At 34.8% G+C, this 144,179-nt stretch overlaps 2 long non-coding RNA genes across 3 annotated transcripts; one reads left to right on the top strand and one right to left on the bottom strand.

Annotated features, from left to right (window-relative positions):
• Positions 1-46,972: 46,972 nt before the first annotated feature.
• LOC134756399 (uncharacterized) lies at positions 46,973-61,006 on the top strand. Its single transcript, XR_008671240.2, has 2 exons — positions 46,973-47,632; positions 57,459-61,006. It is a non-coding gene; the product is annotated as an uncharacterized lncRNA (long non-coding RNA).
• An 11,380-nt stretch (positions 61,007-72,386) lies between these two features.
• Positions 72,387-106,533, bottom strand: LOC129526564 (uncharacterized). Of its 2 annotated transcripts, XR_008671238.2 has the most exons (5): positions 106,409-106,512; positions 97,935-99,649; positions 95,655-95,745; positions 74,280-74,383; positions 72,387-72,747 (listed from the first exon to the last, which is right to left on the bottom strand). It is a non-coding gene; the product is annotated as an uncharacterized lncRNA (long non-coding RNA). The 2 variants fall into 2 exon arrangements; XR_008671237.2 differs by lacking the exon at positions 97,935-99,649 and having other exon boundaries at positions 106,409-106,533.
• Positions 106,534-144,179: the final 37,646 nt, after the last annotated feature.

Raw genomic sequence — 144,179 nt, 5'->3', positions numbered from 1 at the left:
GACATGAAATTTCACATATTATTGCCTCAGACAAAAAGAATCGTTTTATAGTAAAGTATATGCAATAATGGACACATGTCTAAATAAGCCACTGTTTCTACCAAATGCCAAATTACCTGGAAATATCTAGCCAAGGACTGCCACTTAATTAAGGCACCAACTTTGTGGGCGACACTGTGAACGCTGTCCTCCAGGTTTCTATTACATGACTGGCTAACCAGAATCACCAAGTTAGGATGTTTCAACTTAATGATTTTTCAACTTTATGATGGTGTGAAAGTAATATGCATTCAGCATGATTCTCAATTTATGATGGGATTATGTCTAGATAAACCATCATAAATGGAAAATATCTTAAAACACACCCCATCGTAAGTTGAGACACAACTACATATTTATGAAAACAACAGCCAATATATGCTGCTGTGTCCTTTATATGTAGAAGGAATGGTCTGGGAACCAAATAATAGAATTGAGATTGGTTTCTTTAACTCTTAGTGACCCACTGTTAGAAATTTTGCTCTGCTTCTCCACAAGCTGAAGCTTTGCTGGTTAGAGATCCCAGTTCCCAGCAGATCAACACTGTCTAAATCAAAACCTGAGGCTTTGTATGTTCTAAATATCTCTTTTGGATCAACAGGCCAGAAAAGAATTACTATACTGGAGAAAGTACAGGATTCTCATGATTAAGAGGAGATAGGTTTACTGCTTCTTAGAAGAAGCAGGGAAAAGTACATCTGAAACATGGAGAATTCACAGAGGGGTCTTTTGGTGTTTCTGTAGCTGTAATAGCAGTGAAAGACAAAATGTAGCAACCACAGCTGAACAAGGCCAAGGAAATCAAAGCTCTGCCTCTCCAAGGGTGAAGGCATGTGTTGACGTCAGGCGGCAGTTGAGGTCACCTGAAGGACTCGCTAAACATGAGTGAAATTTAGAAAGAGTCATGGCAAAGGGAAAGTATAACATAGACTACAAATTCAAGATGGATATAGATTATAAACTCAAGATAAGTTACAGAAATCTGAGCGATAGCTAGAAACTACCAAGTTATGGTTTTTATAGTGACTGCAACTTGGTACCTTTTAATGACTCATTAATAGAGTGGACTCATTAAATAGGTGGACATTAATAGGGTACTTAATGTGGAGTTTAAGCAGATCTGGTCTTTTGTCCTGTAATTTAGTATTATAAATATTTATTCATATTTTTGCAAGTAGTAACAATTCCTTTTCAGCATTATAAAATATTGTACTGATGAAGTTGTCATTAATTTATGCATTTTACTTTTGTTGAATATATGAGTTTTTTACAATTATGTTTTATTTTACAATTTTTTTTTCTGTAAACACTCTAATACATAATTTCTGGTAAACATGGACAAAGCATATAGGAAATGAACATACCAGTGGAATTTGTGCATCATAGGTAGAGAAGCATGTATTTTTTTTTTGAAAAAGTAATGATTTATGTCTACTTTATAGGCATCTCATACAATTCAGCATTTTTCCCATTATTTTACATATTTTAATGTGATTTTTAAAAAGTGTTTTAGTAGACCTCTAATTTGTGCTTCCAGCTTCTGCTGTGGACTCTTCTATAAATGTATAAATGCATATGGAGTGAAAAGAGATTTTAGTTTTACACATGATTAAACCTGAAAGATTGCTGGTAATAACTCTCCTTCTTTGGCCAATCTTCCCAGATGCAAAGTGAAATTATCCTCACTTTTCAAGGACAGACACCATGCATAAAACAAAGAGTTCTCAGGCATGAGCAAGTCAGGGCAGCCAACTCCTTTAGGTCTTGAGTAGGAGTAGGAAAAATATTCTCCTCACTTTTCTTTCTGAGCACCTGGTTCACAAACCATCTGGACCATAATTCTGGCTGTCAGAAATGTAGGAAATTTTAGGTTAGGTGAATATGTAGTATGTGGGGGAAATAGAAACTGAAGAATACTTCCATGGAGAGTATTCAGAATGTTCTTGCCAGAGTTGCTTGTCATTTATTGTATGAGGTAAATCTATAACTATTTATTTACTTTGTGTTTAGTTTGTTTAGTTACAATATTTTATGTTGCAATAAACTTTTCCAATGGCATTCAACTCCACTAAAAGTTCATATATATTGAATAGTTAAGTACAGAATTGCATTTATTAAGTTGATTAATTTGTAACTGTGCAAACTTTTGATGACATTTAAGGATGGCATACTGATAAACTGATTTCACAAATATTATTACCCACTATTTTTTTGAGAAAATATCTGCATCAGAATTAATTTCAAAAGTTAATATTCAATTTAAGCAGATTGTGCCTGTAGATGACCTTTCAACATGTGCAGCTCTAGAAGTTATGTTTATCATTTTGTGATACATGACTTTTTAAATGAACTGTTATTTTAGGATAATACACCTATTCAAAAGTGCAAAAATCATGTCTATAATGAATTTTCACAAACTGAAGACAACCACATAAAGATACTCAATTCAAGAAAATATCAAATCTCCCCCTTTTATCTCTTCCAGTCATGACTCCCTTCTTTCCATCAGAAATCACTACTGTGCTTTCCAATAATGTAAGATTTTTCTCTTTTGTAGAAAAGGGATTATATAACATGAACTCTTAGCATTTCTGAAGAATGATGTTCATTTAGACTAAATGACGACTTTTCTAAATTCATTGTTTTTATTCTTCATTACAAGTTTTCTTACTCATGTGTTAAAATGTAAGTCAACAGGAGGACAAAATGGACTCCCTGTGGCTAAAATGAGATGCACCAAAAACATAATTGAATGGCCAGCAGGGTGAGGTGTTGGTTATGTGCCTCTGTGTTACTAACTGCCACAAGGTTTTCTTTGCTGTAATTAAGCAGAAACCAGTTCCTGAAAAGCATTATCAGAACTACAGCAGAAAGGTTTCTTTGCTAACCCCAAAAGATCCCCTGATGCCAGCCAATGGAGTGCCCCCACTTAGTGGTCCCATCATGGCTCTCATTGGACAGAGGACCAGCCTTGCAAAAATCCTTTCCAGATAAACAACTACAGACTTCAAGCCAATTTCAGCCAGTTTGTAGAGACTACACACAAGCCATCTTCGTGTCCTATAGTTCACCTTTTGACATAAAGAACTAAATTCTGCCTCATTTGAATGCTAAAACCCCACTCTGAACACAGAATGTTTTACTTATATACCCAACTTCCTTCATAAACATTCGTAGATCTTCCCCAAACCTGCTGAATACATACATAAGGCAGGCCCTGTTAGTCATAAATATCAGCTCCCCCTCCCTCCTTGGAGTGCCTACATTTAGTTTTTCCCTGAGGTTGCATGCTCAGATCTGCAGATTGCATTTCCGCCTTCCCCACCCCTCCGCTTCCCCCAGAATTTTCTCCTTTTCCTTCCTCCATGGATCTCATGGTTTTTTGTTAACACATGTATGAAAGATAAAGAAGTAACAGTTAATGCATTGTCTCCATTAAGAGACTCAGTCCTCCAGAGAAGTATGTAATACCGGTCATTTATCAGTTTCATTGGATGTTTCAAAAAGTGAGAAGTCAATTCCAATCACATAAATTCATTTCATAGAATAGTAAAAAGGTAATGGTTGTTGATTCTATTGAAAGAGAAATTTCTGAAGTCTTGTGAGTGCCCTGGATATTTTGATAAATAGTATAAAAGGGTAACATTGTTTTATAGGTAATTAAATAATTATAATTAAATAATTTTGTTGAAGCATAGTATATTGATTTAAAAGGTATAAAAATTAGGAGCTTTGGAGAAGAAATGTACCTGAAGTTAACAGTGATCACACATAATGCATATTTGCATCTTATAAAATACACAATTATGCTAATCAATAGAAGGTTTAGGTTGTGAAAATTTACCATTTTATATATGCTTTTAGTATAGCAGGTCTTCACTTTTTCATTTGTGAGAAGTTGATGTTGATACCGCCCCCCACCCACACAAACACAAATATCAACAAAGAAGTGTTCATTTTCTTGGTTGCACATTATCAATCATATTTTTAAAATATTTTTTAAAAATTGAGCCTTTCATGGGCATTTTATAAAACAATATAACTGTCTTATAATGGCATTGAAATTTTTATAAGTCATCAAATTTTGTTTGGTATTTTGGTTCAAATTAATTTGAACTATTTAATTAAAAGAGTTAATAAATGGAGCACCAAAGACTTCAGTTTGTAAAGCAATTATCTCATTGTAGTTTGGTATTTGTATTCTGTTAATTGTTTAGCATGTCACAGGCTATAAAACAAGGTGATTTGCGTAGCATTGCTTCAGGTGTTGCCCTCTAATACAGGAAGACGTTTTGCATGTCAAATAAAATAACTAATAAAAAAGCCAAATAATGAACATTTCAAGATAGTTACTTAGTATGTACATTTTTCGACATGCATAAGATAAACTATTATATTAAACAATCTATGACTATTATAACTACATAGACCTAGGAATAGCATAGTTTTTCATAACCATTTTATTACTATTAAATCCTGAGAAAATCAGTGGCAAAAAATAATATTCAAAACTAGTTCTGAAATGTTTGTGTTATGTCTTTATTGGGCAGTAATTTTATTGTTTCAACTTTAAAAAAAATTTAAAAAAAGCTTTTCTTTCTCATTCTGTCTAGAGGTAGAATAGAGATCCCACATTTTGCCATTTAGTATAACCTCAATGAAAATGGAGGTTTACTCTCAAATAACATGTAGGTTAAAAAAGAAGTAAATCCTCTCATTGGCAACAACATATATGAACCTGGAGGACATTAAGTGTAATAAACCAGGCACAGAAGGACAAATCACATGATCTCACTTATACGTGGAATCTAAAAAAGTGAAACTCATGGAAGAAGAGAGTAGAATGGTGGTTACCAGGGTCTGAGAGTGGGGAGGTGGAGTTGGGAGATGTTTATCAAAAGATACAAAACTTCAGTTAGACAGGAGAAATAAATTCAAGAGATCTATTGTACGACATCATGACTATAGTTAATAATCAATATATTGCATTCTTGAAAATTGCTAAGAGAGTATATTTTAAGTGTTCTCATTATAAAAAATGATAAATGCGTGATGTAATGCACGTTATTTAGCCTGATTTAGCCATTCCACAATGTGTACATATTTCAAAACATGTTGTTCACAGTAAATATATACAAATTTTATTAGTCAATTAAAAACATAAATACAAAGAGGAAAAAGAAAAAGAAATGATAACAAACATTTCTACTTAGAACATGTTGAGCTTTGTAGGGAAGAAAATAATATTTATGTCAACTATTGAGAAAGAAAACCAACACTTCAGGGCAGCAAACAAGAGAGACACATTTTAACTGGGGTCTTAGGAATTGCAATTGAGGAGACACAGGTATAGCAAGCAGCTAAATCATTTTCCATCAGTATAGGTTGGGCAGGAGCTTAGAAAGGTTTACCGTAAGTTTATATATCTGAAAGGTTTTAGCAGTCCATGATCAATGATGGCTGTTTAATACCTTAAGTTTTCTTTAGCTAATGATACATCTAGTTCATCACAGCTGTCTCCCCAGTACGTTAGTGATCAGGCCATATAAACAGTTGCAATCTCATGCAGCTGGTTTTACAATTTGGCCCAGTTTAACAGGTCAAATTTCATCCAGGTGTATACTTGACTGGAGTGCAGCTCCTTAAGCTTTCCCAGCTCTGTTTTAGACATTGCTGGCATAACCTTCTTCATTTTGGATTTTCTTTTCACGCTTAAAATTGAACCTTCTTCCTCTCGTTTTTGTCTTCCTGCTTTAATCTCACAATTTACTTTCTAGTCCTTCCCTTTTCATTCTCTCCTATTTTTAAAAAATTTTCTGATTTTTAACCTTCTTCGGTTTTTCTCCTCTCTCTATATCTATATATCTATCTATATCTATCTATCTATATCTGTCTATATCTATATCTATCTATCTGTCTGTCTGTCTATCTATCTATTTTTTTCCTTCATGTAGAATTTAGGGAACTTCTAAATTATTTCACTTTCCCAGCATTGATTATCGCAGAAAAGTATTACTCTATGACTGCTATTCTTACTTAGGAAATCTAAATAATTAAAGAGTTTTATCTTAGATAGCATAACTGGAAAGTCAGTAAGTCTTAGTTCTTTCCATTTTCTCATTTGCTATTACTCTTTTCTGTTATATGTTTTATAAACAGATTGATATGGAATATCATTATAAATTTTCTTGAGGAAGAAGAGAGATAACAGCCAGGAACTTCTACTTCATAACAACAGTTATTTTTGCTTTTAGGCATAGTGATAATTGTTCAGCCTAACCTCCATTAACTTGTTGGATAATTCTATTGATAAGTTTTTTTTTTTATTTTTTGACTCAAAAAGCCCATTTTTAATTGAATTATTGCTAATTCGTAAAGTTTTTAATATGGTTTAACTGCAAGTCCTTTATTAAATATATGATTTGTGTGAATATTTTCCCATATTCTGTGGCTCATAGTTTTACTTTATTGATGGTATAAACAAGTAAAAAAGATTTAATTTTGATAAAGTCTAGTTTATATGTGTTTGGTACTTTTGCTTTTATCATCATATCTATAAATGTTGTGCATAACACAAGGTCCCAAAGATCACTTCTATAATTTTTTCTAGGACTTTTATAGTGTTGGCTCTTATATTTAGGTCTGTGGTACATTTTAAGTTAATTTCTGCATATGTAGTGAGGGAGAAGTCCAACTTTGTTCTTTTGAATGTAGACATAGAGTTCTCCTAGTACTTTTCTATGTGTTGAAAGACTGTTCTTTCTCCATTAGGTATTCTTAGTACTCTGCCAAAAATCAGTTGACTTTAAATATTATTCTTTATTACTGAACTCTTGATTCTATTTGATTGATCTATGTGTCTATTCCCATACCAGTAACTCAGTATCTTCATTATTGTAGCTTTGTAGTAAGTTTTGAAATTGAGAAGTGTGCGTACTCCTGTGATTTTTATTTTCAAGACTGTTTTTGACTATTCTGGGTGTTTTGCTGTACATGTGAATTTTAGGATTAGCTTGTCAATTACTAAAAAGTATCAGCTGGGATTTTTGATAGTGATTTTGTTGAATCTGTAGAGTATGGCCATCTTAACAATAGTAACTTTCCTGATTCATGAAGACGATATGTCTTTCCATTTATTCTGGACTTCTTTGATTTTTTTAACAATATTTTATTCTTTACAGAGTCAGTTTTGTACTTCTTTTGTGAAATTTATTCAAGTATTTTCTTCTCCTTGATGCTATTATAAATGAAATTGCTTTCTTAATTTCATTTTCATGTTCTTTATTGTTAGTGTGTAGAAATATGATTTTCATAACTGGGCTATTTACTGTCTCTGACACAGGATTTAAATCCATTAGTGTATTTTTTGTTTCCTTGTTCTATTTTATGTCCTACCTTCCATTTTAATCACAATATGCATCTCAGCTTACTTCATTGTCTTTTTATCTTTTTATTGTCAAATAAAAAAGTCTTTCTAATGTTCCATTGAGAAAAAATAGCAAAATATTTCTTTTCTATAGTGTAAGACATATTTTAACTAAGTATGTTATTAATTCATTCTATGGTGCTATAAAATGTAATGTAGTCTTTCAACAAATAGAAAAATATGTATTCATATATACTAAGAAGAAAAATATTTGGAATTCGCTTAGATATTCAAAAGGAAGTTTATTCAATTTGTACAGTGCCACTCATCCCTTTTGTTGGTGGCCATTCATCCTGAAGGTCATGACTAATTAATGTGTAGACTATTATGATAATTTCATCCAGATTGTCTTCATTTTCCACTCTCACACGATTCAGTGAACTTTGCACAATGTTATCCAATTAGTGTCTTCAAAAGTACCACTTTGTGTTTACTCCACACTCAAAAACATTAAGTGTTTTATTCTTTACTTTCCAAAAATGTCTAAATATCACTTGAATTGTTCATCCCAATATCCTTCAAAATTTCTCTTCTTGCTTTGTTTCTATTTATTCAACAATTCAAAATCTTACCTCTTTAAAATATGAAATATCTGTCTCTCCTAAATTTTACCTTCCCTGGTTTACATCTGTTTATATAAATATATTTTCTGTTCACTACAAACCTTTATGTAAAAAATTTTACCAAAAATTTATCTTAAATATTGTTCTGTAATATTTCTATTGTGATGACTAAAAATTGGATGAGATCCATTTTTTTCTGTTTTACCTATATCTTTAACTGTTCATATCTCCCTTATCACAAAGTATGCTGTTTATGCCACACTATAAGGTTGGCTTTTAGAAGCCTGTTTTATGTTATTTAATTTTAATTGACTTACATTATCTCAAACCCACATAAGCCTCCCAAGCTAATTAAAATGTATTGTAAGTATCAATGTTTGTCTCCTCTTTCAACCACCTGACCCCTAGGATTGTAAAATATTTGAAGTCAGGGCATTTATGTGAGTTTTGACTCAATCTGTTTTTACTTTGATGTATTTTCCAAGTTTTACACAAACTAGTGAAATGAATGTACAATAAATGAGACTTTAATCTTCACAGTCAGTTTTGTCTTGAAAAAGTGCCATTATAATATGTTTCCATTGGTTAACATAGGCTAATAATAGTATGCCAAAATATTTCTCATTATATATATTCAAGAATAACTAGGAATTTAAGTGATAGAAATATACTGAAGAAATATATTTTACCATTCCTTATGTCTATTACTTATTATATGAGAATTTTATTTATTTTTAAAAGAGTAAGTAAAAGGCATTAGTTTATTCTTTATAATTGTTTAGCTCTGATAAAGAATAGAAAATTTTTGTGGGCCATCAAAGATATGACATAGGTTCTTAAATAGCAGTATTAAAGTTTTGAAATCCATTTGTAAATTTGAAATAATATATTGTTATAATTATAATAATATAATCTATTACATTTAATGCAAAATCTATTTGCATTACATTTGAAGTAATAATATAATTTAACTTCTATATAAATAAAATCATGCAAAGATAATTTATTCACAATTTCAATTACTTTGAAATGTCAAAGTTTGAAAGGCAAACAATGACATTTATGTCAATATAGGGTTAGTTACATTAAGTTGAATCAACAGCTGTTTACTTAAAAACAAAACAGCAAAATCCAGCTAAAAGACAAACAAATGCTTAATAACATAAATGCCAGAAATATTAAAAAACTATACTATATTGTGCTAGCATGTTTCAGTATACACATCCTGAAAACTTTAAGACATATCTAAGTATGTGTCTATTAACTGTATTATCTAGAAATAATTGCTGAATTCTTAGCATGCTTGACAATCCTGATTACAATTTTTATAAAATCCTTACTCTAATAAATGTAATATATTTCAAAAATATATGTATATAATGATTTCATATTTCATGCAATATTAATACTAGATTTACATAGCAACATAGAAGTTTATTCATGGTCATTTCCAGACTAAAAATGGCAGTATACAATACTAGCCAAGAGAGGTTAGAGCTGGGACTTAGGTTAGATACAAAAGTGTTTTGCAGGTATATTAAATTAAGTAGTTCAATGGGCACCCCCAGAAAGAATAATTAAGGGCAGCCTGTAATTATACACATTTACTTAGCACCCAGAAGCAGAGAGCACTGTGGAAGTACTCAAATTAACGGGATGATAGTGTGCTAAGTGTAATATTTTCTGAGTTTGAGGAGGAGATGGCTGAATTTGAGGAGGATGATGAGAAACATCCATGTAGAAATGTAGAATAGACAAATGGATATGCACATCTGGAATTTAGAATAGATAGTTCAGATGGTCATCAGTATGTAATTGGCAGTTGAAAAAGAGAAGACAATGGGTATCAGAAAAAATAGAGAAAGAAAAAGTAACTCTGCAGAAGGAATACCAATATGTAAAGGAGCAAAAGAAGAAGAGACATCCACAGAGGAGATTGAGTAGGCTTAGACACAGAAGCAGAAAAAAATCAGGAGCATAGGATGTTAAGGAGGACAAAGTTCCACATTTTTCAAGCACTGCTTAGAGAGCAAGACATATATGAAACACAATAAACTGTTTAGTGGATATGGAAATACAAAAAAAATTGGTGATGTTGGTAAGAATTTTAGTGAACTAGAGAGGAGCAGGAATTAAATGTTTATGGACTGAGACACAATCCTGCTCAATGTACCTCAAGTACAAAATATGAAAACCACACTAAGGCTCATCCAATTCAAATTCTTCGAAACCATTTATAAAGACAAAATCTTTAAAGCTGACAGGGTAAAAAGATCTGCACAGGTAAGACAAAGCCAAGGATGAAAAGCAGATTTCTTTTTTCCAAAAACAATGCAAATAAGAAAACAGTAGAATGATATGTTATGTTTAGGTTGCCAATATTGGCAACCTAAAATTTATATTTTTTGCAAATATCTTTTAGATATTAAGGTGAAATATAGACATTTTAAGATATATAAAACTTTAAAAAAATCCTCAAAAGCACATCCTTGATACAGAAAGTATGTTAAAAAACTCTGTCTGGCAGAAGAAAAATAATGCCAGCAGGAAACACGGATCTTCAGAAAGACCACTGAAAAAGGAAATTGTTTAAGGAAATTGTTTATGTTCCAGCCATGACATTGCTAAGCCTTTACCTAAGAGAAAATACAGTACAGGTTCATGCAAAGATGTATACACGAGTGTTCACAGCACCTTCCTTCTGATACTGCAAAACTAGAAACATCCCAAAAGTCTATCAACAAGCAAATGGAAAAACAAACTCCATTATGGAATAGTATTCAGCAAAGACATGAACTCGTAATGCATGTTTCAACATAATCGAATCTCAAAATAATTACTCTGAGTAAGAGAAACCAGGAAATATAGAGTACATACCATAAAAATGTATTTTTTAAAATTCCATAGAAAGCAAACTATAGTACAGAAAACAAGTTAGTATTTTTCCCTGGCCCCACATTATTAATTTCAATATAATATGAGGAATCTTGAAAAGAAATTAGCAGGTAAAACACGTACACACACATGCAAATAAAGAACAAAGAAAGTTGTTTGCTTTAAAAAAAATGCAGTAAATTTTTAGTAGTGCAGAGCTTTGAAGTTCAAAACCCAGACGAAAGGAAAGAGCTTGCCATAGATGTTTCTTTGATAAAAATGGGCCACTAAACATAACATCCAAAGAAAAGAATATGATTAACACAAATATTTGGCTGCAATATGTACATAGTAAAATGATTAAATCATGCATAGATGTAAGCATTGAAGTCTTGAATGTGATATTATTAAGATTTTACTTTAACAAAAATTTTATCTATTTCAGAAGTAGGAATGCTTGTAATTCACTTCTATGTCTGTTATTCAAAGGGACCTTAAAATGTTCTTTCTTATTTGTTTCCATGGCACATTGAAACCAGATATATATCAAATGAAAAAATCATGTCTCTCCAATTAAAAAGTTGTACTTGTAAAAAGAATCAGGCACTCATGTAGTGAAGATTTAATTTCCTTAAACAAACGGGGGGCTGCTTTCCCTTTCCTTAGAATTTTAATTTTCAGAGAGTAGATAATCAAATAAACATTAATTTCTTTCCAGGTGATTTTAAAACATCTGAGTGGCAGAGCAGGTCTACATTTTAGATTCTTGCCTGATAGTGCAATGAAGTAAACTATTATTCATCATTTTGCCATTTTAAAATTATTTTCCAGGTCATTCAGGGAAGCACTAAGACCCAAGTATCACAAATTTATGATTGCTAAATGAACTTACAATATATCATAATCCCCTTAACCTAGCTGTCTGACCATTTCCTGATTTTTGTCTGCACGAGAGTAAATTGCATTGATAAAACAACTTTTGACTTCCTTCTCACTATCGTTTCCTTTACTTGCTAGAGGTACAAGGGATAACAGTAGGCAAAAGGGTATAACTGCCAGTAAGCCCAATCCGGTTCGTAATGGATTCATATGGCCTCTATAGGGATGAATGGCATGCTGCGCAAAGATCATGTAAATTGGCCACGTATTTCCAATCAATTTTGTATCCTGGAAAAGCAACAAAAAAGACTCAAGTGAGTATTAACTTTCTGATTTTCCAGAGAAGCATGGGGCTAAAACCTGAACTTCCTTCAGTGGCACAGCTAGCTTCACCACAAGTGCCCCCTCATACACATACACGTTACACATAGATACATACCAAGAAAGATGACAAATTCATATTATATATTTTTTAAATGAGCAGGAGGGGGGTGGATAAAAAGAAATGTGGGGTCGTCCACTGTTTTGGCAAATCCAAACAAATCCTAATATTTCTTCTGAATGGGTTTAATAGGTTACACTTTTTGGTAAAATGCTGCAACACACAAAATGTTCTCTAAATAATTCACTGAGTAATAATTCTATGTGTAACCCTCTAAAAAGTTAAAAATTCACTTTAATTTTTTCTGATGTTACACATAGTAATAATACTGACTTATTCACAAATCAAACTTGTCTAAAAATGCACTTTAGAGCACTGCATGGTAATGGGAACCTTCTTGGAAACTCCCATAATGGCACCATGTTAACGAATGCATATTGGCTTTATGAAGCCTACAGAGAAATCTGAAATTATTGTTTTTGAAATTTTGAAGAAAGGTTTAAGTTCTTGGGGCTTTAGAAAAAAATTTCTTTAAATAAAGCATTTTAACATGCTGAAACAATAAGAGTTAGAGTGTTCCAATTCATATAGAAAACTAACATAGGACTTAAAATATTTGAAAATATGGTAATGGGAATGTACATACCTACGGATTTTTACTGTGAATTCTATACTCAAAATGTATGGCTTTTTCAGTTTTAAATTTTAAAATAGCTATTTTAATAGAATACATGATGACTAAGATTGTTACTAAGATATTAGTTATTAAGTGCAATGAAGTAAATTAGTAATTATGTATTAGTATTCATATTATAAATTATATGAGCAATTAAGTTAGTAATCATATCATAATATAAATTTTTTAAAGTTTCAATGATTTCCAAGACCCTAAATAGCTTAAACAATCTTGAGAAAAAAGAATAAAGCTGGAGGCATCACACGTCCTGTTTTCAAATTACATTATTAAGTTATATTAATCAAAACAGTATGGTAGCGGCATGAAACCAGATATCTAGACAATGGAGTGGAATAGAAATCCCAGAAATAAACTCACAACATATGTGATCAACTCATCTTCAACAAAGATGACAAAATTACATGATGGGGAAAGGATAGTATTTTCAAAAAATAGTGTTGAGAAAATTGGATATCTACATGCAAAAAAATAAAAAATGAAAGTAGATTCTTATCCCACACCAAACACAGAAACAACATAAAGTGAGTTAAAGACTTAAACATAAGACGTGGAACTGTAAAACTCCTGGAAAAAAACATAGAGGTCGAGTTCCATGACATTGGTCTTGGCAATTATTTTTTGAATATGACACCAAAAGCAGAGGCAACAAAAGCAACAATAAACAAGTGGGACTACATCAAACTAAAATGTATCTGCAGAACAAAGGAAAATAAAAATACAAAGGCAACTAATAGAATGAGAGAAAATATTTATAAATGATATATTAATGATAGATTAGTATACACAACATATAAGGAACACATACAACTTAATAGCAAAATAAAATAACCTATTTAAAAATGGGCAAAGGATCTGAATAGATGTATTTCTGAAGAAAATGCATGGCCAATAGGTATATAAAAGGGTGCTCAGCATCACTAATCATCTGGAAAATGCAAATTACAACTACAATGAGATATCAGCTCACGGTGTTAGAATGGCTATTATCAAAAAGTCTAAAGATAACAAGTGCTGGCAAAGATATGGAGGAAAGCGAACCCTTATACACTGTTACAGAAAATACTGTAGAGCTTTCTCAAAAAATTAAAAATAGGACTACTATATTGTCTAGCAATCTCATTTCTGCATATATATTCAAAGGGAATGAAATTAGTATCTCATAGAAATATTTGTACTCCCATGTTCATTGCAGCATTATTCGCAACAGCCAAGATATGGAAACAGCCTAAGTGTTAATCAATAGATGAATGAAGAAAGAAAATGTCAGCTAGATAGACAGACAGAAAGATACATAGTAGATAGATAAATGAATAGAAATACCCACAATAGGATATTATTCAGCCTTAAAAAAGAAGGAAATCCTGTCATTTGCAAAATGGATGAACCTGGAGAGCATTATGCTAAGTGAAAAAGTCAAATACACACAGACAAATCCTACAAGATCTCACTTACATGTGGAATCTAAAAAAGACAAACTCGTAGAAGCAGACGGTAGAATAGTCACTGGTAGAGGCTGGGAGTGCTTCGGGATGCAAGAGTTGTTGGTCAAAGGGTACAAAGTTTCAGCTATAAGGGAATATGTTCAGGAGACGTAATATACAGCATGTTTACTATAATTAATTATAATGTATTATATACTTGAAAATTGCTAAGACAGTAGATCTTAACTCTTCTCACTTTAAAGAAACTATGTGAGGTGAAGCATATGTTAATTAGCTTGATTATGATAATCATTTCACAATGTCTGTGTTTATCAAAACATCATATTGTATACTTTAAATATATAAAATTGTTATTTGTCAATAATGATCTATTTTCAGATGAAATGAATTGTCTCACATATCAATTTTTATTTATATCAGATATTTTTGCATACATGTTGCAAGGGTAAATGAATTACTCTGAATTACTATATTAAGTCTTCTACTGGTGAATTTTGCATAACAAAGTTTCAAAAAGTAGAGAAAATATAAAAATAAAACGAAATCAATCTGCTGATGTTTCCACTAACTTAGAACTATTATATTCCTTTTCTGTCTTTCTTAGACAAATCCCAGAGTAAAATGTACCAAGTTGTTAAATCAATAGTCTGAAAGAGCACATCTCCAGATAAAACAAGTACAAATGATGATGAGAGTAAATAAATCTAATTTTGTCCTTGTTAAAGTTATCTCTGAGACCAGTAAGGCATACATGAATAACTAATTGCTTTTGTGTATTTTTAAACAAAGATGTTTAACAATTCAAGAAGCTTGTAATATTCATTTTATTCCTAACAGATAGTAAAGGAGGGGCAAAGTTCATTTCTGTATTTTCACCACCTTGGGAAATTTTGCAGGAATAAAGTCCAATTATTTGATTGTGCACACATTTTGTCCAAATAGTTACATACTACTGGGATGCAAGAATAAAACAGGGAGCCAAAGAAAAATACTGCCTCTCTAGATTAGAGAAAATTAGTAGAGGTTTATCAAGGCCAAATAATAAGAAAAATGTTTGCTTCAAATATGTGTTGCCAAAGATATATTACTTTAAGATCAACATATTTCTATCATAATGATGTTAGTGTATGGATAGGGAATAGGTACTCTTAAATGTTGATGAGAGAACAAATTGTCACAACATTTCTGGTGGAAAACAGATATTTGATAATATATAAACATATAAAAATATGCATACACATTGATCTATCAATTCTGCTTTCTGTTCATTTGTCTTAGGAAAATAATAATGGTTACATATAAAACATTACCTACAAGGATATAAAGTTTAAGCACCCTAAATGCTAAATGTAAAACTGGTTAAATAATGTCACATGTTCATGTAGTAAAATACTGTGTGATGTATAACATATTCAGCAATATGAAAATATGTTAAGAACATATTGTTAACATATGAAAACTAAGTAATTACAGAAGGCATGCATTGAATTATTTCATGGCAAAAAAAAAAATGAACTCCTTTTGTAATTAGGTATCACTCTACCCAAATTTTCAGTATTCATTTCCTGAATGCTGTTCAATGATGATAGAACCCTCCTTTCCATCCAACCACAACTGATTGATGCAGGCAGCCATGAGCACCTCACCTTGCCTGAACCAATATACTTCTTTTTAAAAAATATCTCCTCAGAGAAAAATTTGTTCCATAATTATATCAGCAACTTGTAAACTTGTGAGATGTCAAGAATAGTATCCGGTAGGTGATCTGGAAAATGGAGAAAAATGTTCCATAGGGAAAGAGATCAACAAAGCTAACACTCAGAGAGGAGTAAAGATCAGAGGTCGAATAAAAGAACTTGGAACATTTCAGTCTGTGAATCTAGCCCATGTCTGAACCCTGGCTGCAGTCTTGAGCTTAACTCAATACAAACCTTCTATCCATCTACTTAATTATTCATTTCAGCTTATGTTAACTTCACTGAGTTTCTATTACATGTCAGTAAACATGTTCTCTGCAAAAGTTCTGGGCAGATAGTTATGCAAATGTCAATAGACATTATTAATATGTAGTAGAAGAACAGGAATTTTTCTTGTTATTATTTTCTGCATTTTCAAGTTTGTAAAACAATTTATTACATTCGAACATGGAAAATGTTAATTAAGTTTAAGATTAAAATATTTAAAATATTTGGATGTTTTTGAGGGAATATGAATTTATAGAATGGAAAACATTCATCAGAAATTTTAGGTTACATTCAAACTGTTAATATATACTCTTGTATGTGTGCCAAGGTACACATACACACATACACTCATACACAAATAAATGTAATTTCAGCATTTTCTGTGATAGCATGACATTGCAAAATGTTCTAAGTCTTCATCAATATAACTGTAGTCATAACAATATATCATAGTATAGGATTCTATGTAAAATGACATAGATTAAGATATATACTTGTGTGTGTGTGTATATATATACACACAGATACATACTGATATTAAACATTTTAAAGATATATTAGAGTGAAATAAACAAGTTATATATAACTAAAATTTAATAAATATACACATACATATACATATACTGGTATTTTCAGATAAAACTGCTTTTGGAATTTTGCATGAGAGATGGTTAACTGTAGTTCCTTCCTGGTGTCATTAAGTAAAAGGATCAATCAAGGCTCAAGTGTAGAGTCTGAGATAAGGAAACATTTTCTAACACATATAATTCTGGTATTTTTTTTAATTTTTATATGTCATAATCATGTATTTTCATTAATTCAATTTAAAACTTTGTGTAAATATACTTTGCCATCAATCTTACATGGAAAAAAATGAAGTTGAGAGAGAAAGAGGGAAAAGAATAAGGAAATGAAATAAGGAAAAAAGAATGTTTGATGGAAATAGCTTCTCTCCTACTCTTGGACATACACCTGAGTTCACTGACACTGTGTGATTTATACAGATAACATCGAATTCCATTATGGATCTGGAGAAAATAAACAAATTCATCATTCTAAATAAAGAGGACATAACCATCTCTTTTACTGGGCTACTAAGGTATCTGCATTGTACATGGATAAAAAAATTCTTTCAACCACATACAATTGTAGTCTCAAAATAGTTTTGAAAAAACTTAGCTATAATTTCCAGCATGTTCAAGAAACCAGCTTAACCCTACAAAATTCTATTTCAATTCCACTTTTGTGTCTCTGCCAATGGATTATGTGATTATGTATGAGGCTGCACAATGAAGCTTTCAGCTGCTACATGTTTTGAAACTCCATTTTCAAGATTAAAAGGCTATAAAGTGAAATACATTTGTTCATGTGCCAAAAATAGTAGGGAACTTATAAACAGAAGGGAATACAGATATATCCAGAACAGAAAGCACTGTTTTTATAATTTCTGTATTAAATTGTGTTCTCAAAGCATTGTTTTTATAATTTCTGTATTAAATTGTTCTCATTTATAAAGAATAATCACATTATTAAAACTGTTATATTCAAGAGATAAGAATTTTCTAATTATACCTAGGAAATCACAGCTAGCACTAAAATAAATTTTTTCTAGTAATTTTCTTGAGATTAAGAATTACATTGAAAAACCAAGATGCCCATTAATCTCTGATTTAAAATGTATTTAATGAGATTTTTCTTTCCTTAAAGTCATTAACTTTGAGAAGTACATTTTACCTACTGTTCTTGACATGAATTCAATCTACTTTGTTTTCTACAAATGCTTTCCTGGGTACAATATGACAGTAAGCCATAAAATGAAAAAGGCTTTCATGTAAAAATCAGTATAAATCTATTTACTACTTTATAAACACTCTTCCATCAGCCATGACCAAGAAAGGTAAGGTTTTTATGTTAATGAACTCTCTGTTCTATCTTCTGACTTCTGAGTGTTATAAAACTATGCATTGCTCCTATGAGACAAAGCAATGAAAGTATCCAATAATATTGTTCATCAGCAAATTATGTCAATCAGAAAACAAATGCATGCCACTGATCAACACAACATTTCTCTTAGTGTCTGAATATTTGAAATTTGTAAAAAGAATACTGGGAAACATAATAACAAACTTCTATAACATATTCTTTTTTAATTTTCACTATTCTGAGTAATGAGAAAATACTCAGTGAACACTTTGATTTATCTGTATCTTTGTTACATATTTCATGGATGAGGTAGTTAAAAATTCAAATTTACATCTAAAATATTAGAAATTGATTTTTCAAATAAGAGACTATATTTTCTCTGACTTTTTTTCTGAATCATAGGAGGGGCACATTTTCATAACTTTTTCCACAAGTTTATTGGAATGCATCTTTTTTTCCTTCTCGGAAGACTATTTATCATTATCCTTCCTGGACCATTTATCTTCACATTTGTTCATTCCCACTATGAATTTTCTTGGATTTGGATTAATTTAGTAGAAATACATTATGGATCTTACTGAAATAATGCACTTAAGAACAATCACTAAATACACCTTGCATAGTAGTGCACATACCTTTTATTTATTTTGTTATTAAGGATCACTAAACCCCATTTTGTTATAACATTAAAAAAATCTTAAATCATGAATGCATAAAATAGTTTTTAAAAAAATCTACGTACCTCATTATAGTTTCCTAATTTTAATTGATAACATAATTATATTTCAAAATGCAAAATACATTTTGTTGCTTTAAATATGAACCAATAAAAATTACAAACATAATTGAGAATAACTGTTAAATAGGACAGTCTAAATAATGGTAAATGTGTATATTTTAAAGTGTATTCTGTATACATACATTTGTTACAAAGAAATAAAAATGCATGATTAATATAAAGATTTGAATTATAAATATATGATATATGAACAAATTCTGTGGGAAGCATTGCTTGGAAATATGAATCCTGGAAGCAAAATAAATGATGACTAAAGAAATTATAATTCAACAATATTTTAAATAAATTCTGTGGAAATAACCTTGCTATGATACATGAATTCTGTATATTTTCAAGTGTTCTAGATTCAGCTTGAATTTACTCTTCATTCTAGCTTTTATCTATTTGGAGAGATTGAAAATAAACTCCCTGTAGGCTCTGAATATTAAACCTTTGTTGGATGGATACATTGCAAAAATTTTCTCCCATTCTGTAGGTTGTCTGTTCACTCTGATGATAGTTTCTTTGGCTGTGCAGAAGCTCTTTAATTAGATCCCATTTGTCAATTTTTGATTTTGTTGCTTCTGCTTTTGGCATTTTCAGCACAAAATCTTTGCTCATGCCTATGTCCTGAATGGTATTGTCCAGATTTTCTTCTAGGGTTTTCATAGTTTTGGGTTTTACATTAAGTCTTCAATCCATCTTGAGTTAATTTTTATATAATGTACAAGGAAGGTGCCCAGTTTCAATATTCTGCATATGGCTAGCCAGTTCTCCCAGCACCATTTATTAAATAAGGAATCCTTTCCCCATTGCTTGTTTTTGTGAGGTTTGTCAAAGATCAGATGGTTATAGATGTGCCATCTCATTTCTGAGTTCTCTATTCTGCTCCATGGTTTAAGAGTCTGTTTTTGTACCAGTACCATGTTGTTTTGGTTACTGTAGCCTTGTAGTATAGTTTGAAGTTGGGTAGTGTGATGTCTTCACCTACAAACCCATTTAAAAGTGAGCAAAAGACATGAACAGCCACTTTTCAAAAGAAGACATTTATATGGCAACAAACATAAAAAAAGCTCAACATCACTGATCATTAGAGAAATGCAAATCAAAACCACAATGAGATACCATCTCACACTAGTCAAAATGGTGATTATTATAAAGTCAAGAAAAAAACAAATGCTGGTGAGGTTCTGGAGCAGAAGGAATGCTTTTACACCATTGGTGGGATTGTAAATTAGTTCAACCATTGTGGAAGACAGTGTGGCAATTATTCAAAGACCTAGAGGTATAAATACCATTTGACCCAGCAATCCCATTACTGGGTATATGCCCAAAGGAACATAAATCATTCTATTATAAAGAGACATGCATGTGTATATTCATTGCAGCACTATTCACAAAACCAAACACCACATTTTCTCATAAGTGTGAGTTGAACAATGAGAACACATGGATGCAGGGAGGGGAACAGCATACACTGGGGCTTGTCGGAAGGTGGGATGGGAGGAGGGAGAGCACTAGGAAAAACAGCTAATGGATGCTGGGCTTAATACCTAGTTGATGGGTTGATCTGTGCAGCAAACCACCATGGCACATGTTTGCCTAAGTAACAAACCTGCACATGTACCCTGGAACTTAAATTAAAAGTTGAAGTAAAAAAAGAAGAAGAAGAAAAATAAACTTAAAAGAAAAATTTTTAAGTCTCCTTGAATTTATTAATAATTTTCTGACAATTAGATGCACTCCTATGAGATTTGGAATTGAGTCCCAGGACAGGTTCCTGCAACTCCTGGGAGCTATGTCTGACAAGTAAGTAATACTGGGGCAACTTAAAGCCATCCTGTAACAACATGCATTTCAGTTTCTAGTCTCTACCTTCACAGGTGGGAGAGGCAGTTGTATCAGGGATGATTGCATCTTCTTGCATTAAGCTTACCTCTCTGGAAGCCTCAGTTAAACAATTCTGTGTTATTTTGTGTCATTCTTAGAAGAACCAGTTTGGATCTTTCTTTTTCAAGAGTCCCACTAATTTTGTAGACACAAATTGCCAGTTATAATTTCATTCCTGCTTAAGATACCAGGAGTCTTTTTTGCTTCTGACACTGATCTCAGAATAATGCATTTTATACTAGAATTAAGATGGAATAGCTGCTTCTGATAGAACTTGATTAACTAAAGGAAGAAAATAGCAAGTTACAAGTTGCTCAAGGCAAATTCTGAGGACCAAATTTTTATATATTATATATATGTATTTTATATATATATGTATTTTATATATATATGTATTTTATATATATATGTATTTTATATATATGTATATATACACACACACACACACACATACACACACTACCAGGTACTACATCTCTTGAAAATTTTACTGGAAAAGAAAAACAAAAATGGACAATAAGGTCTGGTATGGCAGATACTGAATTATACTATAAATTGAATGTACAAACTTTCTGTAAATTATATGTAAATCGAATTGTACAAGTAAAATTTTTAGTATTTATTAAGTAGGACTGAAACTTAGATAATTGTAGTGGAGACATCCAGGTGAATTGTGTTAACATACTTTAAACACAAAAGCTTCCTCTTTCCTTGTCTGTTAAGAGTAATCCTATAGTACATGAGGCCTAATAATTATTTTACTTAAATATTTTCCTTGAAAATAACACACATTGAGAGGGGTGGAGCCAAGATGGCTGAATAGGAACAGCTCCAGTCTACAGCTCCCAGCGTGAGCAACACAGAAGATGGGTGATTTCTGCATTTCCAACTGAGGTACCAGGTTCATCTCATTGGGGAGTGCCGGGCAGTGGGTGCAGGACAGTGGGTGCAGTTCACCGTGCATGAGCCGAAGCAGGGAGAGGCATCACCTCACCCAGGAAGTGCAAGGGGTCAGGGAATTCCCTTTCCTAGTCAAAGAAAGGGGTGACAGACGGCACCTGGAAAATTGGGTCGCTCCCACCCTAATACTGTGCTTTTCCAATGGGCTTAACAAACGGCACACCAGGAGATTATATCCCGCATCTGGCTCAGAGGGTCCTACGCCCATGGAGCCTCACTCATTGCTAGCACAGCAGTCTGAGATCAAACTGCAAGGTGGCAGCCAGGCTGGGGGAGGGGCGCCCAGCACTGCTGAGGTTTGAGTATGTAAACAAAGCGGCCAGGAAGCTCGAACTGGGTGGAGCCCACCACAGCTCAAGGAGGCCTGCCTGCCTCTGTAGGTTCCACCTCTAGGGGCAGGGCACAGACAAACAAAAGGCAGCAGTAACATCTGCAGACTTAAATGTCCCTGTCTGACAGCTTTGAAGACAGTAGTGGTTCTCCCAGCACGCAACTGGAGATCTGAGAACGGGCAGACTGCCTCCTCAAGTGGGTCCCTGACCCCCGAGTAGCCTAACTGGGAGGCACCCCCCCGTAGGGATGGACTGACACCTCACATGACCAGGTACTCCTCTGAGACAAAACTTCCACAGGAACGATCAGGCAACAGCATTTGCGGTTCACCAATATCCACTGTTCTGCAGCCACCACTGCTGATACCCAGGCAAACAGGGTCTGGAGTGGACCTCCAGCAAACTCCAACAGACCTACAGCTGAGGGTCCTGACTGTTAGAAGGAAAATTAACAAACAGAAAGGACATCCACACCAAAACCCCATCTACACATCAACATCATCAAAGACCAAAGGTAGATAAAACCACAAAGATGGGGAAAAAACAGAGCAGAAAAACCGGAAACTCTAAAAATCAGAGCGCCTCTCCTCCTCCAAAGGAATGCAGCTCCTCACCAGCAACGGAACAAAGCTGGATGGAGAATGACTTTGACGAGTTGAGAGAAGGCTTCAGAAGATCAAACTACTCCAAGCTAAAGGAGGAAGTTTGAACCAATGGCAAAGAATTTAAAAACCTTGAAAACAAATTAGATGAATGGCTAACTGGAATAACCAATGCAGAGAAGTCCTTAAAGGACCTCACGGAGCTGAAAACCACAGCATGAGAACTACATGATGAATCCACAAGCCTCAGTAGCCGATGAGATCAACTGGAAGAAAGGGTATCAGCTACAGAAGATGAAATGAATGAAATGAAGTGAGAAGAGAAGTTTAGAGAAAAAAGAATAAAAAGAAACAAAGCCTCCAAAAAATATGGGACTATGTGAAAAGACCAAATCTATGTCTGATTGGTGTACCTGAAAGTGACAGGGAGAATGGAACCAAGTTGGAAAACACTCTGCAGGATATTATTCAGGAGAACATCCCCAAGCTAGCAAGGCAGGCCAACATTCAATTTCAGGAAATGCAGAGAACGCCACAAAGATACTTCTCGAGAAGAGCAACTCCAAGACACATAATTGTCAGATTCACCAAAGTTGAAATGAAGGAAAAAAATGTTAAGGGCAGCCAGAGAGAAAGGTCAGGTTACCCACAAAGGGAAGCCCATCAGACTAACAGCGGATCTCTCGGCAGAAACTCTACAAGACAGAAGAGAGTGGGGGCCAATATTCGACGTTCTTAAAGAAAAGAATTTTCAACACAGAAATTCATATCCAGCCAAACTAAGCTTCTTAAGCGAAGGAGAAATAAAATACTTTACAGACAAGCAAATGCTGAGAGATTTTGTCACCACCAGGCCTGTCCTAAAAGAGCTCCTGAAGGAAGCACTAAACATGGAAAGGAACAACTGGTACCAGCCACTGTAAAAACAAGCCAAATTGTAAAGACCATCAAGGCTAGGAAGAAATTGCATCAACTAATGAGCAAAATAACCAGCTAACATCATAATGACAGGATCAAATTCACATATAATAATATTAACTTTAAATGTAAATGGGCTAAATGCTCCAATTAAAAGACACACACTGGTAAATTGGATAAAGAGTCAAGAGCCATCAGTGTGCTGTATTCAGGAAACCCATCTCACATGCAGAGACACACATAGGCTCAAAATAAAGGGATGGAGGAAGATCTTCAAAGCAAATGAAAAACAAAAAAAAGCAGGGATTGCAATCCTAGTCTCTGATAAAACAGACTTTAAACCAACAAAGATCAAAAGAGACAAAGAAGGTCATTACATAATGGTAAAGGGATCAATTCAACAAGAAGAGCTAATTATCCTAAATATATATGCACCCAATACAGGAGCACCCAGATTCATAAAGCAAGTCTTTAGTGACCTACAAAAAGACTTAGACTCCCACACAATAATAATGGGAGACTTTAACACCCCACTGTCAACATTAGACAGATCAACAAGACAGAAAGTTAACAAAGATATCCCATAATTGAACTCATCTCTGCACGAAGCAGACCTAATAGACATCTACAGAAGTCTCCACCCCAAATCAACAGAATATACATTCTTTTCAGCACCACACCACACCTATTCCAAAATGGACCACATCATTGGAAATAAAGCACTCCTTAGCAAATGTAAAAGAATAGAAATTATAACAAACTGTCTCTCAGACCACAGTGCATTCAAACTAGGACTCAGGATTAAGAAACTCACTCAAAACCACTCAACTACATGGAAACTGAACAACCTACTCTTAAATGACTACTGGGTACATAACAAAATTAAGTGAGAAATAAAGATGTTCTTTGAAACCAACGAGAACAAAGACACAACATACCAGAATCTCTGGGACACATTTAAAGTAGTGTGTAGAGGGAAATTTATAGCACTAAATGCCCACAAGAGAAACAAGGAAAGATCTAAAATTGACACCCTAACATCACAATTAAAAGAACTAGAGAAGCAAGAGCAAACACATTCAAAAGCTGGCAGAGGGTAAGAAAAAACTAAGATAAGAGCAGAACTGAAGGAAATAGAGACACAAAAAACCCTTCAAAAAATTAATGAATCTAGGAGCTGGTTTTTTTGAAAAGATCAACAAAGTTCATAGACCACTAGCAAGACTAATAAAGAAGAAAATAGAGAAGAATCAAACAGACACAATAAAAAATGACAAAGGGGATATCATCACCGATCCCACAGAAATACAAACTACCATCAGAGAATACTATAAACACCTCTATGCAAAGAAACTAGAAAATCTAGAAGAAATGGATAAATTCCTTGACACATACACCATCTCAAGACTAAAGCAGAAAGAACTTGAATCCCTGAAAAGACCAATAACAGGCTCGGAAATTGAGGTAATAATCAATAGCTTACCAACCAAAAAAAGTCCACGACCAGATGGATTCACAGCTGAATTCCACCAGAGGTACAAGGAGGAGCTGGTACCATTCCTTCTGAAACTATTCCAATTAATAGAAAAAGAGGGAATCTTCCCTAACTCATTTAATGAGGCCAGCACCATCCTGATACCAAAGCCTGGCAGAGACACAACAAAAAAAGAGAATTTTAGACCAATATCCTTGATGAACATTGATGCATAAATCCTCAATAAAATACTGGCAAACCGAATCCAGCAGCACATCAAAAAGCTTATCCACCATGATCAAGTGGGCTTCATCCCTGGGATGCAAGGCTGGTTCAACATAGAAACATCAATAAACGTAATCTAGCATATAAACAGAACCAAAGACAAAAACCACATGATTATCTCAATAGATGCAGAAAAGGCCTTTGACAAAATTCAACAACCCTTCATGCTAAAAACTCCCAATAAATTAGGTATTGATGGGACGTATCACAAAATAATCAGAGCTATTTATGACAAACCCACAGCCAATACTATACTGAATGGGCAAAAACTGGAAGCATTCCCTTTGAAGACTGGCACAAGACAGGGATGCCCTCTCTCACCACTCCTATGCAACATAGTGTTGGAAGTTCTGGCCAGGGCAATCAGGCAGGAGAAGGAAATAAAGGGCATTCAATTAGGAAAAGAGGAAGTCAAATTGTCCCTGTTTGCAGATGCCATGATTTTATATCTAGAAAACCCCATCATCTCAGACCAAAATCTCCTTAAGCTGATAAGCAACTTCAGCAAAGTCTCAGGAAACAAAATCAATGTGCAAAAATCACAAGCATTCTTATACACCAATGACAGACAAACAGAGAGCCAAATCACGAGTGAACTTCCATTCACAATTGCTTCAAAGAGAATAAAATACCTAGGAAACCAACTTACAAGGGATGTGAAGGACCTCTTCAAGGAGAACTACAAACCACTGCTCAAGGAAATAAAAGAGGATACAAACAAATGGAAGAACATTCCATGCTCATGGGTAGGAAGAATCAATATTGTGAAAATGGCCATACTGCCCAAGGTCATTTATAGATTCAATGCTATCCCCATCAAGCTACCAATGAGTTTCTTCACAGAATTGGAAAAAACTACTTTAAAGTTCATATGGAACCAAAAAAGAGCCCACATTGCCAAGTGAATCCTAAGCCAAAAGAACAAAGCTGGAGTCATCACGCTACCTGACTTCAAACTATACTACAAGGCTACAGTAACCAAGACAGCATGGTACTGGTATCAAAACAGAGATATAGACCAATGGAACAGAACAGAGCCTTCAGAAACAATGCCGCATACCTACAACTATCTGATCTTTGACAAATCTGACAAAAACAAGAAATGGGGAAAGGATTCCCTATTTAATAAATGGTGCTGGGAAAACTGGCTAGCCATATGTAGAAAGCTGAAACTGGATCCCTTCCTTACACCTTATACAAAAATTAATTCAAGATGGATTAAAGACGTACATGTTAGACCTAAAACCATAAAAATCCTAGAAGAAAACCTAGGCAATACCATTCAGGACATAAGCATGGGCAGGGACTTCATGTCTAAAACACCAAAAGCAATGGCAACAAAAGACAAAATTGACAAATGGGATCTAATTAAACTGAAGAGCTTCTACACAGCAAAAGAAACTACCATCAGAGTGTACAGGCAACCTACAGAATGGGAGAAAATTTTTGCAACCTACTCATCTGACAAAGGGCTAATATCCAGAATCTACAATGAATTCAAACAAATTTACAAGAAAAAAACAAACAACCCCATCAAAAAGTGGGTGAAGGATATGAACAGACACTTCTCAAAAGAAGACATTTATGCAGCCAAAAAACACATGAAAAAATGCTCATCATCACTGGCCATCAGAGAAATGCAAATCAAAACCACAATGAGATACCATCTCACAACAGTTAGAATGGCGATCATTAAAAAGTCAGGAAACAACAGGTGCTGGAGAGGATGTGAAGAAATAGGAACACTTTTACCCTGTTGGTGGGACTGTAAACTAGTTCAACCATTGTGGAAGTTGGTGTGGCGATTCCTCAGGGCTCTAGAACTAGAAATACCATTTGACCCAGCAATCCCATTACTGGGTATGTACCCAAAGGATTATAAATCATGCTGCTATAAAGACACATGCACACGTATGTTTATCACGGCACTACTCACAATAGCAAAGACTTGGAACCAACTCAAATGTCCAAAAATGATAGACTGGATTAAGAAAATGTGGCACATATACACCATGAAATACTATGCAGCCATAAAAAATGATGAGTTAATGTCCTTTGTAGGGACGTGGATGAAACTGGAAACCATCATTCTCAGCAAACTATTGCAAGGACAAAAAACCAAACACCCCATGTTCTCACTGATAGGTGGGAATTGAAGAATGAGAACACATGAACACAGAAAGGGGAACATCACACACCGGGGATTGTTGTGGGGTGGGGGGAGTGTGGAGTGATAGCATTAGGAGATATACCTAATGTTAAATTACGAATTAATGGATGCAGCACACCAACATGGCACATGTATACATATGTAACAAACCTGCACATTGTGCACATGTACCCTAAAATTTAAAGTATAATAATAATAAAATTTAAAAAAAAAGAAAATAATACACATTATATCTGGCCTATTTTTATCAAACATTTCTGTGTCCAGACAGAAACCAGAATCAGGACAATTTCAATGTCCCCTAGGGTATCAGGGATCTGAGCTGAGAAAAGATTATCTAGATTTCACAAATTTTATCAGAAATCTGAAAAATAAATTTCATAAGTGATATACAAGAGGGAAAAGAATAAAACTGTAGATTGAACCAAGATGAATAGTGATATGGACGTATTTTTTTTTAAATATTCTGCTTAGTTCTATTCACTACTGAAAGTGTAGTGTTGAAGTCTCCCACTATCTTCCTGCATTTGAAAGCTCTGTCATTAGGTGCTATAAGTTTATAATTGTTATGTTTTTCTAATGGGTTAACATTTTTTATTGTTTAAAATGTCTCCTTTTATATGTAGTCACATTTTCTATTTTAAATACTTTTTTCTGTTAGTAATGTATGCTTTCTAGCTTTGTTATGACTGCCATTTGCAAAATATATTATTTTCCACCATTTGCTCTCCATCTATTTGCATATCTGAATGTAAAGATTTGAATGCATCTCCTGCAAACAGCATATAGTGAGATCTTGTTTTTTAAACCTTTGTGAACATGCCTGCTTTTAATTGGATTTTTAATACATTTACATTTAATGTCATAATTGACGTAGTTGGACTTGTATCTGCTACTACCCTACTTTTTGTTCTATATCAGTGCCATGTCTTTTTTGTTCCTTTATTCTTCATTTTCATTAAGTGAGTATTTTCTAGTGTAGTGTTTTAATTCCTTTGATGATGTTTTCATTATATTTTTTTAAAATTTATTTTCCTAATGGTTACTCTGGACTTACCATGGACATTTTAGTTTATCAGAACCTACATTAGATTTATATTAATTTAATTCTAGCAAGATATGCTTAAAAATGTTAATTCTATATAGCTCTATTCCCCCTTTCCTCTTTGTATGTTATTATTACTATACATATTACACTTATAAATGTCACAAACCCAATAATACATTGTTGTATTTACTATTTGTCAGGCCTCTGAGCCCAAGCTAAGCCATCATATCCCCTGTGACCTGCACATACACATCCAGATGGCCCAAAGTAACTGAAGAATCACAAAAGAAGTGAAAATGGCCTGTTCCTGCCTTAACTGATGACATTACCTTGTGAAGTTCCTTCTCCTGGCTCATTCTGGCTCAAAAGCTCCCCTACTGAGCACCTTGTGACCCCCACACCTGCCCACCAAAGAACAACCCCCTTTAACTAATTTTCCTTTACCTACCCAAATCCTATATAACAGCCCCACCCAGTCTCCCTTCGCTGACTCTCTTTTCAGACTCAGCCCACCTGTACCCAGGTGAAATAAACAGCCTTGTTGCTCACTCAAAGCCTGTTTGGTGGTCTATTCACATGGACAAGAGTAAAACTATTTTACATAGTTTTATGGTTTTTTTGAAAAAGTTGAGAGAAGAAAGGATGGCATGTATATATTCTTAGAGTTTGTTTTCTTGACCTTATTATATATCATTTCTGGCTCTCTTCACTTCTTTTCGTGGATTCAAGTCACCATGTTGTATCATCTACTTGTGTTCAATACACCTTTACTTCTACCCACCCCTTATGCAGTTATTGTCACCAAATATATTTCTATTTCTTATAGGTCCCATAATAAAATTCAATACACAATGTTTTATTCAATTCCATTTTAAATAAGTGCTTTCCCTTGTACATAATGGTTGATTATTCCTTTGCTTCTTTCAAGATTTTTCCCTCTGTTTGGTCTTCAACGTATTTACTACGATGTTTCTGAGTGTGAATGTTTTTGCATGTATCCTACTTTAAAAAATCTAGAGCTTCTTGGATATACAGATTATTGCCCATTAAATTTTAGACGTTTTCAGCTATTATTTCTTTGAGTGTTTTCTGCTACTTTCTTTTTCTCCTGTATTCTGGTACTCCTATTGCTTGTATGTTGGTGTGCATAATGGTGATCCAAGTTTCTCTGAGACTCTTGTTTATTCACATTCTATGTGTGATGTACTGTTGTCATATCTTCCTTTACCTCTTTGAGCACAGTGTTCTTATTCTTTGAAAATACTTACAAATTCTACTTTGAACCCTTTATCTGTTTGAATTTTACATCTGGATCCTCTCAAAGGCAGTTTTTGTTGACTTTTTCTCTTTTTTTGTTTTCTGCCACACTTTCCTGTTTCTCTGCATAATTCATAGCTTTGTTGTTATTGAAAACTTCACAGTTTAGATTAAACATTATCACAACTCTGGATATGAATTCCTCTTTCTCATCTTAAAGGCTTTTTATTATATGGTTTTCAGGTTTTTTTTTTTAGTGACTATACTAGAATATTTTAGTAAAGCCTATTTCCCTCACATTGTGAACCCTCTGGTTTCATTCTTCAGGTGGTTTGACCTTTATGTAGGAGGCAGAATAATTATCTTCCAAAAATGTTCACATCCTCATCCCTGGAATCTGTGAATTTGTTACCTTATATGGCAATAAGGAATTTAGGTTGCAGATGGAATTAAGGTTGCTAATCAGCTGACTTTAAGATAGGGAGATGATATTGAATTATCCGGGTGGACCAAGTGTAATTACAGTGGTTCTCATTTTCAGAATGCTGAGGCAAAATGTAAGTCAAAAGATACAACCTGAGAAGGACATCACCTGTATTGCTTGTTTTGAAGGAGGAAGAAAAGGCTGTGAGATAAGAATGTGAGAAGCCTTTAGAAGCTTGGCAAAGGACTTTTGGCTAAGTCCCCAAAACCAATTGCAGCAAAAACAAAAACTGACAAGTGAGATCTAATTAAACTAAAGGGTTTCTGCACAGCAAAAGAAACAATCAAGTGAGCAAATAGATAACCTACAGAGTGGGAGAAAATATTCACACACTATGCATCTGGAAAAGGTCTAATATCCAGAATTTATTTTTAAAAAATAAACAAATCAACAAGCAAAAAACAACTCCACTGAAAACATAGGCAAAGGAAATGAATAGACACTTCTCAAAAGAAAACATATATGTAGCCAAGAAACATGAAAAAATGCTCATCGTTAATCATCAGAGAAATGCAAATCAAAACCACAATGAGATATAATGTCACACCAGTCAGAATGGCTGTTATTAAAAAGTCAAAAAACAACAGATGTTGGCAAGGCTGCGGAGAAAAGGGAACACTTACATACTTTAGTGGAAATGTAAATTAGTGCAACCATTGTGAAAAGCAATTTGGAGATTTCTCAAAGAACTTAAAACAGAGCTGCCATTCAATCCAGCAATCCAATTATTTCGTATATACCCAAAGGAAAATAGATCATTATACCAAAAAGACATGGAATCAACCTAGGTGCCAATTAATGGTGAATGGGATAAAGAAAATGTGGTACATATACACCATGAAATACTACATAGCCATAAAAATGAATGAAATCATATTCTTTGCAGCCACACAAATGAAGCTGGTGGTCATCATTCTAAGCAAACTAACACAGGAACAGAAAACCAAATACCATATGCCTTCCTTTATGAGTGGGAGCTAAATGTTAAGCACACATGGACATACATAAGGAAACAATAGGCATTGGGATAACTAAAGAGAGGAGGGAGGGAAGAAGGAGGGCATAGAATGAAAAACTACCCATTGGGTACTATGCTTACTACCCAGGTGCAACACACCCATATAACAAACCCACACATGTACCCACTATGTCTAAAATGAAAGTTGCAATTAAAAAAAAAAAGAAGAAGAAGAAGAAGAAGAAGCTATGAAAGGCAAGAAAATGTACAGTCCCTAGAGCTTCCAGGAAGGAACGTAGTTCTCTCAATACCCTGACTTTATCTTGGCAAGGCCTATTTTGTAATTCAGACCTCCAAAACTGTAAGATAATCAATTATTATTTTTGAAAATGCTAGTTGGTTGCAAATTTTATAGCAGCAGTAAAAAAATTAATATAATGTATCCTGCAATGACAGTGATTCTAGCAGGCATCTGTTTGACTTTAGTCTTTGACCTCTCTTTTAATATGTCTGCCTCTGTTGGTATTACACCTAAGTGTGAGGCTTCACTAATTGATTGGTTTTTGACAATGCTCTAGGGCATAAACTGCTCTACAATATGATCCATTTAAATTTGAGTCCCTTTGCAGGGATCCATTCTAATGCCAGTCTTTACTGTTTGCTCTGACCAAGGAGTGTGCTTTTCTTAGCCATTTATTACCATAGCTCTCTGAGCAAAACAGTTGGCCTGTCATTTAGTTTCTTGTTGTCAGGGAACTACTAGCCTCCTGCTAATTACTTGCCAACAAAAGCTCCATTGTTTTTGAAAGTGCTCTTAGGCTGGAACTTCTCCACTTTCTGGTCTAAATAAAGCCAGTTTGGTTCAGGGAGATCTTTGGAGCTTTCTTCTCAGAGTGCTTCCCTCCCTCCTTGGGAAAAATCTCTGAGTCACTGTTCCAGAGCTGAGGGTAAAGACAATAGTCCACCTCTCTCAGAGTGACACCATAGCTTTCTGAGCTGTTGGAGGCATTAGCCATTGGTCTTCATAGTTCAAATTTCTTAGCATGGAATAATTTTTTATAAATGGAATTAGGCAAAGGTGGTTGGGACTCCAGAATTTTTGGCCTGTTATACCTGTCATAGATCTCTGTTCTATGAGCAGGGATTGAGTGGGGGAAAGTAGCCTCTATCTCATGGCTACCTTGCCTGGAATTTAACCTTTGCAATATGTAGCTGAAGTAGATGAAAAATGCTGAAACCCTGATGTTGCTGAAGAAATATTATAGCCCTTGACTAGCAGATAGAGGAAAATGAAACTGCATCTTCTCAGCCACCCTTAGCCAGAATGAAGCTCACATCATGCTAAGTATGGGGAAAGGGATTAGGTCATGGCAAAGTGTCAAAGATTCTCATTGTTCTAACTGAACAGCAAGATTTACAGTGATTTTTTCTTTTTTTTTTTGGTTGTTGCTTTTTTTTGACAAAATCTTGCTCTTGTCGCCCAGGCTGGAGTGCAATGGCATGATCTGGGCTCACTGCAACATCCACCTCCCTGATTCAAGCAATTCTCCTGCCTCAGCCTCCTGAGTACCCTGGGATTACAGGTACCTGACACCGTGCCCGGCTAATTTTTGTATTTTCAGTAGATACAAGGTTTCACCAAGTTGGCCAGGCTGGTCTTGAATGCCTGACCTCAGGCAATTCACCTGCCTTGGCCTCCCGAAGTGCTGGGATTACAGGCATAAGCCAGCACAACCGGCCAACTTACAGGAATTCTCTTAAATAAATGTTTCTTCATTTGTTTGATGACCTTAGGACAATTTTCAGAGATATAAATAGTGGTTTTCTAAATAATTTTTACTTGTTATGACTGTTTCACTGGAAAGTATCTCACACTGACATTCTGGAAATGGACTGATAAGCATAAAAACCCATTTCATAGTGAGATCAGCGGTCCTGCAGAATCACTCTGGTTATTTTCCTAGTTCCTTAATGCCTGGTTGGCATAGATGTACTCAAAATCTGGCAAAATTTCTATATTTATTTCCTTAACCATGATATAAGAGATATTTTGGAAGATGAATCACTTAGGGACACCTTTCCAAATATATGCATGACCTAAAAGCAATGTCACATTTGTGAAGGCATTATCAAATCTTAACAAAGTGATGCAAATCCTCTCACATTTCTAATATGCATACTCGGCTTTTCAGTAGCTGGATTGGTTTTATGGAATATTATAATCAGATGTTACAACATAATCAGATGATAACTTTAATTACAGCTGTTGTTCCAGGTATGACTTTATTGCCACAAACAATTGTAGTCAAGTATTCAAATTGTCAATTTTGGTAGTGTGTTTTTCTTTCAAACCAGAACTTTCTTTCACTTGAAGGGAATGGGAGTACATCTCATGATCTTACTTTGGGGCCATGCCAACTATCTGACTTAGGCAAAATCACGTACAGAAATTAGCAGGTCACAAGATGTTTGGAAACATATGTTCACAGCAGAGAGTAAAAAATAAATGAAAATGTAGGATACTGCTACTTCAGTGAAATTTTTGAGAGAATATCTTTAAAAATACCCTCCAGTATGAAAAACAATTACTCTGTTATGTTCTGTCCCTGAGAAAGAAGCACAATGTTTGGTAAACTGCCTTGATTTTGGAGACCACACATATAAAAATTAGTTTTGTTGCTATTATTGCAGTATGCAAGCGTAAGTCAGAATAAGATAATACAGGATAGACTTTACCGGTATTTATTACTGATTGCCCTGCTCTACCTCTGTTCTACACAACGACTAGGTGAAAAAACTTAAAAGCTACATAACACTATTTTTCTGAATTCTTTGAAGCAAGTGCTCTGAATACAAATTATCATTTCCCTTTATGTGCAGGGTAAAAATGAGATAGTTATCATTTTCTTGTTGATTTTATTTATTTTTTGCTTGGGTCAAACAAGGTATTGGAAACAGGATACGTTTTAGCAGCAATATTTCCATGTCTGTTCTCTGTATATACCGGTGGCAATTGCCTGATTTGACTCAGTAATTCTTGGGTTATAGCTTTGCATGTCTATTCTCCAAATTTCTGGGTATTGAAATTACAACAGTAGTACATTTTTCTTCAGGAATGGCTGCAATAGCAGCCTCAGGGAAAAGAGCTTCCTTAGAGGATCGGCACTTACTCATTTTGGAGATCATTTTGAGAAACTCATCATAGAAGCTGCTCTCTGTGTTAAACTACTTCCTATTTAAATCAACTAGTGTGTTTTCCACAACAAGCCCTGGTTGACACAATTTTATACATTTAAAAGATTGATCATTTGATATTAGTTTAGAATGCCAATATTTCAAAAGAACTTTTATAATAAATAATAATTTAATGGAAAAGTTAGAAATGATGGAGATAAAGAGGAGTGTTCCAGAAAAGCTTATACAGAGGCCTTGAAACTGAAAGAGTATGAAATTCAAGGAACTCAAAGGAAGCTGTTAGAAAAGAATAAGAATGACTAGATAATATTGGAGTGAGTTCAGATTCTTTAAGACAGAGTAAAAAATTTAGAATTTCTTTGAAGTATAATGACTGGAGTTTTAAAACGTAATATAATTTTTAACATGGGAGTAAAACTGTGTCTTTTGTGATTGAAGAGCTACTTTGAAAGTAGAAATGCCAGGTGGTGATGATGGATTGCTAATAAATTACCCAACTCTTCCTATTGTTTTGAGTCTAGAAATTTATATGTGACATTTATTGAAAGAAAGAACTATTTTATGTTTTTAATTTATTTGTTAAGTTTAAAAGCAAAAAACTTTCTCTCAAAAACCCCTGAAGAATGTATAAAAGGTAATTAAATAGTAATGGTAGGGAAAAAAAAGCTTATAGTTACATTCAAAGGCTAGTTTTCTGTTCTTGAATAAAAACATCTTTTTAATGTATTTCCTCCCTTATATTAGCATGTATAACTTGTATGTTATCCCATTGTGTACATACAACCCGTAAATCATTTTGTTGTAATATTTATCAGTATTTTTTATACTTCTCAAATAAAGGAGCTGTAAAATTCCAATGCAAAAGTTTGATTTAATCTATGACTAAAGTCCATCTCCTATTTCTTTATTTTTCTTTTTAACTTATATGACAAGAGTTTTTCAGTTCAAGACCAATGCATTTTCTCATATAAAACGTGATCTTTAAATAAGCCAACTTCATAATATTCTAGTGCAGTGTTTATGTCTTATTTACTCTACTAGGATATTCATTAATATATACAACACCCACACATACACAAATGTGTGCATCTAGATTTTGAAAACATTCAAACCATGGTATTAATCAAGATGGTCTATATTATGTTGGGATAGCCACAAACCCATGAATCTCAGTGGCTTAATATAACAAAGGTCTCTTCCTTGCTCAGTTGCAGTAAAATCCACTGCAGATCCAAAATATCTGTTATCCATACCGTAATTAAGCAATTCAGGCCAAGGGAGGCTGTGGCCATGTCAGGTAGAGGATCTATTACTCTTCCATACTCTGGACAAAATTTATACCCAAAGCCCATTGGCTAGAACTAGGCCTACTTTCCCACCTAACGCCAAAAAAGTGTGAGTCTGAGAAATTTCTAATTATTCAAAGGAATAATAGATATATTTTAAGGTTCCTTTTAAAATTTATATTTTTAAAATAGATTATTTTCGGGCTGTTTTAGGCTCATAGCAAAATTAAGATAACAGTACAGATATTTCTCATGAACCCCTTTCCCTTGCATAGGCACAGCTTTCCCCACTGTCAACATCCCCCACCAAAGTGGTGCATTTGTAACAATTGACAAACTTCTATTGACACATCGTTATACACTAAAGTCCATAGTTTACATTAGGGTACACGGTTTGATAACTCATTTCTTTTTAGCAATGAATAAATATTTCATTGCCTGGATATACCACAGTTTATTCTGTCAGTCACCTGCTAAAGGATATCTTGGCTGCTACCCAGTTTAGGCAATTATGAATAATGCTGCTATAAACATCCATGGGCTGGTATTTGCATGGAACTTAGTTTTCAACTCACTTAACTACATATCAAGGAGATTATATGGTAAGAGTATATTTAGTATTGAAAGAAACTCAAACTGTCTTCAGGAGTGGTTGTCCTAGCATTCGCACCAGCAGTGAATGAGAGTTTCTGCAGCTCCGCTCCTTCAGCATTTGGTGGTGTCAGTGTTTTGGACTTTTGCTATCCTAACTCATATGTAGCAGTATCTCATTTAATTTACAATTTTTTGATGACATATGATGTTAAGCATCTTTTCATGTGCTTATTTGCTATACGTATATCATCTTTGAATAAGTGTCTGTTCAGATCTTTTGCCCAATTTTTAATGTTTTTTTCTTATGTTTGAGTCTTAAGAGTTCTCTGTATATTTCGCACAACTATTCTTTATCAGGTATGTCTTGCAAAGGTTTTCTCCAAGTCTGTGTCTTACATTCTCATTTTCTTAATAGTACCTTTCACAGAGAAAAAGTTTTTAATTTTAAGAAAGTCCAATTTATCAACTATTTCTCTCATGGATTGTGCTTTGTTGTTGTATCTAAAAAGTCATCACCAAACCTAAAGCCATCTAGATTTTGTCTATATTACCCTCTGGCAGTTTTATATTTTTGCACTGTATATTTATGACTGATTAATATTATATTAAAATATTATTAAAATTAATATTTTGAGGGATGTAAGGTCTGTGAATTCATTTTTATTGGTTTGTTTGCATGTGAATGTCCAGTTGTTCCGGCACCATTTGTTGAAAAGACTACTTTTCTCTATTATATTGCCTTTGCTCCTTTGGTTTTTGGTGTTAGGTTAATTCTGAACTTATAGAAAGAGTTATGAACTATCCCTCTACTTCTATTTATTGGAAGACATTGTAGAGAATTGGTACAATTTCTTCTTTAAATGTCTGGTAAAATTCACCAAAGAACACATCTGGGCCTGGTACTTTCTGTTGTATAACATTATCATTTACTGATTTAATTTACCTAATAGATATAGGGCAGTTCAGGTTATTTCCTTTTGTGTGAATTTTGCAAGATAGTAACTTTCAAGGAATTCATTCATTGCACCTGTTACCAAATGTGTGTGCATAGATAGGGTTGTTCATCATTTTTATTATTCTTTAAATGTGCTTGTGAGCTGCAGTGATGTCCTCTCTTTCATTTGTGATCATACTAATTTGTCCCTTCACTCTTTTTTCTCTTAGACTGTCTAGAGGCTTATTGATTTTATGAATCTTTTGAAAGAACCAACTTCTATTGTTGTTGATTTTCTCTACTAGCACTTTTTTTTTCAATTTTGCCTCTAATTTTTATTATTCCTTTTCTTCTAGTAAGTTTGGAACTCATTTGCTCTTCCTTTTTGAATTTTCTAAGGTGGAAATTTAGATTACTAATTTTAGACCTTTTTTATTTTCTAACATATGATTTCAATGCTATATATTTTTCTATGAGCACTACTTTTCCTGCATCCTACAAAGTTTGATAAATTGTATTTTTATTTTCAAAATAATTTTTAGAAACCCTTTGTGACTTATTATTAGACTTATATATTATTTAGAAATGTGGTGTTTAATTTCCAGGTATTTTGTTTAATTTCCAAGTACTTTCAGCTATCTTTTTGGTTACTTATTTCCAGTTTAATGCCATTGTTTTCTTAAAGCATTCATTATATATCTATTTTAAAAAATTTGTTAAGGTGAGTTTTCACATTCTAACAGAAATGTGATCTCTCTTAGAAAAAGTTCAATGTGGGCTTGAGAAACATATGTATTCACTTTGTTGGATAAAATAGTCTACAGATGCAAATTATATCCAGTGAATTAATGGTGCTGTTGAGTTCAACCATCTCTCTCCTGCCTTTTCTGCCTGTTAGATCTAATAAATGGGCATTGAAGTCTCCAACTATAATATCTGATTCATTGATTTCTCCTTGAAGTGCTATTAGTATTTGCCTCATGTATTTTGATGCTCTGTTATTATTCACATACACATTAAGGGTTTTTTTTTTCTTCCTGAAGAATTGACCACTGATAATTTTTCTTGCTCTGAAGTTTGCTCTATCTGAAATTAACATAGCTCCTCCAACTTTCTTTTGACTAGTGTTATAGTGGTATATCTTTCTCCATGCCTTTACTTTTAATCTATATGTGTCTTGATATTTAAAGGGTGTTTATTGTAGACAACATATATAGTTGGGTCAGATTTTGTTCCACTCTGACAATATCTGTCTTTTAAGTGGAATATTAATACCATTCACATTTAAAGTGATAATTGATGTAGTTTGATTAATATCTACCATATTTATGTATGCTTTCTATTCATCACCCTTATAATCCATTTTTATTTTTGTCTTTCACCACTTTTCTACCTTTTGTGGTTTTAATTGAACATTTTATATGATTATATTTTGTTTCCTTTTCTTGATTTATCAATTATACTTCCTTTTTAAAACATTTTTTCTTTTACAAATATTTTCTTTCATCCTGTGGGTTGTCTCTGCACTTTTCTGATTCTTATGCTGTATAAAAGCTTTTGGCTTGATATGATACCATTTATCAATTTTTGCTTCAGTTGCTTGTGCTTTTGAGGTTTCACTCAAGAAATCTTTGCGAACACCCATCTGACAAGGGATTAAGAACTAGAATATATAAGGAGCTCAAACAAATCCACAGGAAAAAATCCAACTTTAAAAATAGGCAAAATATCTGAATAGACATTTCTCAAAAGACATACAAATAGCAAATAGGTACATACAAATGCTCAACATCACTATTGATCAAAGAAGTGCAAATTAAAACCACAATGAGATATTATCTCACCCCAGTTAAAACGGCTTTTATCAAAAAGTCAGATAATAACAGATGCAGCAAGAATATGGGGAAAGGGGAACCCTCATAGACTGTTAGCAAAAATGTAAATCAGTGCAGCCACTATGGAAAACAGTTTGAAAGTTCCTCAAAAAACTTACAATAACTCTATCATGTAATACAATAATCCCATGCTGGATATATATCCAAAAGAAAGGACAACAATATTGTCATGCCTCTGAGCCTAAGCTAAGCCATCATATCCCCTGTGACCTGCACTTACACATCCAGATAGCCCGTTCCTGCCTTAAGTGATGACATTCCACCACAAAATAAGTGAAAATGGCCTGTTCCTGCCTTAACTGATGACATTGTCTTGTGAAATTCCTTCTCCTGGCTCATCCTGGCTCAAAGGCTCCCCCACTGAGTATACTGTGACCCCCCTTCCTGCCCACCAGAGAATAACCCCCTTTGACTGTAATTTTCGTTTACCTACCCAAATCTTATAAAACAGCCCCACCCCTATCTCCCTTCACTGACTCTCTTTTCAGACTCAGCCCACCTGCACCCAGGTTAAATAAACAGCTTTATTGCTCACACAAAGCCTGTTTGGTGGTCTCTTCACATGGACGCGCATGAAATTTGGTACCGTGACTTGGATCGGGGGACCTCCCTTGGGAGATCAATACCCTGTCCTCCTGCTCTTTGCTCTGTGAGAAAGATCCACCTACGATCTCAGGTCCTCAGACCAACCAGCCCAAGAAACATCTCACCAATTTCAAATCCGGTAAGTGGCCTCTTTTTACTCTGTTCTCCAACCTCCCTCACTATCCCTCAGCCTCTTTCTCCTTTCAATCTTGGCGCCACACTTCAATCTCTCCCTTCTTTTAATTTCAATTCCTTTTATTTTTTGGTAGAGACAAAGGAGACACGTTTTATCCGTGGACCCAAAACTCCGGCCCCGGTCATGGACTGCGAAGGCAGCCTTCCCTTGGTGTTTAATCATTGCAGGGACCCCTCTGATTATTCACCCTGGTTTCAGAGGTGTCAGACCACGCAGGGATGCCTGCCTTCGTCATTCAGCCTTAGCGGCAAGTCCTACTTTTCTGGGGTAGGGTCAAGTACCCCAACACCTTCTCTCCATGTCTCTACCCCTTCTCTGCCTTTCTGAGGGGCAAGAAACCCCCAACCCCTTCTCCTTCACCCTGAGCAGCAAGTCCTGCTTTTCTGGGGGAGGGACAAGTACCCCAACCTCCTATCTCTGCGCCCTGATCTCTTATTTCCACTCCCCAACATCTTATATCTCTGAGCCCCGATCTCCTATTTCCACAGCCCAACCTCTTATATCTCTGTGCCCCGATCCCTTATTTCTGCACCCCAACCTCTTATATCTCTGCACCCCGATCCCTTATTTCCGTGCCCCATCTTATATCTCTGTGCCCCATCCCTTATTTCTGCTCCCCAACCTCTTATATCTCTGCACCCCGATCCCTTATTTCTACACCTCAACCTCGTATCTCTGCGCCCCAACCCCTTCTCTGCTTTTCTGGAGGGCAAGAACCCCCCACCCCTTCTCCGTGTCTCTACTCTCTTTTCTCTGGGCTTGCCTCCTTCACTATGAGCAAGCTTCTACCTTCCATTCCTCCTTCTTCTCCCTAGCCTGTGTTCTTAAGAACTTAAAACCTCTTCAACTCTCACCTGACCTAAAATCTAAGCAACTTATTTTCTTCTGTAATGCCGCTTGACCCCAATACAAACTGGACAGTAGTTCCAAATAGCTGGAAAATGGCACTTTCAATTTTTCCATCCTATAAGATCTAAATAATTCTTGTCATAAAATAGGCAAATGGTCTGAGGTGCCTGACATCCAGGCATTCTTTTACACATCGGTCCCTCTCTAATCTCTGTTCCCAATGCAACTCATCCCAAATCCTCCTTCTTTCACTCCCGCCTGTCCCCTCAGTCCCAACCCCAAGTGTCACTGAGTCTTTCTAATCTTCCTTTTCTACAGACCCATCTGACCTCTCCCCTCCTTGCCAGGCCGAGCTAGGTCCTAATTCTTCCTCAGCCTCGGCTCCTCCACCCTATAATCCTTTTATCATCTCCCTCCTCAAACCTGGTCCCGCTTACAGTTTCATTCCATGACTAGCCCTCCCCCACCTGCCCAGCAATTTACTCTTAAAAAGCTGGCTGGAGCTAAAGCCATAATCAGGGTTAATGCTCCTTTTTCTTTATCCCAAATCAGATAGCATTTAGGCTCTTATTCATAAAATATAAAAATCCAGCCCAGTTCATGGCTCATTTGGCAGCAACCCTGAGACGCATTACAGCCCTAGACCCTAAAAGGTCAAAAGGCTGTCTTATTCTCAATATACATTTTATTACCCAATCTGCTCCCGACATTAAATAAAACTCCAGAAATTAAATTCCAGCCCTCAAACCCCACAACAAGACTTAATTAACCTCTCCTTCAAGGTGTACAATAATAAAGGCAGCCAAGTAGCAACATATTTCTGAGTTGCAATTCCTTGCCTCCACTGTGAGACAAACCCCAGCCACATCTCCAGCACACAAGAACTTCCAAACGCCTAAACCGCAGTGGCCAGGCATTCCTCCAGAAACACCTCCCCCAGGAGCTTGCTACAAGTGCCAGAAATCTGGCCACCAGGCCAAGGAATGCCCGCAGCCTGGGATTCCTCCTAAGCCGTGTCCCATCTGTGCGGGACCCCACTGGAAATCGGACGTTCAACTCACCTGGCAGCCACTCCCAGAGCCCGTGGAACTCTGGCCCAAGGCTCTCTGACTGACTCCTTCCAAGATCTTCTCGGCTTAGCGGCTGAAGACTGACGCTGCCCCATCGCCTCGGAAGCCTTGGAGAGCATCACGGACACCAAGCTTTAGGTAACTCTCACAGTGGAGGGTAAGTCCATCCCCTTCTTAATCAATACGGAGGCTACCCACTCCACATTACCTTCTTTTCAAGGGCCTGTTTCCCTTGCCTCCATAACTGTGGTGGGTATTGACAGCCAGGCTTCTAAACCTCTTAAAACTCCCCAACTCTGGTGCCAACTTAGATAATACTCTTTTAAGCACTCCTTTTAGTTATCCCCACCTGCCCAGTTCCCTTATTAGGCTGAGACACTTTACTAAATTATCTGCTTCCCTGACTATTCCTGGACTGCAGCTACATCTCGTTGCCACCCTTCTTCCCAATCCAAAGCCTCCTTTGCATCTTCCTCTTGTATCCCCCCACCTTAACCCACAAGTATAAGATACCTCTACTCCCTCCTTGGTGGCTGATCATGCACCCCTTACCATCTCATTAAAACCTAATCACCCTTACACGGCTCAATGCCAAGATCCCATCCCACACCATGCTTTGAAAGGATTAAAGCCTGTTACCACTCGCCTGCTACAGCATGGCCTTTTAAAGCCTATAAACTCTCCTTACAATTCCCCCATTTTACCTGTCCTAAAACCAGACAAGCCTTACAAGTTAGTTCAGGATCTATGCCTTATCAACCAAATTGTTTTGCCTATCCACCCCGTGGTGCCAAACCCATATACTCTCCTATCCTCAATACCTGCCTCCACAATCCATTCTGTTCTGGATCTCAAACATGCTTTCTTTACTATTCCTTTGCACCCTTCATCACAGCCTCTCTTTGCTTTCACCTGGACTGACCCTGACACCCATCAAACTCAGCAAATCTGACACCCATCAAACTGCTGCAAAGCTTCACAGACAGCCCCCATTATTTCAGTCAAGCCCAAATTTCTTGCTTATCCGTTACCTATCTCGGCGTAATTCTCATAAAAACACATGTGCTCTCCCTGCTGATTGTGTCTGGCTAATCTCCCAAACCCCAATCCCTTCTACAAAACAACAACTCCTTTCCTTCCTGGGCATGGTTGGATACTTTCGCCTTTGGATACCTGGTTTTGCCATCCTAATGAAACCATTATATAAACTCACAAAAGGAAACCTAGCTGACCCCATAGATCCTAAATCTTTTCCCCACTCCTCTTTCCATTCCTTGAAGACAGCTTTAGAGACTGCCCCCACCCTAGCTTTCCCTGACTCATCGCAACCCTTCTCATTACACACAGCCAAAGTGCAGGGCTGTGCAGTTGGAATTCTTACACAAGGACCAGGATCGCATCCTGTAGCCTTTTTGTCCAAACAACTTGACATTACTGTTTTAGGCTGGCCATCATGTCTCCGTGCAGTGGCTGCTGCCACCCTAATACTTTTAGAGGCCCTTAAAATCACAAACTACGCTCAACTCACTCTCTACAGCTCTCATAATTTCCAAAATCTATTTTCTTCCTCACACCTGATGCATATACTTTCTGCTCCCCAGCTTCTTCAGCTGTACTCACTCTGTGTTGAGTCTCCCACAATTACCATTGTTCCTGGCCCGGGCTTCAATCTGGCCTCACACATTATTCCTGATACCACACCTGACCCTCATGACTGCATCTCTCTGATCCACCTGACGTTCACTCCATTTCCCCACATCTCCTTCTTCCCTGTTTCTCACCCTCATCACACTTGGTTTATTGATGGCAGTTCTACCAGGCCTAATTACCACACACCAGCAAAGGCAGGCTATGCTATAGTACAAGCCACTAGCCCACCTCTCAGAACTTCTCATTTCCTTTCCATCATGGAAATCTATCCTCAAGGAAATAACTTCTCAGTGTTCCATCTGCTATGCTACTACTCCTCAGGGATTATTCAGGCCCCCTCCCTTTACCACACATCAAGCTCCGGGATTTTCCCCCGCCGAGGACTGGCAAATTAGCTTTACTCAACATGCCCTGAGTTAGGGAACTAAAATACCTCTTAGTCTAGGTAGACAGTTTCACTGGATAGGAAGAGGCCTTTCCCACAGGGTCTAAGAAGGCCACCATGGTCATTTCTTCCCTTCTGTCAGACACAATTACTCGGTTTGGCCTTCCCACGTCTACGCAGTTTGATAGTAGACCGGGCTTTATTAGTCAAATCAGCCAAGCAGTTTTTCAGGCTCTTGGTATTCAGTGAAACCTTTATATCCCTTACAGTCCTCAGTCTTCAGGAAAGGTAGAGTGGACTAATGGTCTTTTAAAAACATACCTCACCAAGCTCAGCCACCAACTTAAAAAGGACTGGACAATATTTTTACCTCTTTCTTGTCTCAGAATTCAGGCCTGTCCTCGGAATGCTACAGGGTACAGCCCATTTGAGCTCTTGTATGGACGCTCCTTTTTATTAATCCCCAGTCTCATTCCAGACACCAGACCAACTTAGACTGTGCCCCAGAAAACTTGTCATCCCTTCTATCTTCTGTCTAGTCATTCTTCTATTCACCGTTCTCAAGTACTCATACATGCCCTGCTCTTGTTTACACTGCCGGTTTACACTGTTTCTCCAAGCCATCACAGCTGATATCTCCTGGTGCTATCCCCAAACTGCCACTCTAAACTCTTGAAGTAAATAAATAATCTTTGCTGGCAGAACTATGCTGAATTTCCTTAGGCACTCTCTAATTAGATGTCCTGGGTCCTCCCAATTCTTAGACTTTTAATACTTGTTTTTCTCCTTCTCTTATTCCATTTAGTTTTTCAATTCATACAAAACCGTATCCAGGCCATCACCAATAATTCTAAATGACAAATGTTCCTTCTAACAGCACCACAATATCACCCCTTACCACAAAATCTTCCTTCAGCTTAATCTCTCCCACTCTGGGTTCCCACGCTGCCCTTAATCCCGGTCAAAGCAGCCCTGAGAAACATCGCCCATTATCTCTCCATACCATCCCCCAAAATTTTCGCTGGCCCAACACTTTACCACTATTTCATTTTATTTTTCTTATTAATATAAGAAGACAGGAATGTCAGGCCTCTGAGCCCAAGCTAAGCCATCATATCCCCTGTGACTTGCACGTACACATCCAGATGGCCCGTTCCTGCCTTAACTGATGACTTTCCACCACAAAAGAAGTGAAAATGGCCTGTTCCTGCCTTAACTGATGACATTGTCTTGTGAAACTCCTTCTCCTGGCTCATCCTGGCTCAAAAGCTCCCCCACTGAGTACCTTGTGACCTCCACTCCTGCCCGCCAGAGAACAGCCCCCTTTGACTAATTTTCCTTTACCTACCCAAATCTTATAAAACGGCCCCACCCCTATCTCCCTTCGCTCTTTTCAGACTCAGCCCACCTGGCACCCAGGTGAAATAAACAGCCTTGTTGCTCACACAAAGCCTATTTGGTGGTCTCTTACACACGGATGCACATGAAAGTATCCATCATAAGTTACACCTTTTGTAGTTTTACACTATTCTTGGATATTCTTTTACTTCTTTACTTTTCACTTTTATTCCTCTTGATTTTTCAGTTTTGAATATTTCTATTAACATATAATTAAACTCACTGATTTTCTTTAGCTGTGTCTAGACTACTAATAAACTCATAGATGTATTTTTCATTTTTTAGTTTTTTAATTTATATCATTAAAAATTATTTATTAGAATTTATATGTGTCGTCTTACATTGGACATCTGTTCTTTCTTGCTGTCTACTTTTTCCATTAGAGCTCTTAGCGTATTTATCATGGTCGTTTTAAATTCTCAGTTTGAGAATTGCATCATTCCTTCCATATTTCAGTCTGGTTCTGATGCTTGCTCTGTCTCTTCAAACAGTGTTTTTTTGTCTGGTAGTGTGTCTTGTAATTCTTTGTTGAAAGCCAGATATGATTTACTGGGTAAAATGTACTGAAGACGAATAGAACTTTAGTCCTATGATGGTAAGGCATAGGGTGAAAGTAGCAATCTGTTGTCTTATGATTAAGTGTCATTCTTTTTGTGAGTCTGTGTCCTTTGGCTGTGACCTGCACAAGTTCTCCTCAGTTTCCCCCACCATTTGGTACACAGGATGGCTAGGAGAGGCTGAAGTTGGTTATTTTTCTTTACCCAAAGTTGGTTAGGTTCTGATAAAAGCCCAGTAGTTTACTCCAGTAAAATAGCATCTGTTAAGGATTGGCCTTGTTAACAAGAACTGAATGCTCTGGTATATTTCAAAATAGCTGCCTTTCTTCTCCCTCCTGCTGGAATTCAAGGTTTGTTAGTTTGTTTTTCTATCTTCACTGTGAGAATCTTATTGGGCTCCTGAAAGTAAAACTCATACAGTGTGGGAGGCCTTACCTATGACTGGATACCCTAGAGTTTCTAACTCTCAGACTTACTCACACTGAGTTTCCAGCAATTTGTCAATCACAGTATAGGTTTTCCTACCTGGTTACCAGTTCCCATGGATACTTCTGCTCATGCGTGGTTGTTCTGGAAAGTTTTGCTTTTCTAAATCCACCTGTATGTATTTACAACTTTGGGAGCAGCAGTTTGCCCTGTGACCACAATTCTCTGAGGGATCTATGAAGAGTTGTTTCTTTTCAACTTGTTACACCTTTTGCTTGTTGTTGGGATGGAATAGCAGTTTCTAAACTCCTACATAGCAGGCCGGGAAACAGAAGTTTAATTTCTTTTAATTTTAAACTAAATATCTCAGGTAAAAGCTTCAAAAATTAAATAAATTTGAAGCCCCATGAGAGGATTATTTTTTCTTTTTGGAATAATTTATTTTTGGTAAGAAATGTAAGATTAAAAATGTATTAAAAAAAATGAGTTTTCACCTTTATTCTAACTCCCAATCATATAAAATGAATTAGAAATTGGAAATTAAAATTAATTATCGTGTTTTATAGCTCATTCTAAATAGCATATTTTAAATGTGTGTATAGTTTACCCTTTCTTTCTCTGTAATTAATAATCATGCAATCCAGACAAATCAGTCATTATTGTAAGTTGTTTGTATAAGTTAATTTAATTTCTTCCTTTACAAGTTGTTGCCTATAATATAACATGTGTTTCACTATCTGGCAGTTCATTTAATAACATAGGTCACTACACTTTTGTGGGCAATTGGTGAATATTTAGTTATATTTATTATTGTACTGGATTTTAAGCTTACAAATACTTTAAATTTCTCTATCAGTATTTAACCTGCATATTTAAAACCAAATTGTTTAAAAGTCACAAGGGGAAAGAATTCACATAATGCAAATTATAAATATAAGCAGATAAACAGATGAAGTCATTTTTCATCTTATAGTTACTGATATGGTTTGGCTGTGTCTCCACCCAAATCTCATCTTGAATTGTAGTTCCCATAATCCCCACATGTCGTGGAAGGGACCTGGTGGAAGGCAGTTGATTATGGGGGTGGTTTCCCCATGCTGTTCTCATGATAGTGAGTGAGTTCTCATGAGATTTGACAGTTTATAACGGACATTTCCCCCCTTTGCTTGACACCTCTCCGTTGTGCTGCCATATGAAGAGGGACGTGTTTGCTTCCCCTTCCACCATGATTTTTAGTTTACTGAGACCTTCCCAACCCTGCAGAACTGTGAGTCAATTAAATCTCTTTTCTTTATGAATAACCCAGTCTCGGACAGTTCTTTATAGCAGTGTAAGAATGAACTAATACAGTAAATTGGTTATGAGAGAGTGGGGTGCTGCTATAAGGATAACCAAAAATTTAGAAGTGACTTTGATACTGGGTAACAGGTGAGGTTGGAACAGTTTGGAGGGTTCAGAGGAAGAAAGGAAAACAGGAAAGTTTGGAACTTCCTAGAGACTTGAATGGCTATCCCTAAAATGCTGAAGAAAGGGAGTAATTCAGACACGTAGGAGAGACAGAGAGAGAGAGACCAGAAATGAAGAAGGATATTATATCTGAGCTTAAATAGCAACTTTATACATGATTACTAAAATAACCTGTTGACTAACCCAAGCCTTGCCAATTAATTACTTAAACAAGATAGTCAAATACCTTGATGGATACTTAGTAGCACCTCTGAAAGGGGAGGTTAAGAGCAAAATATTTTTGAGATTGTTGGATTCCAATTTAAGGCAGAACTTTCCACGTGGGAGGATTAATTATCACTGGCAAAGTTTCTTGCATAATATACAGTATTGGGGTTTGTAGAAACAGAATTGAGGGTTTGAAATGAATATTAAAGAATAAATAGTTTAATGAACACAGTTGAGTAACCTATCATTCTGATAAAAGGATCTTTTACTCTGATGAGAGCAAGTTGAATAACCTATTTTTCAGCTGTGGAAGATTTTACAATGAACAATAAAGTTATCTGTCTTCCTGGGAAAAAAAGCCTTTGATACTAGATTTATGTTTATGAGCCAGCCTTTATTTTTCACCTTTTCAGGCTATGTGTCCTTAGTCTAGATTTCAATTTGCACTATGAGTTAAGATTTGGAAATGTAAGGACCAGTTTTATATAATCCACTCTATAGCATGTTAAGGAACATATGTCCAATGCACAACATCATTGCTGTCTTTTAATGAGAATAATAACTATGCTTACATTCTACAAATATTGTTCCAGCTTTTGGATACAAAATGGATCAGAAAGTAAAAAAGAAAAAAATACGATGTTTTCCATTCAGTCTAGTTCTTCACTAGGTTGAACATAACATTACTTTCTCAAACTATAAGATTGTTATATTTCTAAAAAATGTTTTGTATTTATAAAATGCCTAAATTTCAATATAAACTAAGAGTAACAGGATTTTCTAAAAACCACCCTTAAAATATAAAGAGATATAAAACACAAATAACAGGGATCATGAGCCTTTAAGAAGCATTCTTAAAGGGTTGCTTCTTGAAACCAGCATAAAATTACAATGCTCCTGTATTTTACGATTGAATGTGGAATCTTTTACTCTGAAATAAAAGAAGTGACCAAAACTGTGTTGTTATAACTGTTGACTGCCTTGTAATAACTAGAGGTATGAGAACCATTGGCTTCATTAGCTCTCTCTTCTCAGGAGATTCCCTTTTATTTTTTTAAGTATGGTTCCCCTGTGTGAAATTAATGACTTGTCAATCTCATCATTCAGAACTTGGTTAAGAGAAATTTTGTTTGTTTGACAATGGAAAGAGGAAGTGGGTGACAAATAGAGAAGTTATTTTAATTGCACACACACACACACACACACACATAAATACTATGAAGGTTTGGATTAGCATGGAGAACGTGATAATGGAAAGACACAAATGTTGCATGCCAGATACTAAAGTGTGCATAGCGAGTTTTTAATTCTACCATTATCTCCTTTGCTCATTTTTGCAGGCTAATGGATAAAAATAACATCATAAATCATCCTGAAATCATGCAGAAATAATTATCCTTTTTATTCTATTTTATTTTTACAATGAGTAGATTCATAAAAATTTTCAGACCTGTGAAAGTTTTCATCCACATCACCACAGCCAGGCCTTGTGGAGTTCTAAAGCCCACCTTTGACACTTTTACTCTCTCTCACCTTCAGCTATGAAGAGATAGACTGTACTGTCACAGAATGTAGGGAACTTGCCATCACTGTGGTTGTCACACTTTGGCAGGCTGATCACTTGATAAGGACATTGCTCAATGAAACGTTGACGTTTTTATGCCTGAGATATTATGAGAATTTATGGTAGAATAAAAACATTTTTAAAAACCACTCTCCTCAGGATAACATTTTTTACTGTCTTATTTGCTATTACAGTTTAGAACAGATGGGATAAAGTGACCTAGAAGTCATGATAACTTTCTGAGATCCAAGATTGATACTGATCGTGACTATGTCAGTGGCCAGGAGTCGTAGCAATAACTCCGAAGAGTGGTAAAGACAGAGGAGGTTGAGCTAATGCCAGAGGCTGATTGCCAGTCCAAATGTCCTCGTGTGTCACCATCTGGCACAAGTGTTAAAGGTTGCCAACCCCTTAAGTTAGAGCATTCATATGTATCAGCAGGTTTCCTGTCTCCTCTGGTCACCAACAGATTAGTTCAAATACTACATTTTATTAAAATATGGTGCTGAGATACTCTATGTTGTTATGAAAATAACACTTATAATAACTTGTTTAATTGTCCTGAGAAAATGAGTGTAACACTCATTTAGACAGTAAATCAATGCCCTTGTAAAACAAAGGAAGTATCATCTTTTGTCCTATAATGGCTTCCTGGCTTCCTGTAATCATGAACTTGCATCTAATCAATAAAAAATACAACTTTGTTAGAACAAATTTTGAAAAAAAGTCCCCAGACTTTCAATAATATATATTTTATTCTAATCCATTACTTTATATAAGATTAAATTAATGTAATAATATCCTTATAGGTTTAATTTATGATATTTTACAGAGCAAGCCATTGTCAACATTACCAAAAAGAAGTTCTACCCTGTTTCTTTCTATTATTATTTGATGGAAAACTCAGTTTGAAATTTTGACAACTGTGCAGAAATAAATAAAAAGTCTTTTTTTCTCACAAAGCATAGTAAAGAGGAATTATGACATTCAAGGGACTCATCTCCATAAAAGAAAAATGAACTCAAAAGGGAGATTATGCTAAAGAAAGCATGAAAAATTAGGCTGTTTTTGTGATTTTAAAAAATATCCTTTAATTTTAGTTTCTTAAAAGAAAGTGTTGTTGGAATTATGAAGTTAGTGAACATTGAGTGTATTGAACTAATAATGTTTTGCCATTGCCCAATTTCAATATGAATATACATATTTTATTGTTAAAATGAAAATGACTCTCCTCATTTGCATATATCTGGCATTGAAATAATATCATTGTAGACACAGTCAAAATTTATGATGCAAGTTAAAAAGTGACAAGGACAAAAGATGAAATTGGTAAAAGAGGAAATGATTGATTTTTATGGCAATTTTTCAAAAAGCTCAAGGACTAAATATAGAATAAGTCATTTCATTTTAAAAATAAAAGTCTTTGAGGATTAGCTGAAAACTTCTTTCCAGGGTATCTGGAAATACAGCTGACATTAGTTAAGGCATTTATAGTAGCTGAATTCTGAGTGTCTATAACACTATTATACCAACATGTAATAGAAAACTGAACGGAGCCTACCATTATGAAAAAACCTTTAGTTATCAACTTGGTAAGATAAAATAAATAATAACTAACATTTGTATGACAATTTTCAGGTTTCAAATATTTTCCCAAATATTTCAAGAAGATAACAAATCTAGAGAACAAATATATTATCTTCAAGTACAAAGGAGAAAAGTTTAAATATAAATAACTTGGAAATGTGTCAATGTATGCAATATAAATTAAGTAATCTATTAGAAAAATTATTTTCACCATAATTATTCTTCCCAAAATGTTTAAACAAGATAATTTCTACAAGTATTTATTTTTGCCTTGATTCATTATATATATCTTGCTGAGACATAAAGCTGGATAAATCTAAAATCACATTCCACTACTTGATAGTGGTAGGAATTGGCATGATTTAGAACTTTTTGATAAATCTTTCGTCTTCTTTTCTAGTTCTGTAATATAACTATATTTTTCAAAATATTAAAACATGTCTCTCAAGTGGGACTCTGTCATAATTTAATTTAACTAATTAAATAAGGAGAGTATGAGATATGCAATTTTATGAATAAATAAAAACTTAGAATATGACTGCTTTATTAAACACACAATTGGTAAAAGTCCAATTAAGCCATAAAAGCTATAAACATTGGCATTATCTGTTCCAACTGACAGGAATTAATACTGAGTCATTACTGGAGAAAGTCTGTAATTTAGCAGGTAGCATTACTAAATATGAGACTTTAAATTAATAGTAAATAATTAATAATACTATGTCATTTTTCTAGATAATTTTCTAGACTTCTAGATTTGCCTTTCAATATATAAAGCTGAAAAAGACCTTTTTGCATTATCTAAGTTTCAGATAATTTTTGGACTATTTCTCACTTTGTGATCATAAGTAATCTCTGAAACTTATTATTAACCACAAAAAGATTTGACTTGATTATTTACATAAGTGTCACAAGAGCATTAATTAACCATATAGGGTTTCTTGGGTTTGCTCTACAAATCTGGATCCATTCCATATTGAACAAGTTCAAATGTCAGAGAAGTAATTTGTCTGGAAATTTTGATACTGGATGACAGACAGGACTTGGAAAAGCCTCTCTTAATTTACTCTTCTATCCTGAAGCTAGGAAACTAATCTTAAGAAACCTTCCCTGCCAGATTTCACTTGCACTACTCATAAATTGGGTAAATTCCTCTTTTCTTGAGTTCCTCCAAATGTGCAAATGTCCCTTACCTGCCAGGAAATAACCACTTTTACCATGTGTGAAAATAGGACCCTGCAAACCAGGTGTCGAGTCAGAGCAATTTGTGCCAACATAGTGACATTTCCATCTGCCACATGACAAAGCATTTCAGAAAATCCTTGGTGAATACAGGCTGAAAGCACCAGCTCCACACATAAAGTCAACCTTTATTTTTTAATAGTGGACTTGTCATGCCTAATTAAATGAGAATCATTATCAAATGTGGCACTTCAGTTTGGACTTTGTTACTAAATCAATTTGTACCTTTATATACTGGTAAATTGGAAGAGATTTATTGAAAGATGCAAATAACTCTATCGCCCTAAAATGGAAGGAGGCTCAGAAAAAGATTTGTTTCTGAATTCAGGATAAGGATGAGGATGAAGGGGTGAAGGAGTCAATGACAAGCAGATACCATTAAAAATGTTTTATTTCAGCTTTAAAAAACATTGTCTAATAAATGCAGGGTTAGCAACAGCAAGTTCTTTATGTATTCATAAAAATATAACATTAAAAACATTATTAACAATATTCAAAAAAGTAATCACAATTAAATTCCACTCATTGTTTAGTCCTGAGTTTAACAGAAAGTATAGCATAAGAGTACATTTTATTTTTATAAGGTTTGAACTTATTTTATCATAAAGTGTTTTACTTAGTACAGACTTCCTAAATGTCTTATATAAGTTCAGTAAAAAAAATAAGCTTTTATTACTCATTTACATAGTATTTAAGATTTGAAAAGGTATACATAGTGTTAAACAAAATTGAATAAAATTCTGAGACACATTTTTATGCAGGAATTATATTTGTAGTGTATTAGCACAAACATTAAGATTTTAGTAACTCAAAAAATTAAGTAAATATTAAATGAAGTTAATATATGAATAGTCTTTGGATACCTATTAAATTCCCAGTAATATTAAATACCAAAACATTTATTACTATGCATAATTTAAATGTATATATCTCACTTCTTATTTTTCTGTATTTTCAAACACTATACCCTTGAGTTCTGTTACGAGTTCCCTTTATGTCTCCACTAGATACATTCTTGTTTTGCTGGATCGTGTTTCAGCAGCCTGCTTTTGTGGAGTACCTTCACTTCCGGACTAATAAAATTTCTGTTTATAATGACTCTGTCAACTGGTCCAGTTTGAAAGTTGCCTAAGCGATGCTATTTTAGAAGCCTGTATTCAACAGACTAATTCTTAATTATCAATAGTTCAAAGTACCTGCTACAGTCCTATCCACAATGCACTGTGATTGTCCTTTTATTGGTGAATACACAAGTTCTAGCCTGAAACTTGTAGCAGAGCCTCGGGCAGTCATTAGAGGGAAGTAAAAATCTGTTTGATAGTGATACTAAATGACTGTGGTCAATTTATTACAGTCACCAAATATCAGAAGGGAAAAGATTAAAATTTTTTATGGGATACTGTATATATGTATTTCCTAGAATTTGATCATTATTTCTCATGAGGGATAAGAAGTATGGAATCTTCCAGGTACTAATAAAGTGTACAATTCCTAATATATTTATATTAATATTTTAGCTCGACAAACTTTATCTAGGGTAGCGTAAGCATCCCTTCAGATTTCACAATTCCTAAGGAAGTCTCACAATTGTATTGGGCAAATTTTAAAATAGGGAGCAAACCAAACAAATTAATTATTTCTAGTGTTTCTTTTTTTTTTTTTTTTTTTTTTTTGAGACAGAGGGTCACTCTGTCACCCTGGCTGGAGTGCGGTGGCACGATCTCGGCTCACTGCAACCTCCGCCTCCCAGATAAAAGTGATTCTTCTGCTACAGCCACCTGAGTAGCTGGGACTACAGGTGAGCGCCACCATGCCCGGCTTTTTTATTTTTGGTAGAGACAGGGTTTCATCATGTTGGCCAGGCTGGTCTCAAATTCCTGACTTCTTGATCTGTCCACCTTGGCCTCCCAAAGTGCTGGGATTACAGGCATGAGCCACTGTGCCCGGCCTCTAGTGTTTCTTTTTATAAAGTGAAAGAGCAGATCTGTATGCTATTCCAGGCCTTCGGGAAAACATAAAACATACCTTTAAGTGTAAAAATATTCATTATAATTTCCATTTGTTCTAAATGGAAAGCCTGATCTGGGGACAGCAAAATCAAAAGATACATCCCAAGATATTTGGCCACTAGATTAAGGTAGGATCTTGGATGCATGGGCATTGTAATTTTAAGCAAGCTTACCTCTTCCATATGTGAGAAAACTTTGTTCTATTTTTAATAATGAAGGACATGATAAAGTCATCTCAATAAAGATAAAATTATTTTTGTGGATCATGGATTTTTTTGCTATCTGGGCAGATTGCACAGAAGGTAAAACGTTATTGTTTATTAACAGTAAGAAAGACAAATTCCAGTTTGGCATTAATATTTGGCAGTTAGTGCTTCATAACATTTTAAATATAAGCACATTAAACTGAGCCAACTTTGGCAAAAATATTTACACAACACTTTGTGTCTTTACAGATCTAGTATTTGTAAACACTATAAACCAAAGCAAGTAAAAATCCCCATTCTGCATATATGGTCAGCTTTCTCACCCATTCACATCTGGCTTTTCATTATCCTCTTTCATATTACTGAAAAACAAGATGCTGTAAGACTACTTTCTTTACATTTTGATTTACAAAAATACAGATTTTATTATTTTGTCTATATATTCATGCTCTTCCATCACCGTTTTTCCCAGTATTATCTCAATAACATATGAATTATAGCATTTAACCAAAACAATGTCAAAAATGTCAGTGTAAGAAAATTATTGTTAGTGTTTCATTGAGAAAAGTCTGTCATATGCAACCATCTTAGCAGACTATCGAAATTCATGAATACATATAATACATTTTTTACTTCTATATATATTTTATTTTTTCTAAGTGGGAAATGGGTATCTTCGCTAATATGCCTCAGACCTATAGTCGTGTAAAAACATAAAAATAAGAAAAATGTACAAATTAGAAATTGTTTTGATATTCAGTATTACTGGGAAATTTTATAGATATCCAAAGACCATAACTTTATTTAATATTTACTCAATTTGGGGAGTTAACTAAAATCTGAACAATAATGGTTGTGCTAATACACTACAAATATAATTTCTGCAATAAAACATGTTTCTCAGAATTTTTATTCAATTTTGTTGAATGCTATGTATAACTTTTCAAGTCTTGAATATTATGTAGATGAGTAATAACAGCTTACTTTATTAGTAAACCTATATAAGATATTTAGGAAGTTCAGTCTAATTAGGACACTTTATAATAAAGTTATCTTAAATCTTATAAAAATAAAATAGACTCATGCTATCTTTAACAGTGATAGCAAGGAAAAGACATAAAGCTGATTTTTAAAAAAGTTTTTTAAACCAAAATTATTAAACCATTCTGATCCATTTCAATTAAGTGAATCTGGGTTCATTAACTGTTTCTGAGAAAGCAGTTTTAGTAAGAAGGATTTCATTTTAGCCAAGCACTTCATTATATTACAAATTATATTTTCTTAACTACTGTGAATTTTGGAAATATTCTGTATAAATCAATCTGAATAGCACTCATTTAATAGAAGAGAGGTAACAATCAAATTTATGAATGCACTCCAGAAATAGCAAAATACTTTATACTCATTTAAAGAAAGGTAATGTCTTTCCTCAATGACAGATACAGAGACATGGAGAGAGCTTACATCTTCAGAGCTGCAGCATTAGCCATAGATAAAAGATAAGCCCAGTCAACAATTCACAGAACTGGTCTCCTTAAGAGGAAGCAAAATTCTCAATTCATTTGAACATACAAATAGATAAAGAAACACATAGACAAAGAAAAATAAATGCAGATCAGATCCTTCATGTGATAAAGACTTGATTTCCATTATTCACCTGATACAGATCATCACCAAATGGTCAGCCATAATATTCACTTTCCATTCACGTTTTCCACCATTGGAAAATAACTAGCCTGCATGAAGCAGAAACAAAAACATAATCATCAGCTGAAGAACAAAAAAACAAAAAGCAAAAGCCTTGAGACACAAGTCTGCAGTTCTATGCGGCTTGTGTCCAAGCTTAAATAACCCTTTACATGTATACACACCTCCAGCCAGGTAGTTTATGTGGCTCCATCAGGTGGGTCCGCTAGCATATGTCAGTGGTTAGCCTACCAAAATTTTAAACTTTAATTTTCAAGAGGTCCAAAAACATGACTACAAGTACATGTAAAATGGACATGTTTCAAATACTGTATTTAAATTGTTCATTAACAAGAGAAACAGAAAATAGTGAAATTTATACAAAGAACATTTGAGAAGAGGAAAAGAGATGAGAGGAGGGGAGTGGTGGGGAGAGGACAGAAGAGGGATAGAGATTGAGTCATTAAAAATGTAATAACTGATCTTGTAGAATAAATTAGGCATAATTGTCTTATTCATTTCTCTTAAAGCCATTAATAAGCAAAAAGCAGCTGAGGCCTGCCTGTTCACTATGTATAACAACTGGTGTGTGTGTGTGTGTATACACGTGTGCATGTATATGTGCATTTTCAAGAAAATTTAATTTGAAGTCTATAAATTAGGGCTTTTTTTTTTTTTTTTTTTTTGAGATGGAGTTTCGCTCCCAGGCTGAAGTGCAAAGGCGCGATCTCGGCTCACTGCAACTTCCGCCTCCCAGAGTCAAGGGGTTCTCCTGCCTCAGCCTCCCAAGTAGCTGGGATTACAGACATGTGCCACCACACCCAGCTAATTTTGTATTTTTAGTAGAGATGGGGTTTCACCATGTTGGCCTGGCTGGTCTCAAACTCCTAACCTCAGGTGATCCACCCGCCTTGGCCTCCTAAATTACTGGGAGTACAGCCACTGCGCATGGCCAGGGCATATTGTATTCAGGACTCTGAAGTCCAGACTTCCCCAATATAAAAATGTATACTTTTAATACAAGAGATAATTCATTTTATCAGTAAATAAATGGAAACAATAAGTATGACTTGTTACTATGGGCAAGTTACTGTGCAGCTATTTAAAAATTGTTCTGTTCTGTAGATTCAACTATACTGAAAAGATTCAGAAAAGGAATTGGGGCAACGTCTCGTCTCTTGGAGGCTGTTTAGTAGAAATTCATAAAAGTCCCTCACTAGATCAAGGAGTTTGTTTGTTAATTAATATGAGTGGAAGATCTTGGTGCACACGATCCTGGAAGACACCTGGCCAAGCATGAAATGGATGGGAGCCAAAGAAGCACAGAATTAGACTAAACTGAGAGAGCTGAACAGAACTTTTCAGAACATTTGGCATAACTTCTTATATTATAGTTGAGAAGTTTGGAGAGAGATAGGTTAAATAACTTTCCTAAGTTACAAAACTCAACCTACAATGGAAAAAAAATCACAAGCGTTATTCTCTGCAAGTCCACTTTCTTTAACTTTTTTTTGACAATTATATTCAACTGACGTGAGAATACTCTTCTCTGACAGAAATTCTCATCTGTATCTCAGGAACACTTCATGGAGAGGAATAAACCTGAGATAAAGCAAGTTGTTGTTTATTTTTGGTTTTGTTTTAATGAAAGCATCTGATTGAAGCCAATTTCAGCAGCCAGACAGAGATGGCAGACCCAATACTGATGTTTTGCCTGAACTGGCCATCTGCCTGGCAAAGGCAATCAGAACTACAAGTTGAAATAAGATGTATTATATGGTACAATCTGAGTTTCAGTTACATAATAATAATAATAATGTGAATAAAATCTAACAGATACAGAGGCAGTGTGTTGGCACAGGTTCTTTGTGTACTTAATCTTATTTCACAGTAACTTCATGAGATAGACATTACGATCATTCCTATTTTTACAGATGAGGAAATGAGAATTAAAGAGGAAAAAGTATTAGACTGAACTGTTTTGACCTGTAATTTGACCTAGTAATGTCCTTGTTACATGAATACAAGTCTACCAAACCCCAGAATTACAGGATACTGGGAATTGCTTACTATCTTACTACTTCAGAAGGTCCCTGAAGGAAAGGACCCATTGCCAGAAACTCAGTGACCAGGATTTCTGTTTTCCTTGCTATTGCACACATGTGTTGTCATTCTATGTACATTGGTATTCCAGCAACCCAGAGATTTCTGAAAAATGAAGTTCTTATTTTAAAGAATCTCTACATGTGCGAGCCATCTAAACTGTATAAGCCGTTATCCAGGCAAGCTCTTATTTTACTCCCATCAGTTTCATTATTGATCTCGTTAGATACTTAACGCATTGTTCTCTTTAAAATTTATTTTAAAACGAAGATAATTAGTTATCTGGGTCACATATAAATCAAGTTTTTGAATGTTTTGGTTTTCGAACCACAGAGCCTTGGCTATATAACTGCAATATGATTATCGCTATGTGATGACAGCTACCTGAATAACAGTCTTAATTGTTGGAATGGAAGTATGAAGAGGCCTACCTTGGCCAATTAATTCCTATTTCATTGCAGAAAAAATATATAGCCAGTGGTTTAGATTAGCATCAATTTTGTTGGGCCACTTAGGATTTCTTACATATGATTAACACCAGATAATTTTTTGGTTATTTATAAGCAACTAAAGGAGTTTACTGATATAAACAGATATACTCTCTTGCTCATTCATCATAGTTCCACACTTTTCATTTCTCTTGGAAATATAAATTACATCTAGGAGATTAAGAAATTTGGTATTAGAGTAATAGAGATTTAAACTTTTGCCTTTGTAATTGACGACAGCAGTTAAAGGGGATGGCAACCCCACTTCCCTATTGTTTCATGGGCCACTGGGATCAAGCGAGACAGTTATTTTTAGATGTGAAGAGCAATGGAAGACACTATCCCATTCAGACACCAAGAAAGTCTCACTTCTTTCACCTCCAAAGAAGCATCAAGTATCCTTGATGTCCATATCAGTGAACAATATTTAGAAATCTCTATCTCTCTTTGGCTGCTTCTTAGCAAAGATTCCCTGAATGTTTCCTTTATGAAAGCCACTATGAAAGGGAATATGTGTGGTAGTGGTTTTCCTCAGAGTTGTCAGAGAGGTTCTGTTGTCCTGAAAACAGAGCTAAACTAAGGGCATAACCAAAGACTGTCTGGTTTGATGAGTGCCCTTTGCCTACTGGGATTTAATTATGCTTGTTTATTTCAGATTAGATTTTCTCATTGTACTTTTCTCTCAAAGGAAAGGTTAGCCTTCAGCAGATAAATGGGAAACCTTGGAAAAATATCAGAAGAATGCTTGAATAATTTTTTTAGGTCTACATAAGGAGAATATTATAAAAAGAAAATAGAATAGCACCTGTGGTAGTAAAGAAGCTATACTTGTGCGTATACAGCCATGCATCCCATACCAATGTTTGAAACAATAAATCACATATACGATGGTGGTCCCATAAGATTATAATGGAGCTGAAAAATTCCTACTGCCTAGTGACATTGTAGCCATCATAATATTGTAGTACAATGCATTTTTAATGTGTTTTTGTGATGCTGCACTCAATAAACATAAACATACTGTACTTTTAGTCATATGAATATAACACACAAAATTATGTACAGTACATAACATGATAATGACAATAAAATAGTATGTTACTGTTTTATGTAGTTACTATACTTTTTAATAATTTTTTAGAGTACCTTTCTAGATTTTTTTAAAAATTAACTGTAAAACAGCCTCAAGCAGGTCCTTCAAGAGGCATTCCAGAAGAAGGCATTATTATCATAGGAGATGACAGTTATTGACCCCGAAGACCTCCCAGTGGGACAAGATGTGGAGGTGAAAAACGAGATATCGATGATCTTGATCCTGCATAGGTCTAGGCTAATGTGTGTGTTTGTGTTTTAGTTTTTCACAAAAAAAGTTTAAAAAGTTGAAAAAAATTAAAAATAGAAAATGCTTATAGAATAAAGATTTGAAGAAAGAAAATATTTTTGTACAGCTGTACAATGTATTTGTGTTTTGAAGCCAAGTGTTAAAATAGAGTCAAAAAGGTAAAAAAATTAAAAAACTTATAAATTAAAAATGTTACTGTAAGCTGAGATGCATTTGTATTAATATAACTTTTTAAAGTAAATTTAGTGTAGTCTACATGTGCAGTGTTTATAAAGCCTACAGTAGTGTACAGTAATGTCCTAGGCCTTCACATTCACTTACCCTCATGCACTGACTCACGCAGAACAACTTAGAGTCCCGCAACCTCCATTTATGGTAACTGCCCTATACAGGTATACCATTTTTTACCTTTTATACCACAATTGTACATACCTTTTCTATATTTAGATATTTTTAGATCCCTCAAATACTTACCATTGTGTTACAGTTGTCTACAGGATTCAGTATGCCAATAAGCTATGTAGGTTTATAGCATAGGAGCAATAGGCTATACCATATAGCCTAGGCACGTGGTAGGCTATGCCATCTAGGATTGTGGACGTACACTCCATGATGCTTGCACAATGATGGAACCACCTAGTGACACGTTTCTTAGAATGTATCCTTGTAGTTATGCAATGCATGATTGTACTTATTAGAAGAGTATTTTTCAAATAGGCATTAAAGCATCTTCATATAAAGGTTTGCTATGATAACCATATTTCTTTTGGAAAGTCTGTTTGTTAAACCTACAGCAACTGGTTTCCTGTTTCCTGTTGCTGCTATAAACATATTTCACAACCTTAGTGGGCTAAAACAACACAAAGGTATTGCCTTATAGTTTTGGATATCAGAAGTCTAAAATGAGTCAACAGTGCTACATTGCTGTGAAGTCTCTTGGAGATAATCTGTTTTCTTGCCTTTTCTAGCTTCTAGAAGCTACATGCATTCCTTTGTTCTTGGCTCCATGCTTCCTTTTCAAAGCTGACGGGGAACATTTTCAAATCTCACTTTGCTTTCTATTCCTGCTTTTAGGAACCCTTGTGATTACATTAAATATACCTAGATAACCCAGAGTAATCTTCCCATCTCATGATCCTTAAATTACTCACACCTGCATAAGTCCATTTTGTCATGTAAGATAAAATAGCCATTGATTTTGGGGATTGGAATATTAGACTTCTTTCAGGAGTCATTTTGTCTGCCTACCACACCAGTCCTTTATCAGTTGTTTCTCAACAACATATGGTGATATGTAATTGTTTTCTGAGTTACATGTCAACCTTTCTTTTTCTCACTTTTATATTTATCTCACTAAACTCACTGGCATGAAAATATTGTCATATCTAGTGGAAGAAAGAGAGAATAATTAAAATATCCAGAAGACATTACAGAGGAAGGAGTAAAGAGTGGATGAGAATGAGAATTAATAAACCAATATTTGGGTTACAAATACAGCTAAGGTAATAAATTTCTAGTGTAATGCTTTAATTACAACTTCTAAGATTATATTTTGTTAGTTTCTATTTGCTGTATAATAAATTATTTAACAAACTAAAACAACATACATTTATTATCTAAACATATTCATGCGTCCATGAACAAGTTAGTATGGTCTTCTGCTCAGAGTCTGACAAGGCTGCCATCAGGATATCAGTTCAACTGTGTTCTGCCTGATGGCTTCACTGGGAAATAATTCATTTCCATGCTCATTCATATAATTGGAAAATATATTTCCTTGTGAGAGTATGACGGAGAGACTCTGATTCTTATTGGCTGTTTGCTATGAGGTAGGAGGTGGGACTCAACTCAGAGATGTGACTCCGACACCTGATCAAATTGAAAACTAGCTAAAACAGGTCTAGGAAAGCACTTCCCCATAAGACATGCCCACCAGTGGGCCATGTCAGTTTACCATTGCCATGGAAACACCCAGAAGTTACTACTCCTTTCCATGGCAGCAACCTGACAATCCAGAAGTTACCACCCTCATCCTACGAATTTCTGCATAAAACTGCACCCTAACTTGCATATAATTAAAGAGGGAATATATATATATGTTCCTCCAAGCTGCTCCTCTGGGCACATTACCTGTGAGGTAACCCTGCTCCACAAGGAGCAGTACCTCTATTGCTGCTGTACACTGCCACTTCAACAAAAGTTGCTATTTAACACCAACAGTTTGCCCTTGAATTCTTTTCCTGGGCAAAGCGAGGAACCCTCCTGGGCTAACCCCAATTTGAGGGGCCTGCCTGTCTTGCATCAGTTAAGAGTCACTCTCACAGTCTAGAGTTAGCCCCAGTTCCTGGCCGTGTGGTCTTCTCTATACACAGCTCACAAATGGCAGCTTCTTAAAGTCTGGCAGGAGAATCTCTCTATTCCAGTCTTTGAAGGAGGAGTCTTACCTAACACAGTATAATCGTGGTCATTATATCCCATCGCTTTTGCTTTATATAATAATACAACCGAATTCAGGCAGTGGCATACAATCTCTTTTGCATTTTGGGGGGTGGGTAGGGGGTTAGAAATTATTTATGGATTCTTCCCACATTTAAAGAGCAGGAGTCATCTTAAGCTGTATCCACCACATAGACACATCATTCCTTTAAAATAATACAGCATAGGTAATTTTTTTTTTTTTCTGAGATGGAGTCTCACTCTTGTTACCCAGTCTGGAGTGCAGTGGCACGATCTCGGCTCACTGCAATCTCTGCCTGTTGGATTCAAGTGATTCTCCTACCTCAGCCTCCCAAGTAGCTGAGATTACAGACATGTGTTACCATGCCCAGCTAATTTTTTGTAGTTTTAGTAGAGTCGGGGTTTCTCCATGTTGGCCAGGCTGGTCTCAAACTCCTGACCTCAGGTGATACTCACCTTGACCTCCCAAAGTGCTGGGATTATAGGCATGAGCCACCACACCATGCCCGACCCAACATAGGTAATTTTTAATGTATTTTTATGCTCATACTATCATATAGTTAAAAATTAAAAGGTCATAAAGAGACAATAATTGACTATATCAAGAAAAAAGACAGAGGATGTCGAGCTTATAAGCAACTTGGTTATTAACAGTCCCATCAATTTGGAATGAAAATACACAATTCAGAATGCTATTTTTTTTAATCAATTCAACCATTTGTTCAAATAGCATTGTTAAGTGGTTAATTATATGTCAACTATCAAATGTTAAGTTACAAACATGAGCATAATAATAGTCACTGCACTCAAAAGTTCATAGTTTACTAAAATACACTGCTACTTAAAAACATAATATACAAAATAGTCATACAATGGATGTGTTTTTGTGTTAGCACAAAAGAGGATAATATGAAACAACGTTGGTATCAGGAAAGGCCTCAGTGGAATTTACTTGGAGCTAGATTCTTAAGGATAAATCAACAGATTAGAGGAAAGATTGCATTAGAGGGATGCATCTTTCAGTCAGAGAGAATAGGACACCGAAAGTAAGAGAGGAAGTCATAGACTGGGATCTCCAAGAAACAGAGACTGAGATAAGAGATCTTGAGGAGGTATATAATTTGGACCTGATTCAGGCTGCAAAAGCTAGGGACTGGTAAAAATAAGATTATAAAAGGACACAGTAGTGAAAAAATTTATGTGAGAAATAAGGCTTTGACTTTGCAGGACCTTCTTCTAAAAAGCACAGAATGCCTCCCTGAACTGTTTACTTGAAAGATGAAAAGTAGAAGAATTTATCTCCTGACCCTCTATCCCCAGTGACTGAGAATTGCTCCAGGGATGGCTAGCTTTCCCCCCCCCCCCCGGCCCCCACCCAACCTTCCTGGCTGTGCTTGCTTATGGTCTGAGATGGTATTCATGGCACTAGAAAGATCCTGGGATGAAGCCGAAATGATCAAGAATGAATCATTCATGCTTAATCTATTGACCTTGCCAACACCATGCACAAGTATGAGTCATTCATGATCAAGAATAGGTCATTTATTATTGGTCTATTGGCCATGCCAATACCTTGCCAATACCATGGGCAGTTTTGTGAGATGAACCCTCAAAAACTGCCCATGGTAGCTATTTCGAGGTGAAATGAGAAGAGAGCAAAGGGATATGAAGCAAGACACCAGAGATGTCTATTACTGAGACGAAGACAATAAGGGGTATTCAGGAATTTACAAGTAATCTAGTACAGCTGAAGCACTAGGTATGCAATGGAAACAGTGTAGAAAGAGAGTTTTGAATGGCAGTCCAGTGAGATATGAATGGACAGATAATTTGACCCAAAATATGATAGCAGAACTATAAATGGAAAGAGGGATTAAAAATAAGGCACTCATAATTTCACTATATAATTTATCAATATTTATATATTGATTATTTTTCATCTAGCATGATTCAATATATATGTTTCTGGATTGGCCATAAACACATTACTATAATATATGTCTGTATGTGTGTATAGACATATATAATGTGATAATATAAGCAGATGTTAATTTTATCCTTTGAAAACTCATTTCTAATGATTTTATGAATCATTTATAACAAAAAGCTCAGTCAACATGATGCTGTGTGGCTTTAATAATGAGGTTAAAGTATCCTTATATCTTATTCCTGGGCCTTAGGTTACTTAACCTGTAGGAAGCCAGCCTCTATTTGAGAAGTTCATCTATCCTGAGACTGTTGTGTTGATGTTGCAGGAAGTTCAAGCTGCTAGATAGACAGGTCAAATGAAGAAACAGATGCCTGACCACTACTAAGCTGTAACTGATACCGCAGTTGAGATACAAGATGTGAATCTAAAAGAAATCACCTTGGATGTCTAGCCCTGTCCTCAAATAATTTCAGCTTGGCTGTCTCATGACTACAACCATACAAGAAACCCCAAGTAAGGAAAGCCCCACTGAGCTCAGGCAGCACAGAAAACCAAGAAAGATGAAAATAAATCATTGATTTGAGCCATTTTCAGTCTACCACTAATAGCCAGAAAATAATAATCATAAAACAAACAAAAATGTGCTGATGATTTAGTATATTGCAAACATGAGGACTCTGTAAACATTTACTTGTTCAATTTCCCAGCAATATATGACATAAACATCATAAATTTTGTCTTTAAGATACACAATAAATGTAAGTTCAGGAAGTCTTGGCGACTTGCTGGAGGACGTAGAATTGGGCTTTGAATTCAGGTCAGTCTGTATCTAATTCTGCTTTTAATCCCTTCCCTATTAAAGTTTCAATAGCAATGTCCTTTAACAGAATTTATATTTTTCAAAGATATGTGAATCTAAAAGTTCATGGATGGTTGCTGGGCAAAGTGGTTCATGCCTGTAATCCCAACACTTTGGAAGGCCAAGGCAGGAAGATTGCTTAAGGCCAGGAGTTTGAGACCAGCCTGGGCAACATAACAAGACCTTGTCTCTACAACAAGTACAAAAAAATAATTAGCTGGACATGGTGGTGTTCACCTATAGTCCTAGCTACTGGGGAGGCTGAGGCAGGAGGATCATTTGAGGCCAGGAGTTTGAGGTTACAGTGAGCTATGATAGCACTACTGCACTCCAGCCTAGGTGACAGGGTGAGACACTGTCTCAATAAAAAATAAAATAAAATAATGAAAGTTTATGGATAGGAAATACATTTCTATGGTATCAGGTCTTATATTTTTACTTTTAAAGTGGTGTATTTTTCAGTCATGCAGAGCAGGAAATGAATCTGTGAACAAGCAATAATGTCACTCACAGATATTATAGAAGCAAGTACTTACATAAATCACTTTTCTAAATGTTTTATACGTATCTCACCTAATTCTCCTAACACTCCTATCATCAGAACTATTATTAGTCACATTTTACAGATAAGCATTTGAGGCATAGAAGGATTTAATACCTCGCCCAGTTAGTAAGTGGCAGAGTCAGGCTCTGAACACAGGAAACCCGGCTATAAAGAAGCTTTAACTTAAGTAGCATATACCTTGCTGTGTAAATATATTGTAATGCTAATATTTTTTAAAAATTCTGACTCTTTGAAAGTTGATTGAGACCATCACCAAATACTAGTATTAATTGTTTGTAATTCTTGTACTCACAGCAGCCAACATATGGAAACAACCTAAATGTCTGTCGACAGGTGAATGAATAAAGAAAATGTGGTATATACATACAGCAGAATATTGTTCAGTCTTAAAAAAGAAGGAAACCTTACAATATGCAGCATCATGAATGAACATGGAGGACATTATGCTAAATGAAATAAGCTAGTTACAGAAGGAACAGACACTGCCTGATTCCAATCATAGGAGATAACTAGTATGGTCAAATTCATAAAATTGACAATAGAATGGTAGTTGCTAGTGGGTGGGCAGAGGGGAAGATGAGGAGTTATTGTTGAATGTGTATAAAGTTTTAATTATGCAAGATGAGTAAGTTCTAGCGATCTATTGTACAACCTTGTGCCTATAGTTAACAATGATGTATTGTGGATGTAAAAATTTGTTAAAGAGGATACATTTCATATTGTTTTCTTACCACAGTAAAAAAAAAAAAAAGAAACAAATAAACAAGAATGTGTATAGTGCTGAAAACTGTATGTCTGATGATTAAAAATTAAGAATATCCTCAATACCACATAATTTACACAATAGATACAAAAGGTGTTGGCAACAAAGCATGTCTGTCAACTTGGCTTAAGTTTTAATCATAATCTCTAGAAGTCTTGAGAGAAGGCTATGTTTTGTTCGTGTCATTGTTATTGTTGTTGTTTGACTCTAAAGAATAAATGAGATCTTGGTAAATTTTTGTTATATACAACACGTATCTAAGGAACTACAAAAATCAACTTCTATTACTCTTGCCTAATTCTTTCTTAGTACATGATTAGATCTGTGTAGTACTTCATTGATCGTCTGCTGTGTAGGCAGCATAGGCTCAATGTTTATTGAATGCAGATTTACGATTTGTGAACCAAGAGATACAATGTTCTTTAATAGTATTAGAGTTTAGATTTCATGTGTCCTCAGTGTCAACAAGGACAGTGACATTTCTCCAAGACTTTTCTTAGTGAGGTATAGCATCCGTGATGCTCAGTAAATAGAAAAGCAGTTACAATGTCAGGCTGAAGGAAAACATTGAAACCCACTTAGGAAACTTCATGTATAAAGACACCTGACTTTATTTTCTATTTCAAACCTGGGCTTGCCAAGTGTGGATTTACTGTGCATAAAAGCAGCAGTTTATTTGAATTGTGAAGTACTCCTTTAAAATGAATAGTTCTAATTGTATTATACAATTTAGCTCTAAAAGGCTATTATATTAGTGTGCTAGGGCTGCCATAACAAAGTACCAAAGACTGGGTGGCCTTAACAACAGACATTTATTTTCTCACAATTCTGAATGCTAGAAATCTGAGCTCAAGGTCTAAGTAGGGTTGGTTTCTTCCATGGTCTCTCTCCTGGCTTATACACGGCCTTCTTTTCTCTTTGTTTCCACCTGGTCATTCCTCTGTATATTTTTGTCCTAATTTCCTCTTCTTATAAGTTCACTAGTCATTAAATTAAGGCCTATTCATATGACCTTGTTTAACCTTAATTACACCTTTAGAGACCTATCTCTACATATAGTCACATTCTGAGGTACTGAGGGTAGGAAGTTTGTCGTGGCACTATTCAGCCAGTAAAAACTACCCACCCTCAACTGTTGCTCAATCTTGTCTACCATAGTCATCTCTTATAAGTCAGATGACCCACAATTTAGGAAGCTGATCCTGTGGTAAATCCTGTTCTCCTTAAATTGGTGAAAGCATAGATGTCAAAAATAGCCATATAGTAAAAATTAAGTGAAGGCATAAAATACCTTTTCAAAGGCTTCCAAAAGGTAAGAACTTTCTAAATATTTCTAAATTGATCTACCCTATTTTGCAGTTCCAACCATGAGGATTAATAACTGCTGTGGAATTTTTTATAAGGGCCAGACTAGAATTTTTAAATGATACCTCACATAATTATTTTATGAAAACACTACAAGTTATTAATCAAATTAGGTTAGCTGTTTTTCAGCAAATATTCTATTCTTGGACATTGTGAATGAAGAATGCTAACCTTTGATTGGGGTTATAGGGCTTTACAACATCCGAAGCATACTAATGCAAATTAAACAGTGTCTCATCGGAAATATATTTGGGAAAAGGGAAACTATAAAGGCAACCAAAATAGGCTGCGTAAACTTTGCAAACTTCTGTGGCTGGCTAGAGCTGATGTACTCAGGATCTCCCAATATCCTGTTAATACCTCAGTGTCTGTCTTTTCCCCCTACATTCAAAGAATCTATGCAACCCCCTGGGGGCAAACCTGTTCTAAATCATATTAGCCTTTATCCCATTATAATTCCCTGTATATCCTAGTCTAAAGGAAATTTAATTGCCTTATTCAGTCACATAAATTCATTTTAATCTGACACATAATGTACAAAACATATGTATTGTAAGATAATGTTCATGAAAAACTTATTTATCAAGGGAGAAAATATAATGTATACATATGGGGTAATGACACAAGATATAAACATGGTAACAGCAATGAAAGTTAAAAAATATATACGATCAGAATTCTGAAAAAAAAAGCTATTACCACTAATTCGGATATTCGGGAAGGACTGATGATGGAAACGGCAGTGGTAGCGAGTTTTGAATTGTGAAATAGGTGTATTTTAATTCCAGGCCAAAAAAAAAAAAAAAAAAAAAAACAAGTAGCATGAGGTAAACTTAAAGAGAAGAGTGAGACCTCCAGGAGGAAAAGTGGGATTTGTTTGGCTCAAGTAAATGGTAGATGAAAGGCAACAGAATTCAGACATGGGAACATAATTTTATGAAATAACTCCATCCTATATGTAAAGGAGAAAGTGAAAGTTTCAGAGAAGGACCGAAATATGCTTCAGAAGAATTAATGCTGTAGGAATACATTAAATGGATTTGAACAGGATGTGCCAACAGCAGAGTACCACGGCACAGGTAAGCTGCATGGTAGGAGCCTCGGGAATAAGGGGGAAGGCCCTGAAAGGATACAATTACAAAAAAATTACAAACAATGAAGTCAATTGGTTATGATGATGAGGCAGAGATTTTGGTCCTGGCTGACTAACAAGATATTGCCTTTAATAAAAGCAGCAAGAAAGGTTAATTTTGGTACGAAAAACATGAGTTCAGTTCTAAATATTGTAGTAGTCAATATTTTTAGATGATTGTCAAGACTCACCACCCCTGGTGTGCAAGTTGTGCATAATCTCTCAGACTGTGAATGTGATTAATTTTATTCTTATGATTAGAATATGCTGTTATATGGCACAATTGACTTTAAGAAAGGGAGATTGTGCATTTGGGTCTCACCTAGTCATAGAAACCTTTTACATGTAGGGCATTTTGTCTGGCTAGTAGCAAAAGAGGAAGTCAGAGGTTCAAAACATGAGAAAGACTGAATGGTTCAGTGCTGGCTTGAAGATTAGGGTCCACATGGCAAAGAATTCAAGTGGTTTCTCAAAGCTGAAAGCAGCAAGGAAGACCTAGCAAAGAAATGGGGACACTTAGCAAGGAAATGGGGACTTCAGTTCTACAGCCTCAAAGAGATGACTTTTGCTAATACTAAGAACAAGCTTGGAGTGGATTTTTCTCTAGAGCCTTCTGATGAGAACTCAGCTTGGCTCGTACCTTGGTTTTGGTCTTTTGATAACCAGTAAAGAGCCCACTCATGCTTAGCCAGACTTCTGGCCCATTGACTGTGAATTAATAAATTACTTACGTTTTAAGCTGCTAAATTCGTGGTAACTTCAATAGAAAATAAATGCAGATATATTGCCCTTTAGTTGTATGGAAAGCATTGAAGATAGAATTTCTCAACCTTGGCACTACTGACATTTTTGTACTGGATAATTATTTGTTATGGCGGTCTGTTCTGTGCATTAGAAGATGTTTAGCAGCACTCCTGACCTCTACCCCTAGATGCCAGTAGTATTCAGTATTGTAACAACCAAAAATGTCTCCAGACGTTGTCAAATGCCCTCTTGAGAGCAAAATTTCCTCGGTAGAGAAGCATTTATCTTAGGGTAAAAACTAGCGGTCATTTATAAATAGGAGGTGTCTTAGTCTGTAGTCAGGTTGCTATAACAAAATATCATAAACATAGGTAGCTTATTCACAACATAAATTTATTATGTGCCTGGTGAGGACCCATTTCTTATACATAGCGTCTTCTTGCTGTCTCCTTACATGGTAGAAGAGGCAAGGCAGATCTCTGAGGCTTCTTCTATAAGGGCAGTGACCCCGATCTCTAGAGCTCTGTCCTCATGATCTAATCACCTCCCAAAGGCCCAGCCTCCGAATAACATATGAGTTTGGGGGCTAGGGGGTGGGGGTGGGAGGACTAGAACACTCAGACCATAGCAGGGCACTAGAGATCAAGGAGTTGTGGTAAAACATTTAGATTGGAAACTCAGCTGGGTGAAGAAAGTTGAAGGTGGGAAGTTTTAATAGATAAGATGCAAGAATTTTAAGAAAAAAGTTTGAAAGACATTTCTACTCAAGTATCATAAAAAGGAGAAATGATTCAGGCTGGAGATAATGCAGGCTAAGAGAAGAAACAAGAAAGAAAAGCCTTAAACAATCTAAAGCATAACTATCAGAGAGCTGAGAATAAAAAGTACGTTGAAATTGGAACTAAGATGTCATTGACAGATTTGTTTTGGCAGAGTGGCTTGGACAAAAGCTCAATAGAAAAGGAATGAATAAATTTTTTAAAAGGCAATAGCTTTTAAGAGGAAATGGGAAAATTAGTGCTTTTAGGGTAGGAGCATTGTTAGAGATAGAGGAGAAAGGACATAGGGAAAGAATTGAAAGAGGACAAATATTTATTGAGTATGTTCTCATAGTATCAAAACTCGCCTATAACAGTTACCTTCCCAAAATCAAAGTGACCATAAGCTCTGTCTCTGTTTCTACTGTTGTTTTAGAAGCCTCTTGATGTTCCGCCAACTGAACATACTAGCTTTCTCCTGCCAGCCTGCCATTGCAAAGCCTTTGATGTTGGTTGGTTTCTTGCCACTCAACACATATGCCCCTATGGACTTGACACCTTGGATTCTCCCATTGAATCTCAACTTTGCTTTCACCTGACAATCAGTTTTTCTATTTACTTTTACTTCCAATGCTGAAGCCATGGTGTTGGATCCCAGCAATTTATATACTAAACCTGGTACCTGCTATCCTAGCCATAGCAAAACCCTCTGGGAAAATATTTTGTACACTGTATATAGAGGAAAATATCTTGTACACTGTATATCCATGCTGGATAACTACTTAATTTGTCCTCAAAATCTTCTTATGACATCTCTACACTATTTTTAGAGATCATAAATTAACTTGTCCAAACTCACATAGATAGCAAGTAAAAGCTGAAATTTGAACTCAGAACTATCTGACTCCACTGCCTAGGATCAGTGCTCAAATTTCAAATGGAATGTATGTTTTTTCAACTTGCCAGTCTTCCGTGAAAAAGAATGGTGCCAGAGTCAATCTATGACCTGAGATATTATGTAATATTTTCATTAGTATTTAATTTGTGAACTGGAGCAAAACTTGGTTGAAATTGGTGTTGACATAATACTGAGTTAGGTGGGTGGTACATTCTTTTGAAGTAAAGGTCAGAGGTCATTACAAATTTAGCAAGCTATAAAATTAGTCAAATATGATTATACATCTATTTAATTTTTAATGTTATCACTTCTTTATAAAATAAAGAATTTTGCCAAATAGTTCATATTGACATTGTTTAAGAGCTAAGAGGATCCATAGATTCTGTTCAAATGACCCAAATACAGTGTATATATAACTTTCACAAAGTAGGAAATAATTTATATTTTATAAGTATACAAATAATTTAAAATATAACTATTTTTCTGGATGTATTCATAAAATATTTCTAAAACAAATTTAGAAAGATTTTAAATATTTATTTTTATCAAATTATTTTAAATGAGAAGAAGCTGCCATAGAGAATAGGTTGTCATTATTTCCCAGAACTTTTAAATGCGGAAAGACTCATTTTCAAACTAACTCATCAGATTACATGAAAAGTGAATTTTATTAACTTCCTGAGGCAAGGCAGAGCCCAAACCCAATTCTGAATAGGAGGTCTCTGTAGAGAAAATGAGAGAACAAATTGTATTGTTTATCTCTTAGACTCTTAAGTCTTAGAGTGGGATAGGTGGAGGAAGTCTTCGAATTAATTGATTTCTTAAGGTGAGAAATGATGTAAGCAAGGTGAGTTCTGAGGAGAAAAAGGATTGTTGCTAGGGACATAAGACATTCTGCCACTGTATTTCCATAGCTGATGATGATATTAATAGTTATTCTGGTTTTTAGAGAGCACAGCTTGTTCATTCCATTAAAAAGTACGGATGGGTATGCTTCAGTTTGACACTCACTGTAAAGGAAGACAAAAGTTGGTAAGTACTCTCAGTACAAAGATATTGTAAAGAAACAAGTAACAACAGTAAATGAAATTCAAAAATGGAATATTAACAATAAAGAGAAGTAATAGCTCTTGAATTACCTTCAAATACTTCAGAGCTGTGCTGACAAATACGGTGGCCACCAGCCATGGTGATTTTTTAAATATAAAGCAACTAAACTTAAATAAATAAAAGTTAACTTCCTTAGTCAAACTAGCCAAATTTCAAATGCTCAACAGCCACATTTTACTGGTGGTTACTGTATTGGAAATAGCACATATAAAATATTCCATTATTGCAGTATTGGATAGTGCTCCATTAGTACAACTTTAGTGGATTAAAAAAATAATAATGGTAAAATATTTGAAATTTAGGCAATTTGCAATCAAAAGATGAAAATATATGTTTAATTATATTATAATATATTTACATAACAATATTAAGTGTAAATACGGTAGTTTAAGAATGAAATGTAAATGTATATAACCTGGGTTTATTGGATCTTATTTAAATGATGCATATTTTTGGAAAGGCTATATACATCAATTATTGAATGAAAATATAGAAATAAATTGTATGTTGGCCTTCTGGATATTTGGAAAGTTCTGAATATTAATATGTTGAAAAATTTCATTTTGTATATGGGTATTTTGAGACTATATGAGCAGAACTTCAGATATAAATATATTCATCCTTCAAAGCATTTCTAACTTTCTTTCCACTGAAGGCTACTGGATAAATGTTTATAAAGAACAGTACAAATAAAGACTTCATCTGGAAATTGTGGTCATAACCTACTGCTAAAAGTGATTTGATTTATAAAGTAATAATGGTCTTATTTTAATAACATATTATGAAGCTGTTTTTATGATTTCTTTGGAAAGTACAGATCTAAGTATTCATGGTATGGTTTGGCTGTATCCCCACCCAAATCTCATCTTGAATTGTGGTTCTCATAATCCCCATATGTCATGAGAGGGACAAGTGGAGATCACGGAGTCATGGTGATGGTTTCCTCCATCCTGTTCTTGTGATAGTGAGTGAGTTCTCATGAGATCTAATGGTATTATTAGGGGCTTTTCCCCTTTTTGCTCTCTATTTCTCTTTGCTGCCACCATGTAAAGATGGATATGTTCACTTCCCCTTCTACCATGATTGTAAGTTTCCTGTGGCTTCCCCAGCCCTGCAGAACTGTGAGTCAATTAAACCTCTTTCCTCTATAAATTACTCAGTCTCAGGTGTGTCCTTATAGCAATGAGAGAATGGACTAATATAATTCATAAGCCTTTTTCTTTCCCCTCCTTTTTAAGTATATTTCCTAATTTGCTTTGGGGGCACAATTCTGCTTGGAGAAATTTGTTGAAAAGCTAAGGCTTCTATCATAAGTACTTCAAATGGAAGCTGTAGGAATGCACGGAGAATTTAGGAAAGGAACATTGAAACGTTCTTTTATAACATTTCAGTGTTTTTTTCTTGACATCTTGAAGCAATTATTTTGACCTACCCATGAAAAGAAAAGCCTCTGGTGTCCTGCTTCCTCTTCCTGCTATAATTTTGCTACCAGAATCAAGTTTTTTGAACTTGCATGAAACGTTGAACATCAAAACCCTGAAGACAAAGCATAGCATGGGTACAAAGTACTTTTGAACATCAGAAGATAATAATAAAGAAATTGTGAATGAAAGACATGTTTACTGGCTATTAGAAGGGCTCCCTTAACAATTTTGTTTCTCTATGTATGTGTCCTTGTTTTCTTCAAAACATCTCAGTTGTGTTTCTCTAACATTCTGAGGTGGAGCTTAATGTGCTTGCATTTTTTTTTATACTTGTTTTCTGCAGTTGTTTTAAGTGAGTAGATTTCCTGACCTCTTGGATTCAAGAATGAAAATCAATTATCTCCTAATGAATCTTTATACCTCACATATTTCTGCAGTCACAAAATTAATTGGGTTTAAATTAACAAGTTATTTATTTTTCTTCAAATACTAATTACATATTTGGTCTAAGGAGTTTTGCAAGATGCTCTGAGAATTCATTTTATGGAAATTTTTAAAAAAACTGTCAGTCCTGAAATTTCAGCGTACCCTGAGGATGACCTTTATGAAGTCCAGTAGTATAAAGCTATATTTCTAAAATATGATGTCTTGGGTGACAAATGAAACTTTCTCTTCTACTAGATATAATATAAAAACTTATTTTCATTATATATGATGCAAGAAACCAATATGTGCAGAATATTATATTTAATATTGTGTACATGATTCATATGCTGAAGAACTTCTATTTTGAAGAATTTAGTGTTACTTAACATACAGAAACTGATTATTTTCAACGTGTGCTTCAATCATATGCCTTTTGTATTTCTAACTTGTTCATTGATATATGTTATTTTTGCTTAAAATGTATTTCTGTGATTCTTTAAACAAAATGTGTTTAATGGATATAAAACACCAGAAAATGCATTAATTATTCTAAACAATTATTTGAATTTTTAAACTCTAACTACAATTGATTCTAGGGAAATATTTAAACCCGGGTTTTGTAACATTGCATATTAACACTTCAGATATAATTTTGTTGCTTCATTATTTGTAAAATTTATTTTATTATTTTTATGTGAAGCTTTTAATCCCAGAATTCTAATCTCAAGATTTGAATAAATCTTGACATTTATTACCTTCACCTTTTTATTATTCATGTCTATTGCTCAATGTAGGATTAGAAACTTCTTACTCCCAAGGCAGATTTTTTTTTCACCTTTGGGTAGGAATGAAAGTTCTTTGAATTGAGCTAAAATCAGTTTATCTAAATTCATAGCCATTGGTTTTAGACCTTCCTCATATAAATGCGCTAAGTATTAGAAGTCTCCAAAAGTGGATTTCTCATTACTTTGTAATCTTTTTGTTCTAACAAATATTTATTGAGCATCTGGGATCAGATCCTATGATTTAAAAATGAAGTGAACAGAAGATTTGATCTCTAGAAATTTAAAATCATTAGAGCTAATTAATATTTAAATACTATCTGCCCTTACATATTTTACTTTTCAGTTTCTTGTTCAGTTTAATATCTTGTTCAGTCAAATATCTTGTTCATTCAACTCCTTTTCAGGTCTAGATGTCCTCCCACAATTAGAGTATTAATGCCTGGTTAGTCTTCCCTCCCTTTTATCATCATCTTTCATTCCTTCCTCTCTTCCTTCCTCCCTCACTCCCTTCCTTTGCCCTTCCCTCTCTCCTTTTCTTTCTTCCTCCTCTTCCCCTGCTTCCTTCCTTCTGCTCTTCGACTTAGTGGTTGCTGAACATTGGGATGAATTAACTTAGTTATTTACCACATGATACCCTCATTCAAATCAATATAAGTATACTTGTATATCTCAAATTAAAGCATTCAAGTGAAGTAAATTCTGTTCTTAAACATTTATGACAATATTAAGTAATAAGTAATATAAACCAGATGATTATAGTAATTTTATAATTTGAGCTCCATTTTTCAGTTCATTTATGGTTGTCAAGAAAACACATTTATAAGAAGACTTTAAAGTAAAAGAAAAACACAAAATAAAAGTATGAATTTTATAGTATATTCACATAATTGACTAATGCACTGCAATTCTCTTTTGATGTTTCATACATTGGCATTTTAAAAATAAGTTTGCATAGCCATATTTCTGGCTACAATTATCAATGGAAACTTGAAACTTCAGTACAAACCTATTAGAAGAGAAAGTTGAGAAAAAAACACATGGAAATAGAAAAAGTGTCCATGCCCTTCAACTGTGTAATGAACTGAGGAAGGTCAGCCAGTGTGTGCTAGTGTTGCAATATGCTAATACTTTGAATACTGCTAGGATAGGATTTTTCATTGTGGCTGATCAGCACAATGGCTCCAGGAAGACCATCCTGATGAGACTGCTATCTGACTGTATGCTTCAAATTGCAAATTGCATCCTACATAAAATTCTTTCTTCTTTCCTAGGTTCAGATCAATTTGGTTTGATAATGCCACTATGCATCACTCTGCACAATTCTGTTAATCCTTTGCAGAAAGTATGAGAGTGTGAGAGATTGGAATATCTCAATAAATAGCTGATGTCTTCAGTGAAAAAAAAAGATAATTTGTAATTAAAATGTCTTAAATTTTAGAAAGATAAATCTATATTGTAATAAATTAATGATTTAAAGTTTATAAAAATAAATTACTGCAGAAAGTAGCAAAGCTATTTTGGAATGCTTTTCTTAGAGTGTGCTGACAAATGAGGAAGGGTCATCCTAAGGGAGAATAATAAAAGAACCAACTCTCATTTAAGGTCTTTATAAACTTTTATTTGGGGAAGTGGGAGAGAAAAGTAAATAATAAATAGTAAGTTGTTAATTTCGGGACTGTTTATTAGTGTGGCATAAAGGGATTTTTACTTTTTGATTGGTAAATAGCTAGAAGTAAGAGAGAACAGTTACTAGACCTTCAAGGTTGTATGCCTGCTTCTAGGGTGTTCTTGCTGTGTCCAAGGGCTTATCCTCCTCCACAACCACAAGCCCAAGATGAGCCCAGCTGAGCTAAATATAAGACAAGCAAAATATTTATCTCAAGAAGGCACTAGGTCCACTTTCCCCCATATCCCATACTTCTCTTCTTACTTCTATCATTTTCAATGCTTTTATTGCTGTGTTACAAATAAACTGGCATCTTAAAACAGAGTACCAGAAATTTTCCTCATCAATAAGAAAAAAACATAGTTCTATTGCATAATGTTTAACAAATTAAGTCCCACAAGAATATATTTGCATGTTAAAAAATAAGAAGTTCAGGCAGGGCACGGTGGCTCATGCCTGTAACCTCAGCACTTTGGGAGGCCGAGGCAGGCAGATCATGAGGTCAGGAGTTCAAGACCAGCCTGGCCAACATAGTGAAACCCTGTGTCTACTAAAAGTACAAAAAATTAGCCAGGTGTGGTGGCGGGCGATGAACTTTATATACATAAAAAGTTCAGTACTATTGCTAAACAATAACTAACCATGATTTTTATATCATTTTTGTAATTACATAAACTTTTTTGATCCCAATATTAATTATATGACACACTTTTCTCTGATCATCAGTGAAGTCACTGATTTTGAAACAATAGAATTTTTTTCTAAACTCCTTGTACAGTCATGCTGTTTTTATGGTTTTTTTTTAATGACAAATGAGGGGATGCTTTTAACGGAACTTTTAGAATAGTAGTATCCTAGTCCACATGAAAATATGACATATATTAAGTACAATTATTAAAATATACATAACTCTTTTTTAGGTTAATGAAAAGGAGGAAATATTTTGACAAAGAATACAAAGACCTGTACTGTAACTCCGACTTCATAAGTTAACAGGACCTTTAGTAACCCATTACTGGACATGCACCTCCTTTTCTATTTTTAAACTAAGTTCACTCCACCAATTAATTTCTTAAGATTCCTTTTGTAATGAAAATTCTATGTCTTTTATGTGAATTTATAAAGAAGCAGAGAATTAGATTAGTAGCTTTAGAAGTCAGTTATTACCTCCTGCCATTTGGTTAGAATTTTAAATGTTGACATGTATTAATGATAGAAACTTGTAGAGGGGGATAAATACAAAGTTCGTATTACAAGCTTCTGGCCAATTTTCTTTACCAAGAAGCTACAAGCAAAAGCTGGGAAAATTTACTTTTTTACACTTTTTTCTATTTATGAGGACTAACTAAAGTTATATTTGGGTTTAGAGGATGCAGTGGATGCTTAGGGGAAATCAAACAGTTATTTAAAAAGAGGAGATAAGTGTCACTGTGGCAAGCTCTAATGGCAACTGTGTGTTCCAACAGCAAAGCTAGGTCACAGAGCTAGATTGTTTTGAAAAACAATCATAATCACAGAAGTGGACTGGTCAAGAGCAGATTACTGGAAGGCAATTTGGGCCCCCGAGAAATATTTTACAATGAAGTTGGTAAGAAATAGAGCCAGGACAGGACTCTGAAATTAGGTCTCAAAGGAGTATTGATACCTGTTTCATACCTGCTTGCCCCAGCCATCCTGCATGCAGACTGGTGCCCGAGAGAGATGGTTCTGTAGGCAAGCCTAAAAGTTATGACCCTACATTTGCAACTGAAAGTCACTCTTGGCTTGGAAGATCTAGGGTGATGAAATAGAGAAGGAAAGAGCATCCTTCCTCACATTTCAAAGAAACCCTTGCTTATAATAGCAGAGACCACTGAAAAAATGGCAGAGGTCATGTTATACCTACATGAATTATTATGGTGTCTGCTAAAATGAATGATAAAGCCTCTGATTTCAACAGCTGAAGCAACAACACTGTCAGGATGTGTGAATTTAGAAAACTTTATCTTCACTGTGTATCAGGGCTTGAGGCCCAGCTAGGAATAGTGTTGAGAGCAAGAACAATTTCACTACAGGGATGGCACACTTCAGAGAGCTGCTCCAGGAAAATTAATGTGGAGACTCAGTTTACTACTTTCATTCGCCTTGCACTCCCCAACCTTACCCCTGGAAACTTCTCACTTCCTGTCAAGTAAATATGATATAGAAGGAGCTATGTCATATTTCTACCCCTCTACTGGTGTCCAGCAGTGACCTTCATTTTCTGTCAACTGAAGGGTACCAAATTCATAGTTCACAGGTTTTGAGAAGCAGGGACAATAACAGCAAGAATTGCTTGGTTTCTCAAACATCTGCAATTTGGCCGGTGGCCTCAGATTTTCTGCCTTCTATGGCATAGATTTAATTTGCTCTGTTAGCTCATGGGAAGGAAGACCAGAACTCACTCTAGACCCCTGTACGGTTCCTTGAAAAAAATAAGGTTTTAAGAGGTTTGACATAGGGCTAAAAATCCTAATTTCTTGTTATTTAGGGCAGATGGAAGCTCAAAACTGCTACGTTTGAAAGTATAAACATGAAAATAACATTGCTTATCCATACTGGCGAACACGAAATATTGGAGCTACACACTAAAGATGTTAAATCTCATGCAGGTTTTAAATGTTCCCCACAGTGACAGATTCCAGACACTATCCAGAAGAAGGTTAAGAAAAATATGACTGGCGAAAGGAATTTACATATCATGACATCCACTAGTATAAGAGAGGCATGCCACAAAGATGGTGGAGAATTCATTTAAAAGTTACAATAGTTGCATTCACCCATTCATTCAACAAACGCATGTTCTATACTTTGGGAAAAGCACTCTGCTAGACACAGGAGTTCACAAAAAAATGAATCAGACATAAATACTAGTCTTTAATCTTGTTTCACTGAATAGATTTTATATATATGTATATATATACATATATATACATCTTCTCATAAGTACATAAGTATGGTTTTAATAGTTTCATAGAAGATATATATATGCAAATTTATCTATCTGTATCTTTTTATAAGAGTTTTTAAAGTCACCATCATTTTGGTGCATAAAGCTTATTTCCTGCATTGCTTTTAGTTTTTAATAAATATACTTGAAACTAAATCTTTGCTCAAATCTGTAGTTAATCCATTAAGTTAATTTCCAGAAAAATTGATGTATGGAGACAGTTTAAAGCTTTTGCTATTTATTGTGAAACTGTGTTACAGAAAGCTTATTCTACTTTATTCTCCAATCAACATGTATAAGATATTCAATTTTCTTCTATTTTTGCCAACATTGAGTGATACTACTTATAAAATTCTTGATAATTTCATCGTTAAAGAGTGGTGGCTCACTAACATTTTTATTTTTATTTCTTGGTTTATTAGTGAGCTTCAAAGTGTCTTCATACATTTGTTAGCCATTTAAATTTCTTCCTTTATGCATTGCTCCTGTATGTCCTTTTAAAATTTCTTTCTGATTTTATTATTTTTAATTTGTAAAACTTTGTATTCATTAACATTTATTTACTTTAAATATGTTTTATACAGTTAATAAAAAGTGTGCCATCAGAAGAACATTTTTATTTATTTTTTTCTGTTCCTCTACAAGGTTCTCGCACTAAAGCTTTAGTATTTATGTCATTTTTCCTTTACATTTCTCTGTGCCTTTATTCTAACTGGGTTGACAGGTTAGCTCAAGGGTAGCGTTTTGTCATAGAGTTGCTTTGCCAGTTACTTGGTAAGGGGGAAAAAAACCTTAATCCTGATAGAACTGAGTAAAATTCACTCTACATTATAATAAAGATTAGTTTAAGAAATTCAACTTTCCCTTTTTATTATTATTATAATTAAAGACATTCAACTTTCTAATGGAGGAAGTATCTAAGTATGTAATAGACAGCATTCCATATAGTGAGATAAACCAAAACATGTGGCTATAAAGGAAATTGTAATGTTGCTGATTGAGATGAGATACATTAATCTCTGTTAAGTGGAAGGAAATTTCCACTGGCAAACAATTTGTTAGCAACTATACAACCAAGAGGATCTGCATGCCTGATTTAAGCTATCATATGAAGCAGCAAAAGTGAGATAGTCCTAAAATCTCAGAATGTTTTTGTAATACTCCTTTAGCATCATAGGAGACACTTCAGTCTCACCTAGGAAGAAATCCTATCTAGTTTTTAATCAAACATGTGGGATGTTGTTACCCACTTTTGGTGACTCCCTACTTGAGTAGAAAATCTAACTTGTAGTACACCCATTTATTTTATCCCAATTTTTCTGCTTATTAATAACAGTTGGGGTAATGGAAGTTTTTAACACATGGCTCCAGGGATGGATTAAATGTAGAAAATTTACCTCTTGGTTCTAATAAAGACAAACATTGCTATTTGGTTACCTGCTGCCACTGATAGCAACATATTGGTATTTTTCACTTTTCCACATTAAAACATATACTTTATTAGTGAAATATTAGAAATAAACAGAAGACAGTCACGGGAGGAATGCACTTTAAGTTTGTTAGGCAAATGTACATAAAATAAATATTCGTAGAATATTGTTATGCTCTCTAATTTCACAAAATGATATACAAAAGAAATAGTATTTTATTTATTTTTGCAGAATCATCCCATACGAAAAAATTACTAGGTGTGGCCTGCAGTGAACATTAAGGATTAGAAGAAACCCGTAAATATAAATCAACTGCTCTAATTCCCTATTTCTGTTCTTCGACACTAGTTTATATGTTTGTATGTGCTGCTATTTCGATCAACTTCTCTATATTTTGATTTAGTTGCAGGTTTAGTTGAGCACTGTCAGAGATCATGTAGTTCAACCTCCTCATTTTATACATGAGAAGACAGATCTTAGAGGTTAAGTGATTTGCCCAGGGTTACACAACTAGTTAGTAACAAAGTAGAAGCTAAAATAGAGAGTTCCTGATTTCTAATCAACCTTTTTCACTTTACTATGTTGACTTTTAAAATAGTACAAGACCTTAAATTAACCTTCTAAATAGTTAACTTTTTTAAGATTAGTGAGAATTTCTGCCAAGCAAGTACAAAATGGTATTGATTTACTTTGTTTTACTATTTCAGGTAAACTGTGTGACTTTTTTTCTTTATAAAACACACATGCACATACACACACAATATACGATATCATCATCATGAACAACAAAATCCCATCCGTGGCATAGAAAACTGCATATTTATTGCAAAACTCTAAAGCAACAGCTTATTATATTCATAGTTTTTGTTTTGCTTATTTTAAATTTATGTAAACACTGCATCTTGTGGATATTTTATACTTGTTAAATACACACAAAGATGAGGGTATTAGAAATGTAAGACCTAGGCCGGGCATGGTGGCTCCTGCCTGTAATCTCAGAACTTTGGAAAGCCAAGGCAGGTGGATCACCTGAAGTCAGGAGTTCGAGACCAGCCTAACCAACATGGTGAAACCCCGTCTCTACTAAAAATACAAAAATTAGCCAGATGTGGTGGTGGGCACCTGTAATCTCAGCTACTCAGGAGGCTGAGGCAGGAGAAGCGCTTGAACCCAGGAGGTAGAGGTTGCAGTGAGCTGAGATCACGCCACTGCATTTCAGCCTAGGCAATAGAGCAAGACTCCCTCTAGAAAGAAGAAAGAAAGAAAGAAAGAAAGAAAGAAAGAAAGAAAGAAAGAAAGAAAGAAAGAAAGAAAGAGGAAAGGAAGGAAGGAAGGAAGGAAGGAAGGAAGGAAGGAAGGAAGGAAGGAAGGAAGGAAGAGAGAAAGAAAGGAAAGAAAAGAAAGAGAAAGAAAGAAGAAAGAAAGAAAAGAAAGAAAGACCTTTCTTTGCCTTTTCTGTTCCTCCTTCACATACCTTATAACTGTGGTCTACCTGTAACTTCCTACAAATCCTGAGATAACTTACAAAAGACCAAAATCAATTTGGCATAAAAATTAAAAACTTTATTGACCTCAAAATGCCTGCCAGCAGTATGTGAGCATACTGTAAAACATCAAGCCAAGCTTAGAGGTATGAACATTCCCAGAGTGTGTAGGTATTACTACCTGAACAATATTACAATATATTTTCTAATTCCTTCCTAATTAACCTCTGTCTTGCCACCAAAAGATTTAAAATAATTAATAAGTTAAATAATTATCAAGAAAGGCATAAGGAGGGAAGATTCAGCATTTTCCTACAGGATCCCTGCACCTACTCATACCATTTTCCCTAGAGTTTTTGAGAGCGCATTATGATATACAATGCTTGATAACTAATTCTCTGGAAGATTTACTATTCTATAAATTTCTTAGACACAGATCTCAATTACAGCCACAGTTGTCCTGCTTGATATTCAGTATCGGAAACATTAGAGTGAATTCACCTTAAAATATACAGTGTTACAATGAAAATGATAAAAAGTCTAAAGTTTCTATCCTTAATTTTCATGCTATACCCTAATTTTAAAATGAGACTTGAGGTGTTAAGGAAATGCAGAATGGCTCCTGAACCAAGAAGGAGATGATAGATATTAAAGTAGGAAGAGAGATGAGTGAAAACCAGACTTGTGTGGTGGATCAAAGCACCCTGTGTACCAAAGAAGCTCAATGCTACAGATTTTTCAGAACTAGAAACTGATAGCTGTTGCTGTTTCGTCCTTTGTCTTTAAATTGTCCAGAATAATGCATCCTGCATTCTATTTGAATATACCACCCATTTTATATTGAGCTGTCTTCGTATAGATTCCGAGTTGGAGAACTGCAAACAGAAAGTTTATTGTGGAATGTTCTTTGAGATACACATCCAAAAATAATAATAATTGGAGAAATAGGATTGAGCAAAGGAAAACACCGATCTTCAATGTATTTGCAACTGAGGCTTCAGCCAGTCTGCTGTCAAGCTTTGGAGCAGGAATAACAATGTGGCCCCAAATTAAGGCAAAGAGAACATGTGTTATATTCCTTCATCAGTTAGTCATTAACTGTGAGCCACTGCCTGAAAGGGGGTGGAAACTTGAATGGGCTATTTTTTATGGATCAAGCAATTCTCAGTAAGGCATGAAGTTGTAATCCCTCTGAAACTAAGATAACCAGCACCTCTGAGATGAATGGAACGCTTAAAACCTAAAAGGCTCTAGGGGTCCAGAAACTGAGCAAGAGATCATGACTTTTTTATCAAGGTGACTACTCTCCTGACTATTCAGCCTTGATTTCTTTGGATGTTTTCATTAGGCACAGTAGTTTGTCTTCTCTCTCTGATTAATCCTGCCTTTTTCTCTTTGTTACAGGTTATCACCCACGAGTATTTACTAGTAAAACTTCTACACAAAACTCTTTTCTTCAGAGTCTATAATAATTTATTCAGAGTCTATAATCATGAAGCCAAATTTAAGAGGTTTGTTATCAGTAGTGGACCTTAAAAGCAGATTCATAGATGGGGTTTTGGAGATCGGTCACTTACTGGCTTGCTGTCGATTGAAGTACCCATCGCTCTCAGTAATTAGAGTATGAATAGGTCCTGGCATAATGTAGCAGTGCAATTGTTAAAACTTCCATTAGTAGTGAACTGGAATGTGATAATAGTGGAGCGGATACGTTGCTTTTTGTAATATCTTAGACAGCTGAAAGGTAGGAATGAAATGGTAACTCAAAGGGTTATAGAACTCAGCAACTGTTGCAGTCGGCTATAGATTCATTAAAGAAAGATAATTGCAAACTTATATTTATTAACCACTAACGCAAGGTCAAATGTTAAAACTAGAGGACTTCCTGGACAGCATTTATGGAAACCCTATTCTTTTCTAGCTGTATCTGAAGGTCAGACAGCGTGAGAACCAAGCTCAAGACTTAATCATAAAGACAGAGAGTTTTATCACTTAGAGATCTAGCAGATAAACTACTTAAGGCTGTATTCACCTGTTCCTGATGCTACAACAAAATATTTTATACTGGGCAATTCTCACAGTTCTGGAAACTAGGAAGCGGAGATCAAGGTGCCAGCAGATTTGGTATCAGTAAGGGCCTTCTTGCTGCATCCTCACATGGCAGAAGGGATGAACATTTTGTCTTCACATGGGAAAGAGTAAGAGAGGGAGGCAGCTTTCTGAGGTATCTTTTACAGGAGTGTTAATCTAATACAAGAGCATGGAGCCCTCTTGACCTAATCACCTCCCAGAGGCCTCACCTTCTGATACCATCACCTTGGTTTCGACATATGAATTTTGGAGAACACATACATTCAAACCATAGAAAAGGTGTACTTCTATCAGAAGGAAAAAGACCCTAAAAGGATATGATAGAAATCCAATATTGATGGTAAGTAATTCAGTGGATAAAATTGTTGGCAACGTAAGTATACATAACAACACCTTAAATATTTTGTTATAGAAGACTAAGACGACCTTAAGTAATTTGTCTGCTAGATCTCTAAGTGATAAAACTCTCTGTCTTTATGATTAAGTCTTGAGTTTTGTTCTCACTCTGAACTTCAGATTTAGCCAGTCAAGATTCGGATTTCTATAAATGCTGTCCAGGAAGTCCTCTGGCTTTAACGTTTGACCTTGCATTAGTGGTTAATAAATATAAGTTTGTCATTATTTTTCTTTAAGGAATCTATGGCACATTGCAACAGTTACTGAGTTCTGTAGCCCTTTTAGTTACCATTTCATTCCTAGCTTTCAGCTGTCTAAGATATTACATAAAGCAGCATATCTCTTCCACCATTATCACAATCCAGTTATTATTATAATCGTTATTATAAAATTTAATATAAAAAGTAAATTATGTCTTGTACTTGAGCAACAACTAATGAATATATATTTTTAAAAATATATGTGTAAAACATATATAAACTGTAAAATTTAAGTTTGATCACATCACTCCTCTGTTTTAAACTCTTCAATGCATTTTTGTGTTATTCAGAGTAAAAATCAAAGCTCATAAAACAGCTTCAAGGCTCATCATTAAATTTCTATGATATCACCTCCTAAAAGTTTAGTTTTCTTCTTACCAATTCTATGCAGCTATGTTAGTCTCTATGTGACTATAGAGTAATTACCTTTCATTCTTTGTATGTTTCTTAACTGTTACGACTTTCAGAGCCAGTTTGCTTAAACAAGTAGGACTTTAGCTAATTGACCAAACTGGAGGTTAAATTATGACTGATTAAATATGAATACACCTATAACAAGCCAAGAAAGTACATTTACCCACAGAAGATAAATGAATATCTAATAAGCACATTTAAAGATTCTCAAATCATTAGTCACTAGAAAAATGCAAATTAAAACCACATTAAGATACCATGTTATACCTACCTACTAGAAAGGCTATAATGTGTATGTCAGGAGACAGTAAACTTTGATGAGGCTATGAGGAAAAGGAACCTTCTTACATGGCTGACAGAAATGGGAATATGATGCAGTCCCACTGGAAGTGTCCGACAGTTAATGGAAAGGTTAAATAAACATGATGTTGTCATATGACCCAGAAATCCTATCTTTTGTTAATTATCAAAAAGAAATGAAAATGTATATCCACAGAAAGCCTTCTCTCAAAGTACTGGATCAGGGCATCCTGTGTACCAAACAACAAAAGTAAAAGAAAGAGGTCCTGATGCTTTTTTCTCCCCTATTAACACCATCCAGATTCTTTTTTTCTTTCTTTTTTTCTTTTTGGTGTTTCTTCTTTACAGTGTATAGGATGATATTTGGCTTTAATTATATCACTCCAGGGAAAAAAATTAAGACACAGAGAAACTTTTCAGCTATTATTTGCTCAAAGTATAGAAACTTGTGTGAATTCTATATAGCATAATAAATACAGATATTAAAAACTTAACGATTTCTTTGGTATTCTTGAAGATACCATACATCCTCTTGCCTTCAATTTTCATGTGGTCTCCATCCATATTTCTTTTTCTGAAATATACACATGACTGTTAACCTTACTTCCTTTAGATCTGTGATCAAATTCATCTGTGAGTTAACCTTTACTTATTCTCCTTCTATAAAAAATGTTCCTTTCTACCTGGCATGCTCCATATTCTACTCTGATTCCTCTTTCTTCATAATATTTATTACCACCTGAAATAGCTATTTAGTTGTTTATGTATCTCCTATATCCCTCCATGCTAGTCAATGAGAGGAAGGGCTCTATGCAATTTTATTCATTGTTGTGTCCTTCATATCCAATCAAGTACACGGTTAGTGCTTAATGACCTGTTTGTTAAGTTAATGCTGAATAAAGGAAGAGCCACTACCAAGGATGTACATATCAAGGAGGCTTTACAGAGGAGCTGACATTTGAAATAGTTTTTGAAGAAAGAGTAGAGTTTTCTCCAAAACAGAGAGAAAGGAAGACTTTCCAGCTAGCTGTGTGAAAGAAAGGGAAATACAGTAAACACTGTCAGTGTCTTATGGCAATTAGGAGGAAGTTTGATGACTTGACAAAAGCAACTTCAGGAAGAAAGCATAAATTCTTCTTCAGCGTATTCATTAATATATGTAGTATGTGCTGGACTAAAATATATAATATTATCCACAATATATAAAAGATACATATTTCTAGATACATAATCTATATTATAGTTTTTGGCTAAATCTTTGTTAGCTCTTTTAGGTTAGCCCTTTCCCGGTAGAACTGGTAAAAGGATTGCATTTTTTTGTGTGTTTGTACTATTACAGAATCCAGTATTTAAAGGATTTTGGAAAAGAGAATTTAAAATGAAATATTAGAAACTACTTCATTTTTCTTTCTCCTTTACAAATAAAGATGTAATTTTATAAATAGTGATGTAGGTAGTCAAATGGAAAACAGTTATGTTTCTTTTAAGTTAATGAAATTTAGTTTCAGGTTAACCAAATTAATTGTATTTTTAAATAACTATTTGAAAAGATAATTATTTAGCAAAAATATGAACATGAATGTTGACATGTCTTTGTATTACTGTTTTAAGTGTTGGGAAATTTTACTTAACAGGAATCATCATGGAAGTTTTATTTTTGCAAGCCTAAAGACAAAAGATAATTACCAGTTGCATCACAGACAAATCTTCAATGCTCATTGACTTTTCACAAAAGAAATCTATTACTCATTTATGCCCAATTAAACATGGGCTGGTAGGAGGAAAGGGGCACATTCTCCTCAATCTTGTTTCTCTAGGATCCAAGCTGCCTCCATCTTGTTCTTGCCATCTCAACACATGACCTCCAAGTTTGTAGTTTCAGGAAGGAGTGGGCAGCCCATTAGCACACAGTGCTGTATCCTGAAAATAATGTACTTCATTTCCATTCACAATGCTTGGCTTAAATTAGTTACAACATCCTTCTATCTTCAAGGGAAGCTAGAAAGTTTAGCCTGCCAACACGCCAAAGAAAAACAAAAACAGGGCACTTGGATATAGGTAAACACCTTGGGAAAAATGTGGCACTATCAGGGGCTTTTGTACAAAATTAAACGCTCTCTGCTCAATTTTCAATTATTACAATAATATTTTTATTCAACTTTTTTCAAAGTCACTATTTTCTTTAAACATTATATAATTACAATGATATTCTACTTAATCATTAAATTTCTCTGTTCCCTGCATAGGCTTTCACCAACAATGTACATTTTATATATTTTTTCCTTCTCTCCAGCTATACTATCTCAATTATTATAATAATTCCATATCTCATATTTTTAAAACAATAGTAAACAAAAATCCTAAAAACAAAATTATTGTTTAAAGGTGCTAGTCGAATCTTTTTCATAAAGGAAGTATCAATTATTCTGCAGATATTTGTTTGCTAGCATGTTTATTAAAGTGGGGAATACAGAAAAATTAGGAAGCATTTACTATGCTACTATTTGGCTGAAATCAGTTCCACTAGGTGTAATAATTGGTAAATAACAAAAGCCATTATATAATTGAGTACTAACTTTTAGAGAAGAGAAAGGTAAATAGTTTATGAGTAATGAAAGCTTTGTGGAGCAGTTGGCCGTTTCCCAGAACTTTTAACAATATGAATTGTTGGACTCAAGTGATGAGTGCTTTCAAAGTTTGGGTAATTAACAGAGGTGGGTATGTTCTCAGGACAAAAAGCAGAACAGATCATATCATACTGGTTAATCTACATTTGTAATTTAAATAAAAATTAGCCAAATATTCAGATCTTTCAGGTCAAAATAAATCTTCAATCTACCATTTTGGTTGTTGATGGTTAATTCTAGGAGCAAAGACTTTAAACCTCACTTATAAAGCAATTAACAAATTTACCACTTTTCTTTCAATTATAAATATAGCTAAGGTGAGATAATTTATTCTGATCTATTATTAGATGCTATCTAAATATCCAGATTCTGAAATATTTACACATTACAATATGAGAACAAAGATCACTGCCTTATTTAGTTTCCAAGATATCCATATAAGGAAAATCAAAAGAAACAAACAAACACAAGAATTCTACTAGTTTTATACACTATTTTTCAAGTTGTAATTATTATGGACATCGTTTATAAAGAAGTTTAAGTCATCTCCAGAAATGAAATTATTTTAATTTTAACATAAAGTATGTACAAAATTTCTGTTCGGGTACCCAAAATAGAAAAAATAAAATAAAAACAAGCCCTTAAGAAATTACTTGGCAGGTTTATTTATTTATTTTTTTTATTTGGTCACTTGAACTGCTTTTCCAAGTTTAGTAAAGATCCACCTTCTGTATCCAGATACCAATTGCTTCTGGACAAGATAATATTCCCAGCTTTACAACCACTATACATGTTTACAGGTAGGGATTACAACACATGGCCATGTTTATTTCTAAAATGCGCAACTAAACATTAGAGCCCCGTCATTGAATCTGAGACATAGCTGTTAGTACAAATTTTGTTGATTTTGTCACTTTCCTGATATTCCATGGAAATATAGCTACTCTGGTCGGAGGTGACCATAAAAGGTAACTTCATGTTCTAATAAAAACTAAAACAACAAAGTACTAAGCTCCTGCTATTTATTCATGTCAGTATAAAATTTGTCAAGCAATTACTGTAATAGCAAACACTAAAATTATCTACTGAAATGTAAAAGAAAACTTTAGTATAACAAGGGGCAAATAAAATATAGTTATTTTACTTCTGATAGTCAAGTATTGATTTTTGGCTGAAACCTTTAAAAGACTTGTAGTCAAAGAGTAAGTATCCTGTTGACTGGACTATGATAAGCTTCAGGATAGGAGTGAATTTCTTAGTATGAAGACTTTTACTATTTCAGATGAATATTAATACAATAAATAGGAAATATCTTTCTACTCTTTGATTATAATATTCTTTAGTGTCATAGTGTCCTATTGCCATTATTTAAAATATGTATAAACATTTCCAGAGCAATTCCAATAATATAAAAAATGAAAGAGAATTCAAAAGAAAATATCAGAGAAACACAGTACAGAATTACTGACTACCATGTGCATATCACAACTGATTTTTGCTTTCTATAACTAATCAATAATAGATTGGCTTCAAGGCTAAAATATTATCAAAGTTGACTTTTTCAAGGTGATCTGACTGTAAATATGTAGAAAGCAGCTTTCTAAATGTTTTTAAAGATTTCAGTTAGATTAACAAAATGGATACCTGAAAACCCATAAATGATCACATTACTTTACTGTGAAAATGATCACAGGTCCAAGAAACTTCTGGATAACAAAATAAACATCAGGGCAGAAAATAAAGAAAATAACGATTATACTTGCAGGTGCGCCATATTGGTGAGATGAATTTAAGTATACATGTTTATTTCCTCAAAAAGATATATTTTACAAAGTAGATAAACTACTGCAAATGAAAGCATTGAGTTCATGAATTGAGACTTTAGAGAATACAGTTGACCCTTGAACAACACAGGTTTGATTGGTGTGGCTCCAATGATATGTGGATTTTTTTTCAATAAATATTTCAGAAAACTTTTTGGAAATTTGTGCCAATTTGAAAAAAACCTTGCAGACAAACCCACAATCTAGAAATATCAAAAAAATCAAGAAAACAATTATGCCATGAATGCATAAATGTGTAAATACTACTGTGTTTTATCATTTACTACCATAAAATATGCACAAATCTATTACAAAACATTAAAATCTATCAAATCTTAGGCACATAAACACTTCCAGACTTTACATGGCACCATTCACAGTTAAGGGAAATACAACCAAGCATAAAGATGCAGTATTAAATCAAAACTGCATACAATTAACTGTAATACATTCTGTACTCCTATTGCTATTGCAGTGAACTCACGTGTTGGGAGTATCTGCTTAAAATGCTATGAGATATTAATCATGTCCAATTGTGCACTGAGCAGTTTGTCTATTCAGTAAAATGCATATTGCAGTAAAAGTGATCTCTCTGTGCTTCTCTTGTATTTTTCATCGTGTTTAGTGTAACACTGCAACCCTTGAATAACACCATTGGACCCCTACGAAGTGCCAGTAGTGATGCTGAAAGTGATCCCAAGCAGAGAAAAATCATGGCATTACTAGAAAAAGTTGAATTGCTTGATATGTACTGCAGATTGAGGTCTGTAGCTGCGATTGCATGCCTTTTCAGACAGATGGTTCATCGTGTAAACGGATGATGTAAACTTATGGTACTGATAAACACAAAACAGTGCAGACTGTAAATGTATTTTCTCTTTCTTATCATTTTCTTAATAAGAGTTTTTCCTCTAGCTTAGTTCATTGTAAGCATAGAGTATATAATACATATAACATACAAAATGTGTGTTAATCAACTGTTTTACGTTAGCAGTAAGGCTTCTACTTCTGACTAGAAGCCTTACTTACCGCTAACATAAAACATTTGATTAACACATATTTTGACTTTTGACTCCCCTAAAACTTAATTACTAACTACTATCTATACTTAAGTTTAGGGAAAGTCAAAAATTATGCAAAAATTTTCAACTGTGTTGAGATAGGTACCACTAACTCCCAATTTCCTTGAAGGTCACATTTACTAGCTTTTTAGTTTGTTATTTATCAATACACTTCATTAACATGATATAATCTAAATCAAAAAAATGTGTGTGTTTTCAGCATGTTAGGTACTATGAATGCCTAACATGGTACAGTGTGTTAGGCACATAACACATATGACACCATCCTTGACTTCAAGCTGTGTAAAACCTTAGTCAAGAATAAAAACTTATATTTGCAGAAACCATAAAGGACATTATAAAGCACATCATAATTACAAACCAAAATATAGGTTTCAGATGATGCCATGTTTGAAGTTAAAACATAGGAGAAATCAATGTGCCCCAGAGTGCTTCAATAGGAAAAGCCTCCTGGCTGAAGAGAGACTTCAGATACATCCTGAAAGATAAATTAAGATTGGCTTATGGGAGCAGAGAGAAGTTGTCCAAGAAAGTAGTAATTCCAACGTTTATGTTACCTAGGGTGACCTAAGTAGCTAACTAACAGTATACAAATGGAAAAAATCATCCCTAAAGTATGAATAAATATACGAAAATTCATAATCGTAGTAGAATCAAACTTAAGAATGTCTCATATTCTACACTACGATTTAACACATTTAGCTATAACCAGAAGAAACAAACATGAAAAAATTAGTAAAAGAGAAACCAAGAATACACAAATTCCCATGCACTCTTACATGATAAGAAGGTACAACTTAAAGAAAATTAAATGTGATTAAAAATTAACAGGAAAAAATGAAATACAAAAAAGTGAATTCAATACCAAGAAGAATGGTTGCTATTACAGAACTGGGACATCGACATGTAGATCCAAGGCAATATTAAAAAAATACAATCATGTCTTCATGTGGAGAAGATTGACCCTATGGACATCACAGTCCCAAACATGCTGAAGACAAAACACAATTTTATTTATTTTATTTTTACTTTTTTTTTTTTTGAGATGAAGTTTCACTCTTGTTGCCCAGGCTGGAGTGCAGTGGCACAATCTCGGCTCACTGTAACCTCAGCCTTCCAGGTTCAAGCGATTCTCTTGCCTCAGCCTCCTGAGTAGCTGGGATTACAGGCACCTGCCACCATGACCAACTAATTTTTTTGTATTTTTAGTACAGATGGAGTTTCACCATGTTGGCCAGGCTGGTCTTGAACTCCTGACCTCAGGTGATCGACCCACCTGGGCCTCCCAAAGTGCTGGGATTACAGGTGTGAGCCACTGCGCCAGGCCCATTTTTTTGAAGTTTCTATCAGGAGAAGAAATCTACCAGACCCTGACTGTTCCTGTATGCCATTGATGAGTATGCTAATAATTTAAGACCCTGACAGCTTTTAACTAAGACCTTTTTTCATGGTTCTTTTTGTAGTGAATGAACTTGAGAGATAAGTAACACATTACCTTGGATAGAGAATAGGCTTGCCTCTACGCACCATAAAATAAGTGAAACCCCAAGTTCATGTCTCCATTACTGTAATGAAACCGACTGAGTGTACAGACATCTATAGAGGCCCTTTGTGTTGCCTACCAATGGGACATGGGGGTCATGGAGAATCAAAGCACACGAACATCAAGCTCTGGACACTGCTTTTGCTGTTAAAAAGTTTGTCTCTGACACAGGAGTCTCGTCTTTTGCCACGATTCATGAAACATTAACAGGCCATCAAATCATCTTGTAAGTAGAATAAAATCTTAGACTCACCCTGAGAGTTTCTGGATAGTAAGACTTGAAGTTACACAGTTCTCTTCACCCAAAAAATAATATAACCAAAATAAAATCACAACAAAATAAAAATAATAGCAATGAACATTTATGGGGTACTGACTATAAGCCAGGCATTGTGCTACATGATTTACTTATGTTAATTCTTTTCTCATAAAAATCTAACAGGTAGCCACAATTGATTACTTCCAATTTTCTGGTGGAGAAAATAAGACCCTAGGAGATTTTATCACCTGCCCAATATTACATGGTCATAAGTGAAAGAATTGGAATCCATATGTAAACACTCTAGTTCCAGATCCAGTGTTCTTTCCTACCAGGCTATATCATCTTAATTAGTGCACAACTAAACATTCCAGTGTTTTGATACTAATGCTATTGATTATAGTGTTGATTATAATGAAAAGTATACACTAAAATATATTATTATTGTTTGTTGATTGCTCTCACCTGTGGCCAAAATCTATGGTCCTTTTTCAAAATGTGTTAAATGAAATGCAATTGAGCATTCTTACAGTTTTTCCTACTGAAACTTCTTCTTTCAGCATTATTCTCTCTCCTAATTATTTGATTCCATTTATAATTCAAACGTTTATGCTTTTAAAGACTTTTAGATCACTAAACAGATTTATCCTTGTTTATTCAAATGTTAACTTTATTTATGCAAATATTTGTATAATTTTTCATAATTGACTCATATAAAAGGTTCAGGATTCTCAATTAAAGTAACAGAATAAGAAACCTCTATAAATAAGCAATCTTCCATATTTTAGGGAGTAAAATCTTACATGGCACATAGATACAGGAATCTCTGTTCTTAAACTGACATCTTTTTGTACTGCAAGTTATTTAAGAAAATAAGAATAGAGTTCCAGAAAGAATAACTATCTCTGGGAAATGATTCAAGATAGCCTTAGGCTAAATCTTTGACATTCATTTTTTTGCTCAGCGTAAAGTTTCTGATGGTAACATAAAATAGGCTGTGCAAGCTCAGAACTGATCTCAGAAAGAAATGGGAGTATGAAGGGCCAATAAATTAAACTAAATGAGGTGATTTAAAAAAATAAATGGTTCTTGATATCTTTATAAAAAAGAAAAATGAGGAGCTATTGATACTAATCTGCCATCTCTCAACAGACAACTATATCAAGGATCTAGGAGGGGATGCACTCCAATTACTGCTGTTAGCAGTGCAATGCTGCCATTTTATTTTTTATCAGTCATTAGTACAGCAAAGTACAAAGTGTATCTATGCTTTGTAAGCAATGACACGTAATGCATATTTTTTGCATTGCAATAAGGAAAATAAATGCTATGTGTATAAAATAGTCCATTTTTAGAAATTAAGCCATTTGTAAATTGACATGATACTGTTCAAATGTTCCCTTAAGTGTATCTGTCTACCTGAAAAGATAATTGAACTGAAAGTTTTATTTGAGTGCATTGCTTCTGTCTACCCCAAAGAAGAGAGAACTAGTTTCTTATGTTTAGTAATCATATTAGGATATCTTAGAAAAATATATTTACAGATAATCTTTTTTTGGTCATGTTTCTTCTAAATAAAATTAATTTTGATGACTGCCTCTTTAGATTTATTTTTTCTCTTATTTCTCAGGAGATTGTGGGGATTTAAGATGCTTAATAACATGCAAAAAACATATAGCTGGGAATGGAAGCAATAAATCCCAAAAGTGAATCAGGAGAGATGATGAGGGGCTTCCACAACAATTAGCTGAAAAATCTAGAGTTACTGAGGGCAAACATCAATTAAGTTTTGATGAGACTTACGATTTTCATTTTCTGATGATTCTTACCTTTCTCTGTGAGTCACCATCATTCTAAAGCTTACTCTTTATATGGGCTCAAGATAGCTCCAATAGGTACCATACGCACACTTCATATGATCTAAAAAAAAAGATTTATTCTGTAAAATATTGGAGATCATTTTGACTGAATCGTCTTATGGCACATATTCAACAATGTGCTAAAGGAACTGAGACTGCACTGGTAAGTTAAGAACAAGTTGTGTATTCCCATGGAGTATCTATCTTGGAGGCTGGGATCAATCCTATGCAGAGTAGCTTTTTGCAATGAACAGATTCAGTGTATGGCCTTGGAATAAGATATTTTGGGTAGAATAAGTCTAAAGCAATGAGCAGGCTTTTATTTAATAATTGGTAAAACATAGGTTGAGAGTAGCAAATAAATTACCCACGTTCAAATTTTAGGAAGATGCATAGTTGGGAATCAAAGACAATTATTTTCCAACTCCAAAGTTTGTGTTTCCTTTTTCTTCTTCTTCTTTTTTTTTTTTTTTTTTCCCCAGACAGAGTCTCGCTTGTCACCCAGGCTGGAGTGCAGTGGTGTGATCTCGGCTCACTGCAACCTCCATCTCCTAGGTTCTCCCTCCTAGCCTCCTGAGTAGCTGGGATTACAGGCGTGTGCCACCACACCTGGCTAATTTTGTGTGTGTGTGTGTGTGTGTGTGTTTTTAGTACAGACAGGGTTTTGCCATGTTGGCCAGGCTGGTCTCCAACTCCTGACTTCAGATGATCCGCCCAACTCGGCCTCCCAAAGAGCTGGGATTACAGGCATGAACCACCACACCCGGCATGTGTTCCCTTTTCATATGCAGCATTGCTTCCTACAAAGTTCACTAACTTTTTCTGGGACTACTCTGGCTGTTCAAGGAAAAATGGAGTCCAAGTGTCCTCCATGTGGGTGAGTCGATCATTTCCCCCAATTTGTGATCATTCATCTGAAGAAGGTGATTGAGATTATTCTTAGTTAGTTAAAATTACCAACTACTTAAAATTCTATGCTCACAAAAGCATGTTACTAGATGCCATGGAAGACACAAATTTTTTTTATTATACTTTAAGTTCTAGGGTACATGTGCACAACATGCAGGTTTCTTACATAGGTATACATGTGCTATGTTGGCTTGGTGCACCCATCAACTCGTCATTTACATTAGGTATTTTTCCTAATGCTATCCCTCCCCCAGCCCCCAACCCCCTGACAGGCCCTGGTGTGTGATGTTCCTCGCCCTGTGTCCATGTGTTCTTGTTGTTCAATTTCCACCTATGAGTGAGAATATGTGGTGTTTGGTTTTCTGTCCTTGTGATAGTTTGCTGAGAATGATGGTTTCCAGCTTCATCCATGTCCCTGCAAAGGACATGAACTCATCCTTTTTTATGGCTGCATAGTATTCCATGGTGTATATGTGCCACATTTTCTTAATCCAGTCTATCAGTGATGGACATTTGGTTTGGTTCCAAGTCTTTGCTATTGGGAAGATACAAAAATTTTATATGGCCTTCCAGAGACTTAAATATAAGGACACATACACTGAAACAAAATTTAAAACAGCATACAATAGTAATACAAAACTGAAAACTGTTACTTTATATGTGATTATGTGTCTGGAATTGGTTCCTTCCAGTGAGTTCTTGGTCTCGCTGACTTCAAGAATGAAGCTGCAGACCCTCGCAGTGAGTGTTACAGTTCTTAAAGATGGTGTGTGTGGAGTTTGTCCTTCAGATGTTCTTATGTGTCCGGAGTTTATTCCTTCCGGTGGGTTTGTGGTCTTGGTTGACTTCAGGAGTGAAGCCGCAGACCTTCCCAGTGAGTGTTACAGCTCTTAAAGGTGGCGCATCCACAGTTGTTTGTTCCTTCTGGTGGGTTCGTGGTCTCACTGACTTCAGGAGTGAAGCTGCAGACCTTTGCAGTGAGTGTGACAGCTCATAAAGGTAGTGCGGACCCAAAGAGTGAGCAGCTGCAAGATTTATCGTGAAAAGCAAAAGAACAAAGCTTCCACAGCGTGGAAAGGGACCCGAGTGGGTTGCGCTGCTGGCTGGGATGGCCAGCTTTTATTCCCTTATTTGGCCCCACCCATGTCCTGCTGATTGGTCCATTTTACAGAGCACTGATTGATCCATTTTACAGAGTGCTGATTGGTGCATTTACAAACATTTAGCTAGACAGAAAAGTTCTCCAAGTTCCCACTTGACCCAGGAAGTCCAGCTGGCTTCACCTCTCAATCCCCCCTCTAAACAGGACACCCCAAGTGCTGTTAGTAACTGGGCAATTACCACTCTAGCTACTTCCACTGGATGGGGTGAAGAAGGGGCCCTGCAGTTGTAGTGTCCTCCAGAGGGGAACTCTTTAGGCCAGTGAAAGGGCCAGTGGGTCAGTCCGGGGGACCACGGTAGAAGTTGTTAGTTGAGCGCATTTGGTGTTCTATTTGTAAGACCATCTGTAGCTTGACGGCCTCGAATCTAGAGGAAACAAATTTAACAAGGAGGTTAAAAATATAGGGCCTGAAGGTGAGTAATAGCAAGATGGCTGCCACGGGACCTAGAAAGGGGAGAAGCCATGTTGCCCAACTCCAGAGTTTGGTGTAAGAGTTTGTTATTTTCATTTTCCCATACTTCTAGAGTACTTGACAAGGTAGCTCCAGTGAGTGGCTGGAAAGGGGTGTTGGAAGCAAACTGAGTGGCTCCCTGTGTTCTATTTTCCCACTGGAGAAAAAATCATTTTGTATCTACTAGGAACCATTCGAGAGAGTGATTGAAATAGGGATGAGAAGGCATTCACTAGTGGTGGGGGTTCACGCAGGGAATACAGGGGTGAATGGTCATGCAGGGAGTATGTTTGCCATTACAAAACTTGGACTGTTTGTTAAGCAGGGAGGAGGTAATGATTTTGAGGGGCCCTGAGAAGCCGTCTGAATGGAGCTACTTGTGTGACTCGGAAGTTACTATGATCAGTTGGGGCTTGAAGTTGTAGGGTATAATTACACTGATGCGGTAGTAGGTGCCCCAGAAGCAGCCCTGATAACAGGTTGCATTGAATGCATAAAGGGGCTGGGAAAGTTAAGATGATATTCGTAGTTACAGGACCATGTATGGGCTTTTCATTGCTTGTGTAATAGGTGAGGTTGGAAATGTAAGAACGTGAAAGTTGGATTGCACGTCCTGGTCCTGTTAGGGTATTCTTGGTCCTGTCAGAGATGGGGAAGTCGGCTAATGATTGCATATTTAGAAGTCAGAAAGGGGCTTTCCCTTCATAATGAGGGTGGTAGGTTAAGTTGGTAAAGACCCAATTTTTTGTGGGAATGGGAGTGGCAGCGTAAGCCGAGGTTGATAGAGAGATACAAAGCCAACGGTCATTTGCCAGGGAAGGATTGGACTGGTTTAACAGAGAGTGGGTTAAGTTGAGAGTCTTGTAGAGGTAATTAGGAGCTAGTGGAAGGGGATAGGTGATTGTATGACGTATCCAAGGAAGCAGGAGGGATAGATAGGCAAAGAGTAAATAGGAAGGTAAAGAGGTGCTCTGGAACACGAGATCATTTTATCCAGGCTGAGTTAAAGGTAGGAGTAAATTGCTGTCAGAAGGAAGGAAGATAGAAAGAAGGTTGATGTGATTAGGATATTCGACCCAGCAGGAGCTACAGTTTATAGCCCTATCACAAAGAGTATGGTTAGTATGCTGCTTAATAATACAATGAAATAGTAAAACGATTCCATTAAAGGGGTAAGGAGAGGTGTTAAAGATTATGTGGTTTTCACTTATCTTTTTTAAGGAGGAAGGGGTTTTTCTTCAGGATCATTGGTAGGAGCCTTTTTAGTCTGGGATGTTTCCTTCCCACATAGGAGATGCAAGTCTTCCAACTGTTCGCAGGTGTATCGAGGCTGGTCTGGCTGATCTTGGGACTCCTGAGCTGATGGTCCCATAGGTTCCTCAGGGGGTGTCCAAAATGTAACTCCGCTGTGGTGAATCCAAGATTCCATTCCTGCCACCTTAACTGCAGTGGGGGTAGAGAGGATTACTGAGTATGGTCCTTCCCACAGAGTCAATAGATGGGGAGATAGAGGGGAGAGATTTGACCAACACTAGATCTCCTGGTTGAAACAACTCTGTTCCCTTTTCTCTGTCACATCCTTCAGGTAGGTTTTTAAGGTTTTGTTGATATTTTGCCAAAAAAGTTATATCTTTGACCAAGTTGGCCGTTTCCTGATCAAGTGGGAGGTCATTTGTGAGAAAAGGTCATCCATACAGCATTTCATATGGACTGAGCCCCATTTTGTGAGGAGAATTTCGGATTCTCAATAAGGCCATAGGCAAAAGAGTAGGCCATGGGAGATGAGTTTCTTGTGTTCGTTTCCTTAAGTGCCTCTTGAGTGTTTCATTTGCCTTCCCGATCTTCCCTGAGAAATGTGGCCTCCAGGCTCAGTGAGGTGATGTTGCATCCCTAGCACCCTGGAAATTCCGTGAGTTATCATGGCTTTAAAAGCCAGATCATTGCCACTCTGTAAGCTTTGCGGAAGCCCAAATCTAGGAATTATTTCATGAATTAGGGTCACATTTAATCACTTCCTGAGCATTCTCAGTCTTGCAGGGGAAAGCTTCGATCCAATTTGTAAAGGTATCAACACAGACCAACAAGTATTGAAATCCCTTTGACTTAGGCATATGGGTGAAGTCTAACTGCCTGTCCTCTCCAGGATAGTGACCTATTCTTTGTTCCCCCAAAGGGGCTTATGAAGGACCAAGAGATTATTCCTTTGACACACCTCACAGGCTTTGATTACCTGTCGGATGATCCAGAGGAAATGTGGCCCTGTAAGTAAGGATTTGGCCATTTGATGAGTGTTTTCAATACCCATATGAAAAGTATAATGGAGGGTTTTAAGTATTTTCCACTGGCTGGCCTCAGGTATAAGTACCTTTCCTTCTTCTGTCATTAACCACCCCGAGGGGAGAAAACTATGAAATTTTTTCTGTGAAATTCCCCATTCTGTTTCAGTCGGGCAATACTGGGGCTTAATCTCTTGGAAGGGGTTGTTCAATACCAAGGGTCCTTCCATAGGTATTTCTAATGGGAAATTCCTCCTGGCAGCAATTTTTGCCTCAGCATCTGCCCAACAGTTTCCTTCTGCCTTTTCTCCTTCACCTTTCTGATGGCTTTGGCAGTGTAAGACTGCCGCCTCCTTGGGTTTTTGCACTGCATGCAATAACTCCATAATTTCCTTGTGGTATTTAATGGGGTTCCCCAGAGGTTAGGAACTCCCTTTCTTTCCATATTGCAGCATGGGCATGTAGGATTAAATAAGCATACTTGCTATCTGTATACACATTTATTCTTTTTCCCTTTCCCAGTTCTAAGGCTCGGGTAAGTGCCACTAGTTCTGCTAACTGGGCGCTGGTCCCTGGGGGAAGAGGCTTACTTTCAAGTACTGTTACTGTGGCATAACTTGCCCTTTGCATCCCATTCTCCACAAATGAACTTTCATCTGTGTATAGGTTAAGGTCAGGATTAACTAAGGGCACTTCTAAGAGATCCTCTAAGGTGGCGTAAGTCTGGACTATAATTTGTTGGCAGTCAGGCTCGATTGGTTCCCCATCCTCTGGGAGAAAAGTGGCAGGGTTGAGGGTCGCACACGTGTGTATTTGAAGCACCAGTCCCTGAAACAGAAGTGCCTGGTATCTAAGTAGGTGGTTGTCTGATAGCCATAAACTATGCACCTATAGTCCCAGATACTCGGGAGGCTGAGGCAGGAGAATCGCTTGAACCTGGGAGATGGAGGTTGCAGTGAGTGGAGATTGTACCATTGCACTCCAGCCTTCATCTCAAAAAAAAAAAAAAGTTACATAACATTAAAAAGAAAGAAAGAATCATGACTTTGAAGACAGAACAATAGGTATCACCAAATCTGAATAAGAGAGAAAACAGACTGAACAAGAATGACTCAAGGACTCTGATAAAGATCTAACATTCAAGTTACTGACATTCAAAAGGAGAGGAGAAAGAGGTCAGGGCTGAAAAAAGTGCTAAAAGAAACAGTTGCTGAAATTTTCTTAAATTGGATAAAAGACAAACCTATAGATTCAAAAAGGTGAGCAAATCCCAAGCAAGGTAAACCAGGAGAAATCCATGCCAAGATACATCTTAATGAAAATTCTAAAAACTGAAGTAATATATTGATAGTAACAAAAATAAATGGAACTTTGATTAGGCTGAAAAGGATGCAACAAATCACAGGTTTTTTTTGTTTGTTTTGTTTTTGTTTTTGTTTTTGTTTTTGTTTTTTGAGACACAGTCTTTCTCTGTAGCCCAGGCTGGAGTGCAGTGGCATGATCTTGGCTCACTGCAACCTCTGCCTCCTGGGTTCAAGCAATTCTCCTGCCTCAGCCTCCTGAGTAGCTGGGATTACAGGTGTGCACCACTGCACCCGGCTAAGTTTTTTGTATTTTTAGTAGAGACGGCGTTTCACCATGTTGGCCAGGCTGGTCTTGAACTCTTGACCTCAGGTAATCAGCCTGCCTTGGCCTCCCAAAGTGCTAGGATTACAGGCATGAGACTCCACGCCCGGCCCAAATCACAGTATTTTTAATGAAAGTTTAACTGTTTTGAACAATATTTAGAACAATATGCAAGTTAAGATAACATGCCTCACACTTGAAGATAAGGAATTGGAATTCAAATTATTTTCCACAGCAATTTCCCTTTTATGAGAATAATAGTTGCATAGGACTTCAAAAATGTAAGTACTCCCAATAACAACATAGAAACAAACAGACATAATAAAATGTAATAATATAGTTTAACCCAAAATATTGAGAATATTTAAAATGTAATCAATACAAAAATGAATGGTTTACATTCTTTTCTCATTCTGTTATAAAAACGGTATATTTTACACTTGTAGCAACTCTTACTTCAGACTAGCCACATTCAAATGTTCAATAGCCACATGTATCCTGTGGCTACTATATTAGGCAGTGTAAGTATACGGTGATGGCACAGGAAACAATGGCATGAAAAGCAATGATGTAGTTTGTGGCTCGTATTAAAGCTGTTATAAGACTTTCTAGTATCAAAATATGCCTCTCTGACAAGTACTGCCAATGAAAATATGCCAGTATTATTTTTTAAATGTTGAATAATGCCATATAGTCATTTTTTACTGGGACAAAATATTTAAATTGTAGACAACAGATAATGCACAACAATGTGGTTAGTGAATTCTAGGATTTTCATTTTTGTGCTTATGTTTATTCGCTGGATTGACATTGCTTTTGCAAATATTTCATAAATTATATCTCTAATTTATGATCGTTGTATAATCCTGATATATTAGAGATTTTTTTAAAGCATTCTGAAATCAATTTGAAAATGCAAGGTTACTGTTACCTCTTTAAAAATGTAGATATAAGATAGTAGTGCATTAAAATTTAAATTCAGCTGTGACTGGAAAAACTTTACTGTAATCTTTACAGATTTTGAGTTTCTGTCAAAAAATAGCTAAAATTATTTTAAAAACATATTTGAACATCTAAGATATTATGAAACATATAGGTATTTTGTATTCAATGTTTAAGAAATCGTTAATTAAACCCAATCACTGGTTCCCTATAAATTTAACACACATTAAGATAATGTTTTGTAATTCATCTAAAAAATAAAAATATCCTAGTGTTCATTTTAGAAACTTCAGATCAGTTTATTAGAAGAGTATTGACCAAATACCATACCTAAAAATCTCTAATTATAAGCACTTATTTGTATAAAGATTACCTCCCTATTTTGTGACAACAACAAAAAGAAATGTAGCAATGAATTAGATAATGAGGCAGACAATATTGCTCTTTCATCTGAAATCACCATAGCAAATTTCATGCTAGTCTAACTGCTTCATAGTGCTTTACTGTCCTCTTAGTAAATAAATATCAAATTTGAACTTTATTCAATAAAATTAGACTCACTTTTATCCAGTTGATACATTGAGTACATTTATATGTTTTTATCTGCAAACAGGGTTTCATTAATGGATACAATTTAAAAAGAAGGAATTAGATGATAATCATGTAATAGCTGATCCTCAATTTAATTCAGTAGGCATCAGTTAACTAACATCCTGGCATCATGGAAACAGAAAAAGAATAAAAGGAAAAAGAAAAGGAAAAAAGAGAACACGTTATTAAGAATGAATTTGTGTTTCTATAAAATGATTTTTAAGGATTTGATATGACCTATACCTAAATTTAAAGACTTTGACTATTATTACGCTCACGCTAAAAAAAGTGTGTTTTAAAATAAAATAAAAGCTCATGCTAATGCAGAGGGCGGGCATGTAAAATCCTAGCAGCAAGGAATTTGGCTATATCAACCCTCATTAACTGAAAATTTGGTGACAGCTTTCTCACTAGCATAAAGGAATATCTCCAGAAGAAAATTCATAAGGTAATCTGGGACAGATAAAAGAGTGGGAAAATAGTATATCTAAAACAGGCCATCAAAATATGACTATTTCAAATGTATAGCAATTCTATGCTTCATCCTTTCCTGTTCGACTAAGATTTCTGATATCTCACAAAAGATTACGGCATGGCAATCTAACAAAGCTAACCTGCATACTTCTGCTACACTAATGGGTACTTTTTCATTGTGTGATTCTTTAAAAATTCTGTCAAAGTATCTTTGCAAAAAGGATACAAAAAAGGCAGACATAGTTCCTCATTTATGTTTTGTCACTTGGTTACTTTTGATGTGCAAATGTTAAAATACTCTGGGTTATATCATTTCTAAATCTGTACTTGAATATTCAGAAAAAAATAAATAAATGAAGCCATGAGAGTTTCATATAGCATTAAGAGCAAGCAGAATGTGGGTCACTAATCAAGGTGTGACTGACCCAACCAAATACCTTCCAATCACATTTATCATTTCACCACTAGCAAGTTATTTCCTTTGATAAAGCATTGCCCTGTTTTCATAGCGCTGTTTTAAAATGCAAGATCGCTTAAGAGGAAATCATACAATGTCTATAACAGTAAGTTTATTATTATATTATTAGGGCAGCTGAGCCCAGCAAGCATGAAAGGCCTCTGAAATTAGAAGGACGAGCTGAAGATTGAGCAGGAAAAGTATCAAGGGTAGTGATTAGGAGTCAGAAAACATATACTGCCTTCATCGTATTTTTCTGAGTGCTGACCTGAATGTCTCAAAAAAAAAAACATAAATAAAAATACTACCAATTTTTAAACATTTGCATTTACATGGGGATGGGAATAGTGTGGGGGATATGACAACAAATATTCAAACAGCAGTTCCCAGTCTGCACTGCATGAAGTGCCTAAATATCCAAAATAGAAGATTTGTAGTCTGATTGGCTTGAAGAACCAGTACACATGGTTTGGATAACAACAGCCACTGAGAGGAAATCGTAGAGAAGAAAGAGACAGAGAGCCTCCGGAATTCTCCCTGACTTTCTTGTGGCCCATCATTATCATTGCATTTTTACTGAGAAATTGCATATTTACATTGCAAGCTCATCAGATTATGTACAATGGTGTGGATAGTAAACTACAGGATTTTCATTTTCATGCCAAAGTTTGTGAGCCAGACTGGTGTTAGCTGTTGGCACAAATATTTTCATTAATTCCTATTTAAGTTCTAAGTATATAATGGCTCCTTTGGAACATGTGGAATTTTCTCTGAGGTGCATAGGAAATAATTTAATTATGTCTGAATTTTAAGTTTACACAGGGACTAATAGGAGACAATAAGGAGTCCAAATAGTTCTTCTTATTAGGAAAATATCTATTTACTACCAAGTAAGTCTTGCCACTATTCTAAAAAGATGAGGCGATAGGTAAAACAGTAAAGAATTATAAACAGAACTTTTGGACTGTATCTATAAAATGTAAAAGGAAAGACATTCATGGTGTATTTCATTTTTTATGTTCTATGCAATTAATTATCACAGTTATTTACATCACTATGCAATTGATTTGGTTTTAGCCCCTGTTAGCTTCAGAATGAGAAAACTGTGTATGCAAAGGTGGTAATTCTGAAAATGCAACAACGTATTTATATCAACTAGGGATTATCTCCATGGTTTAAAGACAGAGTTATTTTGTCGTTTTTGCAAATATGCTAATTGTGCCTTGTCATTGCAGATTTCAGAGAAGAAACTGTTACCTAGTTTTTTAATACATACTGAAACAAGAATTTAGACTCAAGTTCCTTGTACTTAAATAGTTGCAAACCAAGAAATAGAATGATAGAATAAGAGTCTTCCTTTTGAGCTTCAGGTTTTTGAAAAAAAAAATTCTAAAATAAAATTTATCTTTTTAAATAACTAAATGCGTTTATTTCAATGTTATGAAAGCAATTTAATCATCAGGATAAGCAATATTCAAACATTTCCTATTTGGTAGTCCCTTAGAAGAAGCCAGGAAAATATTTGTAAGGTACTTTATTTTTTATACCAGCAACTGAAATAAGATTTGAAAAGTACCTGAAGATAAGAGCTCCTAAACTACATCCAAAACGTTACTGGAGAATCTGTAAATAAAAGGGACTCATTCCCTCTAGGCTGCTTGTGTTACCGGCAGTGAGTCTGTACGGGTCTGTGGCAACCTCAATTCTTGCCTCCTCAAAAGAAAGAATTCGACTGAGGGGCGTAAGGCAGAAGAAGAGATAGGGGCAAGTTTTAGAGCAGGAGTGAAAGTTCATTTAAAAAGCTTTACAGCATGAATAAAAGAAAGGAAACTACACCTGGAAGAGGGCCAAGCGGGCGACTTGAAGGACAAGTACTGGTTTTGACCTTTTAACCTGAGGTTTTATACATTTGCATACTTCCGGGGTCTTTTCCCCTTGCGATCCGCTGTCCGCATGCGCAGCGCCCGCTGGTACTTGGAAGATGGGCATGCGCAGTGTGCTTACTGGAGTTGTAGGCATGCTCACTTGAGGCGCTCTTCCCTTACCAGCCAAATGTCATATACCAGTTAAGCTGTCATTTTGCCTTTTAGTGCGCATGTGTGAGCCCACTTGCCAGACTCCTGAGATCTTACTGGGAAGCTGCTGGTCACCCGCTTTAGGTTTTTTTCGTGGACTTGGACTTGCACCTTTCCCTGGAGCAAGCTGTGACCAATTATTATTCTAGAGAGACAGTTAACAACTGCCTGACGATCACCTGATGGTCACCTGACATATCTGGTTTGGATGAGATGACCTCTCCTACCCTGTTTATGTCTGACTGGCTACCTACTGTAACATTTGAATGTTGCCTTCTCATAAATAAATGTTAATATAATACCTTAACATACATCGCTTTCACTATTTCAGTCCTAGTTGCTAAATAACTTTATAATAAATAATTGACACCATTTTCTTTAACTGGCAGATCTCCTGAAGTAAATTTTTTTTTCTAAAAAACCAGCATGAAAAGGAAGTGTGCTGAAAGCTCTTAATGAAAAATTAGTCCCAAAGAGCAGATTTTTTTTTCCCAGCCTAAAGGATTGCTTTTTAGCGAAATTATCATTGTTTTTATTTTCAGTTATTTTCTCTAATATGTATTTGTGTATAGACACAAACCCACATGATAATACAAAAACACTTTCTCTAAAGACAACAGCTAAGATACAAAAAAAGTATTTTTCAAATTAGGTTAGCGATCCAAATATTCTTTTGAACATATCACATATTTTTTTCTTGATAAACATGCTGTTTCAGAATACAAAAAAAGCCCCAAAGTGTGAAGTTAACACTAAATTTCCTTCCTCATAGAAGAATGGCCATATTTTTCCACAGAGCCTCTTTTACCCTGTGAAGAAAATTATTTTATATTTCTTCACTAGAGTCAATGTTTTTTCTAAATTCTACACTGACTATAAGAACATGAAAAAAAGTAATTGCTTTTTTCTTCTTTTTCTCATTATTCTTCATGTACAGTCTATCATATTTGTTCTATATATTTATATTTTCCTTAATAGATATCAATCATTTTATAATAGAAATGCTTAATAAATAAAAATATAGCATCATGAATATTGTTAGACCAATATTATTCATAATATCCAAACATTTTCCAGGATAAAAAAATAAATTTATCATAACAAGTTTTAAACAGAATATTCTGCTTTGACAGATTTTGTTAATCTGTTAATAACCATTTGATTTTGTAACACTTACTTTGGTTTTCAATTAGCAATGAAGCAACAGAAAACCATCCGGGCTCTGCTAAGGTTTTGATGATATGACACATTGTTATTAGGAAAAGTAATATTAGTTTTCTTTATTTAATCTCATCATGAATTTGCTTTCATTTTATTTAACAATATATTCACAACTATTATTTTCTAAATGCTTTAGTTGTTCTGTTTATGTTCAATCAACTAGGAAATATAGATGTATATATATATATATGTCTTATGTTATATAAACTTGCATAATGAAAGGATGCTCTATTGTAAAGATCACATGTAATAAAATAAAATTCACTGAATATATTTTCTTAGTATTTTATTTTCACCTATTTTATCTTCATTTAAATCTGACATCCTTTATACCAACATTTCTCACATAAATTATCCAAATATTTATTTTTAGAATAGTAAAGTGATTTAATTTTTATTGAAATAATAAAATTTTCAAGAAATGTCATGCTAAAATGTGAATTACCTGGGGTATTTCCTGCAATAATCAGACCGATTTTAATTTAAATACTCCGTATCCTCCCTCTCATCTCTACTTCCTTGCCATATACGTAATAAGGAATCAATATATGCTTTTTTCAAAAATTGCAATTCAGGGAAGATAAAATAACTATTTCTTATTGGGCACTTTTGGATCCACATAAGTAAAACATTGTAACAAATCTAAAAGAAAATTTGACAATTTATCATGTTTTATTTATTTTCAATAAGACATTCAATGTCAGCCCAGCTTCTCTAATTAAAAGAAACTTATATCAACTGTAACAGCATCTTTTTTCAGTAAATAGCCAAAACAGTTCAATGTTAAATGAACTCAATTTATGTGAATGTATTTTGGTAAATTTGGTTTTTTTTCTTAAGTAAATTTAGAAAGCTTCTTCGTGAAATTAATGAGACATGTAAATAGGCATAAAGAGAAAATGATCCCAAGCAATACTCACATATACAGTCAGAAGACTTGCTTGGGAAATTCTGTCCCAGAAGATAAGTTTATTCTTTAATGAAACAAAGTCTACAATGTTTTGATAACTATCTAAGTTGAAAAAAATTGAATTTATTCAAATGTAAAAAAGGTGAATACTGTAACACTTTGTTACACAAGATTACATTCTCATTCTTCTAAATTCATTGAATCCTAAAATTTTGTCATTTTTATTTCGGTATTAAATTTGCCTAGCATAAAATTTGTATATATCTGTATATGCTGTGTAAATATTACAAGTAAAAAATATGAAAGTATCTACTATCTAAATTCAAGATAAACTGATATTAAAATTATTATCAACTATATCAACATGTGCACTTTATTAGTCTGAGGTTAGCCATTTACAATGATAGGTTTAGGAATCCAAATATTATGTCAACTTCCTGTAAAGCAAGCTGTGGAATTTTATTCTCCATTATTATTTTTTCATTCTATCTCTTCCTTCCTCCTTTTCTCACCAAAAGCAAAAAAGTAAAATAAATAAAGTAAAATAAATGTACTGGGAATGGAATCTGGAAACTTGTTATTGCAATCCTGTAGGTTTAGCTGAGCAAGATTTTAGTATCTACTAGCTACATGGCTTGGGCAAGTTACTTAATTTAAGTGACTGCTGGTTGTTGTTTTGTTTTAATTTTGCTTAAAAAATGGATTAATTGGTACTGCTTTATTTTCAGTTTTAAGATCATTAAAAACAATGAGAAACCATTGTGAGTCATACTTGGCATTCAGTCTGTATTTTTTACAGATAATATTATTAATAAAACATTATTTTCATATGCTCTAATTTTTTATTTATAGTCATTTATAATAATTATAAGAATTATAAATCAAATGTTCTAGCTCACAAAAACAACTTGATGTGTCAGATAACACCCAATTCATGATGGACAGCTCAGGCTGCTTGGTAACTTGATGATCCACGATTAAACATTCAGTATCTACTATGGCTCAGTACCATAATTGCAATTAGAGCTGCCAAGAGCTTAGTCTCAAAAGAATAGTTGTCTGTGGAGAATGGCACAACTTCAACCATCATTGGATCTCCTGGAACGTGTAGCCCAAGTGGCATAGCAGCTTGTACAGTAGACTGGACCTATTGCATAGCCTTCTCTTGTTCTGAGATCCACTCAAAAAACAGCCATTTTTTGAGTCACATGGTAAATGGGTCTGTGTCACACAATGAAATGACAAATATGTTGCCTCCAAAAGCATCATGTCTCTATTTGGTCGTAGGAACAGCCAGATGCAACAGCTATCCTTCACCTTATGTATTAGTCCCTTTTCACACTGCTATAAAGAATACCTGAGACTGTGTAATTTATAAGAAAAGATGTTTAATTGACTCACAGTTTCGCATAGCTGGGAAGGCCTTAGTAAACTTACAATCATGGTGGAAGGCAAAGGGGAAGCAAGGAACGTCTTAGCTGGTGACAGGAGGTTAGGTCTGCCAAACACTTTTAAACCTTCAGATTTCCTGATAACTCACTCACTTTCATGAGAATAGCATGGGGAAACCACCACCATGATCAAATCACCTCCCACCAGGTCCCTCCCTTGACACATGGGGATTACAATTCTAGATGAAATTTCAGTGGGGACACAGAGCCAAACTATATCATTCTACCCACAGCCCCTCCCAAATCTCATGTCCTTTTCACCTTTCAAAACGCATAATGCCTTCCCAGCACTCCCTCAGAGTCTTAACTCATTCCAGAATTAACTCAGAAGTGCAAGTCCAAAGTCTCATCTGACACAAGGCAAGTCCCTTCAACCTATGAGCCTTTAAAATAAACAGACACACACACACACACACACACACATTGGTTACTTTCAAGATACAATGGGGTTACAGGCATTGGGTAAATGTTTCCATTCCAAATGGGAGAAATTGGCCAAAACAAAGGGGCTACAGGCCTTATACAAGTCTGAAACCCAGCAGGGTAGTCATTAAATATTACAGCTCCAAAATAATCTGATGTGACTTCATGTCTCACATCCAGGCCACACTGATACAAGGGGTGGGCTCCCAAGGCCTTAGGCAGCTCCACTCCTGTGGCTCTGCTGGATACAGCTCCTGCAGTTGCTTTTACAGGCTAACATTAAGTTCCTGTGGCTTTTCCAGGTGCATGGTGCAAGCTGTTGGTGGATCTACCATCTGGGATCTGGAGTATGCAGGCCCTCTTCTCACAGCTGCACTAGGGAGTGCCCCAGTGGGGACTCTGTGTGGGGGCTCCAACCCCAAATTTCCCCTCTGCACTGACCTAGTAGAGCTTCTCTATGAGGGCTCTGCCCCTGCAACACACTTCTGCCTAGACATCCAGGCATTTTCATACATCTTCTGAAATCTGAGCAGAGGTTCCCAAACCTCAACTCTTGGCTTCTGCACATCCGCAGGCCCAACACCATGTGGAAGCCACCGAGGCTTGGGGCTTACACCTTCTAAAGCCACAGCCTAGCTATACCTTGGGCCCTTTTAGCCATAGCTGGAGCTGGGGTGGCTGGAATGCAGGGTGTCATGTCCCAAGGCTGCACAGAGAAACAGAGCCCAGGCCCTGGCCCATGAAACCATTTTTCCCTCCTAGGCCTCTAGGCCTCTGGCCCTGTTATGGGAGGGGTTGCCTTGAAGATCTCTGAAATGTCCTGGAGACATTTCCCCTATTGTCCTGGTAATTAACCTTTGGCTCCTTGTTACTTAAGCAAATTTCTGCAGCTGGCTTGAATTTCTTCCCAGAAATGGGATTTTTTTTTCCTTCCTACCACATGGTCAGGCTGCAAATTTTCCAAACTTTTATTCTTTGCTTTCCTTTTTAAATATAAATTCCAACTTCAGATAATCTCTTTGTAAATGCATACGACTGAGCAATTTCAAAATCAGCCAGGTCACATCTTGAATGCCTTGCTGCTAGAAATTTCTTCTGATAGATACCCTAAATCATCTCTCTCAACTTCGAAGTTCCACAAATCTCTGGGGTAGGGGCAAAGTGCCACCAATCTCATTACTAAAGCACAGCAAGAGTGGTCTTTGCTCCAGTTCCCAATAACTTCCTCCTCTCCAGCTGAGACCACCTCACCCAGGATTTCATTGTCCATATCACTATCAGTATTTCAGTCACAACCATTCAACAAGTTTCTAGGAAGTTTCAAAATTTCCTTCATCTTCTTATCTTCTTCTGAGCCCTCCAATCTGTTTCAACCTGTGCTGGTTACCCAATTTCAAAGTCACTTCCATATTTTTAGGCATCTTTATAGCAGTGCCCCACTCCTGGCACCAATTTTCTGTATTAATCCATTTTCACACAGCTAAAAGAATACCTGAGACTTGGTAATTTATAAGAAAAGAGGTTTAATTGACTCACAGTTCTGCATGGCCAGGAAAGCCTCAAGACACTTACAATCATGGTGGAAGGTGAAGGGGAAACAAGGCAAGTCCTACATGACAGCAGGACGTGGGGGGATCTGCCAAACACTTTTAAACCATCAGATATCATGAGATCTCATTCGCTGTCATGAATACAGCATGGGAGAAACCACCCCCATGAGCCAATCACCTCCCACCAGGTCCCTCCCTTGACATGTAAGGATTACAACTCTAGATGAGATTTGGGTGGGGGCACAGAGCCAAGCCATATCACCTTAGAAGGAGTATCTTTATATGCCCCATTCCATTAGACCTCTAGATATTTCACTGAACTAGAAGGCTCCTGAGTTTTTGTAGTATGTATATTTCTTATACACCAGTCTGGTTATTTTAAAAGTGTGTAGTCCTTCCCCCTTAGCTTTCCCTCCCACTCAGCCATGTGAAGCAGGGGTTTGCTTCTCCTTCGCCCTTCCACTATGACTGTAAGTTTCCCAACCAGGCTGCATGTATAGTCTGCAGAACTGTGAGTCAATTAAAACTCTTTTCTTCAAAAATTACCAAATCTCAGGTAGTTCTTTATAGCAATGTGAGAATTGACTAATACAAGTTAAGATAAAACAAAGATATTTCTAATTTTATAATATAGAGAATTGAGAATAAATGCCTTCCACCACAGATACTTCTAGTACTTTATTAATCCCAAACATTAATTTGCCACATATATCTGAGTGCCTATTTTGAGCTAGGTGCTGTTCTAGATTTTGAAAATATAAACTAAATCCTTCCTTCTTGACAAATACAATCTCATTCGTGAGACAGTTAAAGAAAAATAAGTAAATAAGTTAAAAATGAATAAATGAATATAAGTGAATACATACATACACACATTATACAAAAATTATATAATATGTTAGAACATAATTAGTAAAATAAATCAGAGACCAAAATATAGTGTGCATGAGTTAGAATTATGATTTTATATAAGAGAGGAAAACTCATGAAGAAATATTTGTATCAATACTTAAAATAGTAAAGAGGGAGCTCCAGGGATAAGTAAAGAAAAAGCATTTCAAGCACAGGGAAAAACAAGTGAAAAGTTTCCAACACAGCAAGAGGTTAAGCCAGCTGCACTTCCTCGGTCGAGAGGGGACTTGGAGAATTTTTCTGGGTCTAGCTAAAGGATTGTAAATGCAGCAATTAGCACTCTGTAAAAACGCACCAATCAGCACTCTGTGTCTAGCTAAAGGATTGTAAACTCACCAATCAGCACTCTGTAAAATGGACCAATCAGCACTCTGTAAAATGGACCAATCAGCACTCTGTAAAATGGACCAATCAGCAGGACGTGGGCAGAGACAAATAAGGGAATAAAAGCTGGCTACCCCAGCCAGCAGTGGCAACCCGCTCCGGTCCCCTTTCAAGCTGTGGAAGCTTTGTTCTTTCACTCTTCACAATAAATCTTGCTGCTGCTCACTGTTTGGGTCCGTGCCACCTTTAAGAGCTGTAACACTCACCGTGAAGGTCTGCGGCTTCATTCTTTAAGTCAGCGAGACCAAGAACTCACCAGAAGGAACCAACTCTGGACACAACAGGACCATGTTCTGTCTTTTTAGGGATAGTAAAGAGGTCAAAATGGTCAGAAAAGATGAGGGCAAAGTAATAAAAGGAAAGGATGAAAATCATGTAGCTGTACGTAGATTTAAGGATTTTGGCTTTAAAATGATTCTATGGGAAGTCATTGAAGGCTTATGGGTAGAGAGGCTGACACACATGATCTGAGTTTAGTTAAAAATAGAAATAGAGACAAAAAAGAAAAGAAGGCAAGGGAGAGGAAGGAAAAGGAAGAAGGGAAAGGAGAGAGTGAAGGAGAGAAGAAGAAAAAGGACAGAAAAAAGCAGGGGATGGGGAGATGAAACGGAGACCAGCAAAGTCTATTGCAGTAATTGCAGCAAAAAGTGATTTTGACTTGTGGCAGAATGGCTGAAATGGAAGAAATTAAGTATTGGCTGTTCTCTGAAAATAAAGCCCTCAGAAATTCCTGAGAGGTATGAGAAAAGAAAAATAGATAACCTCAAAATTTTTGGCCTAAATAGTTACCATTTTCTGAGATGAAGTCTCATTGAGAAAAAAAAATTAGAGAAAGATCAGTTTGGATTCACAGCTGTTAAGTGTAAGATGCTTATTATACATCCAAGTAGAAGATAAGTAGATAGGCATATGAGTTTGGAAAACATAGAACAGTTCCAGGCTAGAGAAGGCATTTGGGAGTCATTCTCAGGTGAGAAGAAACTAAATTACTTTGCCCAGAGAATGCACGAAGATAGCGAATAGAAGAGCTCCAACCAATGAATATTTTATGTGAAAATACAGATGTTGTGTAAATGTCAAAAATGTTTGAAAAAAGACAAATTCTTGAAAAACACAGATTTTCAGATGGACATAAGAAGAAGCAGAATATATGAGTAAAAAACTTAAAAGGAAATACAAAAATGTCCACAGTACTATTATTCATGAACTTCATACTGAAACAATCCATAGGCTAATTCACATTTGGTACATTCATATAATATAATATTTGAAAGCAATGAAAATTAGCAAAATCATACAAGAAAACAACAGCTTATGTGCACATCACAGACATATTCAGCAGGAGAGGCCCAACTTGTACTAAACAGTTCTAGTTTTATAAAGTTCTCATGCAGATAAAAGTAAATTACAATATAGATTAATAGAATATTTGTTTCACCTGTGTGCTGATAATAACAAGGTATGCTGGTGTATTAGTCTGTTTAAACACTGCTATAAATAACTTCTTGAGGCTGGGTAATTTATAAAGAAAAGCAGTTTAATTGACTCACAGTTCTGCATAGCTGGGGAGGCCTCAAAAAACTTACAATCGTGGCGGAAGGTGAAGGAGAAACAAATACCTCTATACACGGTGGCAGGGAGTGGGAGACGTGTTACACTTTTAAACTGTTCAGATGTCCTGAGAGCCCACTCACTATCATGATAAAAGCATGGAGGAAACCAATCCCGTGATTCAATCACCTCCCACCAGGTCCCTCCCTTGACTCCTGGGGATTACAATTCAAGACGAAATTTGGGTAGGGACACAAAGCCTAATCATATCAGTTGGCAATGTTTTCTCCTTTGATCTGGGTTTGATTACTCAAGTGGTTTTATTTAGTAATCATTTATTAGACTTTACAGTTATTTGTAATATTTGCACTTCTCATGTTAGACTTCTAAAACTTATTTTAATTATGAAAAAATCAAAACAATCAAATAAGAAGTAAAAGTAGTATTATGTGGAGACTAGCCTTATGAATTATTAAAATATCATATGAATCTGGCATAATTAAATAGGATTTCTAGTGGCATCATACTGGTATGTTAAGAAAAAGACAGAACATAGGTACCTAATGGGAGATGTAAGAGGATTTGTAGACATGATGGGAAAGTGAAATACACAATATGGCTGCAGAAAATGCCTTTATAAGAAAAATACAAATCCAGAAAGAATTGACATGATAAACCTCATTACATGTACTTTGAAAATGTCTGAATAAACCAAATCAAAACACAATAGACAGATAGGATATATATTTGCAAATTATGATAGACAGATATATAATTTTTATGGTTCACTAAGACAAATATTAACAACCCAATAGAAAAATATTTAAAACTGCAGACAGAGTCCTTAGTAAAAGAAATGCAAATATCTTTTGAGTATAACATAATATCTTCAATCTGACTCATGATCAGACTTTCAAATTCTTTTCTGTATTTTATTTTTTATTTTTTGAGATGGAGTCTCACTCTGTCACACAGGCTGGAATGCAGTGGTGCGATCTTGGCTCACTGGAACCTCTGCCTCCTGGGTTCAAGCGATTCCCCTGTCTCAGCCTTCTGAGTAGCTGGGACTATAGGCATGCACCACCACACCTGGCTTTTTTGTATTTTTAGTAGAGACAGGGTTTCACCATGTTGGTCAGCCTGGTCTTGAACTCCTGACTTCAAATGATCCACCTGCCTTGGCCTCCCAAAGTGCTGGGATTACAGGTCTAAAACACACCTGGCCACTTTTTGTATTTTATAACTATGTATTTCCCACACAATATGAGAAAATTTAATGAAACTGGAAAACAATTTTATTTTAATCAGATTTGTAACTTGAGTCTTTCTGTTCTTGGAAAAATTTTGCATTAAAGTTTGCTATTATGTTGTAGAATTCCTGAAAGTAGCAGTCTTTCTATTTTACCCTGGGAAAGCTTGAAAGGCCTTGCTTTCAATTTTTAAAATGCAACAATCAGTAGAACATTTTATTTATACACACAGAGTTGCTAAACATTTATGCCTATTACCTATGATGCATGTTAGCATATTCTGGTCTATGCGATCCCAATCCATCCCATCTCCTTCTGTCCTATCCTATTCAGATTTATTAAAATAATTGCTAATCTCATGGTACTGAGTTGATGTCATCTGACTGTGACCCACATTTTGAATAATATTGCTTTATCACATGCTGTATGAGTTTTATTTAGTTAAACTATAGATAAATATAACTTCGGGGATAGAGTAAGGATAGTGTTATTTATGACTGTTTAATTTGAAAGCCTAATATAGAAAAATGCAGCTATGATCAAAATATTCCTAGAGAAATACCAGTTTAGTACACAACCTTTGATTCAGTGAGTACATAATTGACTTCAATTAAAGTTCTATAACATAAATGTGTACTTTCTAAACGTTTATGTGCAGAATTAGTTATCTTTTTGAAATAGATAACATTTTAAATAATTGTATGATTCTTTAGAAGATAATAAAATGGTAGATCAACATATGTATGTATCTTTTGTAGAAAAAGAAAATAGTTTCATATTAATGGCCCAAGTAAATGAACACATAAAGCTTTTTCAGAATTGCAATCTCTAAATTATAAATAAAATAAGCATTAGTGAAATTAAATAGGATGGTGGCAAATAGTTTTTCTGTTCCAAAAACACAAAGTAAATCCCTTTACTCTCTGTTGTTAAAATCATAAGTAATGACTTCTCACTACACATCTAAGCATTAATATTTTCCTTGTGCTTTTAACTCTTTTATGACAATATAAGAATTGCCATAGTTCAAAGTTTATAGACATTTCCTGTGGCCCATTTCCTACTTTCTGTTATTCCAAGAAATACTGTTACTCTGAATGAAGACTGGAAATGTCACTTCATATTTCAGCCTTATATTATCAAGACTGCTATTGAAATATTAATATATTATTGAGTAAATTTGTTTCATATCACTAGAAAAATAGGGGGTATATTACTAAATGTAGCTTAAAATTAAAAGAGATGATGCATGAAGCCATAACTTCTTCATACGATGAGACAGGGAAAAGCAAGCTGTAAAAGCCCTTGTGAGGAGAGTAGCGAGAGTTGTGAGAGTTTGTGAGAGTTGATTTTTATTACATGCTTCTAAAAATATGACTTAAAGTGATTTCAGAAACTTTTAAATCACAATATGTGTATTTTCTTATGTTAAAATCATCATACAATATAATGCTTCGGTAGTAAAATTGATAGATTAATGAAGGTATAACTCTTACGAATGTATGAAATTCTGTATTTTGTTGTTTTTGACATATGCCCTATTTTTTACTTTGAAAAGCGTTAAATCTATTAAAAAGTTGTAGTAAAAGTCAGATTTTAATGACAGTCATCTACCCGCTACTAGAAGTCACCAGTTGTTAACTTTATCACGTTTGTTTTCTTTCTTTTTTTTTGTAAATATACAAAAGCAAATTGCTAACGTGGTGGTTTTCACTCCAAAATATTCAATCATGAACTTTCTAAGATCAAGGACAATCTCCTTCATAACCACAGTTTCCTTTTCCCACCAAGCAATTTAACTTTGATAGAATAATATTATATGACATGAAATCCATATTTAAATCCCCTAATAGACCATACAGTTAGTTGCTATTTTTATTTTGTTTTAATACAACAAGAATTACACACTGCATTTGGTTGTATAGCTCTTTAGCCTTTAGTTCTCTTAACTATCCAGACTTTCATGACATTGATATTTTTTAAGAGTTCACGCCATTTGTTTTGTAAAATGTCCCACGATCAGCTGGGCAGGGTGGCTCACACCTGTAATCCTAGCACTTTGGGAGACCAAGGTGGGCAGATTGCCTGAGCTCAGGAGTTTGAGACCAGCCTGGGCAACACGGTGAAACCCTGTCTCTACTATGATAAATAATTAAGAACAAAATTAGCCTGGCTTGGCAGTGGGCTCCTGTACTCCCAGCTACTCAGGAGGCTGAGCCAGGAGAATTGCTTGAAACCAGGAGGGGGAAGTTGCAGTGAGCCAAGCTCGCACCACTGCACTCTAGCCTGGACAACACAGCGAGACTCTGTCTCAAAAAAAAAAAAAAAAGCCCAATGATCTAAAATTGTCTTTTCATTAATTCATGATCATACTGAATTTAAATGTTTACAAAGAATATCACAAAAGTGATATAAACATTCCTTGACATTATGTGTATCAGGAGACACAATGTCAGTGTTTCCAGTTAATGGGAAGGTTAGTTGGTTAATCTGTGGTGTTACATTCTCAGAGGACAGGAATATCTGCTTCATAGTAACTATTCACACAGTGGCCTAGCGTCAGTTTATGGGTATTTGCCTAATCAGTTTTTTACATTGCTGTCTACAAATTGACTATGCATTAATTGTATTATTCTTCTATATTTATCCATTTACAAAATTTGGTGAAGATAAGACTTCTTCCCCCATCACCACTTTGTTTTTTGCTTGTTACTATTGACTAATGAAATATTTTCTAATGCAATGCGCTTTAATATATTCTTGTACATTTCTATGCTGAATTTGTCCTAAATGTAGCTAGTGGAAACTCAAATTGACTTCTGTCCCATTTCATCTTTTAGTACTTTCTTGTTTTCTAGCACAGGGATTGTTCCAAGCTAATTTTGTCCTTTCTCTGCCCCTAAAAATCACTGGTTATAGATAAATAAAATCTGAGGATTAAACTAGTTTTATGGCTACCCAATTGTCCAAGTTCAATTTATTACAAGGTCCATGTTTGCCTCAGTGATTTATCATCTGCTACGTCGCCACATGTGCATGGGTTTGTTTCCGGATTTTCTGTTTGACTGATCTGCTTGTCTATTCGTTTGCCATAGAAACACTCTATTAATTATAGAGGTTTTATAGCATGTATTAATGTCTGATAGTACTTGCAGTTTTCTTCCATAAATGTTTATCTTGAAATTTCTGCATGTTCGCTTCCTTACGAACTTTAGTAACCACTTGTCTAATTCTGTAACAATGCCTATCAGTTAAATTTGTAATCTAATTTAGAAAGAACTGACAACTTCATAATGGTGAGTCATGCAAGAAAAGGGAATAACTACATTTATTCTAATTATTTTTGTGTTTTTCAGTCATGCATTAAACTTTTCCTCAGATAGTATTCTCAAATTTCTTATTGAGTGTATTCCTAAGTTTTCATTTTCTTGTTGCTATTGGAAATGAGTTATTTTCAAGCATTGGATCATCTCCTGGTTATTATTCTCTAAGTTAAAAATATTGGTTACATAGGTTAATTTTTTATCCTGCCTCTTTACTAAATATTTTTATAGTTTGAGTTATTGTATCATTGATTGTGAAGGATTTTGAGGGTAGACTATAACACCATATGCAAATAGAGGTAGTTTTACTGTTTTACTAATTCTTATGAGTGTAATTCAGTATCTGTGGTAATGTTTGAGTTGAAGTGGCAATAGTGGTCATCTTTGCCTTGTTTCTGATCCCATTGGGAATACCTCATTTGTTTCCACATTGAATAAGATGCTGTATAGATATATACAAGTCATGTTAAGAAATCAGTAATCAGTTCTTATATCCTGACTGTTTTGTTCAGGAGTGGATTCAGATTTTGTTGAAGATGTTTTCAACATCTACAGAGATAATACTTTTCTTAGATCTATTTACATATTTTATATATTTATCATAAATTTGGGGTTCTTGAGCAAACCCTGAATCCTAGAATAAATTTCACATGCTAATGACGCATTTTCCTAAAATGGTGTTATATTACATTTGAAAACTTTTTTTTTCAGACAGGGTCTGTCTGTTGCACAGGCTGGAGTGCAGCGGCATGCTTCTCCACCTCCTAGGTTCAAGCGATTCTCTTGCCTCACCCTCCAAAGTAGCTGGGATTACAGGCGCACACCACCATGCTCAGCTAATTTTTGTATTTTTAGTAGAGACAAAGTTCACCATGTTGGCCAGGCTGGTCTCAAACTCCTCACCTCAAGTGATCCACCTGCCTCACCCAGTCCCCAAATTGCTGGGACTACAGGCATGAGCCATCCCGCCTGGCCCATTTGATAACATTTTATATGATACTTTTTAAATGATATTCATTAGTGATTCTGTTCCATAGTTTCCTTTGTGTGTATACTTTTTATCAGATTTAGAAACTCAAACATAATATATTGCAGAAAAAGTGTTAGGATTTTTCCTTTTTTCAATGCTCTGGGATAATTTATACAGAGTTGATACTGTTTTATAAAGTTTTGCTAGAATTTATTTGTAAAATAAATTAAACCTGACACATTTTTATAGGATGACACTGTGAAAACCTACTCTATTATTTCTATGGAAATTTGCCTCTTTAAACTTTTTCTTCCTAATGAGCCACGTTTTGTATTTCCAGACTTTGCCATTCTGAGTCAGGGAGTTTTCATAGTCTTCAGCTATCATGTCTTCTAATTGTTTTCCAGCATTGCTATTTTTTTCACACGTGGTTAGTCTCAAATAGAAGAATCTTTTCGTCAAAAGACTTGTTGTGTCCTAGAACTTGCAGAATTTTGCTGAGGTTTTCAGCATGTAGATTTTTTTTTATAGAAATGGCATTGCATTTTTCTCACTTTTATATTAATGATATCAGTTCAAAAAGAAGTAAACACATAGGCTAAGTCAATCATCTATGATCATAAGTTAAAAAAAACTTTACTTCAAAGGGGAGAATGGTATAATCAACAGAAAAAAGTGTATCAAATTCATGCTTACAAGAAAATATTGGTCATTGTTACCAGTTGTGCCCAGAAACAATTTGAACTCCAAAAAACAGAAAAGGAAGAAAAAAAGAAACTTTTCCACTCACCTTACTATGATACTTCCTAAATATGTGAGTAGGCAGCTCTGAGATCTTCATTCTGACCTGTACTCTCTCTGTATAAGACTAGACACTCTCACATGACATGGAATAGGATAAGTAGTAGTAAACAAGTTCTGAGGTGTTTTTCCAGCAGCAACATTTATATATATATATGTGTGTGTGTATAATCTTAGCCTTTTCTAATCGATCATAGCTGTTCATAGATGATATCTATACGAATGTATCCTTAAACCAATAAGAAAATAAGAGTACATCATTTTTAAAGTTGACTTGTTTAGAAAATTTGAAATGCAGACTGAAGACATCTCTATTATATTGCAAAAGTAGTCGATGTTTAGGACAAACCTATACCTAGTAATATGGTAAAATTAGATATTAACAATTATGAGGCAATCAATTATCTGGTATTTATTTACTTTCTAATTTGCTATTTAATGAGATGATTTTTTAATCCTTCTTATAAAATAAAATGGTAAAATGCATTTCAGTCATAATGGTACAGTCATATTGATTCATAATAGCTATTTTCTCCAGGTATTAGTGACATATCCACGTATTTGAAAATATATCCATAACTAAACTACTGCTAATTATTGATCAGTAGATTCATCAATGACCCAGTAACAAGAATGGGAGACTGAATACTCGATATTTTCTGTGCATCTTTTTTTTTCTCCTGTTGTTTCTCTGAAAATTTTAATTAATATTTTTCTGAGTTCCAGTGTGTCACAAATAAAGCTTAAGTTTTCTTTGACTTAAAAAATATGGAAGAGAATGAATACTTGCTTACTAGTCCACATACCTCAAGTTCTAATACTATCTGAAGAATCATATAAAAATATTAACATTTAAATTAAGGCTAAAAATTCTAGTGAAGACTGTTATTGATTCATAAAAGATTATCAAATATTGAGAACAGAGTTGCATTTAAAGCACCTTATTGGATGAAAACAAAAAGTAAAATATTAAGTTAATCGTTCAAAAATGACAAAATAAGAAACTTCTTTGGTTAGTGTATTTTGTTCAGAGTACAGACTTTGAAATTTTTTTAAAATGCATTATTATGTCAACATTGTCACTTTTAGCTGTGTGACACTGAACAAGTTATTATTTTTCTTCACCTGTAGAAGGTACGTTAAAACTTAATTTGAAATATAAATTTAATTTATTAAAGCAATTAATGTGGATTTGCAAGCATGCAGTAAGTGCTCAATGAGTATTACAATGCAAAACTATTTTTACTTTCAAAACCAAATAAAATTAGACATCTTGAAACACTGAGTTTCTTTAGTTAATTTGAACTATTTTAACTCTCAATAATGTGTTTATGTGATGCATTTTAGAATATATTTCAGTATATTTACACTAGCTCAATAAATTGGACATGATCATTTGCATAAACAGAGTAAATATGTTTGGTACGTATAATTTTGTTTAGAAACATACAAGAAAGTGATGACTGACTTTTTTAAATGTAACTATGGTATACGATACACACTATAAAATGTACATTATTACTTGCTATACCACATAGGAAATTTTGTTTACTTTTGGAAAAACATACAGCACTTTAATTAAGAAAAGTTTTAGAGAATCACTATGCTGAAATTTTGCTTTTCTCATTAAAATAAAATGCGCACTAAGCTGTTTTATTAGTAATGTGAATAATACTATTAACAGCAGCTAATGATTTAAGGGAGTAAACTTGGAATAGGGTGAACTTTAATGCACAGTACACAAAACAATAATGCAGTGCATACTAATCAATTATTTAAAGTAGGATAGATTAGTTCATGGTTGCCAAGTATTTCTATAAGGATACATAACGCAAGGCAAAGCTTGCGTTATGTATCTTTATATGTTAATAGTAAGAGGTAGGGAGAAACAAAATCTGGAATAGTTTGTATTATATACTGCTACTTGTAATACCCACCTACAATTTTAGAATACTTCAAGGACCTTCACAAGCTGTTTTGAGGGTCATTTGGTAAGTTAAGCATACATAATCTAAATGTGAGTGTTTCAGTTCCAGGCTACATCAATTATTACAAAAAAGGCACATATAAATGCTTAATATCTTTTTAGAATGTCGGATACATAAGAAACTGTTAATAGTGGGAAGTTGGCAAAGCAAAATGGTAATGTTAATTTTCATCATAACAAAGTCAAATTATTATTTGATTTTTAAAACCTGTTTATCAGTTTATCAGTTTTTAAAATAAGGAACAGACAAAAACAATATTTATTTGCATAATTAGCTAGTATGCTTTAGTCTGTTCTAGACAAACATTTTAATATAAACCTGAATTTATTTAGCTTGGAAAGAAACAAACTAGTACCAATCAAGAATTACAAGTCAATTAATTTAAAAATACTGCATTTTTCTAAATTACCCTTTGTTATATAGACACAAATTAATTTCTTCTAGCTATCTATCTAAAATGCTATGTAGTGAGAGCAATTTCATCACTAAAAAGGAGGTGAATGTGAGGAAAATATGTAGTTCTGTAAATCCATACCTAAAATTTGCTATAGAGGTCATGGCCAGGCTTGTTGGCACCTGCCTGTAATCTCAGCACTTCGGGAGGCCTAGGTAGAAAGATCTCTTGAATCGAGGAGTTCAAGAGCTGCCTGGACAACACAGCAAGACCCCATCTCTACTATATATATTACCTGGGTGTGGTGGTGAGAGCCTGTAGTCTTAGCTACTAGGGAGGCTGAGGAGAGAAGATCACTTGAGCCCAGGAGTTTGAGGCTGCAGTGAGCTATGATCGCACTAGTGCCCTCCAGCCTAGGTGAGAGAGCGAGACCCCATCTTAAAAACAAAAATTCACTATGGCCTAACATGAATAAACTCTTATCCCTGAAAACATCTACCACTAGCTTTAGAAATTACGTGATCATATCCTGATAGGATTCCAAAACACTCTCTAGGACTAAAGTATCTCTGAAATAGACGTGAAACATGCTAACACAAAAGGATTTATTTTTAACATTCTTCTGCTGCAGAAGTCAGAGGCAGGTTGACAGGCTTTGGCATAGTAAAGCTGAGACTAATAAATTCACATCAGCTTTTTTGAGGATTTTCAAACGTGATTTTTCATTCTTACAGAAAAGAGAACAAAAAATTATTGTCATTTTCTTGTCTACACACACACACACACACACACACACACATTCTTATATAGAACTAGACTCAAATTGCTCTAAGAAAAAGAAATACTTGTGCTAATCAGATTCTACAATTTTAATGGAAGATTAATATATGTTAAAATTATCCCTTAGAAACTCACCAAAATACATATAGATGACAATAAGAACCAGAATGTTTAAGAAAACATTATGAGAAAACGAGGAGATACATTAAGTGAATTTTTTCTTTTTTAACTTTTATAGATTGAGCACCTTCTATAAAGATTCTCAGGCTGAATATATATGCATACATACTGGAAGGCAGGAAACTTATGTAAATAAGTATCATGGTGCAAATCTTCAAAAATATAATCTCTTAAAGTCAAAAGTTCATTCCCACACTAATGTAACTGGAATTTTTTCATTATCAATAATTATAAAGGGCCTGACTACCATGTTTGTGTGCCAACAAGTTGGACTTCCATGGCCTCCTGGATACTGGTGGAAGACATGAGATTCCCAGGTAAGAAATATGTGTGTTTTTTGTTTTATTAATCAAAATTATGTTTTATTTCATTAGGCTTGGGGGTAAAGGTGGTTTTTGATTACCTGGATGAGTTCTACAGCAGTGAATTCTGAGATTTTAGTGCACCCATCACTTGAGAAGTGTACACTGTACCCCACATGTAGTCTTTTATCCCCCACCCCACTCACATCCTCCTCCCACCGGGAGTCCCCAAAGTCTGTTATATCACTCTGTACATCGTTGTGTTCTCATAGCTTAGCTCCTACTTATAAGTGAGAACATACAGTATTCGGTTTGCCATTCCTGAGTTACTTCCTGTAGAATAATGGACACCAGCTCTATCCAAGTTGCTACAAAAGACATTATTTCATTCCTTTTTATGACTGAATAGTATTGCATGGTGTATATACAGCACATATTCTTCATTCACTCCTTGGTCGATGGGTACTTAAGTTGGTTCCATATCTTTGCAGTCATAAATTGTGCTGCTATAAGCATGTGTGTACGTATGTCCTCTTTGTATAATTCCTCTGGGTAGATGCCCAGTAGTAGGATTGCTGGATTAAATGGTAGATCTATTTTAGTTATTCAAGGAAACTCCATACTGTTTATAATGGTTTCCCACCAGCAGTGTAAAAGTGTTCCCTCTTCACCACATCCATGCCAGCATCTATTGTTTTTGAGTTTTTAATTATGGCCATTCTTGCAGGAATAAGGTGGTATCTCATTGTGGTTTTAATTTGCATTTTGCTGGTGATTGGTGATGCTGAGCATTTTTTTCATGGTTGTTGGCTCTTTGTGTGTCTTCTTCTTTTGACAAATGTCTATCCGTGCCCTCTGCCTACTTTTTGTTGGGATTATTTGCTTTTTTCTTTTTGTTTTTTAGCTGATTGTTTGAGTTCCCCGTAGATTCTGGATACTAGTTGTTTATCAGATGCATAATTTGCAAATATTTTCTCCCACTCTGAGTTGTCAATTTACTACTCTACTGATTATTTCTTTTTTCGTGCAGAAACTTTTTAGTTTAATTAGGTCCCATTTATTTACTTTTATTTTTGTTGCATTTGCTTTTGGGGTCTTAGTCATGAATTCTTTACTCACGCCAATGTCCAGAAGAGTTTTTCCAATGTCATCTTCTAGAATTTTTATGGTCTCAAGTTTTAGATTTAAGTCTTTGATCCATCTTTAGTTGCTTTAGTTGCTTTTTATATAAGGTGAGAGATGGGAATCCAGTTTCATTCTTCGACTGTTGGCTTGCCAGTTTTCCCAGCACCATTTATTGAATAGGGTGTCCTTTCCCCAATTTAGTTTTTGTATGCTTTGTTGGAGATCACTTGGCTGTATTTGGCTTTATTTTTTGGTTCCCTATTCTGTTCCATTGGTCTATGTGCCTATTTTTATACCAGTACCATGGTATTTAGTATTTATACCCTCGTAGTATAATCTAAAGTCTGGTAATGTGATGCTTCCCTCCAGAATTGCTCTTTTTGCTTAGGATTGCTTTGACGATTTGGGCTTTTTTTTTTTTTTTTACTTTTTTTTGGTTGTTCCATATGAACTTTAGGATTATTTTTTCTAGTTCTGTGAAAAAAAATGATGGTATTTTAATAGGAATTGCATTAAGTCTGTAGATTGCTTTGGCTAGGATGATGACCAGTATTGCCCAAAGCAATCTACAGAATCAATATCAATCACAATATTGATTCTTCCCATCCATGAGCATGAGATGTGTTTCTATTTGGGTATGTCATCTATTATTTCTTTCAGCAGTGTTTTGTAGTTTTCCTTGTAGAGATCTTTTACTTCCTAAGTTAAGCATATTCCTACGTATTTTATTTTATTATTTTATTTGTACAGTTGTTGTAAAAAGGGTTAAGTTCTTGATTTGATTCTCAGCTTGGTCTTTGTTGGTATATAGCAGTGCTACTAATTTCTGTACATTGATTTTGTATCCTGAGACTTTACTGAATTTGTTTATCAGATCTAACAGCCTTTTGGATGAGTCTTTAGGGTTTTCTAAATATATGATTATATCATTAGTGAACAATGACAGCTTGGCTTCCTTTTATCCAATTTGGATGCCCTTTATTTCTTACTCTTGCCTGATTGCTCGGGCTTCTAGGACATTGGTACTATGTTGAATAGATGTGGTAAAAGTGGGCATCCTTGACTTGTTCCAGTTCTCAGGAGGAATGCTTTTAACTTTTCCTCATAAAGTATGATGTTTGCTATGGGTTGGTCATACTTGTTTTTTGTTACTTTAGGTAAGTCCCTTCTATGCCCAGTTTGTTGAGGGTTTTTATCATAAAGAGATGATGGATTTTATCAAATGCTTTTCCTGCATCTATTGAGATAACCAAATGTTTCTAATTCTGTTCATGTATGTATGATATTTCCTTACTTGCATATGTTAAACCATCCCTGCATCCCTGGTATGAAACTAATTTGATGATGATGTAATATCTTTTTGAGGTGCTGTTGGATTTGATCAGCTAGCATTTTGTTGAGAATTTTTGTATCTTTTTTATCAGGGAAATTGATCAGCAGTTTTCTTTGTTTTTATGTCCTTTTCTGGTTTCGGTATTAGGGTGATAATGGCTTCATAGAATGTTTACTCTTTATCTATTTTTGGTAACAGTTTCAGTAGGATTTGTTCCAATTTTTCTTTGAATGTCTGGTAGAATTCAGCTGTGAATCCATCTGGTCCTTCACCTTTTCTTGTTGGTAATTTTTAAATTACTAATTCAATCTTGCTGCTTGTTATTGGCCTGTTCAGGGCTTCTATTTCCTCATGGTTTAATCTAGGAGGGTTGTATGTTTCCAGGAATCTATTCATTTCCTCTAGATTTTCTTTTGATAAAAGAATAGCTACTCCTTCACGTTTTTGGTTTCCATTTGTGTGTAATATCATTATCCACTTCTTTACCTTGAGTTTATATGAATCCTTATGTGTGAGGTGAATCTCTTGAAGACAGCAGATATTTGGTTTGTGTTTTCTAATCCATTTTGCCATTCTGTATGTTTTAAGTAGAGCGGTTAGGCCAGTTACATTCAACATTAATATGGACATGTGAATGTGAGATACTGTTCTATTCACATGTTGTTACTTAGATACTTTGTGTTTTTCATTGTTAAAATTATTTTTTAATTAACTTTAAAGACAAAACTTATATATATTTATTATGTAGAACATGTTGTTTTAAAATATGTATACATTGTTGAATGGCTAAATCATGGTAATTACCATATATATTGCCTGATATACTTATTTTTGACACTAACACTTAAAATTTAATTTTTTAGCAATTTTTAAGAATACAATATATTGTTATAAAGTTGCCATGTCATACAATAGATCTCTTGAACTCATTCCTTCTATCTAACTAACTTTGCCCAACATAAAAGGACTTTATTACTCACAACATAGCAAGCAATTTGAGCATTGTGTGTGTCTAGGTTCTCCTTACCCCCCAAATCCCATGGAGTTGATACAGAGGCAGGATCAAGTGAATGTTGTATGTACAGTGAGTTTGCATTACAGCTGAGGAAGCTGGAACTTCGGAAATCCCAGTATTTTAGAGGGAGGTGCTAGCAAATCTGCTTAAACTTTGCATCAGAGGAAGACATGATCTTTATTATCTTGGACAGCAAGCAATTCTGAACTTTTCCTCAGAAGGAACCACTATCTCTATCTTCCAAGGCTGTTTGCTCTATAGTCATCTTTGAAGAGATAGTTCTCAACATAATCTCTAAATACCTCTGTTCATAGATGCACAGAATCTATGGAAAATTATCTCCCAACACATAGTTCCCAATATTCTTCTGGCAACAATAGGATTATTTTGCCAGGCGCAGTGGCCTGTAATCCCAGCACTTTGGGAGGCTGAGGCAGGTGGGTCACCTGAGGTCGGGAGTTCGAGACCAGCCTGATCAACATGAAGAAACCCCATCTCTACTAAAAATACAAAATTAGCCGGGCGTGGTGGCACATACCTGTAATCCCAGCTACTTGGGAGGCTGAGGCAGGAGAATCACTTGAACCCGGGATGTGAAAGTTGCAGTGAGCCAAGGTCGCACCATTGCACTCCAGCCTGGACAACAAGAGCAAAACTCCATCTCAAAATAATAATAATAATAATAATAGGATTATTTATCTTTTGAAAGAAGTTCATAATTGGAATATGATTGCATATAGACTTTCTCAATATTAGATTTGTCTGAGGTTTATGACAAATAACTCTTGATTATCTATACACAAAGGACATGATTTGCTTTGCTTTTTAGACTGGAGAAAATATTATTTATCTAGAATCTGTTGAATTAATGATCCACTAAACAGAATAGTATCAGCCTCCACCCAGTGAGGATCCAGTTATTATAATGATTCTAATAAGTTAATTTAGTGATTAGATACCTTTAAATAAATATATAACCTGAGTGAGACTTGTACAACTTTTGCGTCAATTATATTTTGAAGTTATAATAAACAGCAATCTATCTGTGCAATGTTATTCAAAATTCTCCCAATGTTTGTCTTGACAAGGAAAACAGCAAAAAAGGTAAAATCTATTCTTATACACATGAAATATTTTTAAAATCTCCTTTTCAATTTCTATTACTCTCTCAGTAATTGAAGTATGTGAATATCCAGACCATCAATGTCTATTTTTAAATGTTCATAATTTTGCCCATATTACAAATATGAAGTTAGAAGATTTTACAATATGTAAACAAAACAGAGAAATTGCCTAATAAATATGGAATTAAAAAGTATTGGAAAGGGATTGATTTGCCTTACATTTTCCCTTTGATTTTCTTTCCCAGAAAATCAATATAATAATATTTGAAGATTAATTGCTAGTGTTTGGCTCTTTAAGAAACATATTTTCCCTTTTTTCTTCTATTCCTCATTTTCTCCCTGTGTTTGCTCAGATTTACACAGATTGGTTGCCAAAATATGCTTTTTTAAGAAATTTAATTTAAGCTTCATACTTTCCCAGGGAAAAATGATAGAACATAACACTATGGCTTAAAAGGTAGTTCACAGCGGGCAAGGTAAAAATAAGGTCTGAAAATGAAGCAATTGCTTTTTGGATAAGGGTAATCAGAAGAAGCCTGGTGGTAAATAAATTAAACTCCAATAGAATATTCTGAATAATAAGTGAGGGGAGGCATATACTACTCTATTAGTGAGCATCTTCCGGTTGAGTTAAGATGAATAGACATTCTGTTCTATTTGAAAGTGCAATACATAAGGAAAATGCTTAAAATATTGTTTCTCTTTTTATAATTTAGAAAATCGTGCCTATGTTGTTTACTTTTCTGTGAACATTAATCAGCTTAGTAGTAGCAGTTAAGGTGCACAGAGGAATGAGGCTATACAAAACTAGATGTGGTCACAGACTGTTCCTGAAATATGCTGTCATGCATATGTGAATATGTATTTTAATTTTTCTATGACCTTTTTGCTTCTAACCATTATTGTATTCTTCTGCTTTCCTTCTGTTTCTTCAGGTTGGAAATTACATGCTTCATATCTAGGTTCTCAATTATGCCTGCTTCAATTTCTGGATTTTCATCATTCAAGAAATGAGTCAATAAATCCTTGCTTGGATTTCAATAACTACCCCAGAAATGTTTATTTATATCTTTGATATTTTCTTAAAATACACGTAGAAGAGCCTCCATGTTCTACTCTGTGGCTCTGATTGATATCATTATATGCCAAGTAACCACATAAGATGATGATCTTAACATTTTAACTCCTATATACAGGTAAGAAGAAGTGGAATGAATGAAGTGAACACAGGTTTGGTTTTACATGGGACTGAAAGGCAATTTGGCTATTAAAATAAATGTATTAGGATTATCAGACTGTTTAATAAGTGTTCAAATTTTAAGTTGTCTTTGAAAAGTAACAGAAATAAGCAATAGAAAATAACTAAGAAGGAAAAAGATTGCTACTTTTATAGTTAAGAAAACATTTCTGTATTTCCAGTGGTAAAAGTTTAATGTTTATAAGGTTATCAGAAAAATAGGTTTGAAATGTAGTGCATTCTGATAGCAGAGGAAGGCAGAGGCATATAGATTAACTTTCAAGGTGACAGTAGTCATATTTTGAATTTCAACCTTCATATCTGAATGGTAGAGCCATTAATACTCATAGATATCTCAAAAAATTTTTTTCTATTATAGACCTGAGCATAGCACATTTGAAGAGTTTCTTAGAAACACTGCAATCTGATTGTTGGGGAGCTACAGACAAGCTTTCTGGACTTTAATTTATTGCACCCAAATCCAATCTATTGAAGGCAATATTCTTGTTTAACTTTCCAAGTTGCTTATTTATCTGACCAGACTTGAGTACTATAAGGTAAGGTTTACAGTTTTTTTCCTGAATACTAATACAGTAAAATAGAAAGAAATATATTTGAAAATGAACCATTAAAAAGCCAGAATAACACATGCAAAGAATAATGAGAAAATACATGAGAATCAGGAAAGAGTTGATATATTTTTCCATCCTAATAATTGGAATTTTATTTTTAGCTTTCCATATTTTATGTTTGTATTATTGAAATGCATTCAATATATGTTTACTAATGATTTGTGGTTTAGTCACTGAACAATACAGAGATCCTAGTCTCGATAACGTTAAGATTCAGTAGGAATCATAAAATATATGTCAGCAGAGGTATGGGGAAAATGTAAGATAGATGGATAGATAGGTAGATGAGATATCAATATATAATATGTATAATAAAAAGCATAATATCATCTGTTATATTAATTAAACTATAAACACAAAATAAGTTACATGATGTAAATGAGTTCACTAATATAAATGCATCTTCAACTTTCCAATTATAAAGTGAATGTAAATTAAAATAGTGTCAAGTATATCAAGAGCCGTTAACATATTCATGTTTTCCATTCCTAGGAACTTCTCCTAAAACATCAATCCAAACAATAAAAGGTTATTTGGCTAAAATGTATTATACCGTAAGAGTGTTTAAAGAGTCTGAATGTTGAATAACAGCAGAAAAAAACTAATTTTTATGATTCAACTCAATGAGATATAATGCTGTCTTAAGGATAGTTTTAAAAACTGTAGTAATGGAAAATGTATCCTAAAACATCAATCCAAACAATAAAAAGTTATTTGGCTAAAATTTATTATACTGTAAGAGTTTCTAAAGAGCCTAAGTGTTGAATAACAGCAGAAAAAACTAATTTTTATGACTCAACTCAATGAGATATAATGCTGTCTTAAGGATAGTCTTAAAAGCTGCAGTAACAGAAAATGTATTAAAATATTAAGTAAATGAGACCTCAATTTTACTAAATCAGGATAAAATTGTTTTAGAATTAAGAGGCTTGCAAAAATAATCCTAAAAAGATATAGCAAGCTAATAATAAAAAACACTGAACCTCATTTCTAAGTTAAAATATGTAACATGCTACAGTAATTTTCATTATTTACTGAAAATGTTGTGTTTATTATTTCCTTTTAGTAAATAGAAAAAAAAATCTTAGTCCCTCCCAAAATTTATTATTTTATATGATTTTAAGTTCCTTAATTGCACATTCTTTGGGCAATTTTCTTAAGATTAACAAAAATATTTGTTTAATAGATATTTGTGAGTTCAAATATTCCTTATTGTTGGATAGAATAAATAAATTCTATGTTTAGTTGTACCCATATCTCAAACAAATTCCCTGTAGATGTAAACCTTTGTCATTTACCTTTTTCTATATTTGTATCTATAGCCATACTATATCTTTCTATATCTTTGTACCTTATTGTGAATTGTCAGACCAGCATTGTTCACACCCATATCTGCATTCTCCCCTACATTGCATGGGAAAGCTTTGTAGATGCATTTTTTAGAATTTCTTGTCAGCAGGACTCCAGGTTGGATTGTGCTAATGAGAGAAACTCACATCAGATTTGGAAGTCAGAAAAGAAGATATTAACTTCTTCTTGCAGTGGTGAGCAGACATATGATAATCATACGAACTTATAAGCTCATATCAGATTCACTCACCTTGATGCTGCAGAATGGGAAGATCATTAGAACCAGCTTTGTGCAATTTCTGTAGCTTTCTCACCTCCTGAAAAGCAGTGACAAATTTCTCTGACCCTTATTCTCCAAGCCCTTCTGATATTTTCCTAAGCACGCCTAATTTTCTGTGTTATAATTCTTTTCTGTTAAAATACCTAGAGTATTTGGAAATATTTAGAATTTTTTCTGAAACACTTTGAGTATGACTTAATCCTGATAACAATTTATGTCTATGTCAATAACTATCTCTCAGTGTCTATCTGTAACTATGTCTATACATAGTTGTCTGTTGAGGATAAGGAGTTACTCAGAAATGTTAAAACTAATACTAGAATTCCCTTTTAAACAATGATTTCCATGAAATCAAAAAGTTCAATTCATAGATGACTAAAGGCGTCTCTAAAATATTTCTTACAGCAAATTGTTATACCTCACAATTTTACCCAGTGGTATGCAAACTTACGTTTAAAGAAAAATTTTAAATAATTACTAAAATGTTATATTAAAAAGAAACTATTGATTTTAGTTTATTTCTGATTCTGTTCATAATCAAAGAAGGAGCTAGAATTATTGGTAAGAGTAATATTTTAATATTCACTTTACTTTCTTGGAAATCATTTGACAAATTTTAAATTTATAGTTGTCGTTACATTTTTAGAGTACAAAATCCAGTAACTGTACTCATTGCTCATGAGGAGAATATTTATGGCTATCATTTAAAACACCATATTGGCAGTTAATTCCACTGTCCAGGTCTTTTGATTGGAATTTAACATAGTCCTTGAGAAATGACAGCTCATTCATTTAAGTGGTAATTTCTTAAAATAGAACAAAAATCACAAATCTTTAAAAAACCTCCAGTAGACTTAGGAGTATGTAAAGTATTGGGATAAGTATCGAATCTGCATCAACTACAAAGTAATTAAAATCTCTTGAAAGGGATAATTATATTGACTTAATTATTTCAATGTTGTGTGTTGTTCCAGACTACCAATATTAAAATATTTCACACCAGACTATCACTGTGTGTCTAGGGACTTAAATTACATTAATCTTGGACCCTACAGCAAACCGGCTGCCCTTTATACTCCTTTTTACTCATATCTATGCTTTTCAACTACCTCACATGCCTTCTCCTCAACTGATTTACAGTTCTCAAATCACTCTTTGTTCTCTTATAGCAAACTATAACTAAAATTATTTGCCAGCATCTCTCACTGCTACAATCTCTTAAATATCTTTATTCTGAGTGTCTTTGTAGAATATAAATTTAATCATGCCATTTCCCTACTTCAACTTTTCAACCTTTCAAATTCTAACACTGCTCTGAAGAAATGTTTAATATCTAAATACAATTGGCAGTACTTCTGCTCACGTTCTTACTTAGCTACCACACCATATTACATTTATAACTACCACACTCTACCTGTTTTAGAATAACTACTAATATTAGTAGTAGAATAACTACTAATTATTCTCCAAACATGTGAAGTTATCTTCAGAACAACCCTAGAATTTCACATTCAGTAAAGCCGATTGAAACTGAGATGGGTGGGTTTCTAGAAGACATAAACAGGCCTGTAGCCACTCACACTTCAAGCATTGGGTGACCACTAGTTCTTTCTAAAAGAAATGGAGTACAGTTTTCCAAAGAAGTGATAGTAAAGGGTATATCTGCATAAGTGGTTGTTGACTTCTGAGAGAAACCACAGTTCTTACCCACAAAAAAGACACCTGATAAATTAGTTCTTATTCTTTAGGCCACAAGGTGTATTTGGCTTCCAGAATGCCTACAATAAACTCTTACATTTATGGTTAACTGATTTTTGACAAGCATGCCAAGACAATCCAATGGGAGAAAGATTAGTTTTTCCGTAAAGGATGTTGGGACAACTGGATGCCTACATGCAAAAGAAGAAAGTTTGGCCCCTTCGTCACCCCATACACAAAAATCAGCTCGAAATATATCACCGTCCATAGTTTTACCCCCTTATTACATCATGATCACACAGCAGTTGTTAATCAACTCTCTCTGGGAGGTGCTGTCCCAGAACTGTGAGATCCAGAGTGGCAGATCAGAACCCACAGAGCCAAAGGACTCCAAAGTGCTTGAATTTTCAGTTTACCCTGGCAGCCTAGTACTCCAATAAAGCTAAAAACTTCCACAGAATTCGAGGATGTCAGGAGAAAAAAAAAATGTTTCAAACCTAGGAAGAGAGGATCTAAGGCAGAACTTAGTTGTGTGATCGTAATTAGCTACTTTTGTAAAGTATGAAACATTTTTAATAAAATGTTTGACAAAACTTCTAATATACTTTGATGACATTAAAATCCCCTTCTGAGAAGTCATATTTTACCCTTACAACTGATCTTCAGTATGTGAGGAATCTAGTAATATTACTATTTACATATTTATTTTTATTTATATTTATATATTTAAAGGTACAAAGACTTCACCCAACCTTATGATTATTTTATAAATCATAAAATAAATAAATCCTTTCTTGTACCTAGTCTACAGCTGTTAGCCTCTCCATCTTCTTATAAAATAGCTTCTACCAAAGATACATGCTCAAAATGTATCTTTGGTAGAGGCTATTTTGTAAGAAGTACCCTTTATATGAATTTGAAATAACGCCACATGTACTAACAAACAATTCAACCAAGAAGTTACTTTATCGGGTTGTTTTGATAATTCCAAAGTTTAGGTTAATAAATTAGTATCCCAAAGAAGTGGAATTAAGGTCATGCATCTACAAAAGTAAAATTCGACTACTGCAAGAAAGCATAGCGGGGGACATCTAAAATAATTGCTTAATCAAGGTGTTATCCTATTAGTATTCTTTCCATTACATGGCTTGCTTAGCTTTATTGTTAAACTTACAAAATATTTATGTTTTCCTTGCATTCTACAAACTAATTATAATCTTTTGGTTCATTCATGGGTGTAAATATTTAAAAAATCAATGACTTCTTTATTATAATTTTCTTATCAATATTTTATTCTATTCTTAAATTATTAATAAGGCTGTTGCACTTAATAGAGATTTGGAATTCATAGACCAGCAAAAATGGATTCTAGAATTTGAGATTACTAGGCGATTTTAGTTTAACTGAGATATATGAGGACCAACATGGTAAGATTTGGCCTTCATGGCAATAACTAGAGGGCACGTCATGGAAGTTGTAAAAGTTGTTTTAAAGATGATCTCACTCTATGGACCTGAAATGTGAAAAGAACAAAGTTATTGAGGTATTTAGCATACCTGTGGAAATGTACTTCTACAGGTGGTTCTTCTGTTGATTTACAGCCTTCACAACTTTCAGATAATGGAGAGGGAGTGCATTTTCCAAACAATGAATCAAAAGGCTAAGTTGTATTGGTCAACGGGGCCTAGCAGAAGAAATGTCTGATTAATTTAATAGTCCATTTTGATAAAACAAATTTACTTAATAGTAGCTGTATATTTGATTTTGCTTATTTCTTTGAAAATATTATTAATACATCATTAAGATCAAGCCTCCTTTGAGGAGAGGGACCAATGAAAAGCGGAGGTATTTGCTTTACTTTTTATTTTAAAATAATTTTAGAATTTTAGAAGACTTACACAGATAATGGCACAGGTATAACCCCTCACCTTACTTCCTCTAATTCTAGCATCTTACATAACCATGGTCATTTATCTGCTAATTTTGTTTTTATGAGCACATGTTAGTGGAGAATTTAGGGCTGCTAGAATAATCATCTACTCTTTCATTCTATGTCAATTTATTCAATGATTTGGTATTCCCCTTAACTAGATTAAATTAGGGAGTATCCCAAAGAGGTAGTGCCTGGCACTGTTATTGATGCTGGAGATAGTGCAGTAAACAAAATAGACGAATTCCCTGCACTCATGGAGATCAACCCTAAGATGATAGACAATCAACAGATAAAATAAATAATACAGTATAATGAATTTTGCTGAGTAATATTGACAAAATTAAAGCAGGGAAGAAAGACCAAGTTGCAATTTTAAATACTGTGGCCAGGAAAGGCCTCACTGATGTTACATTTGAGCAAAGATACAACAGGGTTTTATATATGAATTATAGAAATATCCTGAGGAGTGCACTCAAGGAAGAATGAACAGAATAAAGAATGAAGACCTGAGACAAGATCATGAGTAGAGAACTCAAGTAACAGAGAAGAGGGCAGTAATCACTGGAAAAAAATAACAATGGCATGCCAGGCAGGCTCCTGCCTTTTGTCTTCTGTGCCTACTGTTCCCTCTGCCTAGAACACACTTCTTCCAGATGTACACTTGGCAAAGTTTTAATCTTTCCCAAATCTATGCTCAAATCACATCTTCTCAGTGAGGCTTATTTTAAACACCCAATTTAGTATCACAGCCTGCCTTCTCCTCTATCCACCATTAGCACGTAGCATCCTTCGTCCCTCTTACCCTGATCTACTTATACTTGTCTTCACAGAATTTACAGAGTATAAATTGTATGCTTTAAATTATGTTTATTGTTTACTATGTTTCATTCTTGCTTGAATGCAAGCTTATGAAGGCAGGCATCACTCTTGATTTTTCCTGTGATATATCCTAAGCCTCTAAAAAGAGTGCCCACCCACCTGAAAATATTTGATTAACCAATCGATAAAAAAATGGGGAAGAAATAAATATTTGTTGAAAAAATAAATGAATGGATGAAGGGATTTAAGCAGGTGAATGGTGTAATGACTGATACGTATTGTGCAGAATAACCTATAAGGGGATAATTGCAGAAGCAGGAAGATAAGCTATGAATGGAAGGAAAAGATATTGGTGGCTTGACCAAGATAGTACCTGCAGAAACAGTATTGGGATGGTCAGCATCTGGATATACGTATTTGTTGATAGATTGGATATAATATATAACGGAAAGAAAAATCAAATATCATGTCAAGGATTTTCGTTGAAATGGCTAGATAGTATTTCATTTTACTGAGATGGGGGTTGGAAGAGATTCATGATGGGAGGTGGAATCAGTAACTTCATACTAAATTTCATCAAAAAGATGAGGTTAGACAGAGTAGAGAAGTGCAAGCATTAAGGTCTGGACACTCCAGTGTCTGGAATTGAGGAGATTAAGGAGAGAACAAAAAAGCCTGAGGAAAAATAACCATTAAGGTAAGCAAAAAATTAGTGGTGAATGAAGTCCTGGAAATTAACAGTGGTAGTGATAAATTGTGTCACTTGTTACTGATAGGTCATGTAATGTCAATTATTTAATGAATGTTTAATGTGAACAAAGTAATATGGAGGTTATCTGTGAGCTTGACAAAGCATGAAATCACCCACCACGCTCCCACCCACGTAATCTAACTTCTCTTTTTTTGGAATACAATTGCCACTGATGTTGGCTTCACAAACAATTCTTTTCCTCTACTATAAAATGGAATTTTATTTATCATCTTAAAATTTTATTCATTTGAGCTTTGGCCAGTGAACTTCCAGACTGTGGCTACAGGTTGCTAACTTTGGATTTGAAGGACAACAACACAATTACACAGGCAGCATGAATCAAAAAAGTCTGTTTTTTAACCTATTTCTGCCGCACCATAGCTGTGTAACATTGATCAGGACCTCGCTAGGTTTCAGTATCTTTTTACACAAAGTAAGGAGAATGGGTTAAATTATTTAGAATCAATCACTCCTTCTAAACCTGAAAGGAGATCCCTGGACATCAAGTGCCCTGTGGCTCAAGTACTGATGTGAGAATTGTGCAGAAAGGACCAGAGAATCTGAAAAGAGCACATGAAACTGCATCAGATAAATTTTGCCTTTAGTAAGCCATGGGCACCAGTCCTCATTTACTTAGACTGCCTCAGGAAGTTTACAACTCAGTGTCAGTATCAGATCTTAATTTCACAATGAGAGCCTACAAATTTTATTATAGTGCATATTGCCACTACTAAAATCTCATTAAGATCTGCAGTCACCTAATTGAAGTATAGAATGATGTGCAATGTTAATAAAATGACAATGACACTCAAATGTCATTTAAAGCAATAACAAGTTTTAAAGTGTCTAAATTTTATGCTACTATGTATGATGGGCCACTCATTTTTTTCAATAAATGTTTATTATCTCAATAAAGTCAACTTAAATTATTTGGGGGAATAGAGCTCTACCATAATATACATAACATGATCATTTTACTCCTCTATATTACCTTGCTAGAAATGATTAAATCAATTAAGTTAATATTTTATGTTTATATATAGTTTGGTTTTGTTAAAAACATTGATTTGAAATTAAAATATCCTCCCAAATTTTTATTAGCTTGAGACTTATTAAAAGGGGGGCAAATAAGGGCATTTAATCTGAAAAAAAGGAAAAGTGACACAAAAAATTTTAAACCCCATAAACCTAACAATCCACTAAATACTTTGTGATTTCTTCCGACTTTTGTGATCTCATTCTAACATTAAATGCCTGACCTAAAATGTGCTTACACCTGAAAAAGAAATAAATTGCTCATTCAAGTGTATAGCCTCTAGTGTAATACTTCTATCCACAGAAGCTTCAAATATTTATTTGTTGATACATGGCACTACATTATTCAATCCTCAGGTCACAAAATTCTGGGCATTTCAATTAATTGCTCCTGTTCAGACACATTTTAATTGATGATTTCAGAAACTAACAGTAGCATAGGAGCCTATAGTGAAAAGCCTGTCATTGCAAATAACAATAGATGTGGTAACCTAGCACTCTTAAGTCATAATGATTGGAACTTTATTTTGATTCATAAAGGTTGTAGGTGAAAATGAAAAATCAATATAGAAGGTATTATTTTAAGTTACCATTTTAGAAAAAAAATCATATATTTTAACCTGACATGTATGAATGAGTATTATGTTGACTGCAAATTAAGTTTTTATTACATCCCAATTGACAGAAACTTTGACTGTCTTCATGGAAATTGCTTTGATTTCCCTAACATCATGGCAATGATGATATAAATTTCTTATAATGCTACACTGCACCATAGCCTATTATAGAATGTCCACTACTAAGAGACAGCAGGAAATAAGATTCTCTTCCTATGCCATTCCAGCTGTATAAACTTTAACAATTCACCGAACTTTCAACTTCTTATTTTCATGTATAAAATGATCATTATTAGTTTATTCAATAAATATTAAGTTTGTGATTACTGCATGCCAGCTATTATTCTGGACTATGAAACTATTGTAAAGTGAAAGTTGTAAACAGAACAGATGAGGTGCCTGATCACACAGAAGTTCATTTACAGTAGTCAAAAGACAATAAAAATACTAAGAAAGTATCAGCTACTGATGAGTCATAGGGGAAAATAAAAACAAAAAAAAACAAAAAAAACTTCAGATGCGGTGTTAATTAAAGCACTATTTGAGGGCATCCAAATGAAGAGAGGCATTTATAAGAATATCACCAAGGAGGCAGCAGTTTTACAAGTGCTGAATTGTAAAGAATTAGTTATAATTGGATAACATAAAGATGGATGCTTAGAAGTGAAAGATGGTAGAAGACGGACAAAGAAAGCAGAGCATGTAGGTGGTTGAAGAAAAGCGAACAAAGTTTCAATTTTATTCTATAACAGTTAAAAGCCATCAGAATTTTATTAATTAATAGACGTTAGAGTAGTATTCAATTTACAGAAAAATCTAACAGAAAGTACAGAGCATTCCCATAAAACTCTTCATCTTCTCACCTGCCAACCACACAGTCTGCCCTATTAACATCTGTGGCATATTTGTTACAACTAATGGGAAAATATTGTTACATAATTACTAATTAAATTCCATAGTTTACAGTAGGGTTCACTCTTTGTTTTGTACATCCTATGGGTTTTGACAAATGTATAATGCCACATATCCACCACGGCAGCACCATGAAAATACTTATTCCCTGTGTTCTACCTATTCAGCCTTTTATCATACATTGATTAATCATACATTAATGTAGCCTTTCAAACTGCCTTCTTTCTCTTAGCAATACGCTTTGAAGATTCCTCCATATCTTTCATGGCATGTAGCTCATTTCTTCTTGTTGCATAGTATTTCCTTGTCTGGATGTGTCATGGTTTCTTTATCCATTTACCTGTTAAAGGGCATTTTGGTTGCTTCCAAGCTTTGGCAATTATAAATAAAGCTGCTATATCCATTAGTGTGCAGCTTTATGTGTGGACATAAATTCTCAGCTAATTTGACTGAAGAATAAGGAGTAAAGTCGCTGGATTGTTTGTTAAGACTATGTTTAGTTTTGTAAGAAACTACCAAATTGTTTTCCAAAGTAGCTGTACCATTTTGCATTCCTATCAGCAACAAATGAGAGTTCCTGTTGCTCTGTATGCTTTCCTTCATTGGGTGTTGTCAGTGTTTTGCATTTCAGCTGTTCTAATAGATGTGTAGTGGTATCTCACTGTGGTTTTAGTTTGCAGTTCTCTGGTGACATATGATGTCGAGTATATTTTCATATGATCATAGGCCAACTGTATATGTTTGGGGGGAAGATGTCTGTTCAGATATCGTGTTTATTTTATAATTCAGTTGTTTGTTTTCTTATTGCTCAGTTTTAAGAGTTCTTTCTATATTTTGGACACCAGTCTTCATCAGACATATGCTTTGCAAGAATTTTACCCAAGCTAGTGGTTTGTCTTTTTCCTTCTTTTAAAAGTGTCTTTGCAGAGGAAGTATTTTATTTTAATAGGGTCCAACATATCAAAATTTTCTTTCATGGATCATGTTTTAGGTGTTATGCCTAAATATTTATCACCAAACTCAAGGTCATTTAGATATTTTCCTATGTTTTCTTCTAGGAATTCTACAGTTTTACATTTTACATATAAGTTTATGGTCCATTTTGATTTGACTTTTTGTGAAAGGTGTAAAGTCTGTGTCAAGATTTTTTTTAATTTTTTTTGCATTTGGATGTCCAGTTGTTCCAGAACTATTTTTTGAAAAGACAATCCTTTCCCCCATTGAATTGCCTTTGCTTCTTTGTTAAAGATCAGTTTAATGTTGGGAACCTATTAAAAAGGTCAACTGATTACTGAATTCTTGTTTTTCAAATGTTACTGCACTATATAGAGAATGGATTGTTATAGCGATGGAGAGAAGATAGATTCGGAGAGATTCTGGAGAATAAGTCAAAAGAACTTACTGCTATTTTGGGACGTGAGGAAGAGAGAAAGCAAGAAATCAAGACATAATAAGGCTTTAGCAGTCTGAAAATATTCAATTGAGACAGACAACCTCTTAAAGTTACAGTTAACTCAAGGCTCTATGACTTTAATATTACTGTGAAATTTATGAGTTGTAAAAATCTTAAAAGGCTTGTTTATTAATATTTTTACTTTTATTTTTGTATTAAACAATTGATTATGTATTTTTAAATTTTACCTTATTTTAAATTTTATGTACTTTTAATTACTATGAAGTTGGTTATTCTACTAACATACTATGACCTAGGACGGTTAGGAGACATGAAAAAATACTTGGAGAAGATGTATCCTCAAGTTATTAGCATGTTAAATACCCTAATTTCTTTTCAGACTGACAGGAGCAAGAATGATGGGGAATATTTGCTTTTGACATTACATTTAATAATTTCTTGTGATGAAGATCACAATATGTTGGGTTTTTTTGAACTATTTCTGGCAATTTTTCAAACAAAAAAATTAATACTCTATGTAGAGTCTTGTCACTGTTGATTAGTATGTTTAAAATAATTGAAGAATAAAAAGACATTAGATTTTAATAGTAAGCTCTGCACAAAGTGAAACTTGGAAAGAGATTTATCACACTAATGATAATAATCTTGTACAAAATATAGTCCACTTACATAACTAGTCAAAACCACAAAGGAGAAAATAATAGTTACTGCAACTCTGAAATGAAATATCCATTCTCTAGGGAGGTAAGGTCTAATAATCAGAAAAGGTTTCTAAAAATATTCCTTTTAATTTTCCTTTTATTTTGGATACTCTAAAGCCGTCATATTTGTAAGCTTCTTAGTCACATTCACTTTGCTACTATTCACCTAGATTACAACACAGGTTTCTATAGGAGATTATGAGAATAACAGTACCTGAATTGTGGTATGGCTTTCCCATATTCTTCTCCTTAAACTTTTTATATGAGTCCAGATTTCTTTTTGCCAATACTTGTCATGAAGCAATCAAAAGATATGTGTTTGCCATATTGTGCAGACATGAAATTTCCTAAATTCTACCAACATATTTCACCTGTTGTAATACCTGTGATCTCTTAGTAGGTTTATAAATAATAGCAAGTCTGCACAGGTGACTGTGTAATATTTCTACCCAAAAAGGCTGAGGAAGGAAATGAGTACTTTGTGCAAGTCATGTCTTCATAAAACATAAGCTATTAAAATGTTATGCTGTTACTATTGTTATTTATTTATAGTTATGAAAAGCAGAAATAAGCAACACCACAAAAGTGCCCCCAGAAAGTTTGTGTTCTGAATGTTATATGCTGGAGAACAATTTAAAAGTCACATAGTTTCAGCTTCTGACCTTATGCATGAGTCCCTTCTAACATATTTAGTTCTGTGGCTCTCAAATCTGTATCCAATTAGGATAATCCCATGAATTATTTAAAATTACAAATACATAGTTTCTATTCAGAAAAAAATGAATAAAAATATTTTGAGAGATGGCCTATTTACCAATGTATTCAAAAACTCCACCTTTGAGAATAATGTGCCACAAGAGTTATGAAACACTGCCCTTACTTATACTTGTGAGCACAAGTTACAGCCATTTCTACACCCATTGTCTAATATTATGTGAACATGACTAATTAGAGAGCTTTGAAATCTCCAAGGATCAATAAAAATTTTCCTGGACTTCTTAAATGGTGGTGTGAGGAGCTCAGTGAATGCTCTCCCTGGGAAAACCACCATTTGTGTAATGAAAATTATTACACACATCCATACACACACACACACACACACACACACACGCATCTACTGTATTAGTCTGTTCTCATACTGCTATAAAGACATTCCTAAGACTGGG

This window comes from Gorilla gorilla, chromosome 15, assembly GCF_029281585.2.
Source record: "Gorilla gorilla gorilla isolate KB3781 chromosome 15, NHGRI_mGorGor1-v2.1_pri, whole genome shotgun sequence".
In the NCBI taxonomy this organism is placed as follows: Eukaryota; Metazoa; Chordata; class Mammalia; order Primates; family Hominidae; genus Gorilla; species Gorilla gorilla.
This window is presented reverse-complemented; position numbering and strand designations above follow the sequence as displayed.